The 144,179-nt window shown below is 38.4% G+C and overlaps 3 protein-coding genes, 1 non-coding gene and 1 pseudogene across 8 annotated transcripts; 2 read left to right on the forward strand and 3 right to left on the reverse strand.

The window, feature by feature from the left end:
* The first annotated feature begins 3,035 nt into the window (after nucleotides 1–3,035).
* Nucleotides 3,036–4,404, forward strand: LOC118481067 (annotated as a pseudogene).
* Nucleotides 4,405–22,743: 18,339 nt separating this feature from the next.
* LOC110873757 (mediator of RNA polymerase II transcription subunit 15a) lies at nucleotides 22,744–26,838 on the reverse strand. 5 transcript variants are annotated; one of them, XR_004863836.1, is made up of 11 exons: nucleotides 26,669–26,838; nucleotides 26,565–26,595; nucleotides 26,424–26,483; nucleotides 26,292–26,329; nucleotides 25,346–25,601; nucleotides 25,161–25,231; nucleotides 24,993–25,067; nucleotides 24,842–24,910; nucleotides 24,690–24,744; nucleotides 23,572–23,741; nucleotides 22,744–22,984 (listed from the first exon to the last, which is right to left on the reverse strand). XR_004863836.1 is itself a non-coding variant. In XM_022122746.2 (10 exons), the coding sequence occupies exons 5-10, from the start codon at nucleotides 25,404–25,406 to the stop codon at nucleotides 23,737–23,739; spliced, it is 336 nt and encodes a 111-aa protein (XP_021978438.1). In that variant the 5' UTR covers nucleotides 25,407–25,601; nucleotides 26,292–26,329; nucleotides 26,424–26,483; nucleotides 26,565–26,595; nucleotides 26,669–26,838; the 3' UTR covers nucleotides 22,744–23,736. The 5 variants fall into 5 exon arrangements, 1 of the variants encoding a protein (XP_021978438.1); XR_004863835.1 differs by having other exon boundaries at nucleotides 22,744–23,413; XR_004863834.1 differs by having other exon boundaries at nucleotides 22,744–23,413; nucleotides 23,537–23,741.
* A 34,521-nt stretch (nucleotides 26,839–61,359) lies between these two features.
* Nucleotides 61,360–65,013, reverse strand: LOC110870585 (FK506-binding protein 5-like). The gene is made up of 4 exons (XM_022119770.1): nucleotides 64,677–65,013; nucleotides 63,822–64,346; nucleotides 63,523–63,771; nucleotides 61,360–61,421 (listed from the first exon to the last, which is right to left on the reverse strand). The coding sequence occupies exons 1-4, from the start codon at nucleotides 65,011–65,013 to the stop codon at nucleotides 61,360–61,362; spliced, it is 1,173 nt and encodes a 390-aa protein (XP_021975462.1).
* A 9,362-nt stretch (nucleotides 65,014–74,375) lies between these two features.
* LOC110870586 lies at nucleotides 74,376–75,835 on the reverse strand. Its single transcript, XM_022119771.1, has 2 exons — nucleotides 74,915–75,835; nucleotides 74,376–74,825 (listed from the first exon to the last, which is right to left on the reverse strand). Exons 1-2 carry the CDS (start codon nucleotides 75,833–75,835, stop codon nucleotides 74,376–74,378), a joined length of 1,371 nt encoding a protein of 456 aa, XP_021975463.1.
* A 32,001-nt stretch (nucleotides 75,836–107,836) lies between these two features.
* Nucleotides 107,837–107,943, forward strand: LOC118481586. Its single transcript, XR_004865797.1, has one exon. It is a non-coding gene; the product is annotated as a small nucleolar RNA R71 (small nucleolar RNA).
* The last annotated feature ends 36,236 nt before the right edge of the window (nucleotides 107,944–144,179 follow it).

Consider the following 144,179-nt stretch of genomic DNA (forward strand, 5'->3'; position numbering starts at 1 on the left):
TGTTTGAAGTGAATGACCGAGTTATGTTGAAAGTCTCACCGTGGAAAGGGGTTGTGCGCTTTGGGAAACGTGGCAAGCTGAATCCACGATATGTTGGGCCGTTTAAGGTTCTGGAGCGTATTGGTAAAGTGGCTTATAGATTGGAGTTACCTACTGAGCTGGGTAATGTTCACGATGTATTTCATGTGTCGCAGTTGAAGAAGTGCTATGCTGACGACCCATTAACGGTACCCTTTCAAGAGTTAAAAATCGACGACAAGCTGCAATTTGTTGAAGAACCCGTCGAAATCATGGACCGGGAGGTCAAAGTGCGTAAACACAGTCGTATTCCCATCGTTAGGGTTCGTTGGAACTCAAGACGTGGACCGGAGTTCACGTGGGAGCGCGAGGATCAGATGAAACTAAAGTACCCTCACCTCTTCCCCAAAGGCATAGAAGAGTCAAGCAAGACTGGTGAATCTCGGGGCGAGATTCCCCTTCAAGTTGGGGATGATGTGGCACCCGAGCAAAATCCGCAACAACCTTGACTCCTCACTTCATCCTTTCATGCTTACTTGTCAAATTTCGGGACGAAATTTCTTTCAAGCTGGGGATGATGTGACAACTCAAAACTTCCGAGGTTAGTAGCGTTACTCATCAAATTCTAGCTTCTTGCTATTCATCTCTCTTAATCGTGATTAAACGCGTTGTGCTAGTATTCTAACTTGTTCCTCGTATCTTTTGTGTTTTGGCCGCGTCTTAGCATGCAACTAGTATAGGTGGGTCTGTGGGTCACGTTTATTAACATCATAACCGGCTCATACTTACGAACTACCTTAAGTTACACCACCCAAGCCCAACATCAACCAAAGCCCAAACTAAACTCATTTTCATTACCTGATTGTACGATTGGGTTCGGTTGAGCCCAAGTGGGCATCGATTAAGGGCTGGCCATTGGTTTAGCTTATATTTACTCCTAGTTTTCTTATAATGATTAGCATAATCATATCTCAAACCCTAACCAAGTGTGGGCGGCCGTAGCAAAACCCCTGTCGTGATCATCACCATCTACTTCCATTAGTCATTCGGTTAGTGTTTCTTGTGATCATTGGAATTACTTGATTATTTAATAATTGTACATCTAAGTGAAACTAGTGTGTGATATTCCATATGTAGTGTGATAACTGTGCACATGATATACAAGAAAATTGGTCCAATGGCATGAAAACAATATCCATGTATATTATTGTTTTATGCACATGATATAAGAGAAAAGGGATGACAGGGAATCGGTCCAATGTTGTTAATTATTGTAAGAGTAAGCATGTGCACATCTGAAATTGTGTCAGAGCATCAAACAAAGTGCAAAGGGTTATTATTGGTTTCATAGGGTTGGGTGTAGAATTTTAGTCAAACAAATAATAACCATATAACAAATTAGTAATAAGAACCGACCATGTACTGTTGTGGGATAAGGGATTGGACCGAAATACCATGTGTGTGTCGGTGGGCTACTGGAAACAAATTTATGACATCACAATAAGTAAAAGTTTAAAGGTGTCGAGTACATAGCAAGCCGTGAACTGTTCACGTAACCGGTAAATGGGATAGTGGGCGGAGAACTTTATTTTGCAACTTGGGCTGGGTAGTTGTTGTTGCTGGCCTGGTTTGACGCCAGTGAACCGTATGTCCACATGAATTGGGCGGCTGGCACATAACGGACCGTACACATGAATTGAAAATAAATTGTTTCGGGTCGGGTGCTTCAGGAGGTTTGTTGTTTTGGATTGGGAAATTGGTGTTAGGCCTTAGGCATATCATGAAATTAACATATTGTGAAAGATGCGATTCCTAACATGATCATGCCAATAAACGGATATTTGGAAAATTAAACAGTAACTATGTGATATCTTTATGTGTGTATTGATTTCATGACGTGATTAACTGTTACAGTAGTATAAGGATATGTGTTTGCTACTCGAATCATATGTGAACTACATGTGTGCGTACGTGAGCAATGCAAATGCTTGACGTGAACCTTGAATACATGAATTAGTTGTATGTGAAATGCATGTAAAATTGACTGTTACCGATAATCCTTTTAGGACACGCTTGTTCAACTGTTAATCAAGTAAACAATCCAACCGAGCAAAACCAAGGTGAGTTCACTACATTCGAGCATGCGTCCCAGTGGTTGGGGACAGTCAGTGGTTTGGGTAAAAACGGGTATATTGGTTAATATTCTCACCTATCATCTTTTGTAAGTCCCTCATCGGGTATTGGTTAGTAGCGCTACTTAGGTTTGGCACCCTCACCCCGTGCCTGTAGAGGACGGAGGTGAACTAATGACCCAGTCTGGCCCAGTACTAGATAGGAGTACGTGGGAAGGGCAGTCCGTGAGCCGTCCGTGTTTGGAAATGAGATATTAACAATATTACTTGCATTGGGTATTAAACTGTTTTACATACACCGGGTAACAAACGTTTTCTAAAACTGTGAACTCGCCAGCTTTGTCTGATACGTTTGTTACATGCTCGCAGGTCCTTAGGTGCTTAGAAAGCAGGAACTTGTTGGCTGGAGGGCGCGAGTGGTCATGGTTGCTCGAGGGATATATTATCAGACTTTTATTTACTATGTTTGTTTGGATAACGTTTATATTACGCTACATTAACGCTTCCGCTAAACGTATGGTTTTGAATAACGTATGTTGGGATTTTAGTATCTTTAAATAACGAAGTTTTATTTCAAACTTGTGATTCAATGTAATTGGTGGCTCATTGCTAGTCGTCACACGCCTAACAGGGACACTCCCTAGGTGGTAATTTTGGGGGTGTGACAACAAATCTGTCATAGGCTCAAAATGGTTATACAGGAATAAATCTGATGAAAATGGCATAATCACAAGGAGCAAAGCAAGGTTAGTAGTCAAAGGTTACTGTCAACAAGAAGGTATTGATTATGATGAAACCTTTGCACCAGTAGCTAGATTAGAAGCTGTGAGAATTTTTCTTGCTTATGCTGCATCCAAGGATTTCAAAGTTTATCAAATGGATGTAAAATCAGCTTTCCTAAATGGTAAAATTGAAGAAGAAGTTTATGTGCAACAACCTGAAGGCTTTGTTGATCCAAAATTTCAAAATCATGTTTATAGATTAAATAAAGCCTTGTATGGATTGAAGCAAGCTCCAAGAGCCTGGCATGAAACATTATCAAACTTCTTACTCAATTCTGGATTTACCAAAGGTACTATTGACACCACACTGTTTCTCAAAACACACAAAAACCATACCTTGTTAGTTCAGATATATGTTGATGACATTATATTTGGATCAACAAATGAAAAATTTTGCAAAAAGTTTCAAAAGTTAATGACCAGCCATTTTGAAATGAGCATGATGGGTGAATTAACCTTTTTCTTATGGTTACAAGTCAAACAAAGAATTGATGGAATATTTTTGAGTCAATCAAAATATGTCAAAACAATTCTACAAAAATATTCACTTGAAAACTGCTCAGTTTCAAAAACTCCCATGGCAATAGGGAACAAATTGGATTCTGATAAAGATGGAATAAGTGTAGATATTAAAACCTATAGGGGGATGATAGGGTCACTGTTATACTTAACTGCAAGTAGACCAGACATCATGTTTGCTACATGTTTTCTAGCCATATATCAATGTGACCCTAAGGAATCTCATTTAAAAGCTGTAAATAGGGTTTTCAAATATCTAAAAGGCACTTCAGAACTTGGTCTCTGTATCCAAAGGATACAAACCTTGAATTAAGTGCATACACAGATGCAGATTATGCAGGGTGTAAGATTGACAGAAAAAGCACATCTGGTGCTTGTCAAATCTTGGGGGAAAATTCGTATGTTGGGCAAGCAAGAAGCAAAACTGTGTTGCCACATCAACAGCAGAGTCAGAATATGTTGCAGCAGCAAGCTGTTGTTCACAAGTGCTGTGGATGCAAACTCAACTGAAGGACTATGGAGTAAATCTGACAACAATACCAATTCTGTGTGATTCAAAGAGTGCAATTGCAATAACAGAAAATCCAGTTCATCACTCAAGAACCAAACACATAGATGTCAGATATCACTTCATAAAAGATCATGTGGAGAAAGGTAACATTGAAATGTATTTTGTTCCAACTGAAAACCAAATTGCTAATATATTCACAAAACTTCTTGATGAAAAGAGACATAATTTTTTAAACAGCAAACTTGGCATGGTCAACATAAGAGATGAAAATGTTTCAGAAATAAAAACAAAACAAAATGAAAACCAAGTTGATAATCATCAAGTTACTGAGAATGAAAGGACAATTAAACAAAATTCTGATACAGAAATTCATCTATCTGATGAAAAATCAGAAGATCTAATGAATCATCAACAAAATGTGATGATTTACCAGAAATTCTGATTTACATCAGGAACTTTTGTTTAAATTGTGCATAATAATCAGTAATCATCAAAAGTCCATATCTTCATACATATACCATCTGTATAAATTTCTTTTATTTTTTTTGTTTTTTGTTTAAAAAGGGGGGGGGGGGGAAGCATGACATGCATGAAGATAAAATTAAATCCAAAGAATTCAATCGTCACAAATATTTAAAAAAAAGGGGATTTTTTTTTGCACATGCAACGTCATTCGGTTATAAGGAGTTTAACAGAAACACGTAAGCACCAATATCATTAGGAGCTATGAAAGTAGCCGCCCACCTATTGAATGCTTACTCACATAAAAGGCTCAGTAGACTGTCATATTCACTACAATAGATATCGTCTTAAATGAAGAGAAGAATTTTTTTTTGTTAATATGAAACTATCACTTTCACCTATAAATATTAACAATCTGAAAAAGACATTCTTCACAACAAAATCTTCTCTTCAAAAGCCTACCATCAGAAAAACTTCTTATTTCAAAATGAACCACCCAAGATCAATGGAATCCAACCAATTTCCTCTCAAACTTTACGAACATCATAATCTCAGATTAAGATCCAACTTAGAAGGACCTGCATGGGAGGACTGCAGGTTTGTGTATAATATGATCATGAGAAGTCCTTTGGGCTTTGCCATGTCTACACATGTCCACCATATATCCAGAACTTCTTCAGGAGTTCTGGTGGAATGCCCAAGTTGTTATGAGTGGCACTTCTATGTGGATAAGAAGTGAGGTTATGGGGGTAGAGATCACCCTAAAAGAGGAAACACTCAGAGATGTCCTCAAATTGGGTGACTATCGAAGGATCAGTATATTGGAAAAGGCAGAAGTGCAAAAGACCTTGACTGAAATGGGCTACAATTCAAGCAATGTGTCAAGGCAAATTTGCAAATCTGGGTTCATACCACCTTTTCAATATTTGGTAACACAGCTGAGTGTCTGCTTTTCGAAAAAGACAGGACACTTTAATGAGCTGTCTTACAGGATGATGGAAGTGGCGCATGCTATTGTACAGGAAAAACCTTACAATTATGCTAAGTTTCTCATGAGAGACTTAGAAGGAAACGTCCATGACCGTAATCCTTTTCTGATATACCCTCGTTTCGTAACCAAAGTAATCACAAGTCAACTTGACTTTGGTGGTGTGAGAAGTTGTTATACAAGAGCTAAACTGGCACTTCAAGAAAACTTAAGAGTTGCTTCCCTGGTTCCATCAACCTTTCATACAGGAAGAATAACCAGTCTCTGGTTATATGTGAAGTGCATGTATAACGTGTTGGATGAAGATGATGAGTAGTTAGGTCTGTCTGTGTTTGGTTTAGCTTGTTAATTTTTTTGTTGTTTTGTGTTCTAACCCACTTTTGTTCAGTAATATATTCAGTTTTTCTTAATTAAATGTTAGATAAATATATCAATAGGTCCAGGGGGAACTAAGAAATCTTATCTGATGATAACAAGGAAAATCTGGTAAGAATCAAATGAAATCTGATAAGATATGATAAATCATCAGAATCTGATAAAATTTATCAGAAATTTCATTAAAACATCAGAAATCAGATGCAAAGAAACAAAAAAAAAAGCTAGATTATTTTTTAGATATGTTTCTCTCAATTTTTTTCTGGGGACTGGAACAAGCTATATGAAAGAGACTTCCTGATGCATCAGAACTAAATGTGGAGTACACAAGATCAAGGTAAGAAATTTTATCATACTCCACTCATTCCCTCTCATCTTAAAAAAAAATTGTCTTGATTTAGACTCCTATAAATGAATCAAATGTCTTCTGATGATATAAATATAGGAAAATTCAACTCTTTATGAAACATTTAGAGATCTTATATATATCATCAAAAGGACAACATGGGAAAACACTCAATTGAAGAAAAGGCTTTTGATTGGACCAATTCTGAAATCAAAAAGGGTCCCACATAAAAAGGTGCAAGTTGGAAACTAGTGTTTATCTTTTAAAAATCATTGGAATCTCTAACTGTCTTGAATGAGATATACATTAAATTAGAGATAAACCAAGGGTTTTTCAAAAACGGTTGTTTCTTTAAAAGATTAAAACATCATTAAGGTGTCATAAAACACCTTGAATACAAACAACCCACTAAAAACACTCAAAAATCTCTGTCTCAGCTCACTATAAATATCCTCTCCAACAACAGAGACGTCCATCTTCAATCTCAATTCTCAAAACCCTAAAAACCCTTTTCAAAAGCAAGAAACCCAAATCCTTAATGGCTGCCTCAAACACCAGTCCACCTCCAGCTGAACACTATGTTCCCCTAATCACTGAAGCTGAATATCTGCCTTTGAAGAACAACAATGAAGCAATGAACACCAATATCGAACAATATGATGTGAAGTGTCAAATTCTCATTGAGTTTCTGATCAAAAGCCCAATAGCTCATGCTCTTACAAAGATCAGAGAGGTACCAGAAAGATTGATATAACAAGTTGTACACACTCTCAAAGCACATAGTACAAATATGGAGCTAACAGCACATGTATGGGAAGATATCTTCATCAAAATCACACCGGAGAAAATAAGGGAATGTTTGGAACTACCCTTGAATCAAGAGTATGAAGAAGCACCACCAAAAGAAGACATGTTTGAACAACTTGATGCTGTAATGGGATGCAAGGCAAAGATTTCAAAAATCAACGAGTTCAAGAGGAACAAGCTACCTGCCTTCTGGCAAGTATTGATGGAAATATTGAATAAATGCTTATCATCCAAGATCGGAGTTACGGATCAGATAAATATGAATATTCTAACAATCATGTTCAGCCTTATAACTGGGTTGAATATTGATTTTGGAACAGAAATATTTAATCTGATCAAAAGATCAATTCTGACCAAAACTGGAAAGATAGATTCACATCTACCTTTTCCCAGATTTTTATCCATCATAATTTCTGATGCTTTTTCTGAAAGAAATCTGCAAACTCCAAAATCAAAATATATGTGGAAATCAGAAATTATGAGACCTTGGAGTGCTGCAGGGTCATGGAAGTCAGACTTTGATGTACCTGTTCTACCAGAAAATATGATGGATCTTGTACCAGAAAATTCATCATACAGAGCAGAATACATGAGAATGTTAAGTAGACAAGCAGAGACAAAAGAAGGATTTGAAAAGGTGTCACCCATGGAGCATGATGCAGAAGAATCAAGCACACCAAGAATAGAGCAGTAGGATGAATCTGATCCACATCCAGCTGATAAAGATGTGCATATGACTCACGAAACAGAAGAACATCATGCTGAAGGCTCACACATTGGAGAAACAGGTGCAATAAAATCTAAACTCAATATATTTTATACTTCTGAAAGTGATTCTGATGAATCAATTCAACCAGGATATGAAATATTACAAAGAAGCACTATTTTTACAAAACAAAATGTGAGTGAAACAAAAGACCCATTTTCTGAGTCAAACTCTGAGGAGGAAAATGTGGTAACAAAAGGTGGAGATCAGTTCACTGATCAAGGAAACCTGGATGAGAAAAATAAAAGTTTCTCAACAACTCATGGAGAACTTGAAAAGGTTCAAGGATGTGAGGGAAAACCAGGACTTGAATTTGTTTCAAATTTCTGGTGAGGAAACAGAGAATTTGGATACTTCCAATCCTCTTAACCTCAGAACATCAGAAAATGTGTTTTCTGGTGGTGTTAGAAGGGAAACATCTGTTGTTTCTCCTATTTCCCAAGAACAACCATCTATGTCTCTAAAACAACTTCATAAAGAACTTGAAGATGAAGCTGTTGCTGAGAAAACAGTCATGAACGAAAAACTTGATCTGATACTGGAAGAAATCAGAAATCAAAAATCAGAAGTCAAAGCTCTATCAGAGACTGTCAAAGCTGTGCAGAAACAAACTGAAGAAAATAGTGCAGCTCTCAAAGAAATACAAAAGTCATCAGAAAACAAAGGAACTTCTTCAGAAATGGAAAAGGCTCTTAAAGAACTGCGTGATATCAAGAAAAAGATGACAGTGATTGCAACTGCAGGAGAAAGTTCAAGTTCAGGAAGGCTTCTTGAAGAAATACAACTGCTCAGAGCCAACAGCAGCAGTCTAACTGAGGCTTTTGAAAAGTTGGTACTGGAATTAAATGAACAAAGAAGTAAAGAAAATCAGGAGTTTCAGAAGATAAAGAAGCAAGAAGAAACAAACAGTCAATCTCTTACTAACATTCACTTGCTAGTAAAAAGATTGCAATACAATGTTGCCACACTGGCAAAAGTTGATCTTCATAAACTAAAGACTCCAATTCCACAAGAAAGACAATCAAAAGAGTCAGAAAGTCCCCAACATCAACCAGAAACCATCCAACAAGAACAAATAAAGCAAACAGAAACTGTAACAGTCCAAAAATAAAAACAGACCATGGGTCCACCACCAGATAAACAAAATTACCCATGGGTCCTCTACCAAGCATATCAAAGCCAGACACTTCAAGTTTCCAACATAAAGAATACACTTTAGCTCAACCATCAACTACAACCATCATTGGAGAAACAGAATTTAGCATAAGGATGGACACAAAAGAGAAGCAAAGAATGGAACATGAAGTGACCTCCTCAAAAAGGCCAAGAAAAATAATGAGAGAAGACTCAGAAGGCAACATCAAAGAATCAGAAGTGCTGGAAGGTGATCTACACACAATCATGTATCCAGAAGAACATCTGAAGCACTACTATTGGAAAGTTCCAGAAGACAACCCAACAAGGCCACTCTCACCAATGAGTACAGGTATTTATGAACAAAAAAAAAATGGCAGCTGGGTGATATTGCACAACAAATTGATCATTCCAATAGTATCAATTGGAAGAGTTGATACTTTGACTACTGGAGGAGGCTTACTAGGGAATGAAAGTCAAAACAAGTACACCCTAGTCAGAAAAGACAAATATGTTCAAAAAGTTACTGATGTAGACCTGGCTGATGAAGTTCATCCAATGGACATAGTCAAGATGAAGAACATCATTGATGAATGGAAAGGTGGTTCAGTAGTGATCAGAAGAGCCCTTGACAGTGTTAAAAATGCAGGAGCTAAATTATACAAAAGAGCAGCATTAGCAGATTTTGATCTGTGTATCAATTCCGAGTATAGCACTAAGGTGTTAATACCTCCACCCAACACAAGTATTCCAGCTTAAATCCCTTCAAAATTGGCAAGAACTGGTGCAATCTTTGATACACCAGAAATCTGTGTAGTCTTCAAAGATGCTCATAATGAGAAGGCTCTATTCAGAATCAGTGAAATTTTCAGGTACTCAAACCAAACTTTAAAGTATATAAGAAACTGCATAAATGATAAACAAGAGCAACTCATGATGAAAGGAAAGAACAATGAGCAGCTGAGAAAGAAAATTGAAGATTGCATTGAAGATTGGATGGAAGCAAGAGAATGATATAAATGGATGTACAAGGCAACTCAAAAGATAATTGATCACAAGAAGAAGCTGAAACCAGGAGACAAACACAGAAGTGGAGTGAAGATCAATTGAATGAATTGATGAGATAGAAATTTTTTTTGAACAATATTTAGAAGTTGTTTTTTTTCTTTTACAAATCGTTGGATGGTCTATGCTTTAACTTTTATGTTTTATGCTTTATGTCTGTGGGACATAGTCACTTGACCTTTCTTTTTCAAGAATTAGTTAAAAGTTGTTTACATTTGGACATAGAGATAGTTCATTTTCCTACAATACTTAGGGGGAAACTGTTAGGAAACGTTATTTGTAAGTATTGAAGAAAATCTCAGTCAACTGGATCTCTGAAGAAGATAACAGTCCTGAAGAACACAGCACGATGAAGAAAAATAGTTGGGACAACTGAAAAGCAAAGTATCTACTACAAAGAATCTCAAGTTGATAAAGAGTTGATTTGGATTATCAGAGAAGGTCGTTTCTGATGGATCTGATGATCAAACTTTTGGATGATTTGTTCACCAGAATTTCTGATGAAGTGGCTTATCAGAAATTCTGATAACAGACCCACTTGTCTAAAATCACAACTCTATCCTGCCACCCATGACCGAAGCATGACATTATTGGTTTTCATGATTACAAATGCAACTTGAACGATGGATTCAATGAATATGTCAAATTGCTACTTTATGTAGGACTTATTGCATGAATAAACAATTGTTTATTCATGTCCACAGCCGTCTATAAATAGAAGGCTCGAGAGGCAGAAGATACTTGAGTTTGAAGCTTATCATTCACATACAAACGCTCAAACTCCAACTGCCCTTCTCACCCACAGAAATCAAGATTCATTTGTATTAGATAATAATCTTACAATCACCTTGTTAAACTAATTTGTTTCAAAGTGATATAAACTTGATAATTCTGTAGGTCTTGTTTTTTGAAAGTCTGATTTCCATTTCCGCACATCTTTTTCACATATACTGAAATCACTTGCCATAATACGTAAAAAGAAGTTGTTAAGGCCATACTGGGTCCAACAATTTTCTTTTTTCATGCGTTGAAGTGTCTTTGTGGATGTTGGAGATGTAGATGAACCCTTTGTGGGTGGATGCTATCTGCCCGTCGTCTTCATTATAATCATCGAGGCCAAAGTAGCATTTACACTGGTACTTTGGGTGTCATCAGTCCCTCTTTTTTGAATTTTGTCCATCTCATGCAGCAAAATCTTACTACACTCACGTAACAAATCATTCAGCGAAACTTCATGCAGAACATTACTGAGTATCAAAGAAAAGATGTTTGCCATCGTTGTATTTTTTGGCGTTTTACATTAAGTTGTAGTTTTTTAGGAACCACTGTGTTTTTTGTGTGTTTTTTTGGTGTGATAAATGGAAGGTGGTGAGACGTTTCTATTTGTAGATTTCTTTTTACGCGTAGTTTAGGCGGGATATTATTTTTATAACAGAAAATGTAATTAACATGATCCGGATGTAAGGTTTGGCGTTATATATTATGGTGTTTTATATTTTGTGGCATTTTTGTAGTAGAGAGCTTAAATAAAAACACAGAAAAAGTACGCAGTGATAAAATTGGCGTTTTGTATTTATTTGGCGTTTTATTTTTCAATGGCGTTTTATGTGAGCAATGATGTTTTACCTTTTTTACCCTTAATGAAGATCGTCCACGCAATAAAATTGATGTTATTTACAAAAACGCCACGGCGCTAATCTAGTTCATAGATTGTTTTGATCGGACGATCCATAAGCGTTCTCACAGTTTCTACAACGGGATCAGGAGAAAACGCTCAAAAGTGTGAGAACGGTGAGAACGCATCCTGGCCCAACACGTGGCGCGCGATATAATTAGGGCGTATGGGTTTTTTTGACATTTTATCTTCTGCTTTTCTAGTTCCGCTTTTCACAATATTGTTTTATTTTTTGGGGTTTAAGATTTTTGGCGTTAACCAAATTCAATAATTAATGGCGTTTAATGATTTCATTGTATTAACATCTTGGTGTTTATGGCATTTATGGCGTTTTTTCAAATCATATGCCATTGGAACCCTAGGGGGGTCAGGAAATCTATCTGAATGGCGTTTTTCAAGGCGTTTTAAACAAGATGGCCCATTGTTCTTTTTATTTTTTATATACATTTTGGCGTTTGTGGTATCTTGGCGTTTTACAATTGTACGATTATATTACAACCACATGGAAAAAATAGAAGCGAATAAAATAAATTAAAAATCCTAATCGGATCTCTCTTCACAATCTTCACTGTCATCAGTCTCTCTCTTCTTTAATAGTACAAGAACTGTCACCAAATATATGGCGTTTTATGTAAAACTTAACAAACCCATCGGTTTGATAATTTTGCCTGCTCGTCTGTTGAAGTGGCTTTTTGTGGATGTTTGGGGACATGGATCTCTGACGTGTGGGTGGGTTTTTCGCTTTTTCTTCATCTTGATCCCGATCTTTATAATCATCCCACTCTTCAGTGTCTTTGATCTCTTCTCCTCATCCAAACCTTATTCAAGAACTAAGAACACAAAATGACATTCGATTGTTAGCAGTATCTTTTTCTTAAAGATTTGTCCATCTCATGCAGCAAAATCTTACTGAGTTACTCCCCTCACCTAACAATCTATTCAGTGAAACTGTGACAACCCTCAAAATTCCATGTATTCCGTACAATTTATTTATGATAATTAAAGTGCTTAGTGACTGTGTTGAACTACATAACTGTTTCCTGTTTCTGTGTCATACTTACATGTGCGTGTTAACATACTAGTAGTATACAGAAAAGTTACTAAATAGTCCGGTATGTTTTCCTGAGTGTTAGGAATTAGTTGTGTTACAAAAATATATATATAAGACACCTTACAGAATAATTAAACACTTTAACGAAACGATATTTAACCGGACAACCGGACATTACCCGGGACACTAAATTTTTGTCAAGAACGTTATTTAATTATTTTTGGCTAGTTATGATCCCCGTTCACCATAACACCCACTAAAATGTTCACTAACTAACATATGTAACCATATGCTTGGATTTGAATTAGTATTTACCACTTACCATCAAAATGTTACAATTAACCCCCCCCCCCCTCCATTTACGGCCCACCTAGGGGACCCACACCATAATCATGATGTTGATTATTTTATTATTATGTTGCTTGTAATCTTGAGCAAAATCCTTCAAGAATCTCTACATATATGATTCCCAAGGCATGCCATCATTTCATATCTCCACCATATCTCCTCAAAGATCACTCTCTCTCTTCACTACTCTCTCCCTCTCTCACTTTCGGCCTCCCCCAAACCGAAACCACCACCACCCCTCAACATCTTCATCTCCTCCAACATCAAGTGCCATTCAAAGCTTCAAAGTTGATCCATGGAGGTTGCAAGTTGAAGGACTTTCTAAGGAGCTTCTTTCACTTGCTTTTCACCATCACCTTCTCCATCTTCTTCACTAAGAATCATCCCTAGCTTTAAGCTAGTAGTATGTTCCTTATGTCACCTTTGTTCATCTTGTTTCGTGATTAAAAGATGTAATATGTTAAATCTACAAGAACACCAAAAAGGGTTTAAACAAGAAGATGAAACATGATGTATTTATGTTAGTATGATGTTATCTTGAGATGTTACTGATTTCTTACTGAATACTTGCTAATATTGATTACTAGAAATGTTGTTGATCATTATGCATGTTAACGGAACCAATATAACTCGCTTTAGAATGTTAAAGCTGAAAAACAGAAAGTTGTTTAGTGATTACAGCCAACTTCAGTTGGCTGTAACCGAACCTTAACAAAGCGAAAAAATGCATTTTCTGAAGTCTAGATTTATGTATTATGAAATATGGTTCTAATGGCACTGGAATCATAATTTTTGGCCTTCGTTTACTATTTTTAAAGACCTGATTTGTAACAGCAGCTAGAGCTGCATTTTTACTGCAGAAAATGGGCGATATATTTTTAGTCATAACTTGAGTTCTGTGTCGAATCAGCCCATGAAATCTGTACAGTAGATAGACACTGATGTCGTAGTAATTGTTCCACTGGAATTTCGTCAATCCGACTTACAATGAATTTTTAATGAATTATTCTGTAGACTGCAGTCAGAAAATAATGAATCTGATTGCAGTCCGGAAAATGATTTTTAATAAAATATTGGTGATGAATTAGATCCCGAGATTTTTACACAATAATATTTGGGTCGTTTAGCATCTTCTGTAAAAAGTTGAGAATTTTTGAAATAAGATAACCATTTTATTAAAATCCCCGAAACATCCCAGTTCTGAGTATAAAAGCTGAAACGACATAAGTTGTAATTTGCGCGTCTAAATGTCGAGTATGCTATCTGTGAATAATCTAACATGATATATGTCAATAAAAGTGTTATATGCAATATCATATGCTTGCTTATGAACGGGAATAGATGGGAGGCTGATACGGGCATAAACCGTTAAAGTGATGCATGTTATGTGTTAGATGCGTGTAGGAATTTTGTGCTTATTTGAAGTCACTAATAAATTAAGTGGTAATCATACTAGGACGTGATTAACCGACCTCGACTGTTAGCTATCTTTGAGAATCTAACCGAGCAAACCGAGGTGAGTTCACACACTTTCTAAGGCATAGGATTCCCGGTGGTTTGGGAATGGGTTAAAGAATTAAAACGGAATCTACATATCTTACTTAGGTAGGATATGTACGGCCATCCTCCTCGGGTAGGATGCCAGTATTAATCCTGCGTATTCTCTTTGGGAGAACTACGTACGTTCGTCCTCCTTGTGTAGGACAACAACCTTAAACTTATTAGACAAAACTCTATCATAAGTCCCTCATTTTATATCGACTTAATCGCCGAGGCCAATGGCGAGCGGGTCATTAGTTAATAGCGCTATTAGGTTTAACAAACCTCACACCGTGCCAGTCGGACGGGCGTGTACTAATGGACTATGGCAAACCATCAGTGATGATAGACACTGATGTAGGGCACAAATTACTTGCGTAGTAGTCGATATCATACGGTCTAGTAGTTCACATGGGGAAGCCCCCACTAATCATGGACAGGGTATGGGTAATAAAGAATGAACTGGTTAAATTTTCTTTCAACTACGGGGTAACCCCCACGGCAATTACGCCAACGAAAGACAAACCACATTTTTGGAAACAACTTAAAACTAAACAACCAAACGTGAACTCACTCAACTTTGTTGTTGATTCGTTGTTACATGCCTTACAGGTCGTTAAATGCTTGGAGCTTGCACGAGGAAGGAGTCGTTGTGGTGTACGGACTGTTATGTTCCGTGCTTAATATTTAAATCCTTATGAACTTATTAAACTTGCGTTTTGGACTATGAACTTATATATTGGTATCACGTATTATGCTTCCGCTGTTTAATTTAAAACTTGGTTAACTGGCTTTTGGTCACCAATCGTATTGTGGTTGGTTTTATTTACTTAAATACGTTGTTCAATATGATTGGTGGCTCGATCCTGGTCACGTCACGCCTCCAAGCGGTGGTACTCCGCATGGTGGATTTTGGGGGTGTGACAGAAACTTCAGGAAGAACAATACTGAATATCCAAGAAAGCATATTAGCTATCTTTGATTTTTTTATTTTTTTGGCGTTTTACAGTGAGTGGTATTTAGTTGTATTGGCGTTTTTTTTTTTTTTTTGATTAAATGAAAGTTGCTGAGAGGTATTATTTTATAGGATTTTTTAGGCGGCGTAGGTTAGGCGATGCATTATTATAATAAACTATTTGTCGTTTCAGTTACTGTTTGTAATTATTGTTTTTATAAGCTTTTATCTCTGAAGTGTGTAACACGTCCCGTCTTTCAAGTTTGGCGTTTTAGATTCTGATATAATAAATTATCCGTCTCTTCATTTTTACTGTTTTGTAGTTACTGTTTCTAGTTACATTTTCAAGTTTGGTTTTTATTTTTTTTTATTTTTTGGGTTTTTATAATACTTTTCCAAAATAATTTTATTATAGTTTGGGAGTTTTTGGGGCATTTTACGGCATGATAGCGTTTTAACAAGCATTTGTTGTCTGACGTTTTTATTATATATGCCGTTTTTATTATATAACAATCAACTGAAAAAGAAAATTAAAAAAAGAATATATAAACAATTGATCTTTGTCACTAGTCTCTTTCTTCTTTTTTGAATCATCTTAACTGGCTGGTTCGACTTTCGTATGATTCATTTTGTTTTGTTGTTTTTCAAGTAGTTTTTTTTTTGTGGCCGTTTGGAAGCACAAAGTCTGACATCAACATCTTTTTCTTGAAGATTTGTCCTTCTCATCCAGCAAAATGTTATTGAGTTTACACACTTCAGCCAACAATCTTGAATTTTCCAATGAACGATGTTTGATTTTTTAATTTTGGCGTTTTAACCATAAAAAGAACGCCACTAAATAAAAGCACCTTAAACCTCAAAATTTGATCATGCTAAAATCAATAATGTTTTGTTGTATGAGATGGACAACATTGTTAATCCTCGGTTAAGAAAGATTACTGACAATGTTGTCCACCCCATACAGCTAAACTTTATTGACAACAAACCTCAATAATGTTTTTGTATGTTTTGGCGTTATAAATTGGATAGAAGTTAACGATAAAGTAAATAAGATTTTACTCAATAAAATGGACAATATCCTCACTTAAGGATTTTTGTCCATTACATTGAGTGAAACCTTACAGACAACCAACTGAATTTCAAAAAACGTTTTGGTTTAGAAAATATTTGATGTTTGGGTTTTTGGCGTTTCTAAGACGAATTGTATATATTAAATATGGCGTTTGAGGTTTTGTGTGTGTTTTTAATTGAAGGTCTGAGATGTTATATATAGAGGATTTTTTGGCGGTTTTTTTAGGCAGGATTTTATTATAATTAAGTTTGGCGTTTTATATCTAATGGCGTTTTTAGTTAGAATGGTGTGTGCTATTTATTTGGCGTTTTATTTCATGAGATGGTGTTTTGTGTGGAGAAGTCAAAAGACATTTTTACCCTGAATGAAGCGCGTCCACGTAATAAAATTGATGTTATTTACGAAAACGCCACCGCGCCAATCTAGTCCATAGATTGTTTTGATCGGACGATTCATAAGCGTTCTCACACTTTGCACCGGTTTCTCTAAATCCTGACCCTATATATATATATATATATATATATATATATATATATATATATATATATATATATATATAACTCCATTTATTGCGAGAACCAATGTGAACACAACCTAAAATAGCTAAAAAAAACCTAAACCCCCCCTCCCAAAAAAAAAAACCGAAACCCCCCCCCCCAAGCTAAATGCTAAAAACTAAAACCCACAAAAAACCTAAAAAAAACCTTACCCTCCCCCACCCCCCAAAAAACTAACCCCCCCCCCCCCCCCAGCTAAAATGCTAAAAATTAAACCCCCAAAAAACCTAAAAAAATCTAAAAAATTCAAAAAAAAATCTAAAAAAAAATTTTTTTTTAATATTTTTTATGCTCAAATCGCTACTGTTAGTGGCTAAAAAAAATTTTTTTTTTTAAAAAAAAATTTTTTTTTTTAAATTTAAATTTTTTTTGCTTCGAAAATTAGCGATTTTTATATAAAAAATATTAAAAAACCATTTTTGTGTGATTTTTAGCTATTTTTAGGCATTTTTGGTTGTGTTCACATTGGTTCTCGCGGTTCTCGCAATAAGAAGTGGTTCTCGCATGATCTTCTCCCTATATATATATATATATATATATATATATACTAATACTTAATTTTGTTTATGTATTATGATTTCACCACTAGACTTTCACACATCTTTGCAGCACGCAACAATCTTTAATATTTGTTGCATGATAAACAACTAAATCACATGTGAATAAAATATTGTTTGTATAATTTACTTTAAAGAGATATTCAAATAAATCTATTTGGTGTTTCCTTTTTTCCTTTTTTTTCCTTTTTTGTCTCTGTTCGAGAATGTACTCAAAACTAAGGTTGTAAACGAACCGAATAGGTGAACAGTTCGAACCGTTCAAAAAGAAAGTTCGTTTATGTTCGTTCGTTTAAATGAACGAACAAGATATTCCGTTCGACTAATTAAATGAACGAACATGAACAAATGTCTCGTTCATTCGACTGCGTTCGTGAACGTACGATAATATGTTCATTCGTTTTTGTTGATTTGTTAAAAGTTTTAAATGTTTTAAAAGTTTGATTTTCCCCCTTTTTTATCTTAACCAACGAACACGAACATAAACTTCTGTATGACATGTGTTCACGAACAGTTAACGAACATTTACATTTTCTTAACGAAAGAACACAAACATGACCTCGTTCATGTTCGTTCGATTCGTTTACAAACCTCTGCTCAAAACGAAAACAAAAAAAAATTGTGAACAAAAAGGCAATAATCATCTTCAATCCCAACTCCCAGTCAACTTTATTCATCGAAAATACTTTCTAAAACAAAATTGAAAAAAATTAAGGCTTTTTTTAGTTAGAAAAAACGTTATTTTAAAAAAAAAATTTAATAACATTGAAAGCACTTCTATAACAACCCTCCTAAATTTTTCAACACCCCTAATATATTTAAAATACCCCAATATGTTCTAAAATACACCCCATATGCGAGAAATAGCCCAAAATACCTTTATATAATTAAAAATAAAAAAATAAGGAAAACGAGTCTTTCGCGGGCCGCGACAGACTGACCTTGAGTCATCACGGGCCGCGAGCGCCTGGCTACGAGGCACAGCCCTATGCCGCCCTGTGGCACAATCGTGTCAAGGCTAGTGGGGTGACCCGGACAAGCTAGGGCCTACCCACCCTAGCTCGCGGGCCGCGTAGGCCCTCCCCTTCTCTTACGCGGGGCGCTACAAACTCGAAATCAGGCACTATATATAGATGTCGTTGGCCTCAATTCACAATTCGCACCAAAACGAATTCTCTCTCTAAATTTCTGTAGTGTAATCACAATACCCGGGTATTATACCCCCCTAACTAGCGAAGCTTTGCCTCGTTGTAAGTATTTTAACCCCCGGTTACGTATTAGATACGCTGCCTGCTATGTAGTTAATATCCAGATATATCAACCGATATATCAGTGATATATCGGTTATCGGTCCCCTGCCGAGATAGCGGTACAAAATATTGGTCAGAATATCGGTACCGATAATATCAGCGATATTGTCCGATATTTGACCGATATAGGACCGATATTTGATCGATAAATCACCGATTTTCCCGATATCAGTACCATTCTTCTTACTTCTACGGTTCATTTTTCTTCTTATTGCTGCTATTAGTGTTTTAAGTCTTAATTATTAGTTGTTACTGTTAAATGTTAGTGTTTTAAGTCTTAGTCAGTTCTTACTTGTTACAATTGTTAGTGTTAAATTGCGATATATATAAATTTAGCATGATATTAAAATTACCGATATCCCACCGCGATAACCGATATCTCAAATATTGGTCCTTGACCGATATCCGATATTTTACCGCATTAACTACTTAAAGAGTAATCCTCCTTTTTTTGCAAATTGTTTTTACAAAACCTCAATTGATTTACATTATATTTAACAATGATTGAGTATTTGTATTCTACAATTATCGTCGGTATGTTGGGGTTTTGTATACAAAATTTGTTACTACACTGTGAGTAGTAACATGACCACAAGTCGGGTTGACAGTACAGTGGGTGGTAATTAAAGTAGAAAATAAACAAATGTAATTGCGCGACCGCCCTCAATGCTGTAAACGGTTTTTACCTATCTTGATTAAATTGGGATTCACTCACCAGTATTTCCCATTGATAAAATGTTTTTAAACGCGTTTCAGGTAACAAAATGTGAAAGCCAAATAGTAGCCAGCTGGACAGCACTGAAGGTTTGGAAAAGTGGCTATAAAAGTTACCTAAATAAAGAGATGTTTAGGGTTTATCTCTATGAAAATGTGTGTACTAAAAACTTGGGATTTTCCCACGTGTTTAATATTATAAAAGTGTGGTATTTTACTCTGATACAATATTTCCTAACTACGGTCCTGATGTAATTTTCGCTGCCAAACTGATAAACACCGATACCACTGAAACTGGCCGCGGCCGCCCGTTCCCGGGTAATTAGGGGAGGGGCGTTGCGACAGAAGGTGGTATCAGAGCTAAGTCACTGATTCAGCCACAGAAGTGTTCCCTGACACCAAAATATTATTCAAAATGTTAGGAAACTATCTACGGAACTACGTGCATATATGTATATTATTGTTGTGTGTTATTTGACAATTTGTTAGTTTACAGTATGAGCGACGAAGGACCTTCAGACGCTTACTGTCAGTTGTCCAGCTCACCTAGGGACGAAGGCACCTCTTCACAGCCTACCCTCTCAGGGTATTCGGCTGACACTGAAGATAGGATTTTCGTGTTCAAAGCGCAATCTAAAGAGTCATTCCCTCCGAAGAAAAGAGGATGGTTCAGCAGAGGAGCCCATGAACGTAGAAAAAGAATGAGAAAACTTCAGCAGCAGTGTGCTTTAGCAGCCGCTAATACAGAAACAAATGCTCACACACAGGATATGCTCAATAGGAGTCTAGCAAATTTTCATATCTTAGCAACTATAGCTGCAGACCTAATCTTGAACAACTTATAGCACCCCAACCATTACCACTATTTCCCACACAACCTATGGATTTGAAACCAAACCCTGTAGACCAAATCCCAATGCATGATTTTGACCCAGCTGAAATACCTAGAGTACCAGCACCCCATCTCCCAGACTATAACCTTGGTTTGATGACCATGAGATTATGAACAACGCTACCCAATACCACACGAACCCATGCCAAACCTAGCAGCCTACCCAAACCTGGAGCCTCTAGACCCATATTATGATAACGACCAATAAATCAGGGAAATTCTAGAGAACCCGTACCCACCTGAGGAACCCATGCTCCAGTTCCCAAACCCAATACCAGCACCCGCACTACCAATGAGCACTGAGAATGTGCAAGAACTTCGAACCTTTGGTAAGGAGATTTTAGAAGGAAGTGAGAGAATAAGACAAATAGGGGAACGACTCTTCTGGAAATATGACGAGCGTAATATGGACTTTTGGATGAACCCCTATCATTAGTAGTAATATATATATATATATATATATATATATATATATAGGGAGAAGATCATGCGAGAACCACCTCTTATTGTGAGAACCGCGAGTACCAATGTGAACACACCAAAAATGCCTAAAAATAGCTAAAAATCACACAAAAAAAAATTTAATATTTTTTATATAAAAATCGCTACTTTTCGAAGCCAAAAAAAATTTTTGTAATTTTTTTTTTAAATTTTCTTTTTTTGCCACTAAAAGTAGCGATTTGAGCATAAAAAATATTAAAAAAAATTTTAGATTTTTTTTAGATTTTTTTTAGGTTTTTTGGGGGTTTAGTTTTTAGCATTTTAGCTTGGGGGGGGGGGTTAGGTTTTTTTTAGGTTTTTTTGGGGGTTTTAGTTTTTAGCATTTAGCTTTGGGGGGGGGGGGGGGTTAGCTTTGGGGGGTTAGGTTTTTTTTTTTTGGGGGGGGGGGGGGGTTAGGTTTTTTGGGGAGGGGGGGTGGGGGTTAGGTTTTTTTATGTTTTTTTTTTAGGTTTTTTTAGTTATTTTAGGTTGTGTTCACATTGGTTCTCAAGGTTCTCACAATAAGGATGGTTCTCGCATGAGCCCCTCCCTATATATATATATATACTAGTCGTGTACCCGCGTAATGCGGCGGGAAACATATCACTTAGGTTGGTGAGTTTAGGGCTATGTACGGGGTGATTCGGTTTGAAACATATCACTTAGTGAGTAGGCTAGATCGGTACCAGTTAGTGATGCTAGATAGGTTTTGATTAATTGATAAATTGATTAGTGAGGCTAGATTGATACCAGTTAGTGATGCTAAATCGGTTTTGATTAATTGGTTACTGAGGCTAGTTCGGTTCGTTTAACCACCTCCTACTAAACATTTAAAAATTTCATTTCAAGTTAAAAAAAAAACTAACAAAAGACTCGTTTTTAAACAAATATACTTTTCACTAAGTTTAAACCCCAAAAAATACTTCATTTACCCCTACTTAATTAATTATGGCCAAAAAGCACAAGGTTTGGTCATAATTTACGTGAGGCCTTGTTTTTATACTTGGTTTTGTTTTTCCCATCGATGTGGGACAACCAAAATTTTTTACTTCGGTCATTTCTATTATTCAAGTTAGAAAATAGTGAACCTCTCTTAAAATATCCTACCAATTCATTCCTTTATTTCATTTAATAATCTATTTCTCATGTTCAATGTACATAATCCTAAATCACATGATGCATAAACTGCTTCGATATAAAGAAAGCTTTTGTTGTAAAATGGATTGGGTTTGTGTCTTATTTTTTTGGCTTTTTACTCAAATAAGATATCAAGTTGACTGGCATCATCAGATCTTCGATTTGTAAATTGGCAAGCAACAGTTTTGGGGTAGGAAATGTGCATCCATCTTAACTTGGCATGATCAGATCTTGGATTTGTTAATGCAAAAACCATTAGTGCATCTGCAGATAACTTTGGTAGCAAAACAACCATTTTTATTAAAACTTGTTTTGACCCGTACCCATTTTTGTCAAAACCCATTCTAACCCAAACCGCAATGACCTTATTCAGACTGGCGCATTCTAATCTGTTACCCCACCTGACCAACCCACATGTTTTGCCAGGTCTACTTCATGCGAGGTCCATTATTCATTTTGCCGATGGAGGCTGAGTTAACATGGATTTAATCCTTGCTACATCAAAAAGATGATCAAGCACAAGTTTATTAAAACAGTGTTTCACATGTACGTTTCCACCAAAATAACATCTTTAGTATTAATAAATAAATTAAAAAAATAAAAGGTTTTAAATAATAAGTATTGCCATGCCATACATCTTCTTCATGTCCTGGCATCTGTGTTTCTTCTATTTGATTAGTTGTCTTTCTCTTTCATGAGGATTCAAAAGCTGCAAGTCTGCATTGGCCCATACATTCGGCTCTAACTTCTGATGCATGGCATACATCTTCCCCATATGTCTTTCACCCAAATCTATCATAACCATATAAGCTTCAAAGTTAGACATCTTAACATCCATGAAACAATCACAATCATTAGTCAAGTTACTTCATGAAATTGACCACAAACCTAGCATCTCCTCACATATAAACCAAACCATTTAAGTAAGATATTCAAACTTCTATTTATGAAATAAGTAATAAACCACACTAATAAACCCTAAGGTAAGCTAAGGCACCATACAATCCAGTGTCACACTCCACATTTCACCTAAAGAACCTTACATCTTTTAGAGTTTTATCTTATTCAAATTTTCAAACGGCATAACAACACTATCATATACCATCCAATACACATAGGATTGAAACAATACCTTGCAACTCATACCAAATCCAAATTTAACAGCATACATATACCACATCAGAAGTAGAAACCAATCATTTGCTTCTGGTAAACAACCGACTGATCCAATCAAAACCGTTCAAACAAGAATCACAATCGGAATTTGAACCTTCAAACAAATTAAACAAAATACACAAATAATGTCAAAAGTAGATGTTGTACTTTTGACATCTACTTTTCAACCTGACTATATATAATGTCAAAAGTAGATGCTGTACTTTTGACATCTACTTTTCAACCCAGCTGTACAGTTGACAAAAGTAGATGTTGTACAGGAAGCATGCTTCTGGCCACTGTTCCCTCTTTTCACCACTTTCACCTCTTTTCACCCTTCTGATCACTGTTGACCACTATTCCCTCTTTTCACCACTGTTCACCTCTTTTCAACCTGTGCACATAACATCGTGAGGATAAGGAGTTGTCAGTTGGGGCTTGTTCAAATATTAGTACAAAACCAACAAGATATTGGTTTCTTGTTTAAAACCAACAAGATATTGGTTTCTTGTTTACCAACTAAAAAATTGGTCAAAAAATATTTTGACTGTTTAGATTTTAAAACAAGTTTAGTTTAGACTTCTAACACTAAATCGAAAAAAAACAAACATGTAATTCTGTTCAGGTTTATAACGGTTTCAAACTTTTGAAACCGAAAACCAAACCATAAAACCGAATATGTAATTTGCTTCGGTTTTAAACAGTTTTTGGTTAAAAAGTTGTTCAAATTTAACTTTCAGAAATTGGTTATAAAACCAGTCCGCTACATTTAACTTTTACTTCCTGAGATGCAAGTAAAAATACATGCAAATAACACCTAATTGTTGCCATTCATAAATATGAAAAAACTCACGGATCACTTTGCAATCAGTACATACACAGGTTAAAAGTATAAAATATATGGTCTACAAATGTATAACCAAAAATCAGTTGAAATACAAATAGAATGCCTATTATATCGTTAAGCACTTAAAACACATAAAGCAACAAAATAAATTTAAAAAACAGATTGCTAGTTGGCGTATTTAAAAGACACGTCCTTTAGAACTTGGAGAGATTAATGATCCATTTACTGTTGTTTACATAATTCTCTATTTTTCTAACCTTTGAATATGCCATGTGCACTATATATAGTTTACATAAGCATCTCACATGTTCCATAATAAAAAATAAAAACTCGAATCACATTTAGACTCGCAATATATATCTAGCGTGACATAAAACTCTATCTATCCGAGACATACCCTACATAAAGCATTGAGATGACATATCTAGAAAATAATACAGATAAAGAAAAAACACCTTGAAGATGCAAATATCTAGAAAGTAATATTTCTGTTACCTGACTTTTGACTTTGCTCCGACTTGATACGAAGGCAAACCTCAGCTTTTTTGAACTAAATAAAAAAATAATAGTTACTTACAATTTCACAGAAGTTCACCATATGAATAACAAACTATAAAAATAACATAGAATAGAGGCTTTAGACTCACAGGATCCAACCATTGTGACTCGATACTAACAAGATTTAGATAGAGACTTCCATTCAAAAGTAGGACAACCTGGTCAACAATAGTCATACATGAAATTGTAACTTCAAAGGGTTGTATCAGTGCTTAAAATGGATATGACCAAGAAACTTACCTGCTGCAATTTGCCTAAAATTTTCGGGTACAGATCAGCCAGCCCTTGAAAATACTGATCCTTCATAGCTTTCACCTGTAAATGGAAAATTGTAGTTGCTTGTTCAAATTGTGTAAATAAAAGGAGATCCATAATTGTATTATTCATTTGTCTTTAAAATTACAGCACCTTTTGATACACCTCTTCTTGACAATCTCCACCGTTTGAATTTCCTGTCTGAGCTGTGGAATCTAAAGATCCTACAGAACAAAACAAAAAAAAAAGTTAAACACTTAACATACTCTTGAAACTAATTTATAATAAGCTCACTTCAAAAACAAAGTATGAGATTAACATGTGTGTCTATAACTTACTTGATGAAGCCTCTAGCATAGCTCTCTGCTGATGAAATGATGCTGGAAGCCTCTGGTTCATATTTAGTTGGTGCTGAAACTGCCAGTTGAACAGATTGAGTCGGTGCTTGTGGTTGAATATCAGCAAAGGTTTCAATTATCAGCAAATTCAAACAAACTAAGCAATTTCTGCTTTCGCGCTCTTAACGAAGGGCGTTTTTGAGAATTCACAGAAACAACAGCACGTGCATGATACTCAGCTAGCTACCTGTAGCATCTGCAAAATACAATTTTTTTGGGACATTTTTTATCAAATGCGACATAATAAGTCCTAACAGCACCCAATTATACGAACATCGGAAACGGAAATAATCAATTTCGTATACTGACCCATTGTTCTATCTCAAAGATTAAAACCTAAAGGCATAAAAAATAGTCCTATTCACTATCTCAAAGTACTGAATCTCCCATTCTATCCCACCACAAACCTCTTAAACATTTTGTGACAAATGATAATTGTTAAATATCCAGTTTACCATGAACAGTGCAAAACACATGTGGCATATGAAAATTGACCAAAACACGATAAACATAAGACTGTAACAGCAATATCAGCATCTCAATTGCATTTTTTTCATCATCATCGTGAGACTATACTAACAGATATATATTTTATATGAACAATTTTATCTAAAACCAACTATTACTTATAATCCAAACAATTATCTTTTAACCCTGATAATGAAATCTATTAAAATCTTGAACCACCCATCCGTAATTTCATAAAATGGACCAAAATACACCACATACTGCGAGACCCATATCATAAAATGTTTGAATTTAACAAAAAGTACACATATTTAATCAGTAACATTAGATCTATAACAAATATAATCAACTACAAACATACCAGATCTGTAACAAACATAATCAGTAACATAAGCATGTAAATCAGCTACAAACATACCAGATCCGGGCTGTCAATATTCCTCTAAGAACTCAGATCTACAAGTCGTGTAACCTCAGATATGTCAATATTCATCAAAAATCCTCAAAAAATGAAGGTAGATCTGAGAAAAATTTCAGCAGAAAAAATTACCTGGCTCGACGGTGGTAAGGTAGATCTAAGTCGACGGTATCTCCACCGCTCCATCTTCATCTATAACAGAACAAACAAAACAACCTCTAAGTCGACGGTGGTATGATAGATCTAAGAAAACATTTGGCCAAAAAAAAGTACCTGGATCTTTTTTCCACCGGAGAAAGAAACCCTAAAATTTCATAGATCTAAGTCAAACCCTAAAATTTCACAAAAAAATGCCGATAACGCTAAAAAGACGATACCTGAGAAGAAGGATGGTGAAATCGCCGGTGAAATCCGTCGCATGCAGACACCGCGTCTAGTGAGAGAGAGAGAGAGAAGAAGAAGAAGGATGGGGGCGGATGTGAATGAAATGAATTTAGGGTTTAGATTGAGTGAAAGAAAGTATATATTGGATCCATTTGAGTAAAACGGGTCAAAGAGATCCGGTTAGTTTATATGAGCTGCTCCGCGTGTTGAAGGATTTTTCAACACCTCCAATTTATATAAGAACTCAGCCTTAGAATGGTGGAACACTATCCTCCAGTCTAGGGGAAGTGACAGGGTTTACAATATGGAATGGGAAGAGTTTAAGAATATGGTAGAAAGGAAATTCTGCCCTCCTAGTGAGAAAGAACAGATAGCAAATAAGTTCTTAAACCTTAGAGTGACTAGAGTGGATAGTAAGGGGTACAATACTACATTCTTTGAATATGCTAGAATAGTGCCAACCCTTGCATCACCAGAACTAGTATTAATCTCCCGTTACATCTGGGGATTAATTAGTGAGATTAGGCATGTAGTCAAGGCAGCTAGACCCCAAACTATAGAAGAAGCCGTAGAAGTAGCAAACACCTTGACCGATGAATTAGTACGTACACGAGAAGAGGACCAGAGGAGGAACCTAGCTCAAAGGCTTACCTAGGAATTTCGCTATGGAAATTCCAATCGTGGGAAAAATGTAGGTTCTACCTCTGCACCTTACTGTAAAGCCTGCAAGAAAAAACATTTAGGAAGATGCTCCACCTACTGTAACTTCTGCAAATTACCAGGACACAAGGAAGAAGATTGTAGGAAGAAACCTAGTAATGGAGTATGCTTCAACTGTGGAGAAAAATGGCACATCAAGCCACATTGTCCGAAACTAGCTCCAGCCATGAACAACAAGGCTACTAAAAATGCTAGGGCATATGTTTCGACTGCAGAAGAAACAAAGATGATCCCGGACGTGATTGTCGTTACGTTTTTAGTTAATGATGTTTTTGCTAAAGTATTATTTGACTCTGGTGCAAACCAAAGTTTTATTAATACTTCGTTTTGCAAACTGCTCAACCAACTATTAACTAAACTCCCACAAGAGTGTCTAGTAGAAACAGCAAATGGGGAAACCATTAAGATTTCTGAAATCTTGCAAGGAGCAAGAATAGAGTTTTTAAATCAAAAGTTTATTGCAAACATTTACCCAATGAATCTGGCAGGATTTAATGTTGTATTAGGAATGGATTGGTTAATAGCCCATGAGGCCAGTATTTTATGTGATCAAAAGTCAATCCAAGTAAATTCACCAAAGGGTGAAAAGATCACAATTAAAGGAGATAAACCATCTACATCCACGAAATTCATCTCTGTGATGAAAACAACCAGTTATGTAAGAAAAGGATCATTAGTGTGTTTGATTTCCATAATCATTAACACTAAAGGAAAGGAACAAAAAGATATTCCAGTAGTATCTCAGTTTCCAGATGTGTTTCCAGAAGAATTACCAGGGTTACCGCCAGATAGAGAAGTTGAATTCAGAATCCATCTACTACCAGGAACAGCACCAATTGCCAAAGCACCCTACTGTTTGGCACCAGCAGAAATGCAAGAGTTAAAGAAACAATTAGACGAATTGTTGGAGAAAGGATTCATACAGCCGAGTTCATTGCCATGGGGAGCACCGATACTGTTCGTTAAAAAGAAAGACGGGTCAATGCGAATGTGCATTGATTACCGTGAATTGAAAAAGTCATGATTAAAAATCGGTACCCATTACCGAGAATCGATGATTTGTTTGATCAACTGCAATGAGCTCGATTTTTCTCAAAAATCGATTTACGGTCAGGATATCATCAATTAAAGGTACAGGAAGAGGACATTCCTAAAACCGCTTTCAGAACAAGGAATGGCCATTTATGAATTTACTGTCATGCCATTTGGTTTAACCAATGCCCCAGCTGCATTTATGGACATGATGAACCGAATATGTAAGCGATATTTGGATAAATTTATAATTGTCTTTATAGATGATATTCTCATTTACTCTAAGAGTAAAGAGGAACATGCAAAGCATTTGCACACACTTCTAAGTTTATTGAGAAAGGAAAAGCTTTATGCTAAGTTTTCGAAATGTGAATTTTGGTTAGAAGAAGTGCAGTTTCTTGGGCATTTAGTCAATCATGAAGGAATTCATGTGGATCCCACAAAGATTGAGGCAATTACCAAATGGAAAACCCTTGAATCACCAACCGAGGTTAGAAGTTTCTTAGGATTGACTGGTTATTATAGAAGATTTATTCGGGATTTTTCTAGAATAGCCATTCTCTTAACTAAGCTAACCTGTAAATCTTTTAATTTTAAATGGGGACCAAAACAGGAAGAAGCCTTTAGAATTCTTAAGAAAAGATTAACCAATGCACCCATATTAGCGTTACCAGAAGGAACTGAAGACTTTGTAGTCTATTGTGACGCTTCTAAGTTAGGTTATGGATGTGTGTTGATGCAACGTCAAAAGGTTATAGCCTATGCTTCGAGACAACTTAAGAGTCATGAAGAGAATTATTCTACCCATGATTTGGAATTATGAGCCATAATTTTTGCCCTTAAGATTTGGAGACATTATCTTTAAGGTAGTAAGTTTACCATTTTCACTGATCATAAGAGTTTAAGATATGTTTTCGGACAAAAGGAGTTAAATATGAGGCAAAGACGTTGGATGGAAATTCTTAGTGATTACGATTGTAATATCCAGTATCATGCAGGAAAGGCTAACGTAGTAGTTGATGCTTTAAGTCGGAAATATCACGAAAAACGAAAAAGAGTGTGTTCTCTTAAATTAAACCTACAAGTAGATTTAAATGAACAAATTAGAGAAGCACAAGAATCAGTAATCAAGGATGATACATAAAAGTTGAAAGGAATGATTAAGGAATTAGAGCACGGAACAGATGGAATTTGGAGATTCCATAAGAAAAGAATGTGGATACCTAAATTAGGATACCTACGCCACCGTATACTAGAGGAAGCCCATAAGTCTAAATATACAATGCATCCTGGAAGTGGTAAGATGTATCAGGACTTAAGAAAAAAAAATTGGTGGATAGGAATGAAAAAGGATATCGCAGCTTATGTTTCTAAATGTTTAACCTGTTCACAAGTTAAAGCTGAACATCAGAAACCCTCAGGTTTGTTGCAGCAGTTAGAAATGCCAGTATGTAAATGAGAATTGATAACAATGGATTTTGTTACCAAATTACCCAAGACAAGAAAAGGTAATGATACAATCTAGGTGATTGTAGACAGGCTAACTAAGTCAGCTCATTTCCCACCAATGAAGGAAACTTTCAGTCTGGAACAACTAGCTAAGTTGTACGTAAATGAAATAGTTTCATTACATGGAAATCCTTTATCAATTGTGTCTGATAGAGATAGCCGTTTTAGCTCTCATTTTTGGACAAGTTTCCAAAAAGCCATGGGAACCAAGTTGAATCTAAGCACCGCTTATCATCCTCAAACGGACGAACAAAGCGAAAGGACAATCCAGACAATGGAGGATATGCTTAGGGCTTGTGTAATTGATTTCGGAGGTAATTGGGACGATCACTTACCATTAATAGAATTTTCATACAATAATAGCTATCATACCAGTATCAATGCTACACCATTCGAAGCACTTTATGGACGAAAGTGCCGAACTCCAGTCTGTTGGGTAGAAATTGCAGAAAAGCAACTATCTGGACCTGAGATATAGTACAAGAAACAACCGACACAATTGTGCAAGTCAAGGAAAGACTAAAAGCAGCACGTGATCGACAGAAGAGTTATGCAAGATAACAGGTGCAAACTGTTGGAATTTCAAGTAGGAGACAAGGTATTATTAAAAGTTTCTCCTTGGAAAGGAGTGGTAAGATTCATCAAAAGGGGAAAGCTAAGCCCCAGGTATGTTGGACCTTTTGAGATTATTAGAAGAATAGGACCTGTAGCCTATCAGCTACAACTGCCAGAGGAAATGGCAGAAATACATGATATATTTCATGTATCTAATCTCAAAAAGTGTTTAGCCGATGAATCACTAGTAGTGCCTCTTAATGATATAGAGGTAAATGAGAAGCTCAAGTTTGTGGAAAGACCGCTACAGATTGAAGACAGAAAAGTCAAGAATCTCAAACACAAGAGATTAGTTCTGGTCAAAGTAAAATGGGACTCCAAGAGAGGACCATAGTACACTTGGGAGCTTGAATCAGAAATGCAAAGGAAATATCCGCACTTATTCCAGTAGACCTCGAGGACGAGTTCTAAAACAAGGTGGGGAGGATATAACAACCCTCCAAATTTTTCGACACCCCTAATATATTTAAAATACCCCAATATGTCCTAAAATACACACCATATGCGAGAAATAGCCGAAAATACCTTTATATAATTAAAAATAAAATAAAAATAATGAAAACAAGTCTGTCGCGGGCCGCGACAGACTGACCTTGAGTCATCGCGGGCCGCGAGCGCCTGGCTACGAGGCACAGCCCTGTGCCGCCACGTGACACAATCGTGTCAAGGCTAGTGGGGTGACCCGGACAAGCTAGGGCCTACCCACCCTAGCTCGCGGGCCGCGTAGGCCTTCCCCTTCTCTTACGCGGGGCGCAACAAACTCGAAATCAGGCACTATATATACAGGTCGTTGGCCTCAGTTCACAATTCGCACCAAAACAAATTCTCTCTCTAAATTTCTGTAGTGTAATCACAATACCCGGGTATTATACCCCCCCCATTAGCGAAGCTTTGCCTCGTTGTAAGTATTTTAACCCCCGGTTACGTATTAGATACGCTGCCCGATTGATTTAGGATTCCGTAACGGCTGTCGAGGTTCTGCTCGACGTAGTCGTTGGAGTTCTGTCTCGGGGAGGGTATTACTAATGTAAATATTGGGTTATCATACTAACGCGTGTGCATTGTGTAATTAATAGATAATCACTAGGAAATCACAAAGGAAAACCCTAAGTTAGCAATGTGAGTAATCCTCTTTTTTTTTTTTTTTTGCAAACTGTTTTTACAAAACCTCAATTGATTTTTTTTTTGGGTAAAGGGTTACCCCGGTGAAATTTTATATCAACCAACAAACAAAAACAGGGTGTGTTAAGACAAGAACACACACTTCTAGGGTTGGCATACCAAACCTAGCAACACAAATAAAGACACAAACCCGACAACCGTCAAAACCAAAAGAAAAATAAAAACCAAGGGAACACAGCCCAAAACAAGACACACAGCCGAACTTAGAAAACCTCCTTAGCCCGGCTCCAAAGCCATATTCTTCGAGATCAGCCACCTTTCCAGAATCTTGTCATACTTTGGTTCCCCACTCACCTTGAATCCCATAATTCTAAGCCGAACCGTATCAATAATGATCTTCGAGAGAGCCTCAGCATTTCGAACAAGAGTAGAAAATAGACGGTTGTTTCTTTCCTGCCAAATAAAATACGTGGTAGCCGCAACCAGGATCTTGCAGATAATATGCTCTAGCGTTCTAGAATTAGAAACGAGCTCCATCCATTGAATAATCGATGACCAGGTGTTCAAAACACCCCCCATGTCAATGTATTTCCTAACCGATCCCCAAACCTCCGATGAAAAATGACATTGGAAGAAAAGATGATCTCTAGAGTCACGATCACATTTACATAAAGGACAGCACATAAGCTGTAAGTTAGTAGCACTGCCAGCTTCCCAAACGGTCAACCTGTCTTGAGTCTTTAGCTTGTTCTTGATAACCAGCCACAAGTGGAATGAATGTCTAGGAATGCATTGAGCGAACCAAACCGATTTAACCCATAAAACCTTATCCTCTCTATTCCGTAAGCTATTCCAAACCACCTTGGTTTCAAAATGCTGAAGATTACCATCCAGATCTTTCCACCCCAGCCGATCATGCTCACCAGCTATAATTTGGGGAGTGTCAATATTTATAAGAACCTCAATTGATTTACATTATATTAAACAGTGATTAAGTATTTGTATTATACAATTATCGTCGGTATGTTGGGGTTTTGTATACAAAATTTTTTACTACACTGTGAGTAGTAACATAACTACAAGTCGGGTTGACAGTACCGTGGGTGGTCATTAAAGTAGAAAATAAACAACTCAATGTTGTAAACGGTTTTTACCTATCTTGATTAAACTGTGATTCACTCACCAGTATTTCCCACTGACAAAATGTTTTTAAACGCGTTTCATGTAACAAAATGTGAAAGCCAAATAGAAGTCAGCTGGACAGCACTGAAGGCTTGGAAAAGTGGCTATAGAAGTTACCTAAATAAAGAGATGTTTTATTTAAATAAAATAGGGTTTATCCCTATGAAAATGTGTGTACTGAAAACTTGGGATTTTCCCACGTGTTTAATATTATAAAAGTGTGGTATCTTAATCTGATACAATATTTTCTAACTACGGTCCTGATGTAATTTCCGCTGCCAAACTGATAAACACCGATACCACTGAAACTGGCCGTGGCCACCCGTTCCCGGGTAATTAGGGGACGGGGGTTGCGACAACTTCCTAAAACAACAACTGAAAAAAATAATAATGCTTTTCTTAATTAGAAAAACAGTTATTTAAAAAATAGAAAACACAAAGGTTGATTGTATTTATTTACAAACTTCAGAGAGGAGTGCAACCAGTAAAATTAAAAAAAAATGAGAGTGCATTTAACAACACCCTTACATATTTGGTTTTGATCACCAAAAATGGTTGGTTGTGATAAATCTTAAAACTAAACAAACTTTGCAAAAATAAGAAAAACGAGAAACTTTGTTCAAAATAAGTTTGACAATGTCGCAGGCTTTTTTAGTATGATCATTTGATAATAGAAATAAATTTTCAATGTTTATTGAAAGATTTAGGTATTTAATTATTTGGATTTTTGGTTTTTAAAGAACCCAAAAATATGCATAAATTTGATTTAATAGCTAAAATCCGTTTTAAACCTATCAAAAATATATAAATTTTAGTTTCCAGTTAGTTTAACCTATAAAGGAATTTCAAAAAAAAAGTTCTTTATTGAGCTATTTATAAGATTTTTAGCGAGTTCTTAACGATAAAACGTTAATAATAATAGCAAAACTTGACCAAAAAAATGCAAAACTTACCTAATCTGAAACATATACAAAGACACTATTACCTCTACAATTTTCAAATCAGTCCAACTAAACAAAACACAATTTATAATTTAGTCACTATTGATCTCAACCATTAGATCAAAGATCTAATAGTGTAAAATACTTCTTACATTTCTCACACTTTAGACATTTTGTACACTATCCCTACCCTATATATATACATATAGGGGAAGGTTCAAATGAAGACCACTAGTTATCGCGAAAACTCGAAAACTAACTAAAAAAGCCTAAAAAACATACCAAATTTTTTTTTTTGCATACCAATTTTCGCTATTTAAATTATCTAAAAAAAACTACTTTTCAAAAAAAAAATTTGTAGTGTACATGTGTATGTGTACTACACATGTGAAATATTACACATATGCACTACAATTTTTTTTTTTTTTGAAAAAAGTTTTTTTATATATAAAAAAACTAGCGATTTTAATAAAAAAATTGAAAAAAAAATTTTTGTGTGTTTTTCGGCTTTTTTAGTTAGTTTTCGAGTTTGCTCGATAAAAGTGGTTTTCATTTGAACCATCCCCTATATATATGTACATATATATCTAGGGGAAGGTTCAAATGAAAACCATTAGTTATTGTGAAAACTCGAAAACTAATTAAAAAAAGCCAAAAAAACATACAAAATTTTTTTTTTTTGCAATCAAAATTTCGCAGGTTTTTTAATATAAAAAAAAATTTTCAAAAAAGAAAAAAAAAAATTTTTTGTGTAGTACACATGTGTAATACTGCACATATGTATGTGTACTACACATGTGTATTATTACACATGCGCACTACACAAATTTTTTTTTTTTTTTTGAAAAAAAGTTTTTTTATATATATAAAAACTAGCGATTTTCATAAAAAAATGAAAAAAAAAAAATTTTGTGTGTTTTTTAGGCTTTTTTAGTTAGTTTCGAGTTTTCACAATAAAAGTGGTTTTCATTTGAAACATCCCTACATATATATATATATGAGAAGGATCCGTCAGGAACCACGCTTTATTGCGAGAACCGCGAGAATCAAGTGTGAACACAACCAAAAAATACGTAAAAAAATCAAAAAACACTCAAAAAAATATTTTTTTACTATTTTTTATAAAAAAATCGCTATATTTCGTCACAAAAAAAACCCAAAAAAAATCGAGTAACAAGTATCCATGCACATGTGTATATGTATCATTTCTTTGACAAATTTCGTAATACATTACTAATATCAGACAATTGCACATTCATTTGCACTACCATTCATAATACACTACTTTTTACATTAACAATAATAGAAATGCACATGTATCAATATGTATGAACTTGTTATAACATTAACAACACTAGAAATGCACATGTGCATCTATATATATGAACATGTTATAACGTGTTTTAGTACACCACTTTGAATACACATTCCCTTTCATCTGTCATACCATCCATAATACACTACCCCCTACCATCCGTAATACAATACCATTGCCTTTTACCATCGATAATACAATAGTATTACCAAGATTTCACTTTATTACATGTACATCAACACCCTTTATACCATCCAAACAACATATTACATCATAAAGTGACAAATATAATCAAACCATCAACCACTAGATATAACAACAAAACACATGTATGTGGTCCTACTTCATCATTTAAAATCACAAACTTTTTGTACCAAAACACATTATATGATGGTTATACATAATGATGCACATGTGCATTCTTAATATTGGTATTGTAAAAATTAGTGTATTGCGGATTGTAATGTAAATGAAAGTGCATTTTTCTACTACTGATAATATATTACGAAATTTGTCCAAGAAATGATACATATGCACATGTGCATCCATAACTGTTACTCGAAAAAAAAAATGTTTTTTTTTTGTAATGAAATATAGTGATTTTTATTAGAAAAACGTTTTAAAGAAATTTGTGGGTTTTTTGGATTTTTTTAGATAAAACAATAAATACTTAATAACTCATCGTATTAAAATTTTTCTCTTATTAATTAGCCAAAAACACCTTATACTACACATTTAAAAATTTATCATACACATATCGAACTTTATGATACATATATCCTAAACATATCTTTTTACACATATTGAAATTTATTACACACATTATTCAAATAATCTAAAGTGTTTGGACTTGTACAAGTCTGCAACCTCAGAACACAAAAGTTAGACTAAAACCATCAAAGACAACCCTTAGCCTAGGTCTGTAACATAGTCCTACTTAAGAGATTCCTTAAATGTAATGTATCGTAACCTTAAGTGCTTCCCAGTTTTCTTTAATGGAATTTCACATGAATATTTTAATAACTCCTACTCTATGAGTTATCCTTGTTTCCCACACTGGTAACATCCCATCAATTTGACTCCCTCTATCATGCTTTTAGCATAGCACTGTTGAGTGTCATGTCCGTTTCGTCCACATCGACTACATACCTTTGGCTTGTCGACAGGGGTTTCCTTTACCGACACTATCCTTACCCTTCTTACCCGCTTTCTTTCTAGAATTACCAGCTCTGTCCACAACTGACTTATTAGCTCTGTCTCACGCTTCCCTTCCGAATTCTTCCTTGAATTCTCTGCTTCGTTCTTTCTCACATCTCTATCTTTATACTCAATACTTTGGATGATCATAACAATCATGCTGCTGAAACTTCCCGACTGCTCATGAGACACCATCTCTTCATCTCGTGCAATACCGGCTAATGATCTTGGGTTAGGGCCCTGGAATGTTTCATGCATACATCCGTGTACTGTTTACCAAGTTAATGAAAATCAAGATTACTCTTAGATTATATCATAACATAGGAAACTCACAAAATTTTCCAATCATTATTCTACCTGCTATGTTCTCAGTTGGCACTTCTCCCTGAACGTGCTCCTTCTCCTTGCAACCATGTCCAAGGTTTACAACTCGAATAATTCCTCGTTTTTCCAAATCATCGATAACATGCTGAGCAACCATTCGTGCTAACTCCTCGGGAGTGATAGAAAATCCTATTCCATCGGCAGAAGAACTCGCTCTTGCTTTTGGTGGCATATTGACTTTCTATTATTGAAGCAATAATAACAATGTGAGTCAATATTTGAATAATTCAATCATTAAATGTGAAACGGATTTAACATAGCACATGTAACCATCATCACATAAAAATTTGGATAATTCAAACCAAAATTCATTGTTTGATATTTCACGGCAGAAATTTACATCACTTGTTTGTAGCAAAATTTGGTGTAGAAGAATTTAACACCATAACAAGTTTATCAAAAATTTCTCCCTAAAATATCTAAGCATCACCCATGCTTAAACAAAAGATAACCAAAAGATATAAAAATTGTTCAACAATTATACAATCACCAAAATCCCAAATACTGTAACGACAATGCAACCAACTGCTCCAGCTCCGCAATCCTCTAGGCCATGTGGTCTCTCACGATGTCTTCTAATCCTTGAATGTCCTCACAAGCATCCACCCGTCCTCCTAAGTCCTGCATCGCACTCTTCGTCGACACTAACTCTCTTTGCAATGTGGAAATCTGACGATCGCAATGGGAACATCTGTCCACCCAGATTCCCTTCAGCTTCTTCGATGCAGTCCCAGTCTCATCCCTAGTCTCATCCCTGGAGGTATATGTTGTGTTCTCTAAAGTGCGAAGTCTCTTTCCAGGACGTATGAGAACTAGCGGTGGTACAACGGACGCTAACGATCCTAACTAAGGTATGTCTGACTCTGGCACAATAGGTGGAGGAATCTCAACGGTACGCTCTACGGTATCAGTATGTGGAGTGGGTAACGACTCTAGAGGTAGAGTCGTGATGATAGTTGTAGGATCGAGGATTCGTCCAATACGAGTCAATCTGAGTCAAATCTGGTCTCTAGAAAGGTGGAATCAGACTAGAAACCGTCAATCAGTGTTAGAATAGGAGTAGAAGATTAGAAAGTCACTTTAAACATATTTTTCATTGATATTAGACGTTCAGGTACAGAGAGAATCCAACATCACTTCGTGGCAAAATTCTCTGGAATGTTACAAATGAAAAACACAACTTGCCTATTTATAGGCTGACCAGTTCGCACCAAATATCATGACCACTTCGCATGAATTTGCAACTTCCAGTTCGTGCGACCTGACCTTTTACACATCAGTTCGTGCGAACTAGCCAAATACATATATAACCTTGACATTTTGACCTTTTACATATAACTGATACGACATTGACTGATGACGTAGGTGATAAACATTATGCATCAACAAACTCCCCCTTGGATATTGCCACAGTCTTCAGTCAGCCTGTCTTCAAAACTTTCTTCACAAAGACTTGAACTTCTCCTCATGACGCTTTGGCTTCTTCAATAATGCTTTCCTGAGCTGTTCTTTCTCTTTTGCAGCTCTCTTTTCTTCTTTAGCAAGTCTTTGCACACATGTAAATCTAGCAATTCTGTCTTTCTCTTCACACTCTTTTCTTTCATTCTCAGCTTTCAGAAACTCTTCCTTTTCAATCTTTCTCCATTTTGATAACCACATATTTTCAAAATTTATACCTTTCTGAAAACAAATTGTAGCAACTTTCTGAAACTGCAGAGCTTGATCTTTATCTTCAGCTTTATACCAAATCTTGTTCCCGAACAAACATTCAATATCCTTTGCAGAGCAGTTCACCAACCACATCGGATCATACAGATGAATGAATCTGCTTTCATTCCCAACTTTGTACACAACCACTGCTTTGGTCGTCATGCAGCTATACACCCAACATACAAAACCATCATGAAAATTATGTTCCATCTTCGGCAATGGAATATTCTTCAACACCCTGGGCTTCTTGATTTGCAAAATTATTTCTTCAATTCCTGTAACAGGATCTGTCTTCTTAACTTTCTTTGGATATTGTGGCTTCCAGTGACGAAATTCTTTGAAAGCTTCAAATTTCATCAAGCCCCATGTAGGCATATCATGAACCCTGACTGGATAAGATAACGTTCTGACTTTGGGCAATTCTTCAACATCCCACCAAGGAAGAGACATTATATCTTGAATGTACTTGAAATATTAAACACCAAATTCTCTTCGGATTGCATAGGCGTTGACTTGTGGCAAGTAACCCCAGCTTATGATATCACCCAGAGAAACATCTCTATCTCTTTTGTAATACTGCAGTGGTCTTTTGAATTTTCTTTCTGTATCCTACCTAAACCACTTCTTTCTTTCTTCACGTTGTTCTTCTTTTGACATTTCTTGAAAACTCGTATTCTTAACACTTTCAGCCACTTTTCTTCTTAGCTCATCCTCATTTGCTTGATAGAAAAACTCAGCAAGAGTTGGAAAGCTAGAAGTATCAACATTAACATTCTCAGACTGATCTTCATCACTCCAGTCTTCTACTTCCACTTTGTCATAATTATCAGCATCTTCAACATACTTATACTGATATTCAGGTTGATGATTAATGTCAAACTTGTTCAACTCCTCTTCAAAATCGAAGTTAAATTCACTGTCTTCAATAACCAACATCTTTACGATTTCAGCTCTAGTATAAGTATGCAAGATTTCTGTGACAACTCGAGTTTCCAAGATTCCTTATTCGTATTTATTACGCGTTAACTGTTTAGTTGCTTAACTGTTTGACTTGTAACTGTACACTGAATAATAAGAACATTTATTGACGAAACACAAGTGTTTCGCCATGATCATATCCGACGAAACACAAGTGTTTCGCCATAAACCAGAACGACGAAACAAAGATTTATTCGTCACAAGCATCTCGACGAAACGGATGTGTTTCGTCGAGCCTAGTTACGCTGAAGCCCATTACGGGCCCAAAACGTTAATTCGTGTTTAAAACATGGAACGACTCTCTGTTTCATACCTTTAGACAGATAAGAAACCCTAGGAGCTTCTCCACTGTGTGAAGGCAACAACCATCTTGCATCATCATCTTTCTCTCTTGAATCCTTATTTGTTCATCTCAAAACGGTTAGTGTAAACCCTATCGCATGTATATCCGTTAATTGATGCCCTTATATGTTTAAGCTAGGGTTAGCAAACAATACGAATTCAGATTTATGGGGTGGTAATATATGTGATGTTGTTCTTGAATGCTTGACGATTCCGATGTGTTAATTGATGATTGACTAATGTTTGATCAGGATTCATTATTGTTGATGAGTATACCCGATATTTAGGCCATGGTTTAGGTTCGGTTGATTGCTATTGATCATGTGTTCAAATGTGCACTTGATTCGTGTGACCGATTATGTTGTTATGTGACTTTCTTTATGATAATCGATGACCTTGATGTTACATGTTAATTGTTTGATCGATTTCAGAGTGATACGGCTGTTCCAAATGATTAGGGTTTTCTGCAATCGTAATTGATTCATGACATAACTGACATATGTACGAAACGGAATTCACGGCGAAACGGGAGGGTGTTTCGCCGAGGGTAATTGACGAAACAGGATGTGATTCGCCGTAGGGACTATGACGAAACGGAGGGCGTTTCGCCGGGGGGTTACATGACGAAACAAGTAAGTTTCGTCAAGGGTTAACCTGCACTGTAACTTGGTTAAATCCTGTTAAAGTTAACTGAGTTAACTAACTGCTGTTAAATGCTATACTAGACTTGTATGATTTTGATTATGTGATACGTGTTACTTGGTGATCAGTGATGCAATATCCACTATGATTGTGCTTATACGTGAACTTAGTGAACATAAACTGATTATGTATACGTGCGTACTTTAGGACGTGATTGATTAACTGTGAGCGCATACTTAGCATACCGAGCAAACCAAGGTGAGTTCACACTCATACCAAGGCATGGGATTCCCGGTGGGTAGGGAATGGGATTGAAGAAATGGGATTGAACAATTACTTGTACTTACACTGTTACTAGACTATATACCATCATCCTCGGATGCGAAGGACCCATACGTAAAACCTACGTATACTTGTAACTTATCATTGTCCTCAGGGTGCGAAGGACACTTACGTAAAACCTACGTAAACTTATACTCACTACTGCCTCGGGTTGTGAAGGGCACCTACGTAAAACCTACGTAACCCCCGTGTACCACTGTCCTCGGGATAAGAAGGACACTTACGTAAAACCTACGTAAACCTCGTATGTACTACTGTTCTTGGGTTAAGAAGAACACTTATGGTTACCTCTAGTCTAGTACATACACACATGGGAAGCCCCCACTAAATGAACATACAATTGACTTAGTTAATAACGCATGGTGATGCAACGAACTTACTATTACGAACTTACTGTGAACTCGCTCAACTAGTTGTTGACTTTCTGTTACATGCCTTGCAGGACCATAGGTACTCATGGAGCTTGCACGGGAGGCGCGATCCTTGTGGGCACATGGACTGTTGAGTTCCATGTAAACATTTACATTTTGTGAACTTGATACTTATGCACAATATTTACAATTATGCTTCCGCTGAATACGTAAACTATGTTTGGTTTTGAACACCTTTTATATTGATGGGTTGAATTTCATTTACTATATAATGTTCAATATGATTGGTGGCTTGATCCTGGTCATGTCACGCCTCCGTGCGGTGGTACTCCGCGTGTGGATTTTGGGGGTGTGACAGATTGGTATCAGAGCCATTGGTTATAGAGAACTTGGTTTTAATATGGGGAAAACTTTTTTATTAAAACCGGACTATAACCAGAATATTGCTCAACGATCCCCAACGACACCTCGCTCCACGTGCAAGACTCAACATCCTAGGTAATATGGTTTATGTATTATGGCCTACTTGTTAGATTAGATAGAACTTTGCTCATGGTATGCTTAGATACACGTAACCCCTATTGCTTGAGAATGTTTGTGTGCTCACTCTCTTCTGTCATCACACTATTCGCGAACCTCTCTTACTTATGTTACCTTTGCTATGAAGATCATGGCTGGACGTATTAACATGACTCAAGCCCAGTTGATGGCTCTCATTAACGAACAAGTTGCTGCGGCACTTGCAGCTGCACAAGCAGGAGGTATACCCTGCAGTCGTAACTCACTCTAGGATCCTTAGATCCTACGCTCCTAAACCAACTTTTGTATTTAATCTTGTCCTGTTCCTATACACGACAGGTCAACACGCTCAGCCACCTGTTTGCACTTTCAAGAATTTCATGGACTGTCGTCCTAGCACGTTCAGTGGCACTGAAGGAGCAGTTGGACTCCTCCATTGGTTCGAAAAGCTCGAGTCGGTATTTGAAATGTGTGAATGCCCTGAGGCTCGCAGGGTGAAATACGCCACTGGTACTCTAGAAGGAATTGTGCTGACTTGGTGGAATGCGCAAGTTCAGATATTAGGGCTGGCAGCTGCTAACGCCACCCCTTGGAATGATTTCAAGGAACTTATCAAACGGGAATACTGCACACGTGATGACATCCACAAGTTGGAAGTGGAGCTCTTTCCTCTGAAAATGACAGGGTCGGAAATTGAAGTTTATACGAAACGGTCAAACGAGCTGGCCATCTTGTGTCCAACTATGGTGGACCCTCCAATCAAGCGCATTGAGTTATATCTCAAGGGTCTAGCACCAGAAATTCAGAGCCATGTGACATCGGCTAACCTCGATAATATCTAGGATATTCAACGTCTAGCTCATCGCCTCACGGATCAGGGAGTGGATCAGAACAGGCTGCCGAAATGTATCAGTGCAACTACTCCCGCTACCACTTCAGCTACTCCTGCTACTCTCAGTGACAACAAGAGAAAATGGGAGGGGGATTCCAGCAAGGGTTCAGCTACAGTTCAGTCTCAGGTTCAGCAGCAAAAGACTGACCACTACCAGAGCCCTAGTCAGCAGTCTTCTGGTAGTCGCGAGTAGAGAGTTTATCACGGAAATCACCCCAGGTGCATCAACTGTAACAGACACCACAGTGGCCAGTGCAACAAGGGTCGTTGTCAGAGGTGTCTCAAGATGGGTCATGAGGCCAAGGATTGTAGGAGCCCGCGGCCTGTAACTCAGAATCAGCAGCAACAGCAAGCACAACAGAATCCACAACAGGGCAACAAAGGATGTTTTCATTGTGGCGCTGAAGGTCACTTCAAAAGGCACTGCCCCCAGTTAAACCGAAACCAGAACAACAACAACAACAACAACAACAACAACAACAACAACAACAACAATAACCAAGGCAACGGAAACAACAACGGGGGAAATAACAATGATGGGAACAACGGCACTAGGGGTCGTGCATTTGTGCTGGGGCAGGGTGATGCCAGGAATGATCCCAACGTGGTCATGGGTAAGTTTCTTCTCGACAACTTTTATGTTACTGTTTTGTTTGATTCGGGTGCGGATACCAGTTATATGTCTCTGAAAGTTAGTCAAACGCTGAAACGCACACCCACACTTCTAAACACTAAGCATGTCGTAGAGTTAGCTAATGGTAAAAGTCTAGAGGCCACACACATAGTTCAGGGTTGTAATCTTATCCTCGCTGGTCAGACTTTCTCTATCGATCTCATTCCTATAACTCTGGGTAGTTTCGACGTCGTCATTGGTATGGATTGGTTATCCCTACAGCAAGCAGAGATCTTATGCAAGGAGAGGATTGTTTGTATTCCCCATTCTGGTAAAGAACCTCTCGAAGTTCAAGGCGACAAGAGTGGTGCCGTGGTTGGCATCATCTCCTTCCTGAAAGCCCAGAAGTGTTTGCGAAAGGGCCACACCGCTATTTTAGCGCTTATTACTGACGCATCAACAAAAGAGAAGAGATTGGAGGACATTCCAGTAGTACGCGATTTTCCTCAAGTGTTTCCTGAAGACTTACCTGGTCTACCGCCTCATCGCCAAGTCGAATTCCAGATTGAACTAGCTCCTGGAGCAGCACCTATAGCTCGCGCACCGTATCGACTAGCTCCAACAGAACTGGAAGAACTGTCTAAGCAACTACAAGAGCTCTTGGATAAGGGCTTTATTCGTCCAAGCTCTTCGCCCTGGGAGCTCCAGTACTATTCGTGAAAAAGAAAGACGGTACCTTCAGGATGTGCATAGATTATCGTGAACTCAACAAAGTGACTGTGAAGAATCGCTATCCACTTACACGTATAGATGACTTGTTCGACCAGCTGCAAGGGTCGAGCTACTACTCCAAGATAGATCTGAGGTCAGGATATCATCAGCTGAGAGTCCGGGATGAGGACGTCTCCAAAACAGCATTTAGACTCATTACGGCCACTACGAGTTTCTAGTTATGCCATTCGGGTTAACGAACGCACCTGCAGTCTTCATGGATCTAATGAACAGAGTGTGCAAGCCTTATTTAGACAAGTTTGTGATAGTTTTCATCGACGACATTCTGATTTACTCCAAGAGTCAGGGGGAACACGAGCAGCATTTACGACTCATTCTGCAGCTCCTTCGAACAGAACACCTGTATGCCAAGTTTTCAAAATGCGACTTCTGGCTTCGTGAAGTCCACTTTCTAGGCCATGTGGTAAACAAGGATGGGATTCATGTCGATCCATCCAAGGTAGACTCGATCAGGAACTGGCCTGCACCACGTACACCAACGGAAATATGCCAATTCTTAGGTCTGGCGGGTTATTACAAACGGTTCATTAAAGACTTCTCAAAGATTGCACAGCCGCTTACACTACTGACACAGAAAGGTGTTACCTATCGTTGGGGTAATACCCAGGAGACAGCTTTTCAACACTTAAAGGATAGATTCTGCAGCGCACCTATTCTCTCACTGCCAGAGGGCACAGACGATTTTGTGGTTTATTGCGACGCATCCATCCAGGGTCTTGGATGTGTATTAATGCAGCGTGACAAGGTTATTGCTTATGCTTCGCGCCAACTTAAAGTTCATGAACGCAACTACACCACACATGATTTAGAGCTGGGAGCTGTTGTTTTCGTGCTCAAGATATGGCGACACTACCTGTACGGTACCAAGTGCACTATCTACACCGATCACAGGAGCCTCGAGCATATCTTCAAGCAGAAGGAATTGAACATGCGTCAACGTCGATGGGTTGAGTTACTCAATGATTACGAATGTGCCATCAAGTACCATCCAGGCAAAGCCAATGTTGTGGCTGACGCTCTCAGTCGAAAGGATACTGTACCTAGACGCGTGCGAGCATTACAGCTTACTATTCAGTCTAGTCTTCCTGCACAGATACGAGATGCTCAGGTGGAAGCATTGAAACCAGAAAACGTAAGGGCTGAAGCCTTACGCAGCTCAAGGCAACGATTAGAACAAAGGGAAGACGGCGCCTACTATGTAACGGGGCGTATTTGGGTCCCACTTTATGGCGACTTACGCGAGCCTGTGATGGATGAAGCTCATAAGTCCCGCTACTCGGTGCATCTAGGTTCAGATAAAATATACCACGATCTCATAACTACATATTGGTGGCCTAGCATGAAGGCCCACATAGCAACCTACGTCAGCAAATGTTTGACTTGTGCGAGAGTCAAATCGGAACACTAGAAACCATCAGGCCTACTCCAGCAACCAAAGATACCACAATGGAAATGGGAAGAAATTTCCATGGATTTTGTTACTGGCCTACCTAGATCTCAACGTGGGAATGATACCATTTGGGTGATCGTGGATCGACTCACAAAGTCTGCACACTTCTTGGCTATCAAGGAAACGGATAAGTTCTCCACTCTAGCAGACATATATCTCAAGGAAGTTGTCTCAAGGCACGGAGTACCAACCTCCATTATTTCGGATCATGATGCACGATTCACCTCAGAACCGTTGCAAGCTATGCACAAATCTTTTGGCTCACGGCTAGACATGAGCACAGCCTATCACCCTCAGACGGATGGGCAGTCTGAGCGCACTATCCAAACTCTGGAAGACATGTTACGTGCATGCGTTATCGACTTCGGCAACAGCTGGGTGTAGGAACGTTAGATGACCTGACGAGTCGATCAGAAGAGTACTCAGACAGAATCAGAGGCGGAATTCATTGATTCTGTCTTTGTTCAGCTTGATTTCACTATTTAACGTCTCTTTTATTAATCTTCAAACAAGTACAAGAGCTGGAGACAAACTGGCAGGGCTTCGCCGTAACACATATACACCTGCTCTACAGATCCGCTCATCAGACACCTATTTATAGGCTGATGGGTTCGCTTATATGGACATGACCATAAAAGCGGACCTATCAAGTGACAAATGAGCGAACCTATTGTCACACCCCCAAAATCCACCTGCGGAGTATCACCGCTTGGGAGCGTGACTGACCAGGATCAAGCCACCAATCATACAGAACATTGTATAAAGTAATAGTAAACACATTATAATCCAAACCATTTCCATATGAAAGGTGTTTCCAAAACATAAGTAAGTTAACATTGTTTAGCGGAAGCGTATTATTGTAAAACCCAAAGCAAATAAGTATCAAACAACAAAAGTGTTTAACAAGGTGATCACGATCCAAGCCCCACAACGACCAGCTCCTCCGTGTGCAAGCTCCAAGTACCTAACGATCTGCAAGGCATGTAACAGAATGATCAACAAACTAGTTGAGCGAGTTCACATAAAGAAAATGCGTAATAGTAAGTTCATTTGTAATAGGTGGCTCTACTGGGCCGTTTGTATATTTTACTGTGGTGGTGTTCCACGTTTTCCTGTGGTGGTGTTCCACGTTTTCCTGTGGTGGTGTTCCACGTTTTCCTGTGGTGGTGTTCCACGTTTTCCTGTGGTGGTGTTCCACGTTTCCTGTGGTGGTGTTCCACGTTTTCCTGTGGTGGTGTTCCACGTTTTCCTGTGGTGGTGTTCCACGTTTTCCTGTGGTGGTGTTCCACGTTTTCCTGTGGTGGTGTTCCACGTTTTCCTGTGGTGGTGTTCCACGTTTTCCTAACCACTAGACTACTCGTAGCTATAGGTATCCTTCACAACCGAGGATAGTGATGTGGTAGTCTAGTCATAGTGTCAATAGAGTATCTAATCAACCTTTCAATCCCATTCCCAACACCCCGGGAACCCCATGCCTTGGTAAGAGTGTGAACTCACCTTGGTTTGCTCGGTATGCTAAATAAGTGCTCACAGTTAATTAATCACGTCCTATGTATACACGTATAGCAAATCAGTTCATGCTCGAAATGTTACGCATGCAATTAATTGGTTCACATAGCAGTCAATTTGCATATCGGCACAACACGTATTGTTTCACATCAAACCATCAGCTAGTGTACACGAATACCAATGTTAACATTCATCACTAATCATGGCATGCCAAATAAATCAAACATACATTCCAACATTAAAATATGTTCATAATTATATATCTTTCGATCCACCCTTATCTTTCGGTACATTAGTGATCTTTCGATACACAGTTATCACAGTTATCCTTCGGACCGAAAGTTATGTTTCGAACCAATGCCATCTTTCGACCAACTGTCATCTTTCGGTCAACTTAATTATGTTTCGGTCAATGCTATCCTTCGGTCAACACTACTATGGTTCGACTAACAAGCATCTTTCGACCACAACTATGTTTCGAGTAGCAATATCTTTCGACAATTAACAGTTACGTTTGATCACAATCAGTTACGGATATCATGCAGTCAATTACAGAAACAGAAACCCTAATCATCTACAGCCGTCATCATCATTAACAAGCACATTTCATATATTCAATCTCAAGAACCCTAACCGAAATCATGAACAATAACCATATTCATTCGGATTACTATCAAGACATAACAACCTCATGTAAACTGATTTCATAATAACCCGATTTCACTAATATATCAACAAGTTATCAATCCGGAGCATACATCGTCACAGTAACATAACAAGCACCATTGAATCGATTTAAACTTATTATCATGCCATACAACTACAAGATCATCTTTATACGATTCCTATCATTCAACATACAATCAATTCGAGTCGTTCTTAATCAAAGCATGTAATAATAATAACATCATGTCATCAACGATGATAGTGAAACACTAACCGGATTAGGGGATTGAAACTAGTGGGGTTTCGGGTGCACAAGAACTTTCAGCCGACTCCAAGACTTCGAGAGAGAGGGAAAGGTATTAGGGTTTTTAGAAACTAACTGCCGGTTACATGCATCACGTATTTAAACGTATTACAGAAATGGCCCAAGCCCATTAGAAAGGCTGGGCCGAAAGATGTCGAAGGATGGAGTCTTTGGTCGAAGGATATGTTTCGAGATCCTTCGAACCGGAAGCTGATCCTTCGAGTCGAAGGATATGTTTCGAGATCCTTCGAACTGTGTGCCATGCTTCGTGATCTAGACTAAGTGTTTTTAATAATAAATCTAATATTATATTCTACCACAGCAAGTCATCACATATAGGCACAATGACTATATGTCTCACTAAAACACAACGAGTACAATTACAAATCCATAATTCAAACAGCTAGACAGTCAAAGTCAACGCGCATTTAATGCGAAAGTGAAAGTCAGAAACTCGAGTTGTCACATTATCCCCAACTTGAAAGAAATTTCGTCCCGAAATTTGGTACGCACTCACTGAGGAAGCTAGGTAAGCTGTATTATTCACTGGTTTTCCCTGGGGTGTCACATCATCCCCCCGTTGATTTGGAATTTCGTCCCGAAATTCAGTAGTAGTAGCTTCAGCCTCAGTAGTGGTTGCATTGGTTTCGAATAACTGGGGGTACTTTTCTTTTATCTGGTCTTCGCGTTCCCAGGTATACTCTGGACCACGCTGGGAGTTCCAACGAACTCGAACAAGAGGGATTCTCTTGTGCTTGAGGACCTTAACATCCCGGTCCGTGTTTTCAACTGGTTCCTCGACGAACTGCAACCGCTCGTCGATAGTGAGTTCCTTAAAAGGAATGATGAGGGTTTCATCTGATAAGCACTTCTTTAAGTTCGACACATGAAAGACATTGTGAACTGCTCCGAGTTCAGCTGGTAAGTTCAACTTGTAGGCTACTTTGCCAATGTTTTCTAAGATTTCGAATGGTCCGACGTACCGCGGATTCAGTTTGCCCCTTTTGCCAAAACGTACCACACCCTTCCAGGGTGAGACTTTCAATAATACCCGGTCCCCGACCTGAAATTCCAAAGGCTTTCTACGCTTGTCCGCGTAGGCTTTCTGACGGTCGCGTGCTGCCGCCATGCGTTGTCGTATCTGTGCTATCTTTTCTGTGGCGTCCACTACAATCTCTGGACCCGTAATTTGACTATCCCCCACCTCTGCCCAACAGAGAGGTGACCGGCATTTACGTCCGTACAATGCCTCGAATGGAGCGGCTTGAATGCTGGTATGGTAACTGTTATTGTACGAAAACTCCACCAATGGGAGGTGTTTTTCCCAGCCGTTGCCGAAATCGATAACGCATGCCCTAAGCCTGTCTTCAAGTGTTTGAATCGTTCGCTCAGACTGCCCATCCGTCTGAGGATGATATGCTGTGCTCATGTCTAAACGTGAGCCGAAAGATTTATGCATTGCTTGCCATAGCTCTGACGTGAATCGTGCATCGCGATCCGAAATAATAGAGGTGGGCACTCCGTGCCTCGAAACAACTTCTTTCATGTAGATGTCTGCTAGGGTAGAAAACTTATCCGTTTCTTTGATAGCCAAGAAGTGAGCAGACTTTGTGAGCCGATCAACGATCACCCAAATAGTGTCATTCCCACGCTGGGATCTAGGTAAGCCCGTAACGAAATCCATGGAAATTTCTTCCCATTTCCATTGCGGTATCTTAGGCTGCTGAAGCAGGCCTGATGGTTTCTGGTACTCGATTTTAACCCTTGCACAAGTTAAACACTTGCCGACGTAAGTTGCGATAAGAGCTTTCATGTTTGGCCACCAATAAGTTGTTCTGATATCGTGGTACATCTTATCCGACCCTGGATGTACCGAGTAGCGAGACTTGTGCGCTTCATCCATCACAAGTTCGCGTAAGCCGCCATAAAGTGGGATCCAAATACGCCCCGTTACATAGTAGGCGCCGTCTGCCTTCTGTTCCATTTGTTGTCGTGAGCCGCGTAAGGCTTCAGCCTTGACGTTTTCGGGCTTCAGTGCTTCTGTCTGAGCAGCTCGTATCTGTGCAGGAAGGCTAGACTGAATCGTAAGCTGTAGCGCTCGCACGCGCCGAGGTAAAGTGTCCTTTCGACTGAGGGCATCAGCCACAACATTGGCTTTGCCTGGATGATACTTGATGGCGCATTCGTAGTCGTTTAGAAGTTCAACCCATCTGCGTTGACGCATATTCAAATCCTTTTGCTTAAGGATATGCTCGAGACTCCTGTGATCGGTGTAAATCGTGCACCTGGTACCGTACAGGTAGTGTCGCCATATCTTAAGCGCGAAAACAACAGCTCCCAGCTCTAAATCGTGCGACGTGTAGTTGCGCTCGTGAACCTTGAGTTGACGAGAGGCGTAAGCGATAACCTTGTCGCGCTGCATTAACACACATCCCAGTCCCCGAATGGATGCATCACAATAAACCACGAAGTCGTCTGTGCCCTCTGGCAATGAGAGGATAGGTGCACTGCAAAGTCTATCCTTTAGGTGCTGAAAAGCAGTCTCCTGGGGCTCTCCCCAGCGATAGGTAACACCCTTCTGTGTCAGTAGCGTAAGTGGTTGCGTGATCTTTGAAAAGTCTCTAATAAACCGTCTGTAGTAACCTGCCAGACCCAAGAATTGACGTATTTCTGTCGGTGTACGCGGTGCAGGCCAGTTTCTGATCGAATCTACCTTGGATGGATCGTCATGTATCCCATCCTTGTTCACTACGTGGCCTAAGAAGTGGACTTCACGAAGCCAGAAGTCGCATTTAGAAAGCTTGGCGTACAACTGTTCCTTCCGAAGGAGTTCCAAAATAAGACGAAGATGCTGCTCGTGCTCCTCCTGACTCTTGGAGTAGATCAGAATGTCGTTGATGGAGTCAAGAACATTTTGTCTAGGTAGGGTTTGCACACTCTGTTCGTAATGTCCATAAATACGGCGGGTGTGTTCAATAATATCCAACCATTTATCACATAAATACGGCGGGTGTGCTCTGATACCAATCTGTCACACCCCCAAAATCCACCTGCGGAGTATCACCGCTTGGGAGCGTGACTGACCAGGATCAAGCCACCAATCATACAGAACATTGTATAAAGTAATAGTAAACACATTATAATCCAAACCATTTATCACATCAATCATAAAATATAGTAGTTGAAATAATTCATAAAACCCAAAACATTTGATGTTCAAACCAAACTTTGTTCGAATAGCGGAAACATAATAATGAAAAACCCCAAAAAGAAGTCATAAGTTCAATTAGCGTTCATTGCGTCTCCTCCTCCTAACATGAAAACTCGACCTCTTGCCTCGTTGCCATTGTTATTGTTGTTTCCCCCGTTGTTGTCGTTGTTCCCGTTGCCCTGGTTATGGTTGTGGTTCTGATTCTGGTTCAACTGAGGACAATCGCGTTTGTAGTGTCCTTCTGCCCCACACTGGAAACATCCCCGGTTTCCACGCTGTGGTTGCTGCTGCTGGTTCTGTGGAGCTGGCGGTGGGAGTTGCTGGTTCTGATTTGCAGGCCGTAGACTCCTACAGTCTTTGGCCTCATGACCCATCTTGAGGCATCTTTGACAACGAACCTTATTGCACTGGCCACTGTGATGTTTGTTGCAGGTGTTACACTTTGGAAGGTTTCCTCGATACCCTCCTTGTTTATGACTGCTAGAGGAGTGCTGACTTGGACTCTGGTAGCTGTCCGTCTTTCGCTGCTGAGACTGCGACTGTACCGATGCTGATCCCTTGCTAGAATCCCCCTCCCATTTTCTCTTACTATCGCTGGGAGTGGCAAGTGTAGTAATAGCAGTAGCGGTAGCGGTAGCACTGATACGCTTCGGCAGTTTATTCTGATCCACTGCCTGATCGGTGATGCGATGAGCGAGACGCTGTATTTCCTGGATATTGTTGAGGTTAGCCGAGGTAACGTGGCTCTGTATTTCTGGCACCAAACCTTTGAGATACAACTCAATACGCTTGTAAGGAGGGTCCACCATAGTTGGACATAACACAGCCAACTCATTCGACCGTTTAGTATACGCTTCAATTTCCGATCCGACCATCTTCAGATTATAAAGCTCATCCTCCAACTTATGAATATCTTCACGCGTGCAGTACTCACGCTTGATGAGTTCCTTAAAGTCGTTCCATGGGGTGGCGTTAGCAGCTGCCAACCCTAAAATCTGCACTTGTGCGTTCCACCAAGTGAGCGCAATCCCTTCAAGTGTGCCAGTGGCGAACTTCACCCTGCGAGCCTCAGGGCATTCACACATTTCGAAAACCGACTCGAGCTTTTCAAACCAGTGGAGGAGTCCAACTGCCCCCTCCGTGCCACTGAACGAGCTAGGACGACAGTCCATGAAATTCTTGAATGTGCACCCAGGTTGTTGCTGAGCGGGTTGACCTATTGTGTACGAATAGGGCAAAGTTAGGTACGAGAATTAATGTAGGATCTAGAGATCCTAGTGTCTATACTGCAGGGTATACTACCTGCTTGGGCGGCTGCAACTGCCGCAGCAACGAGAGCCTCTAGCTGGGCTTGAGTCATGGTAATTCGTGCGGCCATTGATCTTCACATCAAAGGCAACATAAGTGAGAAAGGTTCGCGAATAGTGCGATGACAGAAGAGTGTAAGCACATAAGTATTCTCATGCAATGTCAAGTTGTGAGCAAGGTAATGTAAGCATACTACGAGCAAAGTTCTATGCAAATTCTAGCAAGCAGGTAATAAACATAAACCTTATTACCTAGGATGTCGAGTCTTGCACGTGGAGCGAAGCGTCGTTGTGGATCGTTGAGAGCACTGTTCTGGTTATAGTCTGGTTTTAATAAAAACGTTTTTCCATATTAAAACCAAGTTCTCTATAACCAATGGCTCTGATACCAATCTGTCACACCCCCAAAATCCACCTGCGGAGTATCACCGCTTGGGAGCGTGACTGACCAGGATCAAGCCACCAATCATACAGAACATTGTATAAAGTAATAGTAAACACATTATAATCCAAACCATTTCCATATGAAAGGTGTTTCCAAAACATAAGTAAGTTAACATTGTTTAGCGGAAGCGTATTATTGTAAAACCCAAAGCAAATAAGTATCAAACAACAAAAGTGTTTAACAAGGTGATCACGATCCAAGCCCCACAACGACCAGCTCCTCCGTGTGCAAGCTCCAAGTACCTAACGATCTGCAAGGCATGTAACAGAATGATCAACAAACTAGTTGAGCGAGTTCACATAAAGAAAATGCGTAATAGTAAGTTCATTTGTAATAGGTGGCTCTACTGGGCCGTTTGTATATTTTACTGTGGTGGTGTTCCACGTTTTCCTGTGGTGGTGTTCCACGTTTTCCTGTGGTGGTGTTCCACGTTTTCCTGTGGTGGTGTTCCACGTTTTCCTGTGGTGGTGTTCCACGTTTTCCTGTGGTGGTGTTCCACGTTTTCCTGTGGTGGTGTTCCACGTTTTCCTGTGGTGGTGTTCCACGTTTTCCTGTGGTGGTGTTCCACGTTTTCCTGTGGTGGTGTTCCACGTTTTCCTGTGGTGGTGTTCCACGTTTTCCTAACCACTAGACTACTCGTAGCTATAGGTATCCTTCACAACCGAGGATAGTGATGTGGTAGTCTAGTCATAGTGTCAATAGAGTATCTAATCAACCTTTCAATCCCATTCCCAACACCCCGGGAACCCCATGCCTTGGTAAGAGTGTGAACTCACCTTGGTTTGCTCGGTATGCTAAATAAGTGCTCACAGTTAATTAATCACGTCCTATGTATACACGTATAGCAAATCAGTTCATGCTCGAAATGTTACGCATGCAATTAATTGGTTCACATAGCAGTCAATTTGCATATCGGCACAACACGTATTGTTTCACATCAAACCATCAGCTAGTGTACACGAATACCAATGTTAACATTCATCACTAATCATGGCATGCCAAATAAATCAAACATACATTCCAACATTAAAATATGTTCATAATTATATATCTTTCGATCCACCCTTATCTTTCGGTACATTAGTGATCTTTCGATACACAGTTATCACAGTTATCCTTCGGACCGAAAGTTATGTTTCGAACCAATGCCATCTTTCGACCAACTGTCATCTTTCGGTCAACTTAATTATGTTTCGGTCAATGCTATCCTTCGGTCAACACTACTATGGTTCGACTAACAAGCATCTTTCGACCACAACTATGTTTCGAGTAGCAATATCTTTCGACAATTAACAGTTACGTTTGATCACAATCAGTTACGGATATCATGCAGTCAATTACAGAAACAGAAACCCTAATCATCTACAGCCGTCATCATCATTAACAAGCACATTTCATATATTCAATCTCAAGAACCCTAACCGAAATCATGAACAATAACCATATTCATTCGGATTACTATCAAGACATAACAACCTCATGTAAACTGATTTCATAATAACCCGATTTCACTAATATATCAACAAGTTATCAATCCGGAGCATACATCGTCACAGTAACATAACAAGCACCATTGAATCGATTTAAACTTATTATCATGCCATACAACTACAAGATCATCTTTATACGATTCCTATCATTCAACATACAATCAATTCGAGTCGTTCTTAATCAAAGCATGTAATAATAATAACATCATGTCATCAACGATGATAGTGAAACACTAACCGGATTAGGGGATTGAAACTAGTGGGGTTTCGGGTGCACAAGAACTTTCAGCCGACTCCAAGACTTCGAGAGAGAGGGAAAGGTATTAGGGTTTTTAGAAACTAACTGCCGGTTACATGCATCACGTATTTAAACGTATTACAGAAATGGGCCAAGCCCATTAGAAAGGCTGGGCCGAAAGATGTCGAAGGATGGAGTCTTTGGTCGAAGGATATGTTTCGAGATCCTTCGAACCGGAAGCTGATCCTTCGAGTCGAAGGATATGTTTCGAGATCCTTCGAACTGTGTGCCATGCTTCGTGATCTAGACTAAGTGTTTTTAATAATAAATCTAATATTATATTCTACCACAGCAAGTCATCACATATAGGCACAATGACTATATGTCTCACTAAAACACAACGAGTACAATTACAAATCCATAATTCAAACAGCTAGACAGTCAAAGTCAACGCGCATTTAATGCGAAAGTGAAAGTCAGAAACTCGAGTTGTCACACCTATCAAGGACACATAAGCGAACCTACAATATTGACATATAAGCGAACCTATCTAATCTTATGTGTTTCTTGATTTCCGTTCACTGTACAATCAGCCCTAACCTAAGACTCGAACTAAGATGTAGTCGACAGACAACTGCACCAACAGACTCCCCCTTGAATGTTGACGGAATCTTCAGTGAGAGTCTTCAAACATTGACAGCTCTTCACTCTTAATTGGTCTTCTTCAGGAACTCTTCCTGGAATTAAGTACCTGGATCTTTCTCTGGCTCTAACTTTCATCAGACTTCCCCTATCATCATGCTGACATCGCCGTCTGGAAATCGTTATCACCATTGAAATCAACTCCTGGCTTTATCAGTTTAAACTTCTTCTCAGGTTCTGAAGTATCTCCTGGCTTTCCGTAGCAACAGGATCAGAAACCTGCACAACTCAAACACTCTATCACAAACCAACACAATTGTGATTCAACTTAATGAATCAACTAAGCATTCGAAAATTTCTCACATTTAAAACTTATCAACCTTTCAATAATTTGGTTAAAAATTTTACACTAATTCAACCAAACCATCAGTTCATCATGTTTAGCCTTTAACATTTTGAATTTCAGCTCTCCAACGTCAATTGTTGAAAATCTTTTTGGATTTTTCAAAAATGAAACATAAATGCAATAACAAAAAAAATTAAATGCAGAAATGAAATATATACAAACATATTTTTGTGAGTTTGTGCAAGAGAATCATATCAGCTGTTGACAAGACACTAGCACCGTTAAGCTTTTATTTCATTTTAAGCTTTTAAACAGTTCGCGTTGATTGTCGATATACTGATCCACTTAAATTCTCACAAAATGTTCAACCTGTTCGGGATACTGAATTAGTGTTTTAGAACTTAAACATCTACATGTGTCCCACCTCAGTATATACTCCCGTATCCAGACCCCAGTATTCAGTCTTACAGGTGAGTATACCACAGAAGATATCTGTTAAGGGGTTATGTGCGAGGGCCGTGAGAGCTCAGGTCGATACTTCCGTATACGCAGAGAGATGACGGCTTCGACTTTAGGTGGGTCCCCTTTAGAGGATCTTTTGTTACAACAGCAAAGATTATCAATTTTATTGTTTATCAAATTGCTGAGGGCGAGCTTGTATTTCAAAGCTTTTTGCAGAAAGTATTATCCGGGGACTAGGTCAGTACTTCCATACAGCAGAAGTCCCGGGATAATACCCCAGATATCACTGAGCATAAAGACCTAGTATCTCAGAATACGGGACCCTTCAAACAAGATTTCAGGGGTTACCTATATATCCTGGAGGTGTTCCCCACGTAGATGCAAGTGAAATTTATGTTTATATCCCAAACTGATCTACTAATTCTGCGAAAACCTACCGGCACATCTTTAGCGAGACTCCTTAATTGTATTTATACATTACAAATCTTTAGCGTACTATGCCAGTCTAGGTGATGTACTATCATTTCCCCTTTTTTCGCACCAAAACTCTTTTTTAATTTTCCAATGTTTTTGACATTTTCAAATTTTCTAATTTTTTAAAATTTTCTCCCCCTAAAATCAAAATATGTTTCAATTTTGATTTTCTGGGAAAATTTGAAACAAAACTGTACAAAGTTTGACAACATGATATCGAATCGCTTCGATTCGCCATCCACTTGGCATAAACAATCAGAACTCCCCCTCTCAACAAACTATTTTCCCATTATGATTTCAAAACACTTAAGTTTGTTTTAATCATAATGGTTTTTCCGGAAACATTAGTTTGTTTACCAAACATTTGTAGGTTCGGGGTTATCTCATCATCTTGTTTTCTCCAAACATTTGAAAGATTTATCATTTCCAGTTTTACCATAAACCATCTGTAGAAAATCAAGTACAACTAAATGTCCCTGATTCACCACATGTAAAGCGAAAAATCACCAGAGTGAAATTTCTCAAGAAATATGCCGATTCATGTTCCACTTTTACCAACTTGGGAACTCCGGCAAGTCAGGTTTTTCATTTAAACAGATTCACCCAAGCCTGACGATCCTTGGGTGATTTCGAATTCTTGTTCCACAACGGTGGAAAGTTTGCATCATCCATTGTTAAACCTGAATTCTCCTTTTTTACCTCAACCAATGGCTCCTCTGGCTTTGACAAACCAGTATCATTGCCTGAGTGTGGCTTGTCTGATTTAGATGAACAAGATTCATCGCCGACACCTTTCATCTTCTTCTTTTCCTCTTTCGTCCTCAGATTTGTATCTGATGAATTCGTCTTGCTTGACTTTGCATTTGCGGAAGTTGATTCATTAGAACTCTTATTCGATCTGTTCGGTGAACCTGAGGACAACATCTTCTCGAGATATTCTCTCGCCTTCTTCCTCTTTTTCCTCAGTCTGTCTTTCTGCCCCTGTGAAAGTTTAACTTTCTTTTCTTGAATTGTCTGTTCTTGAACTTTAGGTTTTAGAACCTTCTGTTCATGGGGCTTGACTTTGACTGGAATTTTTGCCACTCTCTGAGAATTAACCCTCAATCTGTCATTCGATTTCCTTGGGCATTCTCTGGCAATGTGACCTTTGATTTGGCAATTGTAGCATCTTCTAGTCTCATAACTCCAATTCCGGCAGTTAACAACAATGTGTCCTTGATAACCGCATCGGTAACACACTCTGTTATTGTACCGTATATCACCTTTACACCAAACGCTCAGATCATAGCATTGTCTGGCTTGGTGATATTCCTTCCTCATGGTTGCTGGATTTTGCTTTTGAGCACTGTGGTCCAACCTGCACCACTCATTTCCAACAATTTTTGAGTTTTCATTTTTTACTTTTTGTAATTTTTCATTGCGATTGGATGATCGATCTGATGAACTTTTATTATCTTTTTAAACATTTTTCAAATTTTTATCTTTTTGTTTTTGTTCCACTTTCTTCTTCAAAGGTTTTTGCTTAGAGCATTCTCCCTTTTCAGTCGATTGTAGAACAGTTTTCTGAAATTTTTCTTTTAATTTCAGAAACAATTTTTGTTTTTCTAATTTTTCATTTACATCATCAGATTTCTCATCGCAATCTTCAACTTTGACATTGTCAAAGTTTGTGACATTGTCAATTATTGGAACTGAATTGATTGGTTTTGGACAGGGAAAATTCACACTGTCTGATGCAGTCACAAAACCTATCAATTTCTTTTCAAATTCATCAATCTTGTTTCTTGAATTCTCGGCTTCATTTTCAAGCTGAGATATTCTTTCAAGATGAGACTTGATTGATTTTTCATTCACATTCTTCAAGTTTTCAAGAACAGACTTTTCACTTTCCAAAACTTTTATCTGTTCTTGAAATTTTGTCTCATTAGCTTTCAGATTTTTATTCTCTAGTTTTATCCAGAAATCTTCAATTTCTGACGATTTCTTTTTACTTTCAAAGTCTTTTTCTTTTTCTTTCAAAAACTTGTTTTCAGATTTCAAACTGTTCAACCCATCCAACAGTTTGTCATTTTCAGCTTTCAGTTTCTCACAATTTTCCTGCAACATAAGAATCTGCTTATCATCAGTTTGTTTTTCATCGTTCAACTTCTTGATCTCCAATGCCAAACTTTCCGCATCTTTCACGAGTTTGTCATTGTCAGTCTTAAAATTGTCACATTTGAAGCACACTAATGCCGAACTTGAAGTTTCATACTTCAAAGATTCTTCAACCTTTGGCACTTGTTCTTTCTCTATCTTATATGTACCTGCACCAAAGATTGTAACAAAATCAATAGGATTTTCATTATCATCAATATAACAACCTCTTTTCATATCATATATCAAATTTCTTTTTGCTGCCCAACAAACATTGATTCTTTTGTTTATTTCTTTTATCACATCTAAACTCAAATCTAACAAATTCATTTTTATCTTATCCAATATTTTTCTCTTCATTTGATAATTCTCATAATGGTGATTTTTAAGTTTTCTAATGAATTTATTCAGAGATAATTGTGAAAAATTATAATTTTCTCTCAAAGTTTTCAAGCAATTATCCCATTCCGCTGATAATCCATTAGCAAACTTTGATGTCTTATCAGCTTCTGTTATTACTATTTGATTATCCTTCAAATAGTCAATCAAGCGATCAAAACGTTTCTCCAAATCATTCAAGTTTTCATCTTTCTTACTCAGAAAACATTCGAAACGTTCATTCCAAACCTCTTTAGGCAATTTCTGATAAGAACTACTAAGATATCCTCGATACCAATCATTCAACCTTTTAAGATCATTGTTTTCCTGCTCATCAAACCTCATTGTCATTTTACAAATAATCCCAACAAATTTTTGTTGTTCACAAAAGCGAGACACCAATGTGACAGAAGAGCGGAACTTCAGCTGTTACAAAAAGCGGACCAGATTGTTCAACCAAGCGGACCACCTTATGTCCTTATGAGCGAACCAGTGTTAAAACACCAAAGCGAACCACTTTGTTCACTGAAGTGGACCACAAAAGCGAACCTATACAACAGCGAACCTGCTTCTGTGCACTTGGAGCGAACCTCACTGTTTGAGCGAACCAGAATCAATCCTGTGAGCGGACCAGATTAACAACCCAATGAGCGAACCAGATAACAATCTTAAGAGCGAACCTCACTTAGATGAACCCACAAGCGAACCTAACAAGCGAACCTCCAACAAACATGTGCCTAAAAGCGGATCTCAAGAGCGAATCTGCTACACTGATGGACTTATGAGCGAACCATTAGAGCGAATCTCCCCTCAATATGACTTTACGAGCGGTTCTCAGGAGCGAACCTCATAACTGACATAAAAGCGAACCACTTTCTCGAGCTGTTTTGGGACACTTTTAAGCTGAATTTGAGCCTAATCTTCTCAAGGGTTTGTTATTATTTAGTTTTACACCTTATGGCAAATTTTCAGTCCATTTTGTCCGGTAAAACACCCTGAACTGATAAAAGAAGGTGTAGAAATCAGAATTTTTGAGCGAAAACGAGCTAAACTGTAAGAACTCTTCCTCCTGAGCTCTGATACCACATGTAGGAACGTTAGATGACCTGACGAGTCGATCAGAAGAGTACTCAGACAGAATCAGAGGCGGAATTCATTGATTCTGTCTTTGTTCAGCTTGATTTCACTATTTAACGTCTCTTTTATTAATCTTCAAACAAGTACAAGAGCTGGAGACAAACTGACAGGGCTTCGCCGTAACACATATACATCTGCTCTATAGATCCGCTCATCAGACACCTATTTATAGGCTGATGGGTTCGCTTATATGGACATGACCATAAAAGCGGACCTATCAAGTGACAAATGAGCGAACCTATCAAGGACACATAAGCGAACCTACAATATTGACATATAAGCGAACCTATCTAATCTTATGTGTTTCTTGATTTCCATTCACTGTACAATCATCCCTAACCTAAGACTCGAACTAAGATGTAGTCGACAGACAACTGCACCAACACTGGGAAAAGCATCTCCCATTAGTGGAGTTCTCGTATAATAACAGTTACCACACCAGCATCCAAGCCGCTCCATTTGAGGCATTGTACGGACGTAAATGCCGGTCACCTCTCTGTTGGGCAGAGGTAGGCGATAGTCAAATCACAGGTCCAGAAATGGTAGTTGATGCTACTGAACGGATTGCACAGATACGGCAACGCATGGTGGCGGCTCGTGACCGTCAGAAAAGTTACGCTGATAAGCGCAGGAAACCGCCCGAGTTCCAAGTTGGGGATCGAGTGCTACTTAAAGTCTCACCCTGGAGAGGTGTGGTTCGTTTTGGCAAACGGGGCAAACTTAATCCGCGGTATGTCGGACTGTTCGAAATCATTGAAAGAATAGGCAAAGTGGCCTACAGACTGAACTTACCAGCAGAACTCGGTGCAGTTCACAACGTTTTCCACGTATCGAATCTGAAGAAATGTCTGTCAGATGAGACCCTCATAATTCCTTTGAAGGAACTCACTATCGACGAACAGCTGCGATTCGTCGAGGAACAAGTTGAAATCACGGACCGGGATGTTAAGGTCCTCAAGAACACCAGGATACCTCTTGTTCGAGTTCGTTGGAACTCTCGTCGTGGCCCAGAGTTCACCTGGGAACGAGAAGATCAAATAATGAAACTCAAGTATCCCCAGTCGTTCGCAAACAATGCAACTACTACTAAGGCTGAAGCTACTACAGAATTTCGTGACGAAATTCCAAATCAACGGGGGATGATGTGACACCCCAGGGAAACCAGTGAACGATACACTCTATCTAGCTTCCTCAGTAACCGCATGCTAAATTTCGGGACGAAATTTCTTTCAAGTTGGGGATAATGTGACAACTCGAGTTTCCAAGATTCCTTATTCATATTTATTGCGCGTTAACTGTTTAGTTGCTTGACTGTTTGACTTGTAACTGTACACTGAATAATAAGAACATTTATTGATATATTATGTGCTTAACGTGAGCAAAGTGTTTTGATTGCATGAACATGAATTTGTAAACTATTAACTTGGAATGACCCGACGAAACACAATTGTTTCGCCATGATCATATCCGACGAAACACAAGTGTTTCGCCATAAACCAGAACGACGAAACAGAGATTTATTCGTCACAAGCATCCCGACGAAACGGATGTGTTTCGCCGAGCCCAGTTACACCGAAGCCCATTACGGGCCCAAAACGTTAATTCGTGTTTAAAACATGGAACGACTCTCTGTTTCATACCTTTAGACAAATAAGAAACCCTAGGAGCTTCTCCACTGTGTGACGGCAACAACCATCTTGCATCATCATCTTTCTCTCATGAATCCTTATTTGTTCATCTCAAAACGGTTAGTGTAAACCCTATCGCATGTATATCCGTTAATTGATGCCCTTATGTGTTTAAGCTAGGGTTAGCAAACAATACGAATTCAGATTTATGGGGTGGTAATATATGTGATGTTGTTCTTGAATGCTTGACGATTCCGATGTGTTAATTGATGATTGACAAATGTTTGATCAGGATTCATTATTGTTGATGAGGAAACCCATACTTCTGTGCGTACTGTGTTAATGAGTATACCCGATATCTAGGCCATGGTTTAGGTTCGGTTGATTGCTATTGATCATGTGTTCAAATGTGCACTTGATTTGTGTGACCGATTATGTTGTTATGTGACTTTCTATATGATAATCGATGACCTTGATGTTACGTGTTAATTGTTTGATCGATTTCAGAGTGATACGGCTGTTCCAAATGATTAGGGTTTTCTGCAATCGTAATTGATTCATGACATAACTGACATATGTACCAAACGGAATTCACGGTGAAACGGGAGGGTGTTTTGCCGAGGGTAATTGACGAAACAGGATGTGATTCGCCGTAGGGACTATGACGAAACGGAGGGCGTTTTGCCGGGGGGTTACACACGAAACAAGTAAGTTTCGTCAAGGGTTAACCTACGACGAAACAAGTAAGTTTCGTCAAGGGTTAACCTACACTGTAACTTGGTTAAATCCTGTTAAAGTTAACTGAGTTAACTAAGTGCTGTTAAATGCTATACAAGACTTGTATGATTTTGATTACGTGATACGTGTTACTTGGTGATCCGTGATGCAATATCCACTATGGTTGTGCTTATACGTGAACTTAGTGAACATAAACTGATTATGTATACGTGCGTACTTTAGGACGTGATTTATTAACTGTGAGCGCATACTTAGCATACCGAGCAAACCAAGGTGAGTTCACACTCATACCAAGGCATGGGATTCCCGGTGGGTAGGGAATGGGATTGAACAATTACTTGTACTTACACTGTTACTAGACTATATACCATCGTCCTCGGATGCGAAGGACCCATACGTAAAACCTACGTATACTTGTAACTTATCACTGTCCTCAGGTTGCGAAGGACACTTACGTAAAACCTACGTAAACTTATACTCACTACTGCCTCGAGTTGTGAAGGGCACCACGTAAAACCTACGCAACCCCCGCGTACCACTGTCCTCGGGATAAGAAGGACACTTACGTAAAACCTACGTAAACCTCGTACGTACTACAGTTCTCGGGTTAAGAAGAACACTTATGGTTTCCTCTAGTCTAGTACATACACACATGGGAAGCCCCCACTAAATGAACATACAATTGACTTAGTTAATAACGCATGGTGATGCAACGAACTTACTTACTTTGAACTCGCTCAACTAGTTGTTGACTTTCTGTTACATGCCTTGCAGGACCATAGGTACTGATGGAGCTTGCACGAGAGGCTTGATCGTTGTGGGCACATAGACTGTTGAGTTCCATGTTAAACATTTACATTTTGTGAACTTGATACTTATGCACAATTTTTACAATTATGCTTCCGCTGAATACGTAAACTATGTTTGGTTTTGAACACCTTTTATATTGATGGGTTGAATTTCATTTACTATATAATGTACAATATGATTGGTGGCTTGATCCTGGTCATGTCACGCCTCCATGCGGTGGTACTCCGCGTGTGGATTTTGGGGGTGTGACAATTTCACCTTCTTCTACATCATGTTCAAGACGTAGAATTAAACCTGTACCCTTATCAACATTCTCATCAACTTTTTCAGAATCACCATGCTTCCCCTCTCCACCTGCTTTTTCTGATTCTTCATTTGCATCATCTTGAAGATAATCATCAATATTCTCTTCATTTGACGCTTCAGTCACTTTGATACCCGATGTACCTTGATCATTATCACCATTGCCATCATCATCATCATCACTATGAACATAATACACTTCATCTGCATCACTATGAACATAATACACTTCATCTGGTACTGAAGTTTCGGACAAGGTTCTAGAATAGACGATTCGAGAACTTTTGATGGAACAATTTCCCTTTCAGTTACTTGAGCAACATCTTCAACTGGAACACTTTTTCCCTTATCTTTCATTTCAGCTTCAATTTCAGCTTTACGTCTTGCTCTTACTTCTTCAAGTTCTATCTCTTCAAATCTTTGTTTGATCGGCTTTGCAATCAAATTTTCCAACACTTTCTTTAACATATACGCTTCTTGTTCTTTCTTAGCATTATTGGCTTCTAACTCTTTGTTTTTCAACTTAAAGTATTCGTTCTGCTCATCCCTCCGAGCCTTTTCTTCTTCCAATTCAGCTATTCGAACTTTCAGAATATCTATGTTGGCTTGATAAGCTTCAACCTTTTTCAACAAAGATGAATTTTCAGCTTCAACAGACTTGATACGTTTTTCTAACTTCTTTTTCTCACTTGACACCTCATCCACCTTCTTTTGCAACTTCTTTACAAGATCATCATTCATAAAGCTAAAATCATCAAGCTTTTCAAGAGGTATCTCCTCTGGAATAGGTGGAAAATTTGCAATACCAGATGATATAGGAGTAGTTTGAACTGGTGGTTATGGGATTGGTGGTGTTTGTAGGTTGTGTGGTGAAGTTATTTGAGGTTGCTCATGAATTGGTAATGAAGTTTGATGTTGTGGTGATGATTGTGGTGATTGTAAAGGTTCTGATAATGGTTGTTGTGGTGGTGGTGATGGTGGTTTAGATTGAGGTTCTGGTGGTAGTGATGGAGATTTAGGACCTTGGATAGATTTTAAGTTCAGCTAGAATTTTAACTTTCGCGCTGCTGGAGTTTGGACACGTTTTCTTGAGGTTGATTTCTTTCTACCTCCAGAAGATGGTGGTGATACAACTTGAATATTCTCTGGTGGAACATACGTTTCATCATCATCGTCACCCGAACTCCTCTTTCTTTTCTTTTGTTGCTCTCTATCTCTTGGATCATAGTTTTCCTTGATCCAACGATCAACTTCAGCATCAACATCATCATCTGAACCAGATGAACTCTTTTCTTCATCATCAACAACTACCTTACTAGATGATTTCCCAGCTTCCAAAGTATCATCAATATCTATCATCAACCGCTCAGTTTCAGGAGATAACTGATCATGATCTATTTCAACGTTAGCTTCTGTCTCATCTTCCTCTGGTTCATCAACCAACATTGTTTCAACTACTTTCTTTTTACGCTTCTTTTGCGGTTGAGAAGATGATCCTTCTTCAACTTGAACTTTCGGAGTAGGAGTTCTCTTTCCACCTCTTTTCTTTTCTTTTCTTTTTCAACCTTTATATACCAATCATTTCGAGTTTCACTAAAATCTTCTAACTTTGTTAATTCATCAATTGCACTTTTTTCTTTCATTTCCGCATCATTCCTCCACTTCAAATGATTTATTGGATCTGGATCTTCATATTTCTCATCTTTGATAAATCCGAAAAACTTTGTCTTCTTCTTCGGTTCTGGCCAATTCTTTGTGTACTTGGATAATCTGATTAACGTTTCATTATCCATGTGATGCAACACCATGAGATCATTTTGTTCATATTTCACCAGATTCGGATGTCACACCCAGACCACGTAAAACAACAAAACGTGGCGGAAACATCAGAGAGTGTTGTAACAGAATCATTGTTTCACAACCATGGATTTAATAGTTTCATTTTATTGAATTAAATGTATTATATTACATTGGAATTAGAAACAAAACAGGAATAAATAAACTTTCATTGTTATTAAGTCACTAAGGCCTCGTCCATTCCTATGTGAGCGTACACAAGTATCATCATCAAATATCATCAACTATTGTACCTGAAACACATGTGAAAATACGTCAGCATAAAAATGTCGGCGAGTACATAGGTTTTATATGAGTGTCAGATTCATGGCTCGTTTTACTTGTTGGAATACTTACATAAAAACCATGTTTTGAAAAGTATAGTGTTGCGATATAATAACCAACTCAAATCAAGTTGATTATAATTTATAAAATCTCGTAGCCATGATTCTTAACTCCAAAACATTTGTTTATATAAACCCAACCTGTAAATCGTTTTTGAAATAAAACTCAAATGGTATATATTTATTGATAGAAAAACCTTGTATTATAACTTTGTTTTGATAACATTTGCCCAAGTGATCTAGATAACGCAACAATGTATAATGTGTTAAAAGCACTTATATATAGGAAGTACCAGTGGCGTATCCTACACTCGCCCCGTTACCTAACCATTTCCCTTAATCCCAATGGTTCAAACAATTACAAATGGTTCACATAAATGAAAAGGTTACAAATGGTTCACATATATCAATCAGCTTCAAATGGTTCAAAATGTATAAAACAATGTGTCCATATATACTAGACAAGCAAATGCGACAAATGAACATACATTGCGTGAAATGCAATTTAAAACAATGTACTAAGTATGCTAAGTTAACATACAAAGCATAAAATGTAATGGAAAACAATGTACTAACATGCTCAGTCAACATACATAGCAGAAATGTGATGTAAATCAATGTACTAAGTATGCACTGAATGGACATACATAGCATAAAACATAATGAAATCATGTACTAATAGTGTACTATGAACATAGCAAGTCTATGATATGAAAACATGAAAAGCACAAAAGTAACAAGTAGGCACATGTGTTTCACCCCAAAGCAGTTTGAAAACAGTAAAATAGGGGTCTATGTACTCACTTGAGGGTGCTTAGAAGTCTTGAATAACAACCAAGCAAAGCTAGAGGGATCACGGAATCAAAGGCACCTAATATAGGTAACTGTGTAAATAACCGGACCTAAATCGGGAGATCGGATAGAATGAGGTTTGCTAAACCAAATGAGTATAGAAACTCATGTAATATGATTTAACAAAGCCTACATTCTAAAAGGAAACCTATCCTAAGTGCTTACGACCCATTACGACCCGTTTAGGTAGCTTACGCTACTTTAACGCGTCGTTCGCGTAAAACGCGTTCGGACCGCCTAACCAGCCCTATGAAAAGTATTATATGCCTTAACATGTCTAACAATGTTGCCTAATCATTTTAGATGTCAAAAATTATGTTACATATGCTTAAAATGAATTTATGCGTAAAAAGGGCATTTTGGTAATTTTCCTAAGGCATATAAACTACCTATCATACAACTATTTAAACGAAGTGACCATAAGGTATAACCTTGGAAGGTTATTCCCTATATAACTATGGTCACCTAAAGTGTTTGGTCAGATCCTAATGATCGACCAAATGGGTCGGGTTCGAAAGTATAAGCGATTGTTTAGATCGCTTACCTTATGACCCTATATAAGCACAAATCTAAAAGTGACGATTTAAACATGTTAAAAACATGTTTAATGAGGTTTGAAAACAAGTTTGATATCAAGACAAAGGGTCTTGAAACCCAAAAGTAGTTTGGTTACAAAATACGCAAGAATACGCATTTTGGCCGAAACTACGACTCGTCACTAAACCTAGATAACGTGGTAATCAGTAGGTATAGTCACTAGGGACTTTAACCATCGTGATTACGCTCACGTTATGAAGTTCAAACAAACTTCGTGTTGACCATAAACTGGTCAATGTAGAAAGTCAAACAAGGTTTGACTTTCACGCTAAAAACGCGTAAAAGAACGAAAGAATACTTAAAAAAGGTCCAACAACGGAAGTTTGACCCGATTATTCTCAGGTATGAAGTGTAAGCACTTCAACTTAGAGAACAATCAGATCAAGGTGTGGGTTTTGAAGCAAATGGGGTTGGGTATTTATAGGAAAACAAGAACCGTTAAGATCGTTCATCGTAAAACGAGCTTCGATCTCATCCGTACACATGTGCCCATGGTTTTGTGAAACCATGGGAGCCCCTAGTTTTATTAAAACCATGTGAAAATGAGGGGAATAGCTGGAACAAGCTGGAATTTAGATTTTTCATTTTGGTCCCTTCCTAAGACAACTATGACAGAATGTCAATTTTGGTCCCTGAATGTGCAAAACATGGTTTTTGATGCATTTTTGACACGTTTAAGCCCCGTTAATCCCATTTCAAGGCTCTAAGATGAAGTTAAAGTATAGGGAACATGAAACATGATAAAAATATCTCGGATGTCGGTTCGTTTGGTCGTACGGTTGCGTTGTTCGGTTAATTACGACGAAACACGAACGAATGCGAAAAACGATCCAAATTACGCGACGAATGGAATTTTATCATGCCAATCACTAAAATAAAATATTTTAATGATAAAATAAATTTTTGGAAGTCCGGATATATCCAGAACGTAAGTTATGCGCGAAAATGCAAACTTATGCACTTTTTGACGCTTTTAGTCCCTGAATGAGCATAAAGTTTATTTTAGCACACCGAATCCCTCAAAGCCTATTTCTAAGCTATGTAAATGATATTTATGGTATGTTTAACTTATGATCAAGTTCCGGAATGTCCGTTACAGTACTAATCAGCATACTTTCGCAGTTTGTCGAATTTAGTCCCTGTAAGCGAATAAACTTGATTTCGGCATACCAAACCATCCAAAACTTATTTCTAAGTTATGTAAAGCTTATTTAAGGTATCTTAAGCCTATGTCACTATTCCGGAGTGTTTGTTGCATTAAACTGGTTATATTTACGCATCGGATCGCGTATAACCTTCCAGAAAGCGATTTAAAGCCCGAAATCGAACAAGAATTTATATGTGCAGACGATACACAATTTTTTTTACAAATCTCAAGTATGAAACACAATATTTCATTGATTTGGTATCTGTTTGATGGCCATGGAGGCACAGGTGTCACATCGGATAAGCATGATCCAGCATCATCTACACAAACATCAGATACACCCAACTTTTACTACCCGAAATAATATTATCTTTCATGTAGTGAAAAATGACTCTTGAAAAGTTGTATTTCTTGTTTAGCACCAACGCCGTCACCATACACATTTGATAATATTTTATAACATCATATCCACCTTTCCTGTGACTTAGCGCATGGATCACTGAATGAATAAAGAACTTGTATGGCTTCATAAAACATGCTTTCAGATAATTTGCTTTATTCAATGGACCATTATATCCCATTCTCAGCATACAACCTTTGACCATTCTTTCTGGAAACCTTGTTGGCGAATTATCATCATCTGGAAACTCTAACACTTCTCGTATAAGCTGTTCTGTGATTATGACTGCTTTATCTTCACCATCTGTACTGACACTTGAATTAATCACATCATTCACTTCATCATAACTCGCATTCTTCCATAAATGAGCAACATGAGATTTGAATACTTTGTGCTGATTCGTCAAAGCTTTCTGAATTGGTAAACGCTTTGAACGGCAAAATCTCCTTAAACACAGTCATCTTTGGTAGAGTTTCATCATAGACACAACAAATATTGTGCGACGGTTCAAATTCTACGTTCGATGCCTGAAACACAAACAAATATACACAAGTTAAACATTTTGCACATTTTTCAAGACAAACCATCATTAACACGATCTGGCCTTCATACGAAGTGGCCATTTCATGCGGTCTGACCAACTCGTATGGTTTGATGTTTCAAACGATCTAGAATTTCAAACGAATTGGATTTCAAACGAACTGAAACAATTTCACACGGTCGGGAACATTCCAACCATGTGGCCATCTCGTGCGATCTGAATCGTCACTTCGTTTGAATGAACAAATATGAACAGTGATTTACAGGTTTTCAAATCTTGGTTTTATCATGAAATTGAAACCATAGATCTGTTCTATATCAAAATCCGATCATGTTGGTGTGTTTTTTATTCGATTTCATCCATTTTACAAGCCTAGATCTAAGTTCAAAGTTCCTGTTCATTCGATGTCATACGATTTCATGAGATTCGGTTCAATTGAACATCAAACAGTACCTTTCCCATGATATAAGTTGTGTACACCAACTTATATAAGGATTACGAATCACAAGATCAACAGATTATGGCTTGAAATCACAGAAATCACTCAGATCGCCTGAATCACTCGAAGATGTGTGTTTGGTGCGGTGTGGAAGCATAAATGATTTCATGCGATCTGGTCTCCCCTTTATATAGAGGGAGCCAGTTCACATGAGTTGAATGCTGAAACATTTTGAGGAGTTCGTGCGGACTGGCCTGGTTTGACACTGTTTGGCCAGTTCGCACGAGTTGATCACTTCGTGTGAAACTTTATTTTTTCAAAATTTCAATTTTTTAATTTTTAATTTTTATTTTTTAACAATTTACAAACACATTCAGTTAACCAAGTCCAATTTAATGACCCTGGTCAACTGTTTAGCCTGCCAAGCCCAAGTTAATGACCTTGGCTGTCCAAATTATGATCTTGCTGACAATTTTTGAAACATTTTAAGTTCAAATTATTGAACTTTTGAACATTTTGAGCAATTACCAACACTTTTCTCAAACTTTTTCTTAACCAACCCAAATGATCCAACATGTTTAGCACTGTGAGACTTTGATCATCAGATCCCCAATGTCTGTTGTCGAAAATAAGATGAAATATCAAACCTTTTTTGGATTTTTCAACATTTTGCTAAACAAACAGGAAATCTTTTTGGATTTAAGAAACAAGAAACTGTACAAACATATTTACTGACATCTTTTTGTGAGTTTGTGTAAGAGTATCATATCAGTTTATGAGACTTATCACTAACACCGTTGATCTTGATTTAACTTTAAATCTTAAACAAATTCACTTCTGATTGTCAGTATTGTTGTCCACTTAAACTTCTTCACAAGTTTCAATCGATTCAAGATACGGATTAGTGTTTTAAAAGACTTAGCTTACTTGCGTGTCCCACCTCGGAATATACTAACGTATCAAAATTCCCTAGATTCAGTCTTACAGGTGAGTATACCAATCTGATATTTGTATTTGGGTTAGTGCGAGACCTTGAGAACTCAGGTATGAACTACCGTTCAATCAAAGAGATGAAGGCTCGACTTTAGGTGTGTTCCCCTTGGGGATCTTCTTTACAACTGCACTTGATTTGTATCTTTCGATATTTTATCAATTTTTATGCAGAGGGTAAGCTTTAAAAGCGCGTAAAGTATTATACTAGGTCTAGGCCATTGCTTCCGCAATATCAGAAGACCAGGTATAATACCCTAGATATCAAAAAGTATAAAGACCTAGTATCTCAGAATCAGGCAATCTCTCAAACAAGATTTCGGGGGTTACCTATATATCCGAGAGATGTTCCCCACGAGATAAGCAAGTATTGATATTTAGGTTTATATCTCAAATTCAATCTACTATTCATGGAAGTCTATTGACACATCATCAGTGAGACTTGTTTAAAATCATTTTGACTTTCCATTTCTTTAGCATCTTGTGATAGTCCACTGATGTACTATCATTTTCTCTTTTTTCACAACAAAACTCTTTTTGATTTTTTCATTGTTTTTGAATTTTTGAAATTTTATCATGTTTTTGTATTTTCTATAAACTTTCTCCCCCTAAAAACAAAAACATATTTTTGTGTTTTTGGTTTTATCAAAAGCAGTAAAGAAACTGTACAGAAAACATGACAACTAGACGCAGATCACTTCTGATCGTCATCCTCCTCGGCCACACACTCTACCACCCTCCCAGAAAACAAATTCTTTAACCCGTTCAATTTCAAAAGATAATTAAATCTTGTTTTATCAAAGGGTTTTGTGTAAAAATCAGCTCTCTGATCATTTGTGTAAATATAATCAATTCGAACAATTTCTTTTCGTAGCAATCACGAATAAAATGATGTCGAATCTCAATATGTTTCGTTTTTGAGTGTTGAACCAGATTTTTAGTAATATTAATGGCTGCCTCATTGTCCACAAAAATTGGTGTGTCTAAGAATTGCAAACCATAGTCCCTCATTTGCTGTTAGATCCAGAGGATCTGGGAACCACAACTGGAAGCCGAAATGTATTCAGCCTCACAAGTCGAAAGAGCGACTGTGGTTTGTTTCTTGCACTGCCAAGTGATTAGCCGAGTTCAGAGGAACTGACAACCAGCAGTTGCGGACTTACCGTTTAACTTACAGCACCCGAAGTTAGAGTCAAAATATCCAGTTAGAGAGAAGTCACCGGATCGGGGATACCACAAGCCGGTGCTTGGGCAACCTTTGAGATACCGTAAAATTCTCTTCACTATCACCATGTGTGATTGTCTCGGACTTGACTGGTACCGGGCGCAGAGGCAAGTTGGATATATGATGTCCGGTCGTGATGTTGTCAGATACATTAGCGATCCTATGATTGACCGATATTGCGTTTCATTCACTTTCTCACCACTTTCATCCGGACATATGCCATGATTCAACGCCAGGGGGGTTGATATGGGAGATGATTCGGACATATTGAATTTGTCCAACACATCATTCACATATTTGTTCTGGTGTATGAAGATTCCATCGGGAAGTTGCTCAACTTGTAGCCCGAGAAAGAACTTCATCTCCCCCATTGAACTCATTTCAAACTTCTTTTTCATGACTTTCTCAAACTCTTTACACAACTTATCGTTTGTTGAACCGAAGATTATATCATCCACGTAAATCTGCATGATAAGTAGATGTCCTGCAACCTCTTTAGTGAACAGGGTACTATCGATAGTCCCTCTGATGAACCCGTTGGTCAGCAGATGCTGGGAAAGCGTCTCGTACCAGGCTCTCGGGGCCTGGTGTAATCCATATAATGCCTTGTCGAGTAGATACACCTTGTCTTTGTACACAGGATCGGTAAAACCCGTTGGTTTTCCGACATACACTTCTTCTTTAATCTTTCCGTAGAGAAATGCAGATTTGACATCCAGTTGGTAGACCTTGAATCCCTTCCATGACGCAAACGCCAAGAAGATTCTGATTGCCTCAAGTCGAGCAACGGGCACATATACTTCAGTAAAGTCAATCCCTTCTTGCTGACTAAATCCTTGGACTACCAAACGTGCTTTGTTTCTTACTATAACCCCTCTATCATCGCTTTTACATTTGAAGACCCACTTGGTCTTGATCAACTTCTAATCTTCCGAGAGATCAACCAACCTCCACACTCCAAGCTTTTCAAATTGTTGTAGCTCCTCTTGCATTGCATTTACCCAACTTTCTTCGGTCAATGCTTCTTTATACGTTTTCGGCTCTACCTGCGTGATAAAACATTTTAATGAGAATTCTTCTTGTAAATGTGCTACAGAGGCGTAAAAACATGTAAGCCCTTTGTTTATTTGTTCGCGGGTTTTCACTCCACTTTGAAGGTCACCAATGATTCGCTCTGAAGGATGGTAAGATAACGTTCTTGGCATGACTGTATCCGGTACGCTCACTTCCGATTACAAATTTGTTATATTCTGATCACCCGTGTGATCATCAGCATTTGAAGTCGCAATATTTGGTTCCTCGTCATAAATTGGATCGTTTACCGATTCTGAGTCGTCAGATTGATCAAATATTGGAGCTGTTTCTTCTGGGGTACATGTGCAGTTCCACTAGGACCAGCCTCATGATCATTTGAACCCACGGTGGGCGAGGAAACTACCAATGGTCTCGGCACTTGTTCTTGTGAAAGAGACTGCTATTGTTGGCATAAGAACGCCAGTTCCTCTTTATTCGTCTCTGTCGGTAGATGGAATGACTCCCAGAGATTTTCTTAATCAAATAGCAACCTGTTTTCGGGAAGTTGACTCGGAGCAGTAAACCGTTGACAGTCAACGTGTTGAACTTGTATGATCTTCCCTAAACTAGGAACAAAAACTCTCTTCAACGGACTTGCATAACCTACAAAAAAACCTTCATTACCTTTTGCACCAAATTTACCGTCTGGATCAATGAACGTGCATGGTGATCCAAATGGTTCTAAAAATTTCAGATTTGGTTTGTAAAGATGTAGCAATTCAAAACAAGTTTTCTTGTACTTCTTCACCGTAAGAACCCTATTGAGTGTGTAACATGCCGTAGCAACCGCTTCACTCCCAAAATATAGCGGTAATTTCGAATCTGGTAACATGGTATGAGCCGTTTCGATCAACGTACGATTTTTTCTTTTTGCGACACCGTTTTGTTGTGGAGTATAGGGTGCGCTGAATTCATGAAGAATACCCTTATCGTTTCAAAATTTGAGCATACGGTTGTTCTTGAATTATGTGCCATTGTCGCTTCGAATACGTCTGATTGGCAGTTTGTAAAGGTTTTCCATCTTTCTTAATAGCTTCATAAAAGAATCAAACGTTTCGTCTTTTCTTCCTAGAAACATCACCCAGGAGAATCTTGTAAAGTCGTCAGTAACAACTAAACAATATAGATCTCCACTTATACTTTTCACATTTACCGGTCCGAAAAGATCCATATGGAGTCTTTCGAGCGGTAATCTGATGGAGTTCAAGAGCTTTTTCGGGTGCGATTTCATCGTCTGCTTCCCTTTCTTGCATTCAATACAATCATCGTTAAGATGGAAGCTTTTCAAATTAACGCCTTCTACAAGATCATTATGAACTAAAAAGTTCATCTTTCTCACATGAATATGCCCCATTTTACGATGCTACATGATGGATTCTTTTTCAGTCGCCTTCGTTTTACTCACAAAACATTGGGCCTTTTTATCTGTCGTTGTTGCAACGCTCATGTCTAGTATATAGAGATCATTTTCACGAGGAGCGCGCATCAACACCATTTCTTCGGGTATCTTAAACCCTGGTTTAAGAATCAGACATTCATCTTTTGTGAAATGAATAGTAAACGACTTATCACAAATCTGAGAAATGCTTAACATATTATTTTCTAATTCGGCAATGTAATTCACTTTATCGAATGAGACGACCCCGTTAGTGAGTATTCCTTCTCCAACAATTCTTCCACCTTGAGTTCCAGCAAACCCGACATAACCTCCATTGATTGATTTGACGTCGTATAGCAGTGCTAACATCCCTGTCATGTGCCGCGAGGCGCCGCTATCCATTATCCATTTAGAAATGATAGACCTTGGAAGCACCTACACACATCAAAAGACATTTACTTAAACAATGATACCAAAATTTTTTCAACATTTGGTGTACTACCAAAGACAATATCATGAGCTACTTTGTCAAGTTTTGGAATGTTAAAGACAACATTTGGAACATCAGGTTCTGGTTTTGATTTTAGAGTTCCTTCCTTGATAGGTGGAAATTCTTCAATCAACTTATCTAACTCAAACTCAATTTTTTCAACAGTGGTTGCAAAAAATTTCGGTTCAGATTTTAAAACCTCTTCCATTTTCTTTTCTTCAAAAGAACGTTTAGGTTTCTCCCCCCATGATTGACTTTGGGAAGTCTTTTTTTTAGGATAAACCTTTGAAGTCTTTTGTGATTTTGAAGATTCACCAATTTCAAAAGTTGATTTTGGGTTGTCTTCTGACTTCAATGATTCACCGCGTTTAAGAATACGCACGGGGGATACCATAGGTGATTTTCCATTAACATCGTTTGAAATTTTTTGTTTTGATTTATGGAAAACTGGTTTGATTATCGTTTTGACACATTGTTTGGCCATGTGACCGATTTCATTGCATCGATAACGGATTCTTTTGTCATATTCAACAAAAGTGGATCTGTTGGTCTCATCTCTTATCTTTTTTGCCGCAATAAAATCGTCAATTGCTTTCTTACTAAAGATATAATCCTTTTCGACTTCTGTATTATTACCAGCCACAAACACTTCACTCAATTTTTCTTTTGGCTTAACTTGTTTCTTAGCCATTTGCTTCTCAAAACCAACACCTTTCTTTTTGTAATCATTACCATGTATCTTGTTATTACCATTTTTGCCCACCCAGTCATTTTTCTTTCCCCAGTTGTTTGTCAATTGTTGTTTAACAAAAGATTTTTTCGGTTTTGAAAGAAACGAGTTGTTAACCGCTGAGATGTCAATTTCCACAAGTTTGAAAACTTTTTCAACATTTTCCAGGTTCGCATTCTGAATCGGGTACTCAAAATCAGTGTAAAGTTTGTTAGTTCCGGTCATCGTGTAAACCACAATGATCGAATCGTCATCCAAAACTTTATCTGATTTTGCGATAAACTTATCAAGAAAGTTTCTGTCATCTTCAGAATCTGAACTGGAATTCTCAAAATGAGTTTTAACCGTTTCGAAATTAGTGTTACCACTCTCTTCATCCAACACTTGGTCTACAACTATTTTAACTAGTTGTGACTCGTTGTCGGTGTCAGACGGAGAGAATGTAACATCTATGTTTTCCGGTAACTCATTCTCTTATGTTCTCAGTTTGAGATTCAATGCCTCTTCCACCCCGTCTGGATATTTCTGAGTATAATGATTCCACATTGGGGGTGGAACATTTTTGTAAGCTTGTTTAACTTCAGTTTGTTGAGGAACGATCTGATCAATCACATATGAAGATGAAAGATAACTGGTCAACTTTTTGTCCACACTTTCTGTCTCAATGCGCATCAGTTCAAGTTCCTTCTTTAGAGATGCGATTATGTCCAGATACATGTTAATCGACATTTGCTTATCCATGACCGTAACTTTGAGCAAAGTAACAATTTTATCGTTTTCTTTACTCTCAGTGTGAATTGCTTTAATTGATCGTGACAGAGTGTCATAAGCTTCTTTAACATCATTAAAATCAAATTTTAATTTGTTGTGAAACTTTTTTAACTTTTGAAACTGTTTGTCTTTTTCAAGACAATCCATGCATGGTTTTAAACAGTTTTCACATGGCTTTTCAAGAATTTGATCAACTTTTTCAAAATCATTTTCTTGTTTATCATCTTTACTTTCCGATTTACCAAACTTTCCGGACTCAGACTCAGATTTCTCTCCGGATTCGGACTTCACATTTTCTGATTTGCCATCGGACTTCGACTTCACATTTTCTGATTTTTCATCGGACTCGGACTTCTCATTTGACTCCTTTTCAACTGACACTGACTTTTGAGTTGTATCTTTGGTCTCATTGTTATCAGAAGGTGTTTTATTTTGTTCTACCTCTTGTATCTTGACCATAAGAGCTTTGTCTGCTATTTCTTTCAAAGTCTCTTCATTCATTTCCTTTGAGACATCAATGATCTCTTGAACTGGAGTTTGTTCAACTTCGTACTGTGGGCAAAAACCCGTAGTCGGTCCACTAAAGAAACCTGCAAAAGAATCAAACACAGTAGAAGGCATTATAGATTTAAATGCGCTAATAATAACCTCCTTTTTAGACTGATAATAGTAGCCACTGCTACTGCCTCTTCAAGATCTGCAAAATTTTCTTCAGTCATCACTTCACTGACTTCTTCAACTTCAGGAACACATTCCCCGATTTCTGGTTCTGGCTCTTCAACAATTTCAGCCATCATTGCAAGACCACTTCCTGGAACATACTTATCCCAACTGAAACCTTCTGGAATCTTTTCATCATCTTGATTTACCAAAAGAGCTTTTTCTGTTTGTTTGGATGGACTGTTCTCGATTTGAGGCCTTGGATTGAATGGTTGTTGACTGTTTTTATGATAGATGGCCTGTCGGTAATAATTGTTGGCGAATGGATTCTGGTGGTTATTAACTTCTCTATTCGTACATTCGCGCTTGAAGTGCCCCTTTTCTTTACACTTGAAGCAAGTCACATTTGATTTGTCAAATCCAAGTTTAGGATCAGGACCTGCAAGACTACTTATTCTGGTAATTTCCATGAACCTTTGAGCTCTTCTTACAATGCTCGCCATACCCCATTTGATGTCGATGATTTCTAGTTCTTCTGGATCAATTTGATCGTAATCTTCTTTTGTCATGTCTGGGTTACCAATTCGTCCGGCTACTAGACTCTCGTAAGACTCAAGTACAGAAGCTAGAAGTGCTATATGCTGCTTTGCGGCTGTCTCGGTAAAATCTTGACCGTTTTTTATATTAACAGCGATATTGCACAATATCCCATGACTATAACTCTAATTGTTCGAACCTGAAGAACCTTGAGAAGAAACTTGTTCTTGAGAACTCTGAACCTTAGGATTCGGTTCGTAATTTGAAAACGGTGAAACATTGTTGTTAGGCATGCTTTGAGATACTCCCGATGAAGAATCTGCACTGAATGTCGTTTGAATCTTTGGACTCAGAGTAGATGTAACAGATGAGTTTCCTTTGTAATAAAGCTGAACATCTTGCTGTACGTTTGCAGATTTCATTTTTCTCATCTTTCGAAGTTCAAGCTCATGACCATTAATTATCTCGATAAACGTACTCAAGTTGAAACCCACGTACTCCAAATTGTTCTTCAAAACCAATAAGAACGTGCCCCACTCTTCTTGTGGTAGTGCGTCAGCCAACTTATCAACCCACTCTTCATATGTTTTATCCATACTCAAATGTTTCATCTCTAGTACTAAGTGACAATACCTCTCAATTAATTCTTTCATTGATTCTCCAATGATAGCAGTAAATATGTTGAATTCTTTTTTCAGTAGCGCCTTTTTGCTTTTGATCACTGAAGCAGTTCCAAGAAATTTGAGTTTAAGAGCATTCCAAATAGATTGTGCGTCATTCTGATGCTGTAACAGTACCAAAATGTCTCCCTTAATTGCCTGTTGCAATATACTAACCATCTTCTTCTCGGCTTTAAAGTTTTCTTGTTCAGCCGGAGTTAACGAGTTAAGTGTTTTCGGAAGACCAGCATCATTCATAAAAGCTACATATTTTGTTTCAACTTTCATCTAGCATTCGAGATGATTCGCCTGAACCCACGTGCGAAATCTATCTTGCCACCCCGAATAATCTTCAATGTTGAGCAGTTTCGGTGGTTTTTGCATGGTTCCTAGCTCGTTCTCCATGTTCACATTCTGGGCTATACTTGCTGGAGTTTGAACAGTCGTACTTCCTCCGAAAAACGCTTTGTAAAACTCTTGATTGTCCATTTTATACTTTGAAAAATGTTTCGAAAAATTTTTCAGTTTTCAAAAATTAGACTTTCAAGCGAACTGGACTTTCACACTATCTGGACTTTCAAACAAACTGGACTTTTCAAACGACCTAAACTTTCAAACGATTTGAAGTTCCAGCGACCTGGACTATCTCAAACGACCTGAACAGTTTCAAACTATCTGAATTTCAAACAACCTGGATCGTCCAAACCGTGCGAGATGAGTAAAAAAATTTTCAGTTCGTACGAGGTGAATCAATTTCACACGACCTGGTCACTCAATTCGTGTGGACTGAACAATTTTCACACGATCTGGTCCAATTCGTGCGATCTGGACCAGAATTTCAAACGGTTTGACAAAAATTCATGCGATCTGATCAGTTTCACACGATTTGAGCAACATTTTCACACAATTTGAACAATTTTGACATTTTGGATCAGTTTTAGTTCGATTTATGGTCTGTAACTTTGTATCATTGTTTAAATGATGTTTTACACACAATATCCAAAATTCAGTCCATTTTATCCGTGAATTCGTCTGAAAATCCAAGAAAGAGTAGAAGTATAGAGTTCTAAACCATTCAAAACATTGATATCAACAGATTTGACTCATCCTGAGCTCTGATACCACTTGTAGGATCGAGGATTCGTCCAATACGAGTCAATCTGAGTCAAATCTGGTCTCTAGAAAGGTGGAATCAGACTAGAAACCGTCAATCAGTGTTAGAATAGGAGTAGAAGAGTAGAAAGTCACTTTAAACATGTTTTTCATTGATATTAAACGTTCAGGTACAGAGAGAATCCAACAGCACTTCTTGGCAAAATTCTCTGGAATGTTACAAATGAAAAACACAACTTGCCTATTTTTAGGCTGACCAGTTCGCACCAAATATCATGACCACTTCGCACAAACTGGCAACTTCCAGTTCGTGCGACCTGACCTTTTACACATCAGTTCGTGCGAACTGGCCAAATACATATATAACTTTGACATTTTGACTTTTTACATATAACTGACACGACATAGACTGATGACGTAGGCGATAGACATTATGCAACAACAATAGTGGCGTCCACAGCTGGTGCTACCCCGAGTGATCCCTCAATCAATGACGTGTCATGCCTATCCCGTTGAATACCGGTGCCAAGCCTAATAATTGTCCCGACACATAGACTGATGAAGGAACTATAGAATCATCGTCATCTATCCACCCGTTACTCATGTGTGAATAACGCGTGTCTATCTGACTGGCGAAGGTAGTGGTATCAGTGTAGTATGACAAAGTGAGGCTGGGCGTATCTGATGGCTGAATGATAGTGTGTGGCTCTGATGGTTGAGAGGTCTCGAAATCTGGCTCACTCTCTGAGTCATGAATCACGATAGTCTGATGCAAGTGCGACATCTGTGACACAATGTAACTGTACTAGGTAAGTGCGTGCTCACAATGAGTATATGTATATGTATTGTCACATAAGGCACAGATAAACAATTTAACACGTAAACACATAATTTCTTAATATTCCTATTACATGGTTAAGATTCATTCCTGTTTTGAATCTCTGGCTTCGTGAATTTTGGAATCCTAAATTCTCAAAATTCTTTGGTCAAAGTCTAGTGTTTTCCAAGAAAGCATCTAGTTCGCTAACAACCATTGGCACTGATACCAACTTCTGTCACACCCCAAAAACGTCACAGCGGAAATACAAATGTAGTGGTGATGGAGGTTGATACCCATATAAGTCTTAGTGGTTGATTCTTTGGTTGGTTTGGACATTTCGTTATTTTTAAAACATAATTTTTAAGATTACCACATCATCATAAGCAAGTCTTAGCAGTTTGACCCATAATTTTTAAGATTACCACATCATCCAACATAGCTTTGTTACACAAGCATCATACTACCACATGTGTGACAACCCTCACCAAACCAGGTATCCGTACGACTTAATTAACTATTAATTGTTGCCTAATTACTGTGCTTAACTGAGATTTTTGATAAACTGCTACTTGATTGTTGATACTTGTACATATCTGCATCATACTTTGATTTTCCGTCACTACATTATTTACTTACTGAACTCTAGTGACACACATGATGCACAAAAGCACAGTAGCATTTGGACGGATAACCTATTTGACATGCTGATATAGCCAGCATCAGGCAAACACTACCTCTAAAGGCCTGAATGAGCCAGAAATATTTTACTACACCCATAGTGTGTGTAGGGATACAAGGGTTGTATAATTGCGTCTCTAGGAATAAGATACAGAGATTGGATGTGCCAAAAACGTATTTTAAGCACAAAACACAACACTTTTATCAACACACTAGCTTCTAGCTAACTAATAAAGTGCTAAAATACGAGGAATTATTCCTGACACTTTGCAGAATAAATTGTGTCGCTAAAAATATTATTTACGACGCATAAAGGATTACTTAAGCACTTTAACGGATTACTATCCGACCGAACAACCGGACTATACCCGGAACATAAAAATATTACAAGAAATATTATTGGTATTTTTCTGAGCCAGTTAGGGTCCCTGATTACCCTAACACCCGCTTTATAACGCATTAAACAACTAACGGGGTTAATCCCTAAAGTTAACCGACTTAACCAAACTGAACCTTAACTGAACAATCGAGATCGAACCGGATGGCATTCCCCCTCAATGGAATCGGCCAACTAGGTGGGACCAAGGGAGTACAACTTTGAATATTATATTAGATTTCGTGGATATCTAGACGACTTGAAACCGTTGGACGATAGCACTAAATTTCTCTATAAATACACACACACACCACACAAACTCACACACACCAACACCCACACTTTCTCTCCCTCTTGCCCCCTCCCTCTCGGCCGAACATACCCACCACCATCCACCATACTTTCGGTTCGTGTCTTGCCATTCCGAGCATATACTAGTGTCGGGGATCACGTATAAGGAAGCCGGAAGCAAACGGAAGTTGAAGGACCTCGCTCACTTGCTTTTATCCACGCCATTTTCGCCAAAGATCTTCCCTAGCCCCGAGCTAGAGGTATAACATTTAAAACTTGTTCTTGATCGTATCTAAAGTGGTTAAAAGGATTTTTAACGGTTAAAAGTCGGTAACCCATCTTTTGAATCTAAAAAGTCTACTAAAACTCGAATATTGTTGGTTAAAAGCATATAACGCGTGTAAAAGTCGTAGTAATTGAATATGTTGATTGCTGAGGCCTGATCTACATTGTGGTGGCTCTTATCATCGTTTAACCCGACTTTGTTAAGATCCCGAATCTTGACATACACTTGTTTCTTTTGTACAAGGGTTAAAAGGTGAAACTCCACCACACGGGAAACATGAACTTGTGTAAAAGTGTTTTGACATGAAAAATAGTAGTTAAAACGAGCCGATCTACGTATATACAAGTGGTATATTCGTAGAACCAAGTGTCGAGAAAATCATGTTTTATAAAAGTTGGATGACAAGTTAATAAATATGATTTTTACAAAGTACAAGTGTATAAACACTTGTGAAACGAAAGATCCGACAAAATAACAATTTTTATAAAAGTTGTCGGGAAGTTGTAAAGAGTGATTTGTTCCAAAAACGGGGTTTTTACAAGACTAAACTATTTTATACATAGATCCACTAAATATAACGAGATCTACACAATAGTTTTAGAAAAACTACAAGTTCATGTAATAATGTGATTTTACATACTAGTCTGCGAGTTAATGTGTTGAAACTAGTTTGAAGTATCGGAAATTGATTTGGTTGATTTAAAGAAATTGTTGGAATGATTTTGTAAAAGAAAATGATACGCTTGAAAGCGTGGCCACCTCCAGTTACAGGGGAAACTCTGGCGAAATTTTCTAAAAATCTAACACTTAGAATTATTTACAAGTGTTTGACTCCTTTTGACATGTTTACAAAATATATTTCGCCATGACTTTATCACAAATATTCGGAGGTGGGATTTTCACAAAACTAAACGTGATGAATATATATTCGGTAAATATATTTTTCACACACTGTTTATGATTATTTTGTGAAAATATATAAATATTATTTTTAGAGTAAAAATAATATTTACTAACTTTGTCGAATCCAAAATAATACCAACGCCTTTACGACAAACATATAAGTTACAACGGTAATTACTATTACCATTTAATCGTTAAAACGTAACTTACGCTTTATACGGAAATATTCACGAATGCGGATATTGTCAACGTATTATTTTGGAAAGTATTATGTAAAGAGAAAATATATTATTTTTGAGAAAAATAATTATATTTTGGAATGAGAAATAAAATATATTAAGTGAGACTTAATATTATAAACACGCATGTATTAATTCCCCCATCCTTGGGAAGGAGATTAACTACCAAGTATATACACGGAACTGTTGTCTAACTGTTTCCCCAAAATGTAAACTATAAAGCTAATGCACGGCCATCTGTCTAATAGAATTAGCACATGTAGGTCGTTGCGCAGCAGTTGGATATTTGGATTACTTGGTATTGTGACGCACTCACTGTGAGTTCATGTCCCCCTTTTCTCTTAACTGTTTTCAGTTTTATAAACTGCGGGGGTGAAATACATGTTACTATGATTTTGAATACTTGATACACGGTATGGTTAGCGTAAGGAGGTTTGTTACTCAGATCATGTGAGTGGGTAGGCACAACTTGAGGCCATTAATCCTCGTAGTAGGACCGAGGGACAGGAGCGGTAGATCTATCTGGGTGTAGCGAGCCCAGCCCCAGGTCCAGCATAACGGACCTCGGGGTGACTTAGTGCCCGACGCATAAATCCGCTAGGTTTGAGTCATCCCTACTTGCACTTCACACATATCAATGGCCTTGCAAACCATTGGTGATCTCTTTTTCCTTATTTGCTACATACCAGGTTTTTGATAAAGATAAAGGTTTATATACTCACTTTCGCATGAACTCGCTCAACATTATTGTTGATTTTTCAACTTACATGTATTTCAGGGAATTAACGATCTGGCGCGGTATGGCTTGTTTTCCGCTGCATTAGGCCCGAGGTCATCCAGGGTTCGAGGCTTGTGACTCTTTCCTGGACAAGTCACAGTTCTTGAATCATGTTTATGTTAAGTTTGCATTTGTAATGTTTAGACAAGTTGTGGTTGTTTGGTGTTTAACCCATTAAGACAATGTTTTACTATTTTATTTTCAATGGATGATCTTGCATATTTTTAATTCATATAGCTTGTTATGATTAAGCTATGGTATTAAGAAGTCACACCAAATTAACCACGCTTCCGCAAAGCCAGGGTGTGACAGCTTGGTATCAGAGCTCTGATCATAGCGAACTAGGATTCCTTCTCGAGTCTAGACTATGATCACTAGGGCTCTCACGAAAACATTTTTACTACATACCACTTAAGTCCAGATCCAAAACGTTTTTATAAACAAATGTTGAGCATATTTTATTTATTATTTTTAGGCTCAGTCTGGGAGGCTGAGGCTCGGTCTGGGAGACTGAGGCTCGGTCTGGGAGGCCGAGGCTCGATCTAATGGATCGAGGTAGTTGGCTAGTGGGACTAGGGAGTCAGTCTGGGAGGCTGGGAGAATTTGCTAGTGGGACTAGGGAGTCAGTCTGGGAGGCTGGGAAGGTTTGCTAGTGGGACTAGGGAGTCAGTCTGGGAGGCTGGGAAAGTTAGCTAGTGGGACTAGGAAGGACAGTCTGGGAGGCTGGGAGGTTAGTGGGACTAGGTGGATTATGTGATTATTATTTGGTAACTTATGTGATTGCCTGATTTACTGATTATTTGTGCATACTTGTGATTGTGTTACAGACACATGGATACATCAGGCACCGGAGACTCAGATACTACTGGACCTCTACCCATAGTGTCGGATGACATTGTGTCATCGGAGCGTGAGGTGCATACCTCAGACTACACGAGCACGGATGATGATGACTTCCAGCCGTTCGCTCTACCGGACGACGCTGATGAGCATACTGATGACTCCTTGCCCTTCGCTTTACCCGAGGGTGCCTATGAGCCTATTGATGGCGATCCTGCTGAGTATCTTCCCCTTGTTGTGATTCCAGCTCCGATTCCTCTTGCTTCTTACTCAGCACACGAGCTATTACCAGACGCCGAGGCTGACGGCGACATTGATCTCTACGAGGACGAGCCTTTTGAGGACGAGGATCCTGATGCAGCCCCTTTACCCGCTGGCGGTCTCTTGATGATTGCTGATGCCCCAGCTGGAGACTCGCCCGTCCACTCACCAGTCCCAGACTCCTTTGAGTCTGTGGCTTCTGCTCCGTCTCACGAGGTGAGCATTCAGCATTTTGTTCATGACTCGGACCCTGATCAGGCATCTTCTGCCGCCCCCATTCTGAGCCTTGTATTTGAGCACGACGATATTGAGGACTCCGATCCCGTTTTTCCTCCAGGATTTGATCCTGACCGCGATATTGAGTTTATCCTGATGGACCAGCCCATGGAGGATCCCGCTGATCCAGTTGATCCTATTGATCCCGAGTTCGATTTCGAGATGGCTTTTGATGACCATGAGCCTGCCTTGGCTCCTGAGCAGGCAGCTGCTCTAGATCCTATGCCCGAGTATGACCCCGTACATGCTGGCATCCCAGTTGAGCCTATTCTAGCTGACCCACCTGTTGGTGATCTTCCTATGGATGTTCCTTTGTTAGAGGGTGATCAGGTCATTGCTGTCGATCATGTTGAGCCACCTTTTGTTGCTGATATACCAGTTGACCATCCTGTTGATCACATTGCACCAGTTGATCCTGTTGTTGCTCCCCCATTTGATCCCGTTCTACTTGAGCCTGAGCACGCACTGTTTGCAGACCACATGGATCCATCGGATGAGCATGCACAGCACGGTTGGATACCTGCTGATGAGGATGTTCCACCTTTGCCCCCTCAGATCCCTGTTACACGACATGTTGATTTTTCTTTTCAGGTTCCTCAGTTTATACCTCCAGCGAGGCCTGGAGAGGGTTCTTCAGCCCATCCTTTTGGGCACATACCGATGTCTATCCCCTTTATGCCCCAGATGTCATCTGTTCCACCCTCTACTTCACCATTTCATGTGGCACCATTTGACCCCACCAGTGAGCCTTTGCTTTGGTTGACACCACCAGTCATGCCACCTACTGATCCCTACCATCCATTTCATGTGGGACACACTATAGAGGAAGTTTTGATGTCCTTCGTTTATCAGCACGAGTCACACACGCAGCGTCTCCAGGAGCTTAAGAGAGCTCAGCTGCCACCATGTTCGTGCCATGGTCAGACACACTCTCCTCTTCAGCCATGTCGATCATTACCCCCAGATTATGCTGCTCGCCTCTTTACACTAGAGCATCAGGTTGCTTCGGTTATTCGTACTCAGCGAGCTATGGAGGAGGACTGGCTCCAGTTACGTCGCTTGCTTTACACTTACTTTCCCCCTCCTCCACCGCCATCTGTATAGAGCTCATCAGTACTGCTTGTGTAGACGTTGGTGAGAGGACCGTGATTGCTTTTGGTTGCACAACATTTTTGGAGACTACATGATGATCCTGACTTTTGTTGACACATACTTGTTGTATTTGACACTGACTTGATATAGTTTTTGGACAGGGGTGATGTAGCCCCTAGTTGATTGATGATTGTATGACACAATGATGTACTGATACACTTACGTTGTGGTCTCGATATATATGCCAATCGCAGTATTCTCATCATATTTGATTCGCTTGATTACTTATTTATATTTTTATGACATGGGATGTTGTGTGTATAATATTTATGACATGGGATGTTGTGTGTATAATATTTGTGACATGGGATGTTGTGTGATTTGTATTTGTGAAGTATTGATAACATGAGATGTTATGTGCTATTACTATTAATATATACGTACGTTATATTATGGCCTGACCGACGTAAACACATCTTTAGAAGATGCCGCCGAGACGTCAACAACAGCAAATGCCTACGACCCAGGCCGAACTACAGCAAGTCATTGCTGCTGCTATCGCTCAATATGCTGCCTCTCAAGGAGGAATGAGTGGAAGCAACTCTGGCAACACTGGCAACAACAACAATCCACCCCATGGGTGCACTTACAAACAGTTCTTGGACTGCAAGCCCGTAAACTTTGATGGCACAGGAGGTGCTGTTGCTTTCGTCTGCTGGGCAGAGAAGACCGAGTCCGTACTTCGCATGAGCAAGTGCGCTGTGGATCAGCAAGTCACTTACATCTCAGGGCTATTTGTGGATGGAGCCCTATCCTGGTGGAATCTACAAGTCCAGACCCTTGGCGAAGCCGCAGCTTACGCACTGACCTGGACAGAGTTGAAAGAGCTCATGCGCAAGAAGTACTGTTCTCGTGCTGAAATTCAGAGGTTAGAGACCGAATTCTGGCACCTAAAGATGGAAGGTTCCAAGATAGCTGAGTATGTCCAGAGGTTCCACGATTTGTCGCACGTGGTACCCTACATGGTTACCCCGGAGTTCAAGAGGATTGAACGCTTCATCTGGGGATTGGCTCCTCAGATAATCAGCATGGTGACTTCTTCCAAACCTGCAACCATCATAGAAGCCATTGATCTGAGTGTGGCTCTCACCGAAGAGGCGATTCGGTTGAACAAGTTTGATGGGGTTGAGCCCAAGAAGAAAGAGACTCATGTGGAGTCATCTGGTGGTAATAAGCGAAAGTTTTCGAGTTTCAAGCAGAGCACCGGGATGGTGGTTAAAAAGGGAGAATCGAGTGCGCCAGCTCAGGATTCAGCTGGTGGTAGAAAGAAAGGGAAGGGATACATGGGTGCACACCCCAAGTGCAACTCATGCCAAAAACATCACTCTGGTCGTTGCAGCCTGAGAGTTTGTGAATCATGTGGGAAGACTGGTCATACGAAGGATTTTTGCTGGGCTAGTGCTGGCCGGGGAGGCCAAGGAGGAAATGGGAATAGGAACAACCGGGGTGGTGCTGGGAACCGCCCACAAGGAAATCAGGGAGGTGATGGGAACCGCGTTAATAATGCTAACCAAGCGGGCGCCATGAATCGGAACCAGGGAAACCATCAAGTTGGAAACAATGGTGGGAACGGGCAGAGGCCCGGATGTTTTAATTGTGGAGATCAAGGGCATTACAAGAGGAATTGCCCAGAATTAAACCAGGCACGCGGAAGAGTGTTTAACATGGAAGCCAGGGAAGCGCGCCAGGATCCCAACGTTGTCACTGGTACGTTCCCTGTAAACCAACGCTGTGCATCCATTTTGTTTGATACTGGTGCCGATTATAGCTTCGTATCGCTAGAATTTAGAAACATGCTTGGTTTAGCCGCCAGTAAGTTAGACATTCCTTACTCGATCGAATTAGCGAATGGGAAGTTAGTAGAAGCTAACGAAGTGATTCGAGGTTGTGTAATCGAGCTGGGAGAGCGTGAGTTTGCTCTCGATCTATTACCAGTCCAGTTGGGAAGCTTCGACGTGGTAGTAGGGATGGATTGGTTATCGAGTAATAAAGCGGAGATAGTTTGTCACGAGAAGATTATTCGTATCCCGACCGATGATGGTGAGACCATTGTTGTTCATGGGGAGAAGCGTGAGACGCCGTTAAGGATGATTAGTTGCCTGAAGGCAAGGAAGTGTTTGAGGAAAGGATGTGTTGCTTTTCTAGCACACATTGTGGATAAGAAAGCTGCTGAGCCGAAGATCGAAGACATCCCTGTCGTGAGGGATTACCCAGAAGTCTTTCCAGAAGACTTTCCTGGCTTGCCACCTCAAAGGCAAGTGGAGTTTCGCATCGACTTAGTTCCAGGCGCTGCGCCTGTGGCTAAGGCACCCTACAGACTTGCTCCATCTGAGATGCAAGAACTGTCGACACAACTTCAAGAGTTGTTAGACAAGGGTTTTATCCGACCGAGCTTCTCGCCTTGGGGAGCTCCAGTTTTGTTTGTGAAGAAGAAGGACGGTAGTTTTCGGATGTGCATTGACTACAGAGAGTTGAACAAGCTGACAATCAAGAATAGGTATCCCCTGCCAAGAATCGATGATCTGTTCGACTAGCTTCAAGGTTCAAGCTTCTATTCAAAGATCGATCTTCGATCTGGATACCATCAGCTACGGATACAGGAGGAGAGTATCCCGAAGACAGCCTTCAGAACTCGTTATGGACACTACGAGTTTCTGGTTATGCCGTTTGGTTTGACAAACGCACCTGCAGTGTTCATGGATTTGATGAACCGAGTTTGTAAGCCGTACTTGGATAAGTTCGTGATTGTATTCATCGACGACATCTTGATTTATTCAAAGACGAAGGCCGAGCACGAGCAACATCTTAGAGCCATTCTGGAGCTACTAAAGAAGGAACGATTGTACGCCAAGTTCTCTAAGTGTGAGTTTTGGCTACGTGAGGTGCAATTCCTTGGACACGTGGTGAATGGAGATGGAATCCACGTGGACCCCACTAAGATTGAGGCGATCAAAGATTGGGAAACGCCAAAGACGCCAACCGAGATTCGGCAATTCTTGGGTTTGGCTGGCTATTATCGAAGGTTCATCGAGAACTTTTCAAAGATCGCTCAACCGTTGACACTCCTCACGCAGAAGGACAAGAAGTTTGATTGGGGAATCAAACAGGATGAAGCCTTTCAGATATTGAAGGATAAGCTTTGTAACGCGCCGATCTTAGCTCTACCAGAAGGCACTGACGATTTCGTGGTATACTGCGACGCATCGCGTCAAGGATTGGGTTGTGTGTTGATGCAACGTCAAAAGGTTATCGCCTACGCATCACGCCAACTGAAAGTGCATGAAAAGAACTATACCACTCATGATTTGGAGCTAGGCGCAATGGTTTTTGCTTTGAAGATCTGGAGACACTACCTTTACGGTACGAAGTGTACGATCTTCACAGATCACAAGAGCCTTTAGCATATATTCAACCAGAAGGAGTTGAATATGAGGCAAAGACGATGGGTCGAGTTGTTGAACGATTACGACTGCGAGATCAAGTATCATCCAGGGAAGGCGAATGTGGTCGCTGATGCCCTAAGTCGTAAAGAGAGAATCAAGCCCATAAGGGTTAGGGCTATGGAAATGATAATTCAGACCGACCTTTCCTCACGCGTTCGTGCAGCACAGAAGGAAGCTCTCAAGGAGGGAAACCTTGAGGAAGAATACCTCCGTGGGATGGAGAAGATTTTGGTGCCAAACAGGGAAGGAACATTATGTTTTGGGAAAAGGATTTGGGTTCCTCTGTTTGGTGGTTTAAGAGAGGTTATCTTTGAAGAGGCTCACAAATCACGGTACTCTATCCACCCTGGAGCGGATAAGATGTACCAGGATCTTAAAGATTATTACTGGTGGCCTAGGATGAAAGGCGATGTTGCTATTTACGTGAGCAAATGTCTAACTTGCGCCAAAGTTAAGGCGGAATACCAGAAGCCTTCGGGACTTCTGCAGCAACCAAAAATTCCCCAGTGGAAGTGGGAAGAAATCTCCATGGATTTTATTACGAAGTTGCCAAGAACGCCAAAAGGCCATGACACTATCTGGGTGATAGTGGATCGCTTAACGAAGTCAGCACACTTCTTACCTATCCGCGAGAAGGATAATACAAGCAAATTGGTTGAAATCTACATGAGAGAGATTGTTACACGCCATGGAGTACCTCTCTCGATTATTTCTGATAGAGATGGGAGGTTCGTATCGAGGATATGGCAATCCTTCCAGGATGCTTTTGGCTCAAAGCTGAATATGAGCACAGCTTTTCACCCGCAGACCGACGGCCAAAGTGAGCGGACGATTCAGACGTTGGAGGACATGCTGAGAGCATGTGTGATGGATTTAGGCGGTAGCTGGGATAAGCATTTACCCCTGGTTGAATTTTCTTACAACAACAGCTACCACACCAGTATTGGTGCCGCGCCATTCGAAGCGTTATATGGGCACAAGTGCAGGTCGCCGCTCTGTTGGTCTGACGCAGGCGATAGACAATTGGTAGGTCCCGATGTAGTTCAGGAAACTACAGATAAGATTGCACAGATCCGAGATCGCATTAGTGCGGCCCGTAACCGTCAGAAGACCTACGCAGATCTGAAAAGGAAACCTCAGGAGTTTGAGGTTGGGGATATGGTTCTGTTGAAGGTATCACCCTGGAAGGGTGTAGCACGCTTTGGGAAGCGTGGGAAGTTGAATCCACGCTACATTGGTCCTTTCAAGGTTTTGGAGAGAATTGGGACCGTAGCATACAAGTTGGATCTACCTGCCGAACTGAATAATGTTCACGATACATTTCACGTATCCAATCTGAAGAGAAGTCCAACTCAAGTTAACGTTGCCATTCCTACCGACGAAATTTATATTGACGACACGCTCCACTTCGTTGAAGAACCTGTCGAGGTCACGGATTGGAAAATTAACAAGACCCGCCGGAGCAGTGTCAAGCTCGTCAAAGTCCGCTGGAATGCTAGACATGGTCCTGAGTTCACCTGGGAGCGTGAAGACCGGATGAAAGAGAAATACCCCCACTTATTTCCTGAGAACCCTGCTTCTACAAGCAGAATTTAAAATTTCGGGACAAAATTTATTTAACGGGGGGAGAATGTGACAACCCTCACCAAACCAGGTATCCGTACGACTTAATTAACTATTAATTGTTGCCTAATTACTGTGCTTAACTGAGATTTTTGATAAACTGCTACTTGATTGTTGATACTTGTACATATCTGCATCATACTTTGATTTTCCGTCACTACATTATTTACTTACTGAATTCTAGTGACACACATGATGCATAAAAGCACAGTAGCATTTAGACGGATAACCTATTTGACATGCTGATATAGCCAGCATCAGGCAAACACTACCTCTAAAGGCCTGAATGAGCCAGAAATATTTTACTACACCCATAGTGTGTGTAGGGATACAAGGGTTGTATAATTGCGTCTCTAGGAATAAGATACAGAGATTGGATGTGCCAAAAACGTATTTTAAGCACAAAACACAACACTTTTATCAACACACTAGCTTCTAGCTAACTAATAAAGTGCCAAAATACGAGGAATTATTCCTGACACTTTGCAGAATAAATTGTGTCGCTAAAAATATTATTTACGACGCATAAAGGATTACTTAAGCACTTTAACGGATTACTATCCGACCGAACAACCGGACTATACCCGGAACATAAAAATATTACCAGAAATATTATTGGTATTTTTCTGAGCCAGTTAGGGTCCCTGATTACCCTAACACCCGCTTTATAACGCATTAAACAACTAACGGGGTTAATCCCTAAAGTTAACCGACTTAACCAAACTGAACCTTAACTGAACAATCGAGATCGAACCGGATGGCATTCCCCCTCAATGGAATCGGCCAACTAGGTGGGACCAAGGGAGTACAACTTTGAATATTATATTAGATTTCGTGGATATCTAGACGACTTGAAACCGTTGGACGATAGCACTAAATTTCTCTATAAATACACACACACACCACACAAACTCACACACACCAACACCCACACTTTCTCTCCCTCTTGCCCCCTCCCTCTCGGCCGAACATACCCACCACCATCCACCATACTTTCGGTTCGTGTCTTGCCATTCCGAGCATATACTAGTGTCGGGGATCACGTATAAGGAAGCCGGAAGCAAACGGAAGTTGAAGGACCTCGCTCACTTGCTTTTATCCACGCCATTTTCGCCAAAGATCTTCCCTAGCCCCGAGCTAGAGGTATAACATTTAAAACTTGTTCTTGATCGTATCTAAAGTGGTTAAAAGGATTTTTAACGGTTAAAAGTCGGTAACCCATCTTTTGAATCTAAAAAGTCTACTAAAACTCGAATATTGTTGGTTAAAAGCATATAACGCGTGTAAAAGTCGTAGTAATTGAATATGTTGATTGCTGAGGCCCGATCTACGTTGTGGTGGCTCTTATCATCGTTTAACCCGACTTTGTTAAGATCCCGAATCTTGACATACACTTGTTTCTTTTGTACAAGGGTTAAAAGGTGAAACTCCACCACACGGGAAACATGAACTTGTGTAAAAGTGTTTTGACATGAAAAATAGTAGTTAAAACGAGCCGATCTACGTATGTACAAGTGGTATATTCGTAGAACCAAGTGTCGAGAAAATCATGTTTTATAAAAGTTGGATGACAAGTTAATAAATATGATTTTTACAAAGTACAAGTGTATAAACACTTGTGAAACGAAAGATCCGACAAAATAACAATTTTTATAAAAGTTGTCGGGAAGTTGTAAAGAGTGATTTGTTCCAAAAACGGGGTTTTTACAAGACTAAACTATTTTATACATAGATCCACTAAATATAACGAGATCTACACAATAGTTTTAGAAAAACTACAAGTTCATGTAATAATGTGATTTTACATACTAGTCTGCGAGTTAATGTGTTGAAACTAGTTTGAAGTATCGGAAATTGATTTGGTTGATTTAAAGAAATTGTTGGAATGATTTTGTAAAAGAAAATGATACGCTTGAAAGCGTGGCCACCTCCAGTTACAGGGGAAACTCTGGCGAAATTTTCTAAAAATCTAACACTTAGAATTATTTACAAGTGTTAGACTACTTTTGACATGTTTACAAAATATATTTCGCCATGACTTTATCACAAATATTCGGAGGTGGGATTTTCACAAAACTAAACGTGATGAATATATATTCGGTAAATATATTTTTCACACACTGTTTATGATTATTTTGTGAAAATATATAAATATTATTTTTAGAGTAAAAATAATATTTACTAACTTTGTCGAATCCAAAATAATACCAACGCCTTTACGACAAACATATAAGTTACAACGGTAATTACTATTACCATTTAATCGTTAAAACGTAACTTACGCTTTATACGGAAATATTCACGAATGCGGATATTGTCAACGTATTATTTTGGAAAGTATTATGTAAAGAGAAAATATATTATTTTTGAGAAAAATAATTATATTTTGGAATGAGAAATAAAATATATTAAGTGAGACTTAATATTATAAACACGCATGTATTAATTCCCCCATCCTTGGGAAGGAGATTAACTACCAAGTATATACACGGAACGGTTGTCTAACTGTTTCCCCAAAATGTAAACTATAAAGCTAATGCACGGCCATCCGTCTAATAGAATTAGCACATGTAGGTCGTTGCGCAGCAGTTGGATATTTGGATTACTTGGTATTGTGACGCACTCACTGTGAGTTCATGTCCCCCTTTTCTCTTAACTGTTTTCAGTTTTATAAACTGCGGGGGTGAAATACATGTTACTATGATTTTGAATACTTGATACACGGTATGGTTAGCGTAAGGAGGTTTGTTACTCAGATCATGTGAGTGGGTAGGCACAACTTGAGGCCATTAATCCTCGTAGTAGGACCGAGGGACAGGAGCGGTAGATCTATCTGGGTGTAGCGAGCCCAGCCCCAGGTCCAGCATAACGGACCTCGGGGTGACTTAGTGCCCGACGCATAAATCCGCTAGGTTTGAGTCATCCCTACTTGCACTTCACACATATCAATGGCCTTGCAAACCATTGGTGATCTCTTTTTCCTTATTTGCTACATACCAGGTTTTTGATAAAGATAAAGGTTTATATACTCACTTTCGCATGAACTCGCTCAACATTATTGTTGATTTTTCAACTTACATGTATTTCAGGGAATTAACGATCTGGCGCGGTATGGCTTGTTTTCCGCTGCATTAGGCCGGAGGTCATCCAGGGTTCGAGGCTTGTGACTCTTTCCTGGACAAGTCACAGTCCTTGAATCATGTTTATGTTAAGTTTGCATTTGTAATGTTTAGACAAGTTGTGGTTGTTGGGTGTTTAACCCATTAAGACAATGTTTTACTATTTTATTTTCAATGGATGATCTTGCATATTTTTAATTCATATAGCTTGTTATGATTAAGCTATGGTATTAAGAAGTCACACCAAATTAACCACGCTTCCGCAAAGCCAGGGTGTGACAACATGACATCACTAGCCAAAATTCTCCGAAGCCAAAATCATATACGTGTAGACACGTTAAAAATCAAGTGTCAATAAAAAGGAGGGTGAGTTCACATGTAATTTTTCCGTAATGTTTTATTTGTGGAAACTTCCTTATTTGTCCCTTTAAAGGTCTGTAAACAATTACATATTTAAAAACATTTTCATGTGTTTGAAAATAAGACATTCATTTTGATGAAAATAATGTCGTCATAATATGATTTGATATCGGATTACATCCTATTTCACTTAAAAATGCCACGGAAGGTTTCATCCGAAATAACTCTGCAAGCCTGTTTCCGATGAAAACTTATACTCACGACTTTGATTGAATAATATTAAATTTTCGTTATGATGTCGGTTTCGTATGTTTGCAAGACTTTACAAGCTATATAATAAGATCGAGGGATTAATCCATGCTAGACTATTAATGTAATGCGAATTCGTTGCTATGTAGATCGGAGCGACCGATCACGATGGGGTAGTCAACCCGATAGATCTATCAACGATTCCACGCGTATTCTTAAGAGATTAAAACGGCTATGATGCATCTAATGCATGTCCTCAATTCACTAATACATATAACATACTGAATAACAATTTAATATTGAATGTTGTACAAATCCCTATTGTATCCATGTGACGTAAGCCTATTCTGTTACTTACACTCTCATGTGACGTAAGCCTATTCCGTTACTTACACTCTAAGGACTAGTGAATTTGTTCCAACTTAGATTTAAAACTTTGTTTTTTAATCTTTACGATCGTTATGCCCCTAACATCGTCTATTCACCCAGTTTCCTCCCTGAAACCAGTATAATATATTTTTAAACCCGTTTTTCTCGAAAACAGTTTAAGTTGTACATCTTTTTGAGTTCATAAACGCGTTATGATACTATAAAAATCCTATTCTCGATGAAAATACATTTTTATATAATTTAAAAGCATATTTTAAATGAAAACATATACTTAGCTTTTAATAACATGTTTTTCTCTGAACACATTATATAAGATGGTAAAATGACGTTTTAGTGAATTCTCACTAAAATACATTTATTTTAAATCATGTTTTACACGAAAACATATATTCACTCTTATTAAAGACGTGTTCTTTACCCCGAAAAAAGTTAATAAAACAGTAAAAAGTGCGGTTCTGTAACACTCACCTTTGGGTGCGTTTTTAAATTATCGCAATCCCTTGGATCAAATTCACATATCCTAATTTAGATGGAAACAATTTATTAACGAATTGTTCTAAAAACAATCAAGTTTCTCTGTTATATAGGATTTTCTCATATTTTTGAGGATTTTTAAGAGAAGTCTTTATATTAAATTATGTTGGCATTTATATATATATATATATATATATATATATATATATATATATATATATATATATATATATATATATATATATATATATATATATATATATATATATATATATATATATATATGTAATTCCATATACATATACGTATTAAGGTTTTCACAATGCTAACGATTTTTGTTGGTGACTCTTTATCATGTCTACTTATTCGCAATATATGTCTACGAGTTGCGCTTCATAACATATATGCATAAGTATGGACATAGGGGATGGTTCAAATGAAAACCACTTTTATTGTGAAAACTCGAAAACTAACTAAAAAAAGCCTAAAAAACACACAAAAATTTTTTTTTTTTTTCAATTTTTTTCTTATAAAAATCGCTAGTTTTTATATATATAAAAAAACTTTTTTTCAAAAAAAAAAAAAAAAAATTTGTGTAGTGCACATGTGTAATAATACACATGTGTAGTACACATACATATGTGAAGTATTACACATGTGCACTACATAAAAAAAAAATTTTTTTTTGAATTTTTTTTATATTAAAAAACCTGCGAAATTTTGATTGCAAAAAAAAAAATTTTTGTATGTTTTTTTGGCTTTTTTTAATTAGTTTTCGAGTTTTCACAATAACTAGTGGTTTTCATTTGAACCTTCCCCTATATATATATACATATATATATATACATATATATACAGGGTAGGTTCATGCGAGAATCACCTTTGTTGCGAGAACCGCGAGAACTAATGTGAACACAACAAAATAAACCCACTACACCACCAAAACCTAACCCCCACCCCCACCCAAGCTAAATGCTAAAAACAAAACCCCTAAAAACCAAAAAAAAACTCTTAAAAATCTAAAAACACACAATTTTTTATATTTTTTTATGAAAAAATCGCTATTTCTAGTAGCAAAAAAAAAGTTTTTTTTTAAACAAATCACTAGGAAAATAATTTTTTTAAATAGTCTTTTTTTATTTTTTAATAACGAAATGTAGCGATTTTTTGATAAAAATATTAAAAAAAATTATGTGTTTTTTTGATTTTTTAAGTATTTTAAGTTGTGTTCAACTTGGTTCTTCTCGCGGTTCTCGCAATATAGGGTGGTTCCTAAGGGTGTACGGGGCGTTCTCGGGGAAGGGGAGCGGTGACCCTTGTCCCCGATCGGGAACACCGCCGCCATCAATGCGGGGACCCGAATCGGGGGGGTCATCCGGTGTAGACTCACCGCTGTTTTGTGCACGAGAATTGAGGAACGGTCATGAGGCAACGGTCCGATTTAAAAAAAAAAATCACTTTTCTAAAACATATATAAATAACCATCATTCTCACACATTTTTTTATACTCAAACCATATCATTCTCACACATTTTTTATACTCTCCAACCACACCCACTTCACTTTTTATTTTTTATACTCTCAAACCACACCCCCTTCACACCGAGCAATGGAGAACCAACCCCGCGAGGCCAAGAAAAAAACTAAGGGGCGGGTCTCGAAACCGTCTCGTGGTGGTTCGAGCGGTGCAACTCGCTAACAAGTACGGGTGGCCATGCGATTTCTAAAATTTTAATTTTCTCGTTTTAATGTAATTTTTATTTTCTAGTTTGAATGTGATTTTTATTTTCTAGTTTGAATGTATTTTTTTTTAAATTTAATGAAATGTCTTTTATTTAATTTATAAACATGCATAATTTTACCAAAAAAAAAAAAAAAAAACCAAACTCACCTAAGAGGGGAGTGCCGCCATCAAAAAGGGGTGTTAGGGGAGTTTAAGAGGGGAGTGGACGTGGCACTAGTTGGTTGGTTGGGCGTAAGAGAGGGGACTCACCTCTTAGGTGAGCACCCCTTACACCCTAACGGATCATTCTCTTATATATATATATATATATATATATATATATATATATATAGGGAGCCGCTAGAATGAAAACCACCTCGAGTTGTAAGAACCGCGAGAACTACACCCCACGGAGCGCCGTTCGCCATTATTTTTTTTACAAGTAGATGTGTGTATTATAAACACAACCGTAAAAAATCATGGCGAACGGCGCTCCGTGGGGTGTAGTTTTTTACACCACAAGTTTGGCGAAAAAAAAAAAGAAAAAAGAAAAAAAATTAAAAACACCAAACTTGTGGTGTAAAAAACTACACCCCACGGAGCCGTAAAAAATCATGGCGAACGGCGCTCCATGGGGTGTAGTTCTCGCGGTTCTTACAAATCGGGGTGGTTTTCATTCTAGCAGCCCCCTATATATATTAATCCTCAATTTTGTTTATGTATTATGATTTCACCACCAGACTTTCACACATGTTTGCAGCACACAACGATCTTTAATATTTGTTGCATGATAAACAACTAAATCACATTTGAATAAAATATTGTTTGTATAATTTACTTTAAAGAGATATTTAAATAAATCCATAAGGTATTTCTTTTTTTTCCTTTTTTTGTCTCTATTCGAGAATCTACTTAAAACTAGGGTTGTAAATGAGCCGAACGTTCAGTAAACAGTTTGAGCCGTTCACAAAATAAGTTCGTTTAAATTCGTTCGTTTAAATGAACGAACAAGATATTCCGTTCGACTAATTAAATGAACGATCACGAACAAATGTCTCGTTCGTTCGACTGTGTTCGTGAACGTACAATAATATGTTCGTTCGTTTTTGTTGATTTGTTAAAAGTTTTAAATGTTTTATAATGTTTGATTTTCCTTCTTAAGTTTTGTTTTCCCCCTTTTTTATCTTAACAAACGAACACGAACATAAACTTCTGTTTGACTTGTGTTCGTGAACAGTTAACAAACATTTGCATTATCTTAACGAACGAACGCAAACATGACCTCGTTCATGTTCGTTCGATTCGTTTACAACCCCTACTCAAAACGAAAATTAAAAAAAAAAAAACAGTTTTTGTGGAAAAAAATGTTATAATCATCTTCAATCCCTACTCCCAGTCAACTTTATTCATCGAAAACACTTTCTAAAATAAAATTGAAAAAAAATAATGCTTTTTTTAGTAAAAACGTTATTTTAAAAAAATTTAATAACATCGAAAGCACTTCCTAAAACAAAAACTGAAAAAAAAATCATAATACTTTTCTTTATTAGAAAAACAGTTATTTAAAAATTAGAAAATACAAAAGTTGATTGTATTTATTTACAAACTTCAGGGAGAAGTGCAACCAGTAAAATTAAAAAAAAAATGGGAGTACATTTAGCAACACCCTTACATATTTGATTTGATCACGAAAATGATTGGTTGTCGTAAATCTTATGGGAGCATATTTAGCAACACCCTTACATATTTGGTTTTGATCACTAAAATGGTTGGTTGTCGTAAATCTTAAAAGTAAACAAACTTTGCAAAAATAAGAAAAACGAGAAACTTTGTTCAAAATAAGTTTGACAATGTCCCAGGCTTTTTTAGTATGATCATTTGATAATATAAATAAATTTTCAATTTTTATTGAAAGATTTAGGTATTTAATTATTTGGATTTTTGGTTTTTAAAGAACCCAAAAATATGCATATATTTGATTTAATAGCTAAAATCCGTTTTAAACCTATCAAAAATATATAAATTTTAGTTTCCAGTTAGTTTAACCTATAAAGGAATTTCCAAAAAAAAGTTCTTTATATAGCTATTTATAAGATTTTTAGCGAGTTCTTAACGATAAAAAACGTTAATAATAGCAAAACTTGACCCGAAAAATGCAAAAAAATAAAAAAAATAATAAAAATAAGTAATAAATAAAATAAAAAGTAAAAAATGTCTTTACATTAAGTTTACATCATATAAGGTTATATAAAAAACAAAATTATGTTTTGTATAATGCCACATCTCAAGCCTTTATGAAAATACAACTCTAATCTTATCAAATCTAGTCATCTCAATCTTTTAATTTCGAAATTACACATCCATAACCTATATATCAAATGATGTAATGGTAAGTACATCACATGTTTTCTCTTTTATAGATTTTAAGTTTGAATGATCATTACCTTAACAGGGTTTTTGCCATAATCTCTTATAGGTCACATGCCATTACGAACTACAATTTATCTCGTCTTTTTGTTAGTAAGGCATTGATAAGGCACGCGAGTCTCCTAAAAACGGATTCTAATGGTTACCAAAACTTAAATCTCCATTAAAATAAACTAAAAGAAATTCAAGTTTTTCGCAAAGATGTTACTTTATGTTTGAAGACAGAAGAATTATGCTATATGATTTTGTTTCTTGAATCAAAACCCATACTTATTAATTCCGTAAGAGTCCAACCCACATTAGAAGATGCGCGCACATAGATAGACGAAGGCATACGTTTTATTTCATTTCTAGCCGCTGATATTCAAATCATTCCAAATTGCATTTTTTTAATATTGTGAAATGTGAAAAATGACAAACATATATATCTTACATATCTTGTTTATTGACAAATTGAAGTTTCCCATGAATTTCACTTAGTCACCTTCTAATCAAACAAATTTAAGAAGCTATCGAAAGCCTTACATAGTAATATAAGAACGTGTGGTATGGTAGGTTTGGGTTGGGGCATTGGTTGACACGTGTAAATTTCAAAACTCAATTCTCAAACCCACTTTGGATGGGGTATGGTGGGGCTTGGGTTGAGGGCTTGGGTTGGGGGTATGAGTTGACACATGGGGGCATGTGAAATGGCTAGATTGGTTTGGCCATTGAGAGTCTGCCATGTCACGTTGCTAGCCCGCCCCACGCCCGGCTTGAAAGCCAAGCCCCAAGGGCCACGCCCCAACCCAAGCCCCATACCCCATGGCCTAAAAATTAGAGTAAACTGCCATTTTGGTTTTTGAGGTTTGGCCAGTTTTGTCACTTTAGTTCAAATCTCAAACTTTTTGTATCTGGGTTCCTGAGGTTTTATTTTTATTGTCATTTTGGTCCAAAAGTAAAATCTTGTCAGATTAACCTAATCAAACCCTCAACTTTTGTCCTTTTCCATAGGGGTATTTTTGTCATTTACGTTTTATTATAACCGATTATCAATTAAAATTAATAAAACTAAAATATTATAACCTGACCTTATAAAAGCCCATCTCCTTCCTCAACCCAAACCCTAATTCCACAGCCACCTTCAACTGCACCACCGCCACCTCCTCCTCCCTTCTCACCACCGCCACCACTACCTCCTCACCACAGCCGCTACCACCACCTCCTTCTCACCATCGCCACCACTACCTCCTCACCCATGTCTTCATCTTCCCCAAACACATTGGACTAAATACCCTAATCCAAACCCTAACTCTTCTACACGTAGATCGACAAAAGATAAGATCATATTCATTCATTCGTTCAATGCATCAACAAATTTCATCAAAAGATGTGGTGACAAAACAACCCAAAAAAGATCATCACCACAACCGCCGTCGTCGGAGACCCGATCGGACCACCGGAGCCGTAGTACCGCGGCGTTAGAAAGCGGTTGTCACTCTCTGATCTGTGATTCGTCTTCATTGGTGGTTGATGATTAGAAACCGGCCGTCATTGTCTCCGTCACTCTCTCTCTCTCTCTTCCAATCACTCTCTCTACGGTGAGGGTGGTTTTGGGGAGGGTGTAATTATGTGGTTTGTTCTCGTGGTTTAGGGTTTCGAGAGTGAAGTGAGTTAGCAGATGGGTGGTACTCGTGTGGTGGTGGTGTTTGTTCAGTTCAGGTGGTGGCTGGATTTAGTGGTGGTAGTGGGTGGATTTTGAGCAATGTATAAACTGTCATTTTGAGAGTGAAGTGGGTGATGTGTGCATATTTATATTTTTTCTAAATAAATAGATAAAATAACTCAAGTGCCCTCATAAACAGTGGCGAACTATTGTGGGTGCCCGGGGGTGCACCCGGCCATCCCAATGTTTCGGTTAAAAGTGTATAAGTTTCGATTTTTCGTCCGAAAATTTTAAAATTATATTGGATCCCCCCCCCCCCCGATTTCTGTTTTCCTAAATTGTATATCCTAAAGATTTATAAACTTTGTATATAAATGATGGGTAATTTGGTAAATATACACTTTGTTTTATTTGGAACTATTATTATTTGACCCGACTTGAATTGAATAGCCAACCCGACCTGACCTAAAACATAACGAGAGGAAAAGAAAAACTGGGTCCCATCACTTTACGCCCCCTCGAAACTTTTGGTTAAACTCCGGCACTGCTCATAAAGACCAAAATGCCCCTGAGGAAAAGGACAAAAACCAGTTTTTCTTTAGAAATCTGACCTGATTTGAGATTTAGAACAAAATGACAATAAAACCGAAACCACAAGGACACAGATGCAAAAAATTTGAGATTTGAATTAAAGTGGCAAAACTTACCAAAAGGACCAAAATGACAACCTCAAGGACCAAAATTACAGCTTACTCTAAAAATTAACTTCAACCATTTACGTAGAAAGCCTTACATGGTAATAAAAAAAATAACATTAACCATATACGTAACTGAAGATCTACAACCAATAATACAATTATAAATAGCAAAAAAAAAAATAATAATAATATTACCTAATTACGACGTCGTTTCTGTGTATTGTTTATGAGTTTATGCATGACGCATGAGCAGTTGTGGTGCTTGACGTTTTTTTTATAAAAGAAAAGTCAATTTAGAATGCATGGACTTTTATATAGGGCCATTGAACCTGGACCAGTGCACATCAATTTATGGAATCAAAAGCTATTGATCTAATCTATCATGTATTTTCTGTCATAGTCTTTCGATCAGTCAAATCCCTAGACGTCGCCATTAATATTTTCATCACAACAGTTGTCACGTTTCTATTAATTTAAGCTCATGGCTGCTTACACATAAATACAAAATTACTAAAATATTAACAAACACCGTGTCCACAGGAAATGTGATCGCTAAATTTAGTCGCAAAGTAATCTCTGGTTGCAAAATGGCCAATACCTAGTTTTGCAACTGCATTTTGTACCGCAGAATCCTATTTGCGACAAAATACAACTAAAAATATGGTACGTACCTAGTTTCCTACTAGTGCAGGGAAAAAGTCAATTAACTTATCTATATGAAAAACGATGCTTCGGTCTTTAATTTTTTATAAATGGTTTTCTTTGGTTGGGTTTCGGTTACAAAATCAACAATACCATACAACTAAACCGAAATGCTACGCTATATTGAATTAAAGAAAACGAAACAAACCATCAAATGGTTTAAATCTATATCTATCTATACTTTCTATAAAAAAAAGAAATCTCAGCGACATAAGTCTAAATATTTAAAATCTATTTAAAACACTGCCATCAAACCTCTGCTCATATATATGTATTCATGCATAAGAAATTGAAAACTCCTAAATTCAAAATTCAAAATTCTGGCTTCAGATTCAAAATTTAAACCATACTGATGCGTGTGTAGTGCTATATATATTAGGTGTATATTTTAAGCTATTATTACACTTTTTTAGCCAAGTTTTAAATTTATAAAACACGATATTTACTAACACTAAACACACATATGGGCAAGTGCACCCATCGTAGTCGTAGTATAGTGTTTGTAAGATACCGAGGTCGTCCAAGTGATGTAAGAGACTTAGGCAAACATTGCCTTTGATTGTCAAGAACTCTTACGATCAATCTTGAATCCCGAGACGACTCACACACTCTATGATGGACAATGGATGATGGTGGTGGATGATGGTGTTGTGATGGTGGTGGGTGGTGGATGAAGTGTGAGAGAGGTGGTGTGCCAAGGGATGAGTTGCAAGTGATCCAACCACTCCTATTTATAGGCTGAACAGAAGCTCGGGCACGACCCTGTGTCCATCCTTCTCTCTTTCTTCATTAATTGCAGTTTGTCTGCATTAGTTGACCACGCCCCCGTGTCCGCTGAGCACGACCCCGTGTGCAGAAGCGTATTTGTACTATCAAGATTTGCCTGGATTCTACGAATCTTATAGTTGACCACGACCCCGTGTCCGCTGAGTACGGCCCCGTGGTGGACGATAGAAGCTTCTACAACTTTGTCTTTTCTGCTGACACTTGGGCACGCCCCCGTGCTCACCGAGCACGGGGCGTGTTCAGCCTTCTGTTCTCTTTGTTTTGCTTGGGAAGATGCTGTCGGGGGGGGGGGGGTTCGGGCATGCCATGTTTGTTCCTTTTCTTGTATTTATGTTAGATTTAGCTGCCTTTTTGCTTCTTTTGTTTATTTGAGCTCATTTAATCCTGAAAATACAAAAGGAAGACAAAACCACATTTTTTCCAACATTAGTACTAACAAAAGGGTTAGTTTTATGCCACAATTGATGTAATTTATATGTTGTATTTTGTGCACATCAAATACCCCCACACTTGAATCTTTGCTTGTCCTCAAGCAAAACTCTTTATAATGTGGCTTTACACTCCCAAATGGAATGGGTAGAAGAGAAGGTTTTTTTTTTTTTTTTTTTTTTTTTTTTTGGACTTGTCATAGAGTGTCGGGATTTCCAATATTCGTTATTAAGTTTTATTTTCATTTATTTACAATCTTATTCGTCATGATTTATTAAAAACGTTTCAAAAGATAAATTACTTATTAGGGCATAACATGCCTTTTTAAAATTCCATTTATATACAAGTTCACATACCTCACGGTGGATCACTTAACACTCGGCCGAATGTGTATTTTTAGTGAATCACTCGAGAGCGGCATGGAACTTACTCCTACCATAAGCTTGCCAAGCAATCAATCCTCCTCGTTTTTAACTATACACCTTTGTAAATATCAAAAGGACTTTTTGGTTGAAGGGTTAGGCTTGGGCTAAAGGTGGGTGGTTGGGTTAGTGGTTAGTAAAATGGCGAAAAACGTAAAAAGCGTTGGTTTTCATAAGACTCGATATTTTTCATATTTTTTTTATTTTGATGAAGCATTTCAAACAAAGTTATTTTTGATAAACTTGTTTGTTTATTTCTTTGGCTTCATCCTCAATTATTATTATTATTTTTTTTTCAAGTCATAAGAAAAACCGAGCTTTGTTACTAAAATAAAGGGTTTAAAAGGAAAAAGGTTTAGGTGGGTAAAAGGGTGTTTGGTTTTGGGTTAAGAAACGAAAAGGTTTAGGCTCAAAGGGGTTAACTAGGGGGATTTTGGGTAGGTGGTAGAAAAAAAATAATGGTGTCAAAATAAAAAGGGTTAGTCCTAATGCCTCCATCATTTACTTACTCGGGTTTAAGTTGGTAAGGACCGGGAATGTATCGTCGTGGCAAGTTCTCGAGTTGTAAGAACCAAGCGGCTATTCACACAAGAAACGAAAAATGAGCATTTGTTTAAAGATATGTATTTGTATGCTCGATAAAGACTCAAAACTCACTTTTGTGGGAATGGGTTTTTGTGTGATCAAGTATATATAATCAAATTTTAACTAAGTTTGTCATGCCGTTTCATAATTTTCTTATGTTGGTTCTTTTTATCACGACGCTATCGGTTGTAAATTTGTAAAAATATAACATTTTTAGAATTTTGAAATTCCCAACTTAAACCTAGACTAGTAAAAAAATGAAAATTTTTTGAAAAAAATTTGGGTGATTAGCGGTTCCAATAGAGTTTTGTGTAAGGCTTGTTAATTAGGACTTGCAAGATTCAAGGTTTTAGCATTCCCCCCCCCCCCCACACTTAAATTACACATTGTCCTCAATGTGTCCCAAAAATAAGTTTTTAGGTTGATTGAATGTGTAAAAAGATGTGAAAAAGCAAAATTTTATGTTACTGGGCGTCTGGACACGGCCCCGTGTTCAGGTGCCAGTAACAAAAATTTGTAAAAAGAGACAGAAGCCTGGACATGGGGGCGTGTTTAGTGAGCACGCCCCGTGTCCAGTTTACCTGAACTAGGCATTTTCTGCCGATTGTGCAGCACGGGGCCGTGTTGGGCGGGCACGACCCGTGCTGAACTTGCTGTAACGAAGAAAAATTTGTCGGATGGTCCTGTTTTCGTGCATGGGGCGCTGGTGCAAGTTTCCCTTGTTATCCTTCACCATCCCGAGTGTTTTTTATTCCTGAAAATTAAAACTAAACTAGAAAACATAAAGATTATTCTAAACTAAGGATAGTTTCGCGGAATGCCTTCGTGGTGCGCCACGTTTATAAGGGTCCTTGGCTAGACCCAAAGCCTGGTCATTTGTTACCCAAGTGGGATGTTTTGCATCCCATGCTACACCGTCGGAGAGCATCATCCAAGCTTGAGTTGATGACCTTCATGTAGTTGACCGGATCTTCGTCTTCTACTCTTTTTCTAACCCCAAACTTCACTTCCTCTTCCCCAAACTTCAATGTTAGTGTTCCGTCATTCATGTCTACCACTGCTTGTGCTGTGGCTAGAAATGGCCTCCCTAGGATGAGAGGGACTTTAGCGTCTTCTTCCATGTCTAGTATGACAAAGTTGGCCAGGAAGACGAAATTTTCGACTTTGACCAATAGATTTTCAGCGACACCTTGTGGATATTTGACGGATCGGTCGGCAAGTTGTATGCTCATCTTCGCAGGGCTTGTTTTTCCTAGGCCGAGTCGTTGGAACATTGAAGCGGGCATGAGGTTTATGCTAGCCCCAAGATCGGCTAGTGCATTGCGAATGGGGGATTCCCCAATTGAGCAAGGAACTATGAAGCTTCCAGGATCAATCTTCTTTTGCGGAAGTTTGTTGAGTAGTAAGGCGGAGCATTCTTCGCCTAAGTTAACTAATTGCAATTCAATTTTCCTTTTATGAGTGAGGAAGTCCCTCATAAATTTTGAATATTTAGGCATTTGAGTTAGGACTTCGATAAATGGAATATTAACATGCAATAGTTTTAATAAATCTTTAAATTTTGCGAATTGCTCATCGGTCTTTTGACGAATTAACCGACCGGGGTATGGAACCGGAGGAGCCTTAGTAGGCTCTTGAATTGGCGGAGAAGCCTTCTCTTGTTGGGACGGAGTTGTGCTTCTTTCAGTTGGCGGTGGCGGAGCCTCTTCGAAACCTAAGGTACGGTTTCTCAATGTTATGAGATGGACTTGTGCTTTCGGGTTGGTTTCGGTATTACTTGGTAACGCGCCTTGTGGTCTCTCGGAGAAATTCTGAGCTATTTGATTTAATTGTTTTTCAATGTTTTGTATACTAGCTTGTTGATTTCTAAAATTCGATTCCAATTGTTGAAATCGTTCCGAGTTTTTCTTTTCGGTGTCGGAGATGAGGCGAGATACAGTATCTTCAAGCCTTTCTCGTCCACTTTGTTGTTGAGAGAAATTTTGTTACTCGTTTCTTGGTTGTTGAAAGTTTGTTCGTTGGTTTAAATTTTGTTGGTTACCACTATTGCCGGGTTCTCTCCAGCCAAGGTTAGGGTGGTTACGCCATCCTTGGTTGTAGGTACCCGTTGGAGGACCCGACGGCCTAGGTCTATTATCAATGTAGTTTACCGACTCTGTTTGATCATCTAACTCTTTCATACAACTCCAATTTTCGTGTGGCCCACCACACCCTTCACAAGCCATAACCAAGGCGGTTTTTGTCATTTCTAGTTTTTTGATTTTTGAAGAGAGGGCCTCGATTTGGGCTTGTAAAGAAGTGCTTTCATCAACCTTATGGGCGCCCGGGGCAATAGATTTATTGACTCGGGGAGTGTGCCACTGAAAATTGGTTTGAGCAATTTCCTCAATTTGATTATGTATTTCATTTGGGCGGCGATTACCTAAAAGTCCCCCGGAGCTAGAGTCAAGTGTTTGTCTTGTGTGTGGTAACAATCCATTGTAGAACGTGGATACTTGTTGCCACACCGCAAGACCTTGATGACGACACTTTCTTAGTAGCTCCTTGAACCTTTCCCAAGTTTCATATAAGGATTCCCCATCCTCTTGTAAATATGTATTAATTTCAACCATTAATTTAGCCGTTTTAGCAGGAGGGAAATACATATATAGAATCTTTTGGGCCAGTTCATCCCAGGTGTTTACCAAGCCAACTGGGAGGGCGTTGAGCCAAGCCTTAACTCGGTCTTTTAGTGAAAATGGAAACATTCGAAGGCGGATGGCATCGTTGGATGCTCCATTGATCCGAAAGTTATCACACATTTCTAAGAAATTAGTAATATGTAGATGGGGATCCTCGCCCGCAAGCCCATGGAAGGTTGCGGAGTTTTGAAGCATTTGTATCAAATGTGGCCGAAGTTCGACGTTGTTGGCTTTGACATTCGGTGCATTGATAGCGGCGCCTAGATTACCTACTGTGGGTCGTACGTAATCCATGAGGGTACGTTGGTCCGCCATTGGAAGTAGGTCCCCCGAAACTTTCTCTTGGTTTTTAGCTTTGAGTCTCTTTCGTAGAAAGCGTTCGGGTTCGTCTAGGGGTTCTTTTATGTCTCTACTGGAACTGGAGCTCATACACTACGTGGAGAATGCAAATGTGACGCCTGAGTTCCAAGTCCTGCAATAAAAAATAGAAAAGAATGTTGGTCAGAAGGTTCACCACGGCCCCGTGCTCAGATGAACACGACACATGGTCGGAGATACAGTGATCGTTTTCCGGATCCCTGTTACTGGGGAGTTGGACACGGCCCCGTGTTGCACCGACACGGCCCCGTGATCAGCTCTCTGTAACTCGGAAAATAAAAACTGCTAATAACAACGTAGGGCACGACCCATGTCTGACCAGGCACGGCCCGTGCTGAGCTCTGCAGGAACTGAAAAATTCAGAAAAATCTAAAAATAAAAGAAAAATTTAGAAAAAACGATTAGGCCGTTGATTCCTAACTTTCTTAAAATCCTTGTGTCCCCGGCAACGGCGCCAAAAATATGATGCGTGTGTAGTGTTATATATATTAGGTGTATATTTTAAGCCCTTTTTACACTTTTTAGCCAAGTTTTAAATTTATAAAACACGATATTTACTAACACTAAACACACATATGGGCAAGTGCACCCATCGTGGACGTAGTATAGTGTTGGTAAGATACCGAGGTCGTCCAAGGACACAAGAGCTTTTAGTACCGGTTTATCCTCAACGTCTAATCAAATCAAAAAGTTAGAAAAAGGTTTTTAAACTAGAAAAATAAAACTAACTAATATGCTGAAAAATAAAATAAAAGTAAAAATAGATAGACAAGATGAATCACTTGGATCCGACTCGTGTGTAGTGTAACCTTTGATTATTTCCGCACTTTTACACATTTTAAGAGATTATCTTAGTTATTGTAGTAGGCCCCTCTTTTGAAGGTGACGTTACCCTCAACCCAGTAGTTTGAGTCAGCAAGGATACAATCCTAAAGGGTCGGATTATTGAAAGATAATTAAGTTATTAATGCATAATGTGGTAGGCCCCTCTTTTGAAGGTGACGTTACCCTCGGCTAAGTAGTCTGAGTCAGCAGGGATACAGTCCTAAGTAGCCGGGTTAAGTTTTTAATAGTAGTTTAACTTATGAGGGGATCAAAGAGTTTGGACCCCCGCCATCCAATACCGGTGGGTATTGAAGGAGGTCCTACTAAATTTGACCCAGGTCCTTTACAGGATCTATACACTGAAAAATGGCAAGACTCTTACCAAATCGTTCCCTTAGACCCCGACCAGGTAGCCAACATATCTCTATATAGACCGTGGAGATATGAATGGTGAAAATCTTTTATTTTATATAGACAGTAAAATAATGGGCAAGACACCACGGACAAACGATAAGGAAGAATCACCTTCAACATAAGAAACTAGTTATTAATGTCATTAATACATAACCAAATAAAAAGTGCGAAAAGATTAAAAATAAAAAGTATTACACTAAACACTTGTCTTCACCAAGTGATGTAAAAGACTTAGGCAAACATGGCCTTTGATTGTCAAGAACTCTTACGATCAATCTTGGATCTCGAGACGACTCACACACTCTATGATGGACAATGGATGATGGTGGTGGATGATGGTGTTGTGATGGTGGTGGGTGGTGGGTTAAGTGTGAGAGAGGTGGTGTGCCAAGGGATGAGTTGCAAGTGATCCAACCACTCCTATTTATAGGCTGAACAGAAGCTCGGGCATGGCCCCGTGTCCGTTGGGCATGGCCCCGTGTCCATCCTTCTCTCTTTCTTCATTAATTGCAGTTTGTCTGCATTAGTTGACCACGCCCCCGTGTCTGCTGAGCACGACCCCGTGTGCAGAAGCGTATCTGTACTATCAAGATTTGCCTGGATTCTGCGAATCTTATAATTGACCACGGCCCCGTGGTGGGCGATAGAAGCTTCTACAACTTTGTCTTTTCTGCTGACACTTGGGCACGCCCCCGTGCTCACTGAGCACGGGGCGTGTTCAGCCTTCTGTTCTGTTTGTTTTGCTTGGGAAGATGTTGTCGGGGGGGGGGGTCGGTCATGCCACATTTGTTCATTTTCTTGTATTTATGTTAGATTTAGCTTCCTTTTTGCTTCTTTTGTTTATTTGAGCTCATTTAATCCTAAAAATACAAAAGGAAGACAAAAACACACTTTTTTCCAAAATTAGTACTAAAAAAGGGTTAGTTTTATGCCACAATTGATGTAATTTATATGTTGCATTTTGTGCACATCAAATACACATATACATATATAACACAACTGATTCTGACTCCACATTCAAATTTCAATTTATCTCTCTCACTCATATCCGCGAACAATCTCTCTCTCTCTCTCTCTCCCTCTCTCTCTCAAATGCAGAATTTTCATATTCAGTCAGTTTATCTCCGATTACAGATCTTTGTAATTCACATAATTCTTCCAACATCATTGTTCCAACATTGTTAAGAGTATGTTTTTTTTTTCTGTAATTTTGAATTTTAAATTTTGAACTGATCTCTTCTAATTCTTGCTTTATATTTCAGCCTAATCAGAGTTGTTTGAACTTCATACAATCAGTTGCGGGTTATTTTAGGTTTGTGGATTCTTTTAAACTGTTGGTAATGTTGATAATTTTTATTTTAAAGTTTTGATATATTTCAGCTTTCTTTTCTTTGAGCGACCAGTGGTAAACTCTTCTTCATTGTTCTTGAAGTCTGATGTAGGAGAGTGGAGTACTTCATGAAGTAATCCGATGCTGCTTCAGGTTTTCTTTTAATTATTATCACTGATGATGTCGATTTTTCTGTTTAGTTCTTCATCAGCTCTGTTTTCTTCCAGCAAGCATCTAGAAAATTGCAGTTTAACATTGTTTGTGTCCGACCAGTGGTAGAAGCATGTGTTTGCTATGTAGAGTATTGTTGGTGTTGATTATTTTGATTTGTTTTTTGAGAAGGCAGGTTTTTAAAAGACAATTGTTGATGTTTTGAATCATGCTAACATTTGTCTTTTATAGTGTTTAAAATGCATCATTATGGCAAATGAAGAGGTTAATCGTAATTATGATAACCTGTCTTTTTTTATGCCAGAGGTTTAAAATTTGTCCTTTCGGTTTCTTGATATTTAAATTTATAGTTTTCCCATGAGAACTTATTTTTGAAAGGTTTAGCATTAAATGGCTGATGCTTTTAAATATGAATTTATATGTTTATATTAAATGTACACGTTTTTGCCTCCTAGATTATTAAATGTACAGTGAAATTAAATCTGACATTTGGGCTGTTAGCTATTTCACTATATAATATCATTGTCAGTTCACCTGTTTTTCATCACGTTTTACTACCAACATATCCTTCTTTCCCATCAGTTGAGTAATATATAACTTAAAATGTCACCATACACTTCTGTAGACTCTGATGATTTAAAACAGCGCTTTATCAAGCAATTTGAGAATCAAGTATATGAGGATAGGCTACCCTTCCAGAGCTGAAGAGGTGTTTTGATGGACTGCATCTTGGTTTGTTCACGAGAGACCAGGTTTTGAGAAACCTGATGGTGATGCCTTCAACTTCCGTTCGTGACCTTTGTGTTGTCAGTAATATAGAGTGTGGTGATAGAGACGTGGAGTCATGGCGATGCTCAAAGATATACATCGAGAAGTTCAGTACTCGATTGAGTTGAAGCTAAAATTTCTTAATCCTTGCTGTTAGATTCTTAAATTTCTTGGTGTATATGTTAGATTTTAAAGTTTTGTTATTCAGTGCTCGATGTAATTGTTGATCTTTAATATCATAAATAAATTTAAATCCTATTAATCTTTGTGGAGCGTTTTATTTTTATTAATTTTAGCATGAACAGTTGTTTGAGTCAATATCTGCTATTGTAAAGGTCTTTCAAAGTTAAAGTTTGCTAAAAGAGAACATCTGCTTGAAATCATCGTCTGCTGATGATGAACGCATTATAATATCTTCAGAACATCAAAAGTCCATTCTTAAAAAAATAGCTATTTTTAAAATTTTATTTAAAAATCCTTAAAAGTTTGTTGAAAACAACTGTTTTTGAAACATCTGCTTGAAATCATCGTCTGCTGATGATGAAAGCATTATAATGTCTTCAGAAGATCAAAAGTCCATTCTTAAAAAAAAGCTATTGTTAAAATTTTATTCATAAATCCTTAAAAGTCTATTGAAAACAACTGTTTTTGAAACATATACTTGAAATTATAATCTGCTGATGATGAAAGCATTATAATGTCTTCAGAACATCAAAAGTCCATTTTTAAAAAATAGCTATTTAAAAAAAAATTCATAAATCCTTTAAAGTCTGTTGAAAACAACTGTTTTTGAAACCTCTGTTTGGCTAAAAATTCATCCACTGCTGAAAGGTATTGTCTGTTCTCATATGTTCTGTTTTATCTAACGACTGTTGACTTGCCACGTTGTTGCCCAACAGAGGTTTACAAATAACTGTCATCCATTATCACAAGAGAGGTTCTGAAGTGGGCAGATGTTAGCCATCAGATGTTTGTAAAATGTCTTCAAAACATCAAAAGTTCATTCTTAAAAAATAGCTATTTTTTAAAAAATATTTTGAAAAATCCTTGAAAGTTTGTTGAAAACAACTATTTTTCAAACCACTGTTTGTCTAAAAATTCATCCACTGCTGAAGGGTATTGTATGTAGAGTATTGTTGGTGTTGCAGATTTTGATTTGTTTTTTGAGAGGATAGGTTTTTAAAAGACATTTGTTGATGTTTTGAATCAAACTAATCATTAATCTTTTGTAGTATTTGTTGATCTTTTGAATCAACCTCTGTTTGGCTAAAAATTCATCCACTGCTGAAAGGTATTGTCTATTTTCATAAGCTTTGTTTATCCTAGCGACTGTTGACTTACCACTGTTCCCAACATCTATTATGGCCCAACAGAGGTTTCCAACATCTGTGTCCGATGAAGTGGTAGAAGCATGTGTTTGCCATGTATAGTATTGTTGGTGTTTAAATGAAGAGATTTGTTTATTGTTTTTATACCAGAGGTTTAAAATTTGTCTTTTCGATTTCTTGATATTTAATTTTATAGTTCTCCCACGAAAATTTATTTTTTGACATGTTTTGCATTAAATGGCTGCCGATATTTAATTTATATTTTTAAATATGAATTTATATGTTATATTAAAAGTTTGTTGAAAACAACTGTTTTTCAAATTTCTGTTTCTTTAAAAATTCATCACTGCTAAAGGGTAGTGTATGTAGAGTATTGTTGGTGTTGCAGATTTTGATTTGTTTTTTGAGAGGACAAGTTTTTAAAAGACATTTGTTGATGTTTTGAATCAAACTAATCATCAGTCTTTTATAGTATTTGTTGATGTTTTGAATCAACCTTTGTTTGGCTAAAAATTCATCCACTGCTGAAAGGTATTGTCTGATTTCATAAGTTCTGTTTATTCTAGCGACTGTTGACTTAGCAGTGTTCCCAACATCTGTTGTTGCCCAACAGAGGTTTCCAACATCTGTGTCCGATGAAGTGGTAGAAGCATGTGTTTGCCATGTAGAGTATTGTTGGTGTTTAAATGAAGAGGTTTTTTTATTATTCTTTTATGCCAGAGGTTTAAAATTTGTCTTTTCGGTTTCTTGATATTTAATTTTATAGTTTTCCTATGAAAATTTATTTTTAAAATGTTTTGCATTAAATGGCTGTTGTTTTTAAGTGGCTGCTGATATTTTAATTTATATTTTGAAATATGAATTTATATGTTTATATTAAAAATCTATTGAAAACAACTGTTTTTTAAACATATGTTTGCCTAAAAATTCATCCACTGCTGAAGGGTATTGTCTGCTCTCATAAGTTCTGTTTAATCTAACGACTATTGACTTGCCACTGTTGCCAACATCGTTTGTTGTCCAACAGAGGTTTCCAAACAACTGTCATCTATTATCACAACAGAGGTTCTGACGTGGACAGATGCTAGCCATCAGATCTTTGTAACTTCTGCCACGTCAGCATTCACTTTTTCACTTTATAAAACCCTGTTTCATCCCCAAACAGAGGTTTTGCTGTCGTCTCGAATTTAAAATTCATCAAAGCGGTTTCCACCTTCTTCTTCAACACTTCTTCATCAACATCTCGCAAGTTTCAATTCCGACGATGGCTCTGACAATGAAAAACCACCATAACTACCTGGCTATTTTTGAGACAACCGAGAAAAATACTCTCTATCATTCAATGATTGATGTTCTTACATCATCAAAATATAAGGCCATTCTTACTGCCGATGCACCCATTTACCAAGAAACACTCCGTGATTTCTGGGAAAATGCTCAGTATAACTTCAAAAGTTGGAGGTGAATCTGTCATTATTACCGCCACAACCATATCAACAGTGGGGTAAACGACTTGGCAAGTAAGACATCTTTCCTGAAAAATGAGATTCAAACAGAGTTGATTGAGAGGGGATATGATGGACAGTTGAATAAGTCAACTATGTATAAGGCAAATTTTCCACCACCAATGAAATTCCTGTTCCATACTCTCTTAACCTGTCTCTCAATTAAAACTACTTCTTTTAATGAAATACCTTTGAAAATTCAGTACTAGGGGTATGCAATTTTGACAAATACTGATTTTAACTACTCCCAAGCACTGTTTACTGACTTGGTTACAAATTTGAAAAACATTAAAAACGGGAAAAATACTGTTTTTCTTATGTTTCCTAGACTATTAAGCTACTACCTGCAAAAACATATTTCTCAAAAAGCTTTTGAACAAGGTACATCTTTTAAAATGAATAGTCTAACATCTAAAACTTTTACTCGCCTTATGGCTAAAGAGTTAAATGTTTCCAAAACACAAGCAAAGCGGAATGAGCAAATTTTAGATGAGTCCACAACTGCTCCTCAAACCTCTATTGCTGAGCCCACTGCTCTTGGTGATCACAACACTACAACCACTGCTGTGAAACCCCCACCAACAAAACCCAAAAAGCCAACTGAAACCACAAAAATGGGTCCTCTGGAAGATGAGATCCTAGAGGTTAACCCTGTGACAACACAAATGTCACTAGAAACCACTGTTGTTACTTCCTCACAACATGTGGAAAGATCTCAACCCTTAAACCAAACACCTCATGATTCCTCACAAAAGGAACATGTTGTATTCACAAGGACACCACAATATGATGTCATACCCTTATTTGAGAGTATGCTTAAAAGCCCTTCTCTCGGGGCAAAGTCTCTTTCCACACCAATCCCTTCATCTTCTATTCCACCAACCTTTGTAACACTGTTTGAAGCTATTGACATTCAGACCCATAGCAGCCCCTCCCACGAACACATTACTGAGAGTTTAAATTCAACAATAGCTGTGTCTGAACCTGTTCAATTAGCTAACCCACGAACAGCTGAGGAGGCTACACCTCTTGAATTTCACAAAATTCTTGATGGTATTTCAAGTGGAGCATCTACTACAAATGTCAAATCCACTGATCTACATTTGGACAGTAGTTTCATCAGTCAGACTCCCTTGAAGGCAACCACTGCTGTGTCTACCAAGGTATCCACTGGTGAGTTCAAGTTAACCACTGGTGTAATCACTAAGGAAACCACTGATGCAAAGGGAAGTCCCAGAACCAAGAACAAGTGGCATCTGCTAATGAAAATTTGGAGACACCTCCTGTTTCAAAAGCAGATACAACCACCTCTGGTAGGAATTCAGATGATCCTATTAAGTTAGGTGATGGATTAAAATACCAGGATTTGACGGAGAGGATATCCAACATTGAAACAACTGTTGCTGATATGAAAGATCAAATGAAGCAGTTGGTGGATGCTTTCAAAAGTTAACCTTCTCATCAGTAGTTATCCCAAGAGCTTTGGAACTCGGTACAACCCATTCTTGCAGCTCAAAGGGAACTGGCTGAGCTTCAACATAATTCCCACATGGAGCTAATTAGAGTTATGGTTGAAGCAAGATACAAAGACACACAGGTTGACATCAAGGGCATAAAAGAATCCATTGCAATGTTAACTGGCACTACCTCTGCACCTATCTTTGAAAAAGATGATGAAGATGATGCCAAAAGGGGGGGGGGAAGGATTCCATGAAAAACTTTGGCAAACCAAACCAAGGAATCAGCCAAAACAAAATCCAAAGCCTGCCAAGAAAACTTCTTCAAAATCTTCTCAAAAATCTGACACTGGTAAGAAAAAGGGAATTGGGTATACCCTTAACAAGCAGACAGATAAGGAGATTGAAGCAAAGCAGAAGAGAAAGGATAGAAAAGAAAGTAGAACAGATGTGTTGTGGCAAGAGTTATTGAAAAAAGTGAACAAAGAAAACAAAGTGCTGAACATTGGAACTTCAAATAAAAGAAAATCACACGAACACAACAAACCTCCTATTGCCATATTTCCTAAACCAAAATCACCACCAGAAAAACCAACCACTGCTGCCAAACCTAAAACCACTGCTGAACCTAAAAAGCCAAACACTGAGACACCTAAACCACAACTCTCACCACTAAAACCACCTCTCAAAAAGCAGAAAACAAAAACCCTCATCACCACTACTAACCTCCACTGCAACAATTGTTGATGAAACAAATGCTTCAACAGATGTTAAGACAACAACGATTGAGACATCAGTTGTTTCATCAGTTGTTAGTCAATCCACTGATTCTACCTAATTTCAATTCCCATCACAATCAACCCTTACACCCATAGCACATTCTCCTTCACAAACCCCTCTTTCTCCAAAATCTGTTTACACAAGAAAAATAAAATTCATGGTGCATGAAGAAGAAAAGGAAGAAAAAGATATACCTGCACCAATTCGATTATCATCTACTCCATTCATTCATACTTCACCCAAACATTCATTCCACCTCCATCACCAAAACTCAACCCAATCAAACATCCACCCGCTGGTTACACTCCACAAAACATTCCATTGACAGTAAATTTTCCTCTGGAACTACTTGCAGTTCAAGATGAAATGATTCAATTTTACACAGAAGATGATCCATCCAAAAGAACCTTCCCATCTCTTCATGGATTCAGAACTCCAAAGAATATTGATGAATATCTGAAGCTAAAGGCCAAGCAAGCAGAATATCAGCCAAAAGAAGAGAATAAAGGGCTAGGAGACAGCAACTTATCAGGTCGCATGCAACATGCGCTTAGTAAAGTCAAGAAGTTAGAAGACTTTTCTAGAGACCTGAGTAAGAAAATGTCAAATCTGCCATCATATGATGAGCTACAAAAGACAGTAATGGATGATTTCTTGAACATTATCATGGATACCAAGCCCTATAAAGCCTACAAGTCTGATTTCAAAGACTGGCCCCTTGAAGCTCTTAAAGAGGAAGTTGATAGATTTAAAATGATGAAAAAGGATCCCCAAATGCAAAAATCTACTCCCAACTATAACTATACAAGAAGGTTGAAGTGGATGTGGCATTGAAGTATAAGAGATTGAGGGCAGAACTTGTAGTAGCTAAGTATAGGACTACTAGAGCCATTTCAAGATGGTCTAGGCAGTATATCGATCAAATTTACAAGAAGTTAAAAGAACAAAGAAAGAAAGACAGATCCATCCCTTCCCAAAAAGCTAGTATACAAAGATGAAACCACTGTTAGATCTCAGCAGACCCTTCACTCTAAAAAGTTGTTCTCATCAGAAGATGTATCCATCAATGTCTTGAACCAAATAAAAAGACAACAACTGATTGATGAGGAAGATGAAAAGAGAGAAGTTGAAATCAGAAAAGAGGCTATCAGAAATCAGTTACGATATGGATTGGACGAGGCTTCGTTGTAACTACAAGCTCAAGTTGCTCAAACACTTCAAAGGTTGGCAAGCAGACCTCACTCGTCAAACTCCTGTCAAATAAAACTTCTCCCAAGAAACCCATCAGACCCAAAAATACTAAAGTGGAAGTCTGACAAACAGACCCACGTATTGACTTTACTTAGGTCTGATGGTAGTGCTGAAAAGATATCAAGGGAGAATGCACTTGGTCTGAATGCAGTTGACCTCCAAGATCTTTTGAACCTTCACCTTCATAGGGATGAAGATGATACTGATTCCTTGGATTTTGAGCTCCAATTGAAAGGGCAAATCTGGGAAAGGTTGATGAGAGAATAAAATTCAAAATAAGGAAGTGCCTGTACTGTTCTATTTAGCTCGTGTGTTCATAGTTAATGTTTGTTGAAACTTAAGTTGTATTCAAATTCTATTAAGTTTGTTAGACCTCTTTTATATGCACATAAGTCTATAAGCAGTTTACATTATCAATAAGTGGGTCCTCTTTTTTTAGGAAACGAGAATGGAAATAATCGTATGTAACTGATATATTAACCAATGATCTATGTTTATTGTTGTCTATTAGCTATAATAAATAACACGTTTTGATACAATTTCTATATACCTATCTTTACTTTCTATTAAAATGTGTTATTCATGGTTTTTTTAAAAACCACCCGTGTTTGCACACGGGTCTTACTACTAATATTGTATAACAAAAGAAAACTTATTGGGGGCATATGTCATCCATCAGAGTAATCTAGCTTTTGTTTTTCCCGCCGATCTCTCTCATACTTTAAATGCACATATTTTTTAATTAAATATAGTTATAATATCATTAACCAATGAATTAAATATAGAATTATTATTTTTTTAAACAAACTTATACTTTTTACTTAATAGCTTCACAAAGTTCAAAATTACGGTGTTTAAAATATTAAAAATCATAGAATAATGACGATAAGTGTTTTTATAAGTGATTTCTAAAAGAAAATAAACATCGAATGCGGTTGGATGGTAAGAATAATAAATTATGTTATATAATAAAAAAATAGGTGGTATTAAAAAATAAAGTTAATATCCATTTGAAAGAAATAATGTTTAGAAAATTAATTTAACAAAATTTATAACTGTCATGTCAATGTTCTATTTTTTTAAATACATATCTCGACGACTGTTTAACAAACTTAACAAAATTTATAAGTTTTATGTCCATGTTCATTTTTTTTAAATACATTAAATTTTATATATTCATTTAGTATAATATACGAGTTTATTCAACCGTGTAATGTATATGCTATTTTTAAAATAACTTTTTATTACTAATTATATAACACTAAATTACATTTATCATCCCGTGTAATACACGGGATTGTGACCTATCTAGTTAGATATAAATATATTGGAGTTTGTAGAAGATCTCGAAGATCTTGTATACTAATATAATTTGAATACTTAACTTTGATTGAAGAGTACCATCCAAGTAGTATAATCAGATCCACTTGAACAAAAACTCAGAAAGACAAGTATAATAATTAATTAAATATTCACAGGTTATATAAAAATTTCAGGGTGAGAAAGAACAAGAAGTATATTGGAACAGGGCCTGTGGTTGATCTTTTAGCTGGAGGGACTGTTGTTGTTTGTATATACTGCCTAGAGTTGATGCATCACATGTTTATGTTTGTTAAAATTTCTTAATTAAAGTTTCTTTAGATTCATCATTTATCATCGGACACTATAAATGTGAAAAACAAATAATTACTACATGGAATATGTGAACATCAGGGCCATTATGTGATTACTTCATTTTAGTTATAATTTCCTTGTGCTTGTGAGTGAAGTATATCTATCACTTCCGTCAATCACGTATCGTAGCTTAATCAGATGAGGCAAGACTGGTGCGGAACTGGGAATATCATAAATTTTATACGTGGTGAAGCCCATTCGTACGAATGGACACAGAGTCCATTCGGACGAATCTGCATTGCAGTCCATCCGTTCGGATCTGCTATGTCCATCCGTAATGTTCTTTGTGTATTCATAGATAGTCCATCCGTCTGGATGGAGGTCAGCTTGTCCGGATAAGCTTTTACTATATATACCTAGCGTGTCTTGTTCATTTGACATCTTTGCTGACTTAGAGGGGAAACTTTGTCAGTTTAATTTCATGGTTCTGTAAACGTTTATCATCATTAGAAATCAACAGTTAATTACTTGTTTATGTTCAATTCACACACGTACTTGGATTCCGCACAAGATACGTGTTCATCGCATTCAACAGATAAAGATTTGATCCTCGGAGCGAGTCCAAAAGTGGTATCAGAGCGGGTGATTGTTTGCACGGATTGAAGACACAAAGATTCAAGCTTCTTCATCAGATCTAGAGACAAATTTCATAATATTTTTCATATCTTCTTCTACACTTCTTCCTCACATTCTTTTTTAATTTAAAACTCAGATCTACAAAGATTTCACGGTTAAAATTGGCGAAATTTTAAATATGTTGCGTGAAAACCAGTTTTAATCAATCCTACAAAGTTTCTGTTAGGATCTGAGTTTGGATTGATTGTGTTTTACGTTTGAAATAAGATGAACAATCAAAGAGTAGTGCAGCGGAATTTAGATGGAAACAAACTTTTCACAATCAAACAGGAGAATTGCTTTCAACATACATTTTCAACAAAGAACCGAATGCTATCAGCTCCTCTTTCATTTTCTTCAACTCTAAAGCCTTGTCAGGTACATTCTTTTTGAATTTTTCAGGAGAAGTATGTTTGACCTTATTTTTGATCATTTCTTGAATCCTGGCTGCTTCACTTTCAAGCTCAGGAATGGTCCAGTCTTTATACATGTGTTTCTCTCCTTTGTATTTCTTGTAAGTCATGATGTTTTCAATGTAGTCCTTTCTCAAGGTCTCATCTGCCCTTTCTGAGATTTGCTGACATATATTTTTAGCAAATTATTCCAAAGATCTGACTTGTGTAAGTAGAAACTAATAGCTCTGCTGAATTTCTCTATCAGATTTCCCTTGTGTATTTCTTTTTGAGATATCCTCAGTTTGCTTAGCCTTGATTTTCAAATATTCTTCAATATTGTTAGGTCTGGGATATGCTTCAACTGATGGCAAACTCCTTTTAGCAGGGTCATCCTCATAATAGAAAGATTTGATTTCTTCTCTAACTGCTATAAGTTCTAGAGGAAATTGAACACCTGCATGAGGTAATGGCTTTTGAAATTGAGCTGAAGAGAGAGGAATGGGTTTTGGAATTGTGACAAGTGATAGAGGTTTTGAAGATATTGGTGGTGGTGAAATGTCATCATCTTTCAAGATTAACCTTCTCCTTTTTAGTTGAGGAGAGGTTGATGATGTTTTAGGTGGATCAGTGGTTGTGATTTGAGTGGCAGTGGTTTGTGATTGACTAACAGTTGTTAAAACAAACAACTGGTGTTTCAACCACTGTTGTCATTACAACAGATGTTGTACCATCTGATGTCTTCTGCTTTTTGGCAGGAGGTGACGAGGGAGTGGCTGTTTTTTTTGAGGTGAAGTGATTTTTGGTTGTAAGGCAGTGGTAGTGGTGTGTGTTGTACTGGTGTGTGTTGAAGTGATGGCAGATGTTTGGCTGACAGTTGTTGAAACCACTGAAGTATCAGCAACTGTTGACACAGCAGGTGTTACAACAACAATTTGGGTGGAAGTTTGATGTTGGGGGCTTTTGGATGGTGGTTTTGGAGTATGCTTTGTGGGTCTAGATGGTATGGATTTGGGTTCCCTCACTTTTCTAGTGGGATTTCTTTTTGGCACAGGATTTTGAACATCCTCTGGCTCAAAATAACCCTGCGCATTCAGCTCCATGTAAGCTCTTTTCACCTCATTCCACCTTGACATATCCTTTGCCGCTCTATCCCTTTTTACACTTGCTATAGCTTCATCAAGTGCATTTTGGGTAACATCAACCTTTTTGCTGCCATCTGGCAAAGGAATATTTCTGGTCATAGCATCCTTTTCTGGTTCAACATACGGACCATCATCTATACCTTTCTTCTTCCACTCCTTGATTTTCTCCCCCTTTTTGGCATTATCTGGGGGCAGTTCATCGATGAAGAGAACAATGGGAAGAGCAGCGTCAGTGGTGTTCAAGATATGGGCCTTTATAGCCTTGATATTAGCTTGAGTGTTTCTAAACCTGGACTCCAGCATGTTTCTCAGCTCTTGTACATGTATAACATGTTGCTGATCAGCCATTTGTTTTTGCTGTTGGAGAAAAGGTTGAAATAAGCTCCATAACTCTTTTTCAGCAGATGCTTATGGTGGAGCAAGTGTTTGAGGTGGAACAGCAGTGGGTTGCACCTTTGGTACCTTCAACAACTGATGCAGCATTTCTTTGATTTCTGCAACTGAAGTATCTAGTTTTTCAACTCTGGCCTCAAATCTTGGTACTTTAAGCCATCACCCAACTTAATGGGATCATTTGATTTCCCACTAACAGTGGTTGTATCAGTGGTTGATGCAGGGAGTGTACTCCAAGCATTATCCACTGATGCTCCTTTTTCTTGGTACTGGGGTCTTCTTCCTTTAGCACTTGATAACCTTTTGATGGTACCAGTGGTCAAAACAAACTCACTAGTGGATATCAGAGGTGCTATAGAAGGAATTGCCTCCAAGGAAGTCTTATTGATGTAACCACTGTCCAAATGTAAACCAGTGGGTTCAACACTTGTAGTGGCTGCTTCACTTGGATTACCACCAAGAGTTACTTGTAACTCAAGAGGTGTAACCTCCTCAGGTTGTGTTGGTGGGTTAGCAAAGAGTGATACATCAAGCCCAGTCATTTGTTGAGGCATATTCTCATTGACAGGTGATTGAGAAGGACTGGTTTGTGCCTGGTTCAAATCAATTGCATCCAACAAAATCTTTGTTTGTGGTGGAAGTGTGGATGTGGGGTTGGGTGTGGAAAGAGAATTGGCCCCGGGCATTGGTGTGGATGATGGAAGCAAGTGATTCCAGAGCATCATATTGTGGTGTCCCTATTTGTACAACCTGTTCTTTTTGAGAAGAAGCAGGAGGAGTTTCAGCCATGGTTTGAGATATTTCTACCAACTGCTGTGAGGAAGTAGCAGCAGTGGTTTCTTGTGACTTTTGTGTTGTCACAGGCAGCTGCTCTGGTATCTCATCCTCCAGAGTTGCCTTTTTGATAGGTTTGGGGGGTTTTTGAATTTTCTTTTGTTTTGGCTTTTTGTGGATAGAAGGTGTGGGTTTCAAAGCAGTTGTTTTGCTGCTTTGATCACCTTAAGCAGTGGGCTCAGCAGCAGATACCTGAGGAGCAGTGGTAGCTGCTAATTTCTGCTCAGGCACCTTTGCTTGTGTTTTGCAAGGTGTTAACATTCTTGTAAAAGTTTCAGCAATTAAGCTGTTCATTTGAAAAGATTCACCTTGTTTTATTGCAGAAGCATCATCCTTACCAAGTTTCTTTTCAAAATAATAACTTAAAAATCTTGGAAACAGTAAGAATGATTTTGTTTCAACATTTTTAACCAGATCATTAAAGATTTCCTGAGAATAATTAAAATTTTCTTCTTGAAGAATAGCATATCCCAAATTTTGAATCTTTAATGGTATTTCATTAAAAGCAGTGGTTTTGTTTGAAACACACATTAGGAGGGTATGAAATAAAAACCTTGTTGCAGGAGGGAAGAAACCTTTTTGTAAGGTATCCCTCTTCATCATTGTGTCTGCATACCCTCTTTCAAGAAAGTCAATTTTTAACTCGTTTTTAGGGAAGGAAGTTTTACCTTGCTGATCATCGAGTTGAAAGACTTCCGAGATGGATTGTGGTGTTATTTTGACAGCTTTACCCTTTAGAGAAGAGTTAATTATAATGACAGTCTCACCTTGTGATTTTTATCATCTTGTGATTGTGACGTCATCCTGGTTGTTTTGCAGGCACTGATTAATCAACTTTAATGGTGATTAAACCTTACTCTGTTTTTCAACAAAACAAATAAACTATCGGTATCAATGGTTACGAGGTGAACTATTTATGTCAAAATGATTGTTAAATCAAATTTGACTGTCTGAGCTCTGATACCAATTGTTAGGATCTGAGTTTGGATTGATTGTGTTTTACGTTTGAAATAAGATGAACAATGAAAGAGTAGTGCAGCGGAATTTAGATGGAAACAAACTTTTCACAATCAAACAGGAGAATTGTTTTCAACAAAGAACCGAATGCTTAAATTTATTTCAAACACTGATTACAATTGCATGTATGCTTACAAACTCCCCCTCAGCCTGAGCTTAGTAATTTGTTCGTGCTGGAAGAAGATGGTGAAGAGCTAATAGAACTGTACAGAGCACTGTTCTATTTATAGGCACGAGAGAAACCACTGAGCATCTTTGCTGACGTCACCATGAAAGTGACATCTAACCTCCTAACAAACTCTAACATCTGACCTATACAAACTCTGCTATGCTAACAACATTTATTACAATACAATTCATAAAGTAAACTAAACTACTGTCGCATCCTTCCACTGATGTGAACCCAGCAGCGCTTTACATATCCAGCAGAGCTTGACTCATAGCAGTAGATTGAACAGTAGAGCTTTAGTCTTCCATCAGTCTTTAACTTGGGCAGCAGTTGTTGGTCAGCAGTTTGTAAAGATCAGTAGATTGGAGGTCAGCAGATGTTGAAACCACTTTCAAGGGGAGAGATTTGAAGCATAACATCTGCTTATTCTGGATCCACTGCCCTGATCCAGTTTTGGCTTTAATTATCTGTTCCTCTGATAGGGTTCAATCCCAACAGTTTCAGGTCAGAATTCTAAGAAAATCATCATCAAATCATTAAAAACATGGGTGGTTGTGCTCAGAGAGTTTCGAACAGATCCACATAGGTCCATCCATTTGGATAGACTCATTACCCATCCGTCCAGATAGACTCGTCGTTCATTCGTCCGGATAGACTTATCTTCCATTCGTCCGGATAGACATAAAGTCCATCCGTCCAAATAAACCCATTCGGAAATAGTGACCCCATATTTCTCATTCATCCGAATCGAGTGTTTGTGTTGTTTGGTTTTGAAAGTAAATTCAAGTGTCTAATTGTGTGTTTGCAGGTTATTCAAATTTTCAAGATCATAGCTGAAGAATTCTACAACACGTTTTACAATGCATTCACAACCGAAGAAACACCCATAACAAAGACTGCTTCAAGTGCTATTTCCGAGAGTTTGAACTATGATAATGTTTACGGAAATCATCAAAAGCCACCAAAACTAATGAATATCGAAGATTATCATTGGTGGAGCACTAGATTTGGAAACTGGGTGAAGGCTGACGCTTATGATAGTTGGGTTATGTTAACGTTTGGATATGAAAAGCCAATAAACGATAAAAATGAACTACTTCATATTAAACAATTTTCAGATAATGATAAAAAGGATCACTCTAATGAGCTAAGAATGGTAACATTATTATAACAATCTGTTAGAGAGGATATTCTGTTCTTGCTTCAACATGGTGAAACGTCCAAATCAATGTGGGAAGCACTAAAAGTGAAAGCTGAAGGTGGAAAAGATATCAAGAAGAACAAAATTTCTTTGTTGAAAAAAGAGTTTGATCTGTTTGGATGTATGAAAGGAGAAACTGTCTGACAAATGATAGAAAGCAGCTGTCATTTGAAAATCGAGCTAGACAGGTTTGGAATCAAGAAGGACAGAGAAGAGATTATCGACAAATTGATCGAGGGATCACCACACATCGATGATTGGAAACCTTTGTGATGGTTTTGAAAAATGATGCCAAGTTTGATGAAATCAATTTAGATGGTTTGATTGAAAAACTTGAAGGTCATGATCGGAGAGTTACAGAAATAAAAAAAATGACCAGTTCAAGTTATCAGCAGAATATTGATCTTTATTATCGGAGAAATATTCTGATGAACAATCAGGCACCAAAGATCAGTACAACGTTTAGTGCGAAAAACACTGGTGATTCTTCAAAGATTAAATCTCCAAGCTATGATTCTGGATATGATTCATCTTCTGCATCATCCAAATCCAGTCTAAATCAGAATTGGAAAGATTCTCCGAACTTGAATACTGATTTTGTTAGACAGCATATGAGTTTCTTAGCTTCCATTCTAGAGTCTTATGAAAGCTTGGTCGCAGGAAAGATCAGCAATCAAAATATGACAGAGGATTATGATCAGGTAGATCAAGAGGAGATGGAGCTCATGGATATCAGTTGGTGTATGGCTAGTGTCATCAAAAGGGCTCAATGGTTCATGGAGATAACTGGAAGGAAATGCCGTGAAGGTCTTGATATTAAGCTGGGATTCGACAAAGCTAAGGTCACTTGTTTCAAGTGCAAACAAAAAGGAAACTTTAAAACAGAATGTACCAATCGGCAAGCTGATGATAGTGTGAATCCATTTCATGAAGACTATTACAAGAAAGCTATCTATCATCGCACCAATGAGCAGCCATCAAGGACAAACCAAAACCAGATCGATGAAGGGCCATCCAAACAAAGAAAACAAGCTTTGTTAACAAGTCAAGAGGATGAAGGTTTCAATTGGAATAAATATATTTCGAAAGAGAAATTTGCTTTGGTTGCTGAGATGAGACAGAGCTGAGAGGAACATCATGCACGAATGGAATTGAACAAAGTGTATGAAATATTCATGGAAGCAAAAAGTGCAAATTGATGGGATGGTCAGAGAGAATGTTTTGTTGATCTTCAAGGAAATCCGACAGTTGATCCTCAAAAGGTAAATTTTGAAGCACTTGTTGCTGCTATTCCAACTGCAGGAGTATGGGCTACAGGGCTGAGAGAGAATACGAACTACAAGAAAGAAGTAGAGGAGGGCATAAGAAAGGTGATCTATGCCAGTGTTAAGAAGAAGAAGAAGACTGTAGAGGAAATTGTTGATGAAAGCAAGATGATGGTGGATGAGTTGAAGAAAACAACAGAAAAGCTGGTGATGAGAAGCTGAAGAATTCAGTAGAGGAAGCTGTTGCTGAGAAACAACAAGTGATTAAAGAAGATCAGAATCAGATGGCAAAAGAAGCCACGGTGCCAAATACTGAGGTAATAACTAAAACTGAATCTTCTATATAATCAAATAAATCTGAACATAAAACTGAAGAGCAGTGCAGAAAATGCATGGAAACATGTAGTGCTTATACTGAGAAGGATAAAAACTTAAGATCCAGAGACATTGAATTTACTAAAACTGAACATATTTTTAAAGAAAAGTTTTTTGAAATGCTTGAAAACGAGAAATTTTTAAAACAAAAAGAAGAAGAGCTGACACAGAAATGTGATTATCTTGAATAAGAAAACAAAGTTTTAAAACAAAAGTGTTTAGCTGATTGCAACTAATGTGTTCAAAAGGATAAAATTATTCAAGAGTTGCAAATAGAATATGATGGAATGAAATTGTCATATCATACTATAAAAGAAGCTTATGAAACTTTGAAGAGTAAAGTTAAAAGTCTAGATGATAGAGTGTCAGCATGTTTAAAACAAACTAAACTTATTGAAGCAAGATATGAAGGAAAACAACTGGTTTTAAATCAATATGTTGATGAAGTTGCTAAACTTAAACAAGAACTGGCTGAAAAAGAAAAGTTGGTTAATAAAACTTCAAAGTTATCATGCTTCTTCGTACATTCTGGAACGTATTTTCAATATCACACCAGATGGTAAAGAGTCCGAAAAGAACAAAAAGGGAATTGGATTAGAATATCATCAGGTTCCACCACCGTTGGAGAATAATTATACATTCTATGATAACGAAAAGGTGGACAAAGCAATTAATATGGTTAACCAATTACCTGACAATATTGATGTGGCTTATACCAAATCTGATGATCTTGGTGATTCAGAGGTGGTAGGTAAGGTTGTTGAAAGCGTTCTGAAAGATGAGTCTACCCAAACAGATAAGTCTGAATCACATAATTAAAATAAGGAAAGTTTTCACAAAAACTATCTGAAAAATTCAAAATCTGAGAAAGATGCGAATGATTATTGTTATGGGTCATTTTCTAAACATACATATCCTGACCAATATCCTGCCTTTGTTTGTTCGTTTGTGACCAGGATGCTGGAAGAGGATATTGCTGACATCTTGGGTAATATCCTGAGATTTATTAACCATGTGCAGGTTGAAGGTTAAGACTTACTAACGGTCGAAAGGACTTCTTCTCCTCAAGACTCGGACGAATCTGTTGAAGAAGAGACGTTGAGCCCGAAAGACCAGGTCTACAACGTTCAATGAAGGAATATTCGGTGGATCCCACAAGTTTAGGATAGTTAGTTAATTTATCTTTACTATAAATAGATGTGGCAGATCAGTTTAAGGCACACACTCTTTCACCAACACTCTCGTACACTCTTGCTCTCTAGATCACTACAATCACCACACTTGTATCCAACTCACGTTGTAACACTTAGTCGATCCGCACCACATCCTGCACTGTATCCCGATATTTGAAGCAATAGAAGAACAAGGCAGCTGCGATTGTCAGCTCCCGAGGTTTTATGCCGGCGATCTAAATTGATCAAGTGCTTTCCTCGTACATCTCGTGTCATTTACTTTACTTTCTGTTCATTGTTTGATCATTGATACAGCTCGATATCCTGAGCCGTATCCCGAATACTGATTTTATAAACAACTTAACAAGCACATTTTCAATAACACTTTCTAGCACACTACCTCACTTAACTAATTTGATCACTAAATTGCTTAGGTAATTTTTGACCAAAACAATTTGGCGCCCACCGTGGGGCAAGTCGTGCTCTCTTTACTAAAAATTTTTGTCAAATCGCTAATCAGTTTTCTATTTTCAAAACTTTTTGCCACATTGTCCATAATGGCCTCAAGATCAAACATGAGTTCCTCCACCGTGTCTGCTACAACTTCTGCTACTACTGGTCCAGTGCTTCCACCATCTCCTCCAAGGATGCAATCTTCTTCGCAACCCCAAGACATTATCCCTACTCGGATTGTTCAGGGATCTGCTCCGATTTTGGCTTCTAATGATGAAATTCTAACCTTATTTGGGAGTGTGCAGGAACAAATGAGGCAGCAACAGGAAACAAACCAGATGCTGTTGAGGGAGATACAACTCCTGAAGTCTGGCTCGAGCAGACCTGCTGAGGATATCGTCACTCCATTACTGCCTAGAGCTTTGAACTTTAGTTCAGCCGTGTATACTGAGGATAATAGGGGGAATATTGTGCCCAGCCTTCCTCAGAATCCTACTCCTGAAATACCCTCCTCGGTTAGGATGTCAACCGTGAGGAGCTCAGGATATGCTTCGAGATATGGGCAGAATCATCCGACTGGTAACGTATCTAATAATAATAATGCTATTGCCACTAACAGTGTTGGATCTTTGCAGGATACAACTGTAACGTCAGAATTATCCAGGGAGCTTCAGAAGCTAAAGGATATGATATCCAGTGTACCTGGGGTGGTGCAGCCAATTCCTGAAGTATCCCAGGATAGCCACAGGATATCTCGGTTCGTACATCCTATATGTGATGCTGAAATCCCAAAAAGATTTCAAACTCCGAACATGAAGCTTTACGATGGAACCACGGATCCTGAAGAGCATATTGCCCAGTATAGGGAAAGGATGGAGATCAACCCTATCCCTCCGGATCTCAAGGAAGCTTGCCTGTGCAAGGGTTTCGGTTCTACTCTGACAGGATCAGCCTTAAAATGGCTGTTAAATGTTCCTCCGCATTCGATTACATCATTTGCCCACTTAGTGAATTTATTTAATAGTCAATTTTCTTGCAGTCGGAGTTTTGAAAAACTAACCAGTGATCTTTACAGGATAACTCAAGGACCTCAGGAATCCTTGAGGGATTATGTGAACAAATTCAGTCGGGAATCCTTGGATATCCCACATCTTGATGTTGCAACAGCGGTGCAAGCCTTTAAGATGGGGTTGCAAAAGGACTCTCAGTTTTATCAGGATCTTGTAATGAATCCCTGCAGGAATCTCGACGAGGCTCGTAACAGGGCTCTAAGATATATTCGATTGGAGGATGACAAGAAAATGCAAGAGAGGATGAATGCATCCTCGACATACGAATCGACTAACAGGAAGTCAGAATCCTCATATAAGCCATGTCGCTCCAAGCCATATGGCAGAAATGATAACAAGAGAGTGAACGCTGTTGAAGACGAGGATCCTGAAGAATATCCTGAACTATCTGAATATTGTTTTTCTGTTAATATACCTGAACTAATGTATGCTATGCAGGGTCTGGGAGATAAAGCCAGGTGGCCTCGGAAGAATCAACAAAAAGCTGATTGGAAGGATAAATACAAATGGTGTGCCTTCCATGAGGACTTCGGACATGTTACGGAGGATTGCATTGCATTGAGGAAGGAAATAAGCTATCTTCTGAGCAAGGGATATCTAAAAGATCTCTTGGGAAGAAAAAAGAATAAAGGACAGGATACTGAAAAGGATCCTGAACGAGCGACCTCACCTCTCCCAGATGCCAAGATAATCAACTTTATTTCAGGAGGATCAGACATTTGTGGGACTTCGTATTCGGCGGCGAAGAGACATGCAAAAGAAGCTAAGGCTGAGAGGGGAGACAAACCTGTCAGGATGACTACCCTCACAACTGACAAAATGATCACGTTTGATGCTGATGACAGGGATACTGTCCAGGATCCTCACCATGATGCTCTGGTAATAACGTTATATGTGGCTAACCATTTTGTACGCAGGATACTGGTTGATAATGGCAGTTCCGTCAACATAATCCAACTGGAGACTCTGAAGAGAATGAATGTGTCTCCGATGGATATCACTTCGAAGTCTACTATGCTCGTTGGTTTCAGTGGAGAAGCTAGGAACACAGTGGGAGAGATAAAGCTGCCCGTATATGTTGAAAGAGTCAACAAGATGCAACGTTTTTGTGTGATGGATTCTCTATCCTGCTATAATATCATCCTGGGAAGACCCTGGATTCACGATATGAAGGCCGTTCCATCAACATATCACCAATGCATCAAGATCCCTACCCCTTGGGGAGTTGTCAAAATCGATAGTGATCAACAAGAAGCGAAAGAATGTTACTCATCCTCAATGAAATCCTCGGCAAAACCGAGTCCAGCATAGCAATTAAAGGTGCGGGCCTAGGATATCGTGGAGAATTCGGAGCAGGATGTGAAAAAAGTTATCCTGGACCAGGATAATCCTGATATCTCGGTGCTCGTAGGAACCAATATCCCTCAGGATATTGAAGAACAATTAACTAACTTTCTGAAATGCAGGATGTCAACATTCGCATGGAAGCATGAGGATATGACAGGTATATCAAAAGACATTATTACTCACAAGCTTGGAATTGACAGGTCATATAAGCCTATACAACAAAAGGGAAGGAAATTCGCCCCTGAACGGAATGCGATTATCCAAGAGGAAGTTGAAAGATTATTGAAGTCTAGGATGATTAGAGAAGTCAAATTCCCTAGATGGCTAGCAAATGTGGTAGTGGTTCAAAAGAAGAATGGGAAGTGGAGAGTCTGCGTAGACTACACAGACCTGAACAAAGCTTGTCCAAAAGACCCATTCCCTCTGCCTCATATAGACTCGATGGTGGATGCCTCTGCCGGTCATGAAATGTTAACCTTCATGGATGCATCCTCAGGATTCCAGCAGATTCAAATGGAACCTTCAGACCAGGAGGATACTGCTTTCATGACACCAACAAGTATTTACTGTTATACTGCTATGCCTTTTGGTTTAAAAAATGCAGGTGCAACGTACCAGAGATTGGTGAACATGATGTTCAAAGACAAACTGGGGGACACCATGGAAGTATATATCGATGATATGGTGGTGAAATCTAAAAAGGCTGAGGATCACCTCCGGGATATCAAGGGAGCATTTGATATCCTGGATCAATACAACATGAAGCTGAATCCTGCTAAATGCCATTTCGAAGTGGGGGCAGGAAAGTTTCTTGGATACATGGTGACAAAAAGAGGGATAGAGGCAAGCCCGGAGCAGATTAAAGCTATCATGGATATAAAGTCACCCTCAAATATGAAGGATGTTCAACGGTTAACAGGACGAGTGGCAGCCTTAAATAGATTTATTTCAAGATCCTCGGAAAAGTGTAAAGAATTCTATGATATCCTGAAAAAGAATAAAAAAATTGAATGGGGTGAGAAGCATGAAGCAGCCCTGCAGGATTTGAAGTAGTATCTCTCAACCGCGCCTCTATTGATGAAGCCTGAGGATGGTGAACCATTATCCCTGTATCTTGCAGTATCAGGGAATGCAGTAAGTGCAGTACTCGTAAAGGATCACGAAGGTCAGCAGTATCCTGTTTATTATGTTAGCAAAAGTTTGTTAAATGCTGAACTAGATATTCTCACCTAGAAAAGCTAATATTGGCTCTAGTAATGGCATCAACAAAGCTTAGACATTATTTTGAAACACATAGGATTCATGTTAAAACTAATTATCCTGTTAAGAATGTGCTTAGGAAACCGGAGATGTCGGGTAGAATGGCTAAGTGGTCGGTAAAATTAAGTGCCTATGATTTAATATATGAACCTAGAAATGCAATAAAGTCTCAAGCTCTAGCGGACTTTGTGGCTGATTTCAGTAGTGATATTCAAAATGAAGTAGACCTAGAAGTGCAACAACTAGGAGAAAACTTAGAATCCTGGACATTATATACTGATGGTGCATCTAATGTAAGGGGTGTAGGTTTAGGTATACTACTAAAATCGCCACAGGGGGACATAATACCCCAGGCTGTTAGATGTGAATTCCCTGCTACTAACAATGAGGCAGAATATGAAGCTTTAATTGCAGGATTAGAATTGGCTAAGAATATGAATATCAAGAATTTGCAAGTATATGTTGATTCCTTGTTAATTACTAATCATTTTAATGCATCCTATGCAGTCAAGGGTGAGAAATTAATTGAATACCTCAGTATTCTTAAAAAATTAGCAGGATATTTCGATATTTTTACACTTGAACAGGTACCAAGAGAGGATAACGCCGAAGCAGACGCATTGGCAAACTTGGGATCATCAATCAGGATACCAGAAGGAACCCCAATACCGATATTACATATCCTGTATCCTGCAACGAATACTCAGGATAAAGAAGTAGCAGGTATTCAGGATCCCGAAGCGGTGTATCCTGAAGAGGATCCTGTATCCTGCAACGAATACTCAGGATAAAGAAGTAGCAGGTATTCAGGATCCCGAAGCGGTGTATCCTGAAGAGGATCCTGTATCCTGGACGGCCCCAATCATGAGATATCTCAAGGAAGGACATATTCCCGAAGATGAAAATCCTAAGGCAATTTAGGATGAAGGTATCACGGTTCACTATTATAAATAACATTTTATACAAGAAATCTCTTGCAGGACCATATTTGAGATGCTTGGAGGATCCTGAAGCCAGAGAAGTACTTCAGGATATACATGAAGGGGATTGTGGTAACCATACTGGGGGCAGGTCATTATTCTCAAAAGTATTGAGGACGGGATATTAATGGCCAACAATGAGAAAAGATGCCGCAGAGTATGCTCGAAGATGTGATGCGTGTCAAAGACATAGTAACATACTGCATCAACCTGCTGAACCATTATATCCTATTGTTTCCCCTTGGCCATTTATGAAGTGGGGGATGGATATAGTAGGAAAATTACCAAAGGCCCTGTTTTGGTCAAAAATCACACAAGGATAATGTAACCAAACTTTATGAAAACGGGGTATGATGCTTGGTTAACTATGAAAGTAAAGGATCACTTCAGTGATGAAGATGCAAAGACACAATGATTTATACGAGGAAAAAGCCCTTGATCAATGTACGATCTCCGGCATAAAAAACCTCGGGTGATGGCAACTACCGATCACCAACTTCAATATAATAAAAATGTAGTTACAACTTCGGATGATAATGAGCTGAGTACAAGGATCACTGAGTGTCTAAGTGTTCGAGAGTGGTGTCGTATGTTGTGTGTGTTCTTCCGAATGAGGAAGAGTGGTATTTATACATGTGTAGGTAACTTATTTTAGGTAGATAGACCACTAATCAGCTCATTACCCCTTTAGAAATAAAGATAATCTAGCCTAAATTGCTGCCCATTAATCAAGCTAAGTTTCCATATCCGGTACAACGTCTATCTCCAATTTTGCTCTTGCCATATTTGTGAAAACGCGTCCCTGGATCATGATGTGTAGGGCATATCCTGCTAGGTGTTCCTGCAAAACAATTTTGTAATAAGTGGAAGTGACCGTTAGTGTAAGGATCACCATATCGTCCCATGATCCTGATCCTGAAGTCTGGCTGAGGATCACTATCTGCTAAAGAAACAAGGATCACTGGTCAGGATCACGTATAAGGATCATTTATAGTAAAATCCAGCCCCAACAATTGCCCCCAAAATATAAGGAGTTAATTGTAAATAGATGAGTTATATTTTGTTTTGAGCTTATCTCTAACGGACGATTCCGATTTACTAGCCGTTGCACATGGACTAGCCGTTATGATATTTACGTCACTGATGTGACAATCCCTGCGAATCATCATTATAAATAGGAGATAGGGTTAGGATCATTTTGTATTTAAATTCGAAGTATCTCCCTTTATAATCGTCACCGAAGGCTTGATCAGGTATCATCTTCTTCTTTCTCTTCTTTGCTCTGTTCTTTCGTGCTTTTACTCTGTTTTTTGTTCAAATATGCTGCTCCGTAATTCTCCGCACAAGAGTCCCAAGAAGGAGAGTCCCTTAAAGAGCCAGGGAATTATCAAGGATTCTCTCGTGGAGAGATGCTGCTTTACTGATGTCCACATAGACAAGATTCGCCATTGTTTCCCAGCGAATGTTGTTTTCAAACCCTTTGATCCTACTGCTTTGAGCGATCTTATCTCAGATGTCTGGGTGGCTTTTCCTGCTACTCCCTTCCTCATTGGGTATTCATATCCTTTTCCGATGTTCACCCAATCTTTCTTTTCTCTTACCGGCATCTCATATATCCAAGCTATGCCGATGATCTGGAGGGTTCTATATACCTTCGAGAGGATCATCGAGCAAGAAGGGATTGATCTGGGGATGGCAGAGCTGGCCGAGCTCTATGATCTTACTACGTTTGGTTCCCACCGGTATCTGCTGAAACGGAAAGCTGGGGAGGATCACCCTATTTTCAAAGTGACCAAGAATGATACCAACTGGAAACGTCGATTTTTCTTTGTTAAGAGGGATTCCATCCCGGACGGGAAGGATCTGCCCAAGGAATGGGCCACTCATGGTAGGATAGAGGATCCTTGAAGGATCACTATCAGTTCTGTCTCATATGATGAGGATCACTGATGTCTTTTCTTTTTTGCAGCTATCTCTGTTGCTCACTTAAAGTTGACCCCTGCTGCCAAAGAAAGAGTGTTAGCCTTCAAGAAGCTTAATTCTGAAGTCAGAAGCTTCCAAATCATTATCCAAGATTCTCAAGAGATATCCTCTGCATCTGCCACAATGTCAAGTAAGTATCCTCATAGCAAATAAGTTTTATGTGAAAGTATTTAATTTAACAAGGGAACTTATCTTGTTTTTGAATTGTGTAGGTGCCGGAAAGTCTGCCAGGTCTGTTAAATCCGCTTCTAAGTTTGGGATAAGTGATCTTGCCAATGTCACGTCTTCAAAGAAGAAGAAGGCTCCTGCTGCCAGTCCTTCAGCATCAGCTCCTAAAGCATCTATCCGGGGCAAGGGAAAAAAGAGGAAAGCTTCTGATGAACTCCAAGGATTCCCTCTCCTTCGTCAGCAATTTCTTGACTATTTTGATGAGGTTAGGATCACTGCCCCTGTTAATTGTCTTCGACAAGTCCGAGGATCACATGTGTCTGATGTTGCTTTCCTGTTGTCTTCTTTAGAAATTCTCCGAAATGGAGACTTACGTCAATCAGGTTGAGGATCAGGATCGTCAAATTGCTGACCTTCAACAGACGTGTGGGCTGAAGGATCTTAAGATTGCCGATCTTGAGAAGGAGATCCGGGCAGTCAAAGATGAGGCTGTTAAAGCGTTGATCAAGTTTGATTATGAGAAGCATGACATTACCCAAGACGCTAAGGTCTCTGCCGCGGTAACCATGTACAAGATACAACTGCAGATGGCTACGGAGGCTCAGGATCCTTCCTTTGACAGGAGCATATGGGATGTTGAAGGCTGGAAGGCAAGGCTAGCAGAGTTGGAAGATGACGATGATGCTGAGGATATTCCAATGCTGGAGGGAGGTGATGTTGAGAAGGATCAAGGTGGAGATGCTGGTGGTGATGAAGCAGCGAAGAAGTAAGCTGCATGATTGGGCGATGATGGATATTGTTGACTAGGCCGGAGCCCAATTTTTTAGGTTTTTTGGTAGTGGTTTGTGGTTGATGGTTTGTGAACAATTATGGTCTGTAATTTAAACAATAGTTTCTTAGGGTTAAGGATCCTGGATCCTTTTAGACAATAGGTAGGATTACAAAAGGTGGAGGGATCCTCTGTTTGGGGGATGAAGCCTTTGTGATCCTGCCGCTTTTACTTTCCTGCAAAAATGCTAAGACCGCATAGACAATGGACACCCTTTGCCAACCCATGTGGACGGGCCACGTTTTGCTGGTAGAAATGTGGGTTGGCAATTTTGACAACTTTTTGAAAGGGTTAATGATCCTTTTGTTAAATAATATAACTTAACTTTTCTGGCTTATCTTGTGTTGTTATCTTTCAATAATCCTCTTATTTCTTAATTGCTATATTTGTTAAAATAATGAGAGTTGAAAAAGTGTTTGATAAACTTAGGATATGATCCTAGATCAAATATCCTCATATTGGAATTATTCAAAGTATTTTAGTTCAAGGATCATAGGTTCGGTTGTCAAAGTATCAGGGTTGGTTAGGATAATGAATAATGAAATTAAAAATAGTTAAGGATCATACCTGAGGATCCAAGTTAGGATCCTAACCTTTAATCGGAATCACCATAGGTAAAACTTTAATGGATAATAAGGATTAAGGATCCTTAATTGTTTAACTTCGAAAACCTGAAAAAATGGAATACAACTTGGGACTAAGCCAATATAAAGGATAAGTTAGTAACTGGGGACAAGCCCAAAGGATAACTGAGAATGATCCCAGAGGATCACTGGGGACAAGCCCAAAGGATAACTGAGAATGATCCCAGAGGATCACTGGGGACAAGCCCAAAGGATAACTGGGGATGATCCCGGAGGATCACTGGGGACAAGCCCAAAGGATCATATGTAAACTGGAGTATGGCCCTTTCTGGCAACTATCCAAACTTAGTGACATGAAAATGTCAAAACCTTAGCTAACGTGAAAACGTTAGAAACCTTAGGAACGGATGTATGGTGCGTCCACCATTATACGTAGGATCCTGGGTATAGCCAGTACGATGAGGTCGCCAGCCCCGGAAGTGGGTACTGATCCCAAAGACGTGAACTATATCAGGATCATCGTGCGCTGCTTGGCGGAAACTGGGGATAGTCCCAAGGATAACTGGGGTTGGACCCAAGGATCTTTGGTGCTTTTGGAGATCTCTGAAGATTTGCTGAAGATACCTGAACTATCATAACTCAAATGGTTTGTGAGTAGAGGATGAAGGATACGTGATCCTTATCCTTAGGTAAAAAATAGGAAAATATAATAGTTTCTAGGATAAGCATATTACCAGAATGAGGATCATCGATGGCACCGGGATCCTTCAAGGATACTACAATGTAAGGATCACATGCATGAAGGATCATGTTCACATGAAATATTTCTTTAAGTGAACAGCATTCCATGCTCTTGGCAACAAGTTCCCTTCCATGGTTAACAGCCTGTATGCCCCCTTTCCTGCTTCGGCTTCAATTAAGTAGGGACCTTCCCATTTTGGTGCTAGCTTCCCGTCAGCAGGATTAATAGTATTTTGAAATGCTTTTCTTAATACCATGTCTCCAACTTGGAACTTCCTTATCCTGACATTTTTGTTGTAGGCACCAGCCATTCTTTGTTGGTAGCTTGCCATCCTTATTCTGGCTAGATCCCTGATTTCCTCAATAGTATCCAAATCCTGAGCTAGAATTGCAGCATTTTCTTCAGGATCACGAGCACTTGTTCTAGCAGTTGGGATCACCATTTCTGTTGGGATCACTGCTTCTGCCCCAAATACTAAAGAGAAAGGTGTTTGACCAGTGGCGTTTTTGGGAGTTGTCCTATCAGCCCATAGCACATAAGGCAATTCTTCTGCCCATTTCCCTTTCTTGGATCCTAGCTTTTTCTTCAGATTGTTGATGATGATCTTATTGGATGATTCTGCTTGACCATTGGCTTGTGGATGAACTGGTGTTGATGTTATCATCTTGATTCCCCAACTGTCACAAAAGTTAGTGGTTCTCCTTCCAATGAATTGAGAACCATTATCACATATAATTTCAGAGGGAATGCCAAATCTGGTTATAATGTTTCTTTTGATAAAGGATATAACTTCCTTCTCTCTGACTTGAGCAAAGGTTTCAGCTTCTATCCACTTGGAAAAATAGTCAGTCATGGCGAGCATAAATACTTTTCCTCCAGGTGCTTTAGGAAGCTTGCCAACTATATCCATTCCCCATCTCATGAACGGCCAAGAGGATGGTATTGGGTGTAAGAATTCAGCTGGTTGGTGAAGGATATTGCTATGTCTTTGGCAAGGATCACATTTCTTAGCATAGTCTATAGCATCCCTTTTCATGGTTGGCCAGTAGTATCCTGTTCTGAGGATCCTTGAGAATAATGCCCTGCCCCCAGTGTGGTTTCCACAATCTCCTTCGTGGAAGTCTCTCAACACTTCTTCGATTTCAGGATCTTCAATACATCTTAAATATGGTCCTGCAAGGGATCGTTTATATAGCACATTATTTAAGATTGCAAATTGAGATACCTTAATCCTGAAAGCTCTAGGATTTTCTCCCGTTGGAATCTCCCCATGTTGCAAGTATCTCATGATTGGTGAGATCCATGATCCTGAATAAGATTGGGCTTCTTCACTAGGGATCATTGCAGTATCCTCTTCTATTTCCATGGCCACCTGATTTTCAATAGCAGGAGCCAGGATATGGATGATAGGGATACTTATATCTTCTGGAATCTTCAAGGATGATCCTAGGTTGGCCAATGCATCAGCTTCCGTGTTATCCTCCCTTGGTACCTGTGTTAAGCCAAAAGAAACAAAAGAGAGTGCCAATTCTTTGACTATCTCTAAATATTTGGTTAGTTTTTCACCTTTAACAGCATAGGATCCATTAAAGTGATTGGTGATCAATAATGAATCTACATATACTTCGAGATATCTTACCCCCATATCCTTAGCAATCTGTAAGCCAGCAATTAAGGCTTCATATTCAGCCTCATTGTTAGTTGCTTGGAACTCACAGGCTATGGAGTGGGGTATTATGTCCCCCTGTGGCGATTTTAGTAGGATCCCTAGCCCTGTGCCTTTGATGTTTGAGGATCCGTCAGTGTGTAGGATCCAAGGATCCTTGGTCTCATCCAGCTGCTGGACCTCCAATTCTGCTTCCTTTTGTAGATCACTACTGAAATCAGCCACAAAGTCAGCTAGTGCTTGAGATTTAATGGCTGTTCTTGGTTCGTATCTTATATCATGGGCACTAAGCTTTACTGCCCACTTAGCCATTCTCCCTGACATATCCGGTTTCCTGAGGACATTCTTAATTGGAAAATTAGTTTTAACAACAATAGTATGGGTTTCAAAATAGTGCCTTAACTTAGTGGATGCCATGATTAATGCAAGGATGAGTTTTTCGAGGTGTGAGTACCTGGATTCGGCATCAAGTAGACTTTTACTTACATAGTAGATAGGATATTGTGTACCTTCGTGATCCTTAACAAGGACAGCACTTACAGTGGTTGAGGATACCGCCAGATATAAGGATAACACATCTCCTTTTTCCGGTTTTGCTAAGGCTGGTGCTGAGGACATATACTCTTTTAGGGCTTGTAAAGCATTTTCATGCTTCTCAGTCCATTCGAACTTCTTATTCTTCCTTAGGATATCGTAGAATTCTTTGCACTTTTCTGAGGATTTCGATATGAACCTGTTCAAAGCTGCTATCCTGCCTGTTAGTCTTTGAACATCCTTGGCATTGGCAGGAGATTTGATATTTATTAATGCTTTGATTTGTTCCGGACTTGCTTCAATGCCCCTCTGGGTTACCATGTATCTTAAGAACTTTCCTGCCTTAACACCAAAATGGCATTTTGAAGGATTTAGTTTCATGTTATAATTATCAAGGATATCGAATGCTTCTTCCAAGTCCCTTAGGTGATCCTCAGCTTTCTTTGACTTGACCACCATATCATCTATGTACACCTCCATAGTTTTTCCAATTTGATCTTTGAACATCATATTTACCAGCCTTTGGTATGTTGCACCTGCATTTCTTAGTCCAAAAGGCATGGCAATATAACAATATAAACCGGTTGGGGTCATAAAGGCTGTATCCTCTTGGTCAGATGGTTCCATCTGGATTTGTTGGAACCCAGATGATGCATCCATAAAGGTCAACAGTTCATGCCCCGCTGTTGCATCCACCATGGAGTCAATGTGGGGTAATGGGAAAGGATCCTTGGGACATGCCTTATTCAAATCAGTGAAATCGACACATACCCTCCACTTTCCGTTTTTCTTTTGGACAACAACCACATTGGCTAACCATTTAGGATATTTTACCTCTCTGATCATACCTGCTCGAAGTAGTCTCTCTACTTCTTCTTGGATAATGGCATTCCTTTCTGGTGCAAACTTCCTCCTTTTTTGATGGATTGGTTTGATAGACCTGTCAATGCCAAGTTTGTGAGTAATAATATCCTTAGATATACCTGTCATATCTTCATGTTTCCAAGCAAAGGTAGATTTTCTTCTTTTGAGGAAGGATATCATGTCTTCTTTCATGTTGCCAAGGATCCCTGATCCGATATAGATTTTTGATTCTGGATCACTAGGATCCAAGAGGATTTCATCTACATCTTGTTCCCTTGCCTCCAAGACATTCCTCGGAGGATACTGTAATTGCTGTTGCTCTCTTGGCTTCGAGGTTGGCTTCATGGATGAGGTATAGCAATCCTTAGCCTCTTGCTGATCACTGTCGATCTTGATTATCCCCCATGGGCTAGGGAGCTTTACACATTGATGGTAGGTAGATGGAACTGCTTTCATGTCATGTATCCAAGGCCTGCCAAGGATAACGTTGCAACAAGATAAACAGTCAATAACACAAAATTTTTGGTAATTATGTAATCCTTCCACGTAGATTGGGAGTTTGATGTCCCCCAGAGTTTTCTTCGTTTCTCCACTAAATCCTACAAGCACGGAGGATCTTGGTGTGATGTCTGATTCTGGGATACCCATTTTCTTCAGTACATCAAGCTGGATAATGTTCACTGAGCTTCCTCCATCGATAAGGATCCTGCGGACAAAATGGTTAGAAATAAAGAGAGTAATAACTAAACTATCATGGTGAGGATCCTGAACATTGACGCGATCATCCTCATCAAATGTTATCATCTTCCCTTCTGAGACGCTTGAGGTTCTAATAGGCCTTTCTCCATTATCCATTTTTGATTCTTTTGCATATCTTTTGGCCGCTGAGAAGGATGTACCACAGATGTCTGATCCTCCGGATATAAAGTTGATCACTTGTGCATTTGCCGGAGGTGCTGGGGCCTTTTCGGGGATCCTTTCAGGATCCTGGGTCCTTTGCTTTTTTCTCCCCAGCAATTCTTTTAGATGCCCCTTGCTTAGCAGGTATCCAATTTCCTTTCTTAAGGCTATGCAATCTTCAGTCAGATGGCCGAAATCCTCATGGTATGCACACCATTTGGACTTGTCTTTAGTCCCGGATGGTTTATCATTCTTCCTGGGCCACCTAGCCTTTTCACCTAGATTCTGCATTGCAAGGATTAGTTCATGATTATCAACGGAAAAACAATATTCTGAGATTGGAGGATATTCTTCATCATCCTCTTCTTGGTCGACAGCATGCACATTCTTGTTCTCGTTTCTATGGTAGGATTTGAACTTGTTGTTTTTGAAGGAGGATCCTTGCTTATCTTGTTTTGAGGATCCTACTTGTCTCTCCTGGATCCTCTTGTCATCCTCTAGCCGGATAAACCTGAGTGCTCGAGTTCTTACTTCATCTAAATTCCTGCAAGGTGTCATAACAAGATCATCATAGAATAATGAATCCTTAAGAAGTCCCATTTTGAAGGCTTCAACAGCCGTAGCCATATCCAAGTTGGGAATATCCAAGGATTCTTTACTAAATTTAGTTATATAATCCCTTAATGATTCATTATTATTTTGAGTTATCCTGTACAAATCACTAGTTAATTTTTCAAATTTTCTACTACAAGAGAATTGGTTATTGAATAAATTAACTAAATTAGCAAATGAAGTAATAGAGTAAGGGGGAAGACTTAGCAGCCACTTAAGAGCTGATCCAGTTAGAGTGGATCCAAATCCTTTACATAGGCATGCTTCCTTCAACTTTTCTGGGATAGGATTGATTTCCATCCTTTCCCTGTATTGTGCTATATGCTCCTCTGGATCCGTTGTGCCATCATACAGCTTCATGGTAGGGATATGGAACCTTTTGGGCACCTCTGCATCACAAATTGGTGGTGCAAAGCGAGATACCTTGTGGCTTCCATCTGCAATCTCTGGGATAGGCTTGACTACCCCTGGAACACTTGAGATCATGTCCTTTAGTTTCTGTAATTCCCTGGCCATAGCGTGATTGGTACCTGTATCCTGCATGAATCCATGGTTAGTGGTAGGATAATTATTTAAAGTGTTACCTCCCATTGGGTTCAAGTTAGGGAATCCATATTGCTGGGATTCTGGAACAACGGAGGGACCAGTGGAAGCAATGGTCTGCATTGGAATGAAGTCTCCTTGATGGACATCTAGACTCCCTGTTTGCAAACTTTTTAGGGATCCTGGCATCAGGAAGGATCCTGGGGTCTGAGTAGATCCTGGAACAAAGGAGGATCCTTGAACCTGGGATGATCCTGGAACAAGGGAGGATCCTTGAACCTGGGATAAGCCCGGAACGAAGTAGGATCCTTGAAATTGCTGTGCACCCGGATATATTCCTGAATTCATAAAGGATCCCATATACTGAGGATAGGATCCTGCTGGCTGAAAATACGAGCCCGATGTCTGAGTCATTGCTGCTGACTTGAGATGTAATCCTCTCGTCTCCCCTGTGATCTGTACATCTGGGATCCCTGATGGCTGAGAGGTGACCATTGGAGTCTCAAAACTCAAGGATTTTGGCATCAGTGGGGAATGATCCTCTGCCGCTTTCTTTTGTCTTTTGAGATCTCCAATCTCCCTGAGGATCCTGTCATTAGTTTCATCCTGCCGCTGCATACGATCCTTCATCTGCAAAATTAAAGCAAACACATCACTAGTACTGGGAATAGAAGAATTCATAGCAGAAGAAGATGGAGGTTTAGAGAAAGAAGGGGTTGGTCTCTTCTCAGCATTTCTCTGGGATCCTGCCGGTGGAGGAGGTAGAGTGGTTTGTGCTGAGGTGACTGCAGACATCGCCGTGGAGGTGTTCTTCAATGATGAAGCCATGTAACTCTTTGAAATGATTTCGGACAAAAGATTTTCTTTATGAATGAAGCACCAATTGCCCCACGGTGGGCGCCAAACTGTTTTGGTCAAAAATCACACAAGGATAATGTAACCAAACTTTATGAAAACGGGGTATGATGCTTGGTTAACTATGAAAGTAAAGGATCACTTCAGTGATGAAGATGCAAAGACACAATGATTTATACGAGGAAAAAGCCCTTGATCAATGTACGATCTCCGGCATAAAAAACCTCGGGTGATGGCAACTACCGATCACCAACTTCAATATAATAAAAATGTAGTTACAACTTCGGATGATAATGAGCTGAGTACAAGGATCACTGAGTGTCT

Source organism: Helianthus annuus, chromosome 8 (genome assembly GCF_002127325.2).
Source record: "Helianthus annuus cultivar XRQ/B chromosome 8, HanXRQr2.0-SUNRISE, whole genome shotgun sequence".
Taxonomy (NCBI): domain Eukaryota; kingdom Viridiplantae; phylum Streptophyta; class Magnoliopsida; order Asterales; family Asteraceae; genus Helianthus; species Helianthus annuus.

Bases quoted from the DNA above. Each gene is read 5' to 3' on its own strand.
- LOC110870586 (XM_022119771.1), bottom strand. From the start codon at position 75,835: ATGACCGGAACTAACAAACTTTACACTGATTTTGAGTACCCGATTCAG. The intron at 74,826-74,914 runs GTAGCTCATGAT...TGATGTGTGTAG, and splicing joins ACATTCCAAAACTTGACAAA to GTGCTTCCAAGGTCTATCAT.
- LOC110873757 (XM_022122746.2), bottom strand. From the start codon at position 25,406: ATGAACCAGAGGCTTCCAGCATCATTTCATCAGCAGAGAGCTATGCTA. The intron at 25,232-25,345 runs GTAAGTTATAGA...TTTGTTCTGTAG, and splicing joins TATGCTAGAGGCTTCATCAA to GATCTTTAGATTCCACAGCT. The intron at 25,068-25,160 runs GTGCTGTAATTT...TTCCATTTACAG, and splicing joins AAGAAGAGGTGTATCAAAAG to GTGAAAGCTATGAAGGATCA.
- LOC110870585 (XM_022119770.1), bottom strand. From the start codon at position 65,013: ATGTTGGTTGATGAACCAGAGGAAGATGAGACAGAAGCTAACGTTGAA. The intron at 63,772-63,821 runs GTCCGAAACTTC...ATAGTGATGCAG, and splicing joins ATCGTCTATTCTAGAACCTT to ATGAAGTGTATTATGTTCAT. The intron at 61,422-63,522 runs GTGAAATTGTCA...CTTATTATTCAG, and splicing joins TGAACATGATGTAGAAGAAG to TGTACAGTTACAAGTCAAAC.